Raw genomic sequence first — 104,727 nt, 5'->3', positions numbered from 1 at the left:
GAAATAAATGATTTCTTGGTTTGGCCACTAGAGGCGCTGTTTGCAAGTTGTTTTGGTGCCTGAAGTGAGGGCTAGAATAGTGGAGTATTGTCAGACAACTGAAATGAAGCTATCATCCATTTTGTGTTTTTCTCACTACTCTTTTAAAAGTGAATATCAAAAATTAAAACATACCTAACCACTGTAGTTCTCATTCAAGACCACCCCTTTTTAACAAACTTTTTGTTCACAGCTTCATGCATTGCAGCGTTGATGACCAAATGTCAGCCCACTCTTTGCTCAATGTGGGGAGGCCTCTCACAACCCTTCTGTGTAAAACAGCAGCAACTTCAGTGGCCAGAACGTGGTGTATTGAAAAGTTTAAAATCATTCACATTTATCAGAATACAGACTGTACACTTTAGTCAATTGGAATATCAGATGAAGTTTTTATTATGAAATTCTGAGTTGTACATTTCTGGTTTGATTTTATTGACAGCAGTGGTAAAAATGACAATAATCCAGCAAGTCTTAAAAATTGGCTTTGAAATATCATTAATTCTGACACCAATCCCCTCGAACCAAAGTAAAGCATTGTATCATCTGTATCATACTTATACAGCGCACTCTATGGCAGTTTGCATTACAAGTTTTATTCTCCCAATATTCTTGTTGAGGGCACACTGTCAAAATGTCAAACCATGGGTGGCAACTGTTTTAGCTTACAGCTAGCCACACAAACATAGGCTTGATTATTTATATTGTTACAGAATATTGTCTGACTCGTAAGATATTATTTATAATAAGATACACAATGAGTGTGTGTATACACACTGGTAAAAAACATTGGCAGAGTGTTACAACAAAGGGCTGATGTACACAACAATGGTTGACAATAATGACATGACTGTCCCTGTGAATACATGACATAATGGTGAACTTATTTCAAGATGGCACGCAGTAGCAAGGTGGGAGTATAATTATTAGTAATATTCTTACTATGCAGACATACGATACCATTTGTACATATCATTGCAAAACTACATTTGTGTTCTTGCCTGTATGTTATAGTACTGTTGTATATGGAGAACTAAAATCTTGGTGCAGTTGTATACTTTCAAAACTAGATTTGGATATTTAATCTTAGCTGAAAGATGAGATTTCATGAATATCATGAAACCAATAAATATTATATTCCTTATAGTACCCATGTTAACTTACTGATCGGATAAACTGCTGTAAAAATCACTCAGGCTGATTTATTTGATAGACATACCCCTTGCTACTTCACATTGCCATCTGATGAATGCCTTGTGTCACCTCTATAGAATGTTAAACTGTATGATACACTGTATCATTAGATATTATTATCATGTAAGCCATATGAGTTGACATATTGAAGATACTCCATGAATCCCACATGGCTGAGGAAATTTCACATACTTTCCCTCATGGCAGAGGAAAATTCACTTTTTATTAAATATGAATCCCCACGTAATGAAATTTCACATAATTTCTCCCATCGCTGAGAGAAGTTTCACATACTCCGATCCCACATGAATCCCCACATAGCTGAGGAAAATTCACTCTCCCACATGAATCCCCACATGGCTGAGGAAATGTCACATACTTTCCCACATGAATCCCCACACAAAGTATCACTTTTTAGCAAAGTACATATGTGATACGATAAATAGAAAATAGTGTGATGTTTTAAAAACATCTACAACGACATGTGAAAACATGCCTTGGACAACTTTCAGATAAAAATTCACATTCAATAAAAAATCTTTTATTATACATTTCTTAAAGAGTAATCTATCAAAAATGCTTTTGCATGAGATGTTTTTTTATGTAGAGTTGTTAGTTATAATAAAATAGTTTAGGGTTAATAAAGACAGCCATGCCATACAAATTCCACACACACAAAATATTAAGTTAAGTACAACTTACTTTGTCAAACCATACATTATTTCTACAACCATGTGACAATTCATGTGTCAAGTTCTAGATCTATCATTTGTTCCCCCAAATATCCACACTTTTTGTTTGTGGCTCACTCACAGACTTAAAAGTGGCCACAGGTTGCCACTGAGGGCGCTAGGCCAGACAGAAGTATGGCAACCATCAAAGTGCAGATCTAAGATCTTTCTTCAAGACTACACATAATCCGACTTTCAGCATTGATAAATACACATTGCACATCCTTGACATAGTTTGCTGTTTACCCCCTTTTATTAAGTGGACTAAACCAATCAGAACTGCATTAGAGCATGGTTGCATTATGAGGCCATCAAAAGTTGGGGACGAAGACTGTGAATGGTGTAAAAGAAGTGAAAAATTCAAGTGGTTTCACAGGATTTGATAGTCATGTCACCAAAGCCATATTTTTGACTTCCTGGATAGAGTGTATTATGCAAATAAATCTCTGAATATGTATTTATACAAGATTATGACGAGAGTTTGAAGTCCAGCCCGAAAAATTTTGACAACTGAAACTGGAGTTGAAGAAAAGTTCTGATAACTAAATACACTGGAATATTATTATGACACAAGATGAGTTTACAAAAAAATAAACTACGATACACGGTACATCAAAAATTGAAAACTACAAATATAAACTACATTTGTGTAGATCTAGGTAGAGATAAAGTCTGGGCTAAAAGTTATTTTTTTTTGGAGAACATTTGCCTCACACAGTGCACATAGAGATGAATTTGAACTATTGCAGCATCTTTAGGAGTCCTGCTCTTGCTCTTTGTCTTTTTGTTCAGTCACTTCACCGTTACTTGTTTTCTGACGTTTAAGGAATTCTTCTCCTTCCTGAAAATATGAAGAAAGTACAGAAAATCGACACAAAAGAACAGATTACCGGGGGTAGGTAAAAATAGGAAATGTGTGAAAGATCCACTTGTTGGTCTGCTGGTATATTGGAACACTTTAGATAAACAGAAATGATGATAGATGTTTTCAAGATGTAGGAAATGGCATTTCAACATTTTATTATTTGTACTTGATGATGACAGTAACTTCAGTAAAAATGTAAAAATTAAGAGAAAAACAGTTTTGATATTTGGTCAAATCAATAAATAGTTTACAAGAAAGTATTGTATAGATGATGAGATACTTTACACTAATCATTTAAGTGGTTACCATGGCAAACAGTTCTGAGAACTGAAAGTTCAGATAACCAAACTTTACACTAATCATTTAAGTGGTTACCATGGCAAACAGTTCTGAAGAAGTTCAAGTACCAAAAGAGTATATAGACAACACAACAGTTCAGATAACCAAACAGTACAGATAATCAAATAGTTCAGATAACCAAACAGTTCAGATAACCAAACAGTTCAGATAATCAAATACTTCAGATAACCAAACAGTACAGATAATCAAATAGTACAGATAATCAAATAGTTCAGATAAACAAACAGTTCAGATAACCAAACAGTACAGATAATCAAATAGTTCAGATAACCAAACAATAGTCACCAGTTTCTCTGAGAATGACAATTACTGTCTGTACCTCTCTGTAAGTGACAACTATTGTCTACCTCTCTTTAAGAGTGCAAGTCTGATATAAATATTAACATACCTGTACTGTTTCTGCCATGGTGTGAGTTCTTTTCATTCCTTTTTCACCTTCTTCTTCCTCCTCTTCCTCTTCACCTTCTTCCTCTGTCTTTTCTGTACGTTTAGAGTCCTCAGAAAAACCTTCTCTTTCAAGGAAAGCTTTGCCTTCATCTGCAGTGGCAGCCATTGTTGTTGTTCTTTGCACACTTGGTTTATCTTCTTCTTCCTCTGCTGCCTCTTCTTTCTCACCCTCCTCTTCTTTATCTTTTTCAACTTGTGCCTCAGCAATGGCTTTTGTTTGTGAACGAGTTTCCCCTACTACTTTGTCTCCAATGAATTCTTTACCAGCCTGAAATACACACACACAAAAATCACTCAGATCTCCATATATCGATACAATTTACCTTGGGCTAAGGGGTACATGAAATAAAATTTACCTTGGGCTAAGGGGTACATGAAGATAAAATTTCACTTGCTATAGGTATGTAAAATAAAATTTAACTTGCCAATGGAACATGAAATAAAATTTGTGGGCAAAGCACAATTGAAAAATGGTACCTCAAAAACAAATTTGACAGAAACGAGACAATATGCCTATAGCATTTCTCTCCAAACATTCTTCTTTGTTCTGCTGTGAAAATATGAGTGACATAGGGTGTCTTGTCACAGAACAATGACATGGACACATTCATGACCTCGGTATAAATCCCATATTTCTGTTTACATGTGTACAACTTGGTATGTGCATGGGTGCTACAAAGAGATATTACAAGATAATAACAGATCACAATGGAAACTTCACTATGCAAACATTGAGAATTGTCAATGATAATGAATTTCATTTATTAAGAGTTTCCAGGATTATACTACTACATTTTTCATGATTTTAAAAGACTGTGTATAAGCCCTGTTGAACCAGTTCTATTCACTGAGAGACTTAACAGGCTTCACAGCTAGTTTACATTAACTTTTGCACCTGGTGAAAAAAACACTGATGTGTTTGCGTGACTGAAATGAGCTAAAAGAAGACTTCACACAAAGAAGACTTAGGTAATGATGACAAGATAACCACTACAAATACAAACAGCTGAGAGCCTCTGATGTAAGTTGATATAATGCTTTTATCAGTTTTGTTTCTATCTGTGGAAGTAAGTCACGTTGTGAAACAAACTTTCAGTTATGGCCTAACAAAAAAATTGGGTGATTCCGATTACACTCAATTTTAGAATAGGTGGGGTAGGTAGATTTTTATTTTACTTTTTTTTATATATATTTTTTTTTCATATATAAGCCTCAGAGTGTCTAGTTCAGGTAGTTATGTTTTATGTTTTCCGTTGTTTTCCATTGTTTTCCATATGGTAACGGGAACCAGACAATTTTTTTTATAGGCCTAATAAACATACCATTAACTGGCCACTGGATTGTTATAACATGTAGCATTCTGAAGGCTACACAGTTGCATTGTTATAACATGTAGCATTTGAAGGCTACACAGTTGCATATAAAATAGGTCCATATGATACTCTCTTAATAAACAATGGTTCTTTATAGAAAGTAGCCATTACTTTGTTTCAAGGATATCTTTGGCTACAAAGTAGACATATAATTGTCAATTTGTTGCAACTTAATGACTATTTAGTTTATGAATAGGTCCTTACAATCAGTTACCAGAGTCACATTACACAGCAGAACACAAACTATGGTTATCATATGGTTTGACAATCTGCATTGGTGGTTACCATATTGTGCACTGTATTTTGAAATAATTACTTTTTATTAGTAACTAAATATGCCACTTAACAGGAAGTGGACAAATTCTACCAAGTATTGTCACTCCAAAAGCACGAAAGTGATTTAACTGTTAACACCTGTATAAAATCTCCCCTCTTTAATTTTACTTTTTTTTCTCGTAACTTACGATAGATATGACCAAATTGAAAAGAGAGTAATGACTTTAGCAAACATAACATATTACTTAATTTTAATCACAATTTATATTTTAATACCTACAATGTTAGTATAGCTGGTACACAGTAATTCAAGTTCATTTTCTGAAGAAAGCAGAGAAGAAATTATTCCTGGCCAACATTGGTTCCTTTAAATTACAATATTTCCTGATAGCTATAAGTCAATAATGAAGGTGATATTAGTGAGGACATGAACATTGAATTGTATTCACTGTGTGAGGAATAACAGGCCTACATGGTCAAGTTGAATAGCGCCCTCTACAGTCAAATTCACAACATACATACCTTAGCTGTGTCTACCATTGTTGTGTCTCTTTGGAGTTTTGGTGCTTCTTCTTCTTCAGTCAGTTTTTCAATTTCTTTTTGTTGTCCCCTAGTTTTGGCACTTTCATCTGGTTTACCTGCTGATTCAAGGAATGCTTCTCCTTCCTGGATAAAGGAAAATTTTTTTTAAATAACAGAGTTAGTCAGTTTCATCGTATGAGTGCAAATTTGTGAGTGTGTTTGCTAATTTGGTAACCTTGGTAACAGAGAAGTATGGATTGCATGAAACTGGTTGATAAAGTTTCCTCTCTTTGGGAAGCACTGGCAAAATGATTGAGGAAGTCAGGTTTATTTTGACAACTTACAATCCTTAGTGAAAATACTGGTTGTGTTCAATGAAATAAAATGTGAAAATCAGACGCAGCTTATGTCACTTAGTGACAAAGATATCTGTTGAACAATTTACATACATGAAGTATTTATTTCACATTCATATCACACCAAATTATTCTGAATATAACTATATATGTTTTTCCTTAATCTCAAACTTCAAATTCTTTTCTAGATATGTACTCATAATTTGTGAACGTTTTATAAAAAACAGCATTTTCTCACTCAGTATTTGTTTTAAACACATTTTCCTCAAGGTAAAGAACACAATTACAATTTAGTTTGGTTCAAACATATCCTGATTTGACCTAGACAGTGTGCCCTCTAATGTTAGCCAAATTTTGTTGTTGTGAGTCAAAAGATAAAAACTGGCATTTCTTGTGAGACACCACATAGTAAGAGATAGGGGAACACCAAATGTTGGTGCGTCACTAGAAATTGAGTGCTTCAGTGGCAAGAGGGCACACTCGACCTAGACAGACACCAGGATGCTGATTAATCGTTCTGTTCAGGAGAAAACGAAGTCTATTTCGTAGTCAAGTATTATCTAAGAATTAAGAGATAGTGGATTATCCATATTTGATTAAATTCCATGAAACCAAAATGTTGTCAATGAAAACTCTAAGACAGACATAAGCTTCTTACTGGATTCCTGTTACACTTGTTTATAATAATTCTATAAATTTATCACTGTTGTATAACACATTGCAATAGTTTTAGTTTGTGTATGTATCTTAGTAAACTGAAAACTTGATTACCAGAGTAATTTATACATAGTAATGAAAATTTCTGAAAAAACATTTCTTGGAAGTGAATCACAAATTTTCGCTGACATCTCATCAGCGTTGTCAGGGGTGTACTATAATAGGTTATTGTCATGCTTCCAAGAAATATGTGACTCTGAGAGTAAAGATTTTAATTTACCACGAACTCAGAGCTCATGAACATTCATTCTCAGATTAATAAATGACTGTATATAGATGACCCCAATAATACATCAAAGACTTAGAAGTGCTTCAGTACTTTGGTCATCAGATTTCACTAACGTATCGTACTGTCACATGCCCATGTAAATATAGAACTGAAAGATCACACGTAGTCAAATTCTGTTGTAACTAAGCAACCAGCAAATCATACAATAACTTCATTTCCTTTCAGGCAAGAAGAGTATGACATCAAATAAGTTCCTTTGTGCACTTTATACAAAAGAGTCACAATTCGTAAAATGTGATTTTTTGGTGACCTTTACACAACCGGAATTTTATTTGATTTTCAGTATCATTTCTTCAGGATAGTGGGGGATGAGTAAATTTGTACTTTTGTAAATCATTTTTTTTTGTCATAATTAAAAACAGAGTAAATTTGTCTTTTGTCTCAGATTCAGACTTAGCTATAAAATATACACAATCACAATTCAACTCTACTATAATGATTAGGTATTTCGGACATTTTAAAGGATGTTTTTCAAAATCTCTGGATTCTATTAATAAGGAACTATAAAATACCTGTTTACTACACAAAAATAATATAAGTCTTACCAAATCAACCACTATTGCTACCAATTTCTAAACAATGTAAGTTTACCACATGAGAAAATTATGAAAATCTAACCAGACTATTAGCCATTGTAACCATGACTACCAAGGTCAACTAGAATGCTTAGAAGTCACAATGTACTACATATTATTGCAACCTATCTAGACTATGAGATATGTTGTGTTGTTCAGCTCTTATCAGGTTTCTAATAGTTGATAGTGTGGAACAAATAAAACTGCACCCTATCTAGATGGTTTCTACCCTGCATTTTTTCCACATAATTTTTCTGTTACATTGACAATAATAACACTATATAAATATAATAATTTCTTATTGTTTTCTTAGGATATCTATTGATTGAGATTAAACCTTCAGATCAAATAAATATAGTTTTGTTACTGAGCATGTAATTTCATTGTTTTTCTAGTTCATTTCTACACAACATGGTACACAGTATCATTTTGTACATTTCAAACAATTAGAGCATATGATATGTACTATTAAAACAGCTCTCAACAAATATTAAAATATTGGATAAGAAATTTTATACTCTATTTCATTTTAACGTGTAGATAACTTGTAGCCCATTTTAATTTGAGTACTAATATTTTTTTACCAATCAAGGAATTTTTTGATGGTAAAATGATCCACTTTACTTCTCACTATGCACTAGCATTATTTTATTAACCCTTTCATGACTAGAGACGAGTTTTAAATAATATGGGGACCCAATTTATATGAATATTTTCATAATTACAATAATATTACTTCATTAGGAAGTAACATTTCTTTAATTCCAGTCTAAAATGAAGTTGATATATGCCAAAAACTTACATAAACCAAGAATTTTGTCCAAACAATATTGGCGGGAATGTTTTCAGTATTGAAGGGGTTAAAAGTCTAGAGGAAACAGATTTCTTCAAAATAGTATTTTGCCAACACTTTTCATAGCATGCATAGGTGAGGTCAAAATTTAAGAAGGGATTAACTGTTGGCGGGAATTACCTGCCAGATCAAAAGGTCAAACTACTGCACCTGACAATTCAAAGATCAAACCACAACCACTCTGCCAATCACAAACAAGTGATAAGAGTTCAAAGGTCAAACTACTACAACTCTGCCAATCACAAACAAGCTAGAGACAGCTCATTTGTCAACCACACAAGTAGTATCTGGTATATCATTGTACTACAGTACCTACCAAGTAAATTAGCTCTGTCTACGTCATATATTATGAAATTAATAAATTATTAATTTTCTTCATTCATTGTGTATAAACCTTATAATAATGCACAAAATTAAATAAGCAGTATCTCAATATCACTTTCCAGTTGATGAAGTTTTACTAATTAATTACTATGTACAGTGCTACTTGTATTCACTGACTGAAACTGCATTGTATTTTTTTCAACTTAATTATCAATATTCTACACTAATTAAAACTTTCTTAGTTCACAGAATAAAACCTCAAATGAAATCAATGTCTTTTTGAATCTTTCTGAATGTGAGTTTTTAAAATTATTCAGTGTTCAATCAATGTCTCTGAAACTGAGGTAAATTATTTTGTCGAGTTCAGAAGTGGCATAGTTTCCATTCTTGAATCTGTGTTAACTTAATATGCTTGTACTTCACAAAATGTATCAGTCCTAAGAGCTAATCAATCACATAGTGTTAAACATAAATAACTGATAACACACTTGTCAAATGGTATTCCTTTGTATAAAGAGGCTGAGCACTGCAGTTGCAGTTACACTATGTTGACACGTGTGTATATCAATATGACACTTACTGTGTAAGGAAAGGTCCAGTCAGACTAATTTCTACTTTTGTACTGCTATCAACAGGGAAAGTCCAGTCAGACTAATTTCTACTGTCATACTGCTATCAACAGGAAAGTCCAGTCAGACTAATTTCTACTTTCGTACTGCTATCAACAGGGAAAGTCCAGTCAGACTAATTTCTACTTTTGTACTGCTATCAACAGGGAAAGTCCAGTCAGACTAATTTCTACTGTCATACTGCTATCAACAGGGAAAGTCCAGTCAGACTAATTTCTACTTTTGTACTGCTATCAACAGGAAAAGTCCAGGCAGACTTATTTCTACTTTAGTACTGCTATCAACTTAAAGTAAAAGTCAGGTCAGACGTATTTCTAATTTAGTTGTACACTTGTATTGATTACTGCTATCAACTTAATTAAAGGAAAAGTCCAGTCAGACTTATTTCTACCTTTAGTACACTTGTATTGATTACTGGTATCAACTTTAGTACGCAACTTGTGTATGATTTTGGGTGATTAAATTGCACCTTGTTATCAATTTGAAATCTTGTGCAACTGAGCCCTACATTTCTCATGTATTTGGATGTTATGGGCATTTTGTGATGGAGTTATGGGAAAACCTCACGTGATGACAGAGAAGATGGCTTTTTCACTAGAGTTCTCTTTTGTATTCTTCAGAAAAAAACAATGTAAGTTACCATAATTTACATAATATAATCGATTGTTAATTTACATAATTTGTAAGTTTTTGCAAAAATAGAGGTGTCACATACTACATACATTAGGGAAATGTTGAATTTGGCCGACTTGACAAATAATATCACATACTACACTAGGGAAATAACTAGTTTGGCCGACTTGATAAGTAATATCACATACTACACTAGGGAAATAATTAATTTGGCCGTGTCTTAAATATAAACAGAGTTGAAGTCCTAGTGAATAGATGTTTTCACAAGATATATTTATAGCGAGTACAAATTAGAAACTACCGGTAGATCTAGTAAAATCACACAATCATAGCATTACATTTTATAGTGAAATCTGTAATGCTTTAATCGTATCAACAAACACGAAAATCCGATGAAATACAGTCAATTGACTGATGGCAATATTACAATGAATTAAGTCTTTAAGCCATCAAAATCAAATCCGCGAAAGAAATCTATACCATTCCCATTCCCAAACAAGTTTTATCTGTTTGTTTAATACAATATAATAGATGACACAAAAAACATGACTTCTGTCAATCAAATCGTTAAGTGCTTTATCTAGAAACATCAGTGCAAATTTAATGAAACTGCAATATTTACAAGATTTTTGACAACACAAGCTACATTCGGTATGTTTTCATGATTTAAAAATATACCCCAATTATTAATTTGTTATTTTCATAATCATCTCTCTATTTCAATCTATAAAGAGACTGAGTTATTACTGGGTGCAGAATAACCAAAGTATTATTAAATTTGTTATTTTCATAATCATCTCTCTATTTCAACCTATAATGAGACCGAGTTATTACTGCAAAGTATTATTAATTTGTTATTTTAATTATCATCTCTCTATTTCAATCTATAATGAGTTATTACTGGGTGCAGAATAATCAAAGTATTATTAATTTGATATTTTCATAATCATCTCTATATTTCAATCTATAATGAGTTATTGCTGGGTGCAGAATAACCAAAGTATTATTAATTTGTTATTTTAATAATCATCTTTCTATTTCAATCTATAATGAGTTATAACTGGGTGCAGAATAACCAAAGTATTATTAAATTTGTTATTTTCGTAATCATCTCTCTATTTCAATCTATAATGAGACTAAGTTATAACTGGGTGCACAATAATCAAAGTATTATTAATTTGTTATTTTCATAATCATCTCTCTATTTCAACCTATAATGAGACCGAGTTATTACTGCAAAGTATTATTAATTTTCTATTTTAATAACCATCTCTCTATTTCAATCTATGAGTTATTACTGGGTGCAGAATAATCAAAGTATTATTTAATCTGTTATTTTCATAATCATCTCTCTATTTCGACCTCATTTAGCAAAGCTTAATGTATGTTTCTAAATGATCCTGACATCCCCAGACTGCTACACATGGTATTTTACATTTCCACTCTATATGGGATAACGAGTCCTTAGCAAGTCTCTTATACAACTTCACAACAAAGCAGCCTGCCAGGCAACTAATGTACATCAATTATTGAAACATCTAATACCGTACTATATTCATTTCGTTAGTAAATACTACATGAAGCAAGCAGAACACCGTTATTGAAGATGGTTACTATAGAAACCACACTTGACACATCATCAGATCCACAGCCACCCAAAGCTTGGTTCTACAATCATCATTCTAAGAGGTTGCTATAGCAACCACAGGTGTGGACATACTACTGCAGAAGTCATTTAAATTTGTATTTTATGAAAAATAATTGCTATGCCAACCATATCGGGGTAACATTTATACAACTTACAAGACATGTTTTTATCATTTTAAACTACTTATGATCAAATAGTAAATTTGTTACATGAGTCAAACTGACAGACAGATGAATAGATGGATGGGGCATTCCTAAACCCACTCTGGGCTTTGCTCATTGCAAGCAAACAACACAGATACACTACACCACACCCCTTAAAATGATGATGCTTACCATCCCTAATAAATACTGCAGTATTTGACTTCAATATTTTAAACAGCTAAGTCAAGATTTATACAACTTACAACACATGTTTTTATCATTTTAAACTACTTACGATCAAATTTGTTACAGAGTCAAACTGACACACAGATGGATGGGGCATTCCTAAACCCACTCTGGGCTTTGCAAACAACACAGATACACTACACCACACCCCTTAAAATAACTACCTAACTATGATGATGCTTACCATCCCAAATAAATACTGCAGTATTTGACTTCAATATTTTAAACAGCTAAGTCAAGATTTATTGTTCATGGATTGACAGACAGCTTCCTTCTTAAATTCTCCTATATCAGAGCAGCTGGTGAACATATTTTGTTTACAGGACAAAGAACTACTCTGTGGCTGCCATCTACTGTCAAACCTTTATGTGTCAATAGGTGTTAGGCCAAAAACAAAATATCTGGTTCTGGTCAGGGTAAACTTTCTAAAGTGGTGCGACGACGCAAATTTTTTTTTTCCCCTAATTTTTTTTTTTTTTTTTTTTTTTGCAAATTAGTAAATACACATTTTTTTGACACTTTACATACTCTGTCCTTTTTCTTCAAAGCAGTTTAGGCTTTGTATTTAAGCAGTCTTGGCATGTAGGGTAGATTTCAGCTGCTTGTTCTCCTGATATCAGGAATAAATAAGGAATGGGAAAGCAAAAATTATCGAGAAAAAAAGGACTGACGCGAGGGTATTCAGGGCACGTGCACACTGACCAGAACCAGATATATATATTTTTTTGGCCTTATCCACTACTAATTGGTTTGTTGTAAGGTATAGAGACAAGATAACCAAACACAAAGATAAACAAATGCAGGAGAAACAAAGTTGCCCTGGTATTTCAATCATAGGACATGTTTTTAACATACAGATTGACAATATGAAACCCTAGACTAACAATAACAGAGACAAAAGCGATAATTAAAGCATTGCTACTTTATTTTTACAGTACAGAAGAAACAGGCTTCTGCTCAAAACATGTTGTCATCATGAAATACAGTGAAGTCAACTGACCTAGATTTTTGGTAACTATGGCAACAATCTAGCACCTAGAGTGAAGTTAACCTATTAATATATAATGTTATCATAGCTAATCTTTGATTTTTATCACTTATTTATTAATCATCACTTCCAATAGAGTGATAGAAAGTCAAGGTCCCTATGGTACAAACTAAACAGGGTTATCACCCTAAATATCTGGTGAATGTAATAGTTAGACACTGTGAGATACATATATATCAAATATATACATACACAGAACTATGTAACTATGTCAACTTTAGCTAGCTACTGTAAAACTTATTTTCGCTAATTTCACTGAAAACAAAAATGCAAACAAAATAAGTAGTGACTAAAATGTCTTCTTGTACATGAACACAATGTACCAGTCTGGTAATTAGTAAAAATAAGTAGTGACTAAAATACCTTCCTGTACATGAACACAATGTACCAGTCTGGTAATTAGTAAAAATGAGTAGTGACTAAAATACCTTCTTGTACATGAACACAATGTACCAGTCTGGTAATTAGTAAAAATGAGTAGTGACTAAAATACCTTCTTGTACATGAACACAATGTACCAGTCTGGTAATTAGTAAAAATAAGTAGTGACTAAAATGCCTTCTTGTACATGAACACAATGTACCAGTCTGGTAATTAGTAAAAATTAGTAGTGACTAAAATGTCTTCTTGTACATGAACACAATGTACCAGTCTGGTAATTAGTAAAAATTAGTAGTGACTAAAATGACTTCTTGTACATGAACACAATGTACCAGTCTGGTAATTAGTAAAAATAAGTTGTGACTAAAATGCCTTCTTGAACATGAACACAATGTACCAGTCTGGTAACTAGTACAAATAAGTAGTGACTAAAATGCCTTCTTGTACATGAACACAATGTACTCGTTCGGTAATTAGTAAAAATAAGTAGTGACTAAAATTGCCTTCTTGTACATGAACACAATGTACCAGTCTGGTAATTAGTAAAAATAAGTTGTGACTAAAATGCCTTCTTGAACATGAACACAATGTACCAGTCTGGTAACTAGTACAAATAAGTAGTGACTAAAATGCCTTCTTGTACATGAACACAATGTACCAATCTGGTAACTAGTACAAATAAGTAGTGACTAAAATTCCTTCTTGTACATGAACACAATATACCAGTCTGGTAACTAGTAAAAATAAGTAGTGACTAAAATTCCTTCTTGTACATGAACACAATATACCAGTCTGGTAACTAGTACAAATAAGTAGTGACTAAAATGCCTTCTTGTACATGAACACAATATACCAGTCTGGTAACTAGTAAAAATAAGTAGTGACTAAAATTCCTTCTTGTACATGAACACAATATACCAGTCTGGTAACTAGTACAAATAAGTAGTGACTAAAATGCCTTCTTGTACATGAACACAATATACCAGTCTGGTAACTAGTACAAATAAGTAGTGACTAAAATGCCTTCTTGTACATGAACACAATATACCAGTCTGGTAACTAGTAAAAATAAGTAGTGACTAAAATTCCTTCTTGTACATGAACACAATGTACCTGTCTGGTAACTTGTAAAAATTAGTCTTTAAGGACTTGCTGAAGACTGTAAAACTACAAAAATTTGCAGTAGTGAAAATGTCAATGTTTACAGTTTATGTTTGGCTTTAGTATCAGTAACACATAATACAAACTTGTTGTTCTGAAACTAAACAGTAGATAGCTATGTTTAGTACTACTGACAGATAACAAATCTACTTATCTAATAATTACTTTAGGAAATACTGATACCTTACAAAGACTATCTCAATTAAATAATGCAGTGTATAGCTTCCTGCATTACAAAACAAATATCTATCCATTCTCAAGATTTGAAAATGGATATATATATATATATATATATATATATATATATATATATATATATATATTTTTCCTTACCTTTACTATGCCTACACAGTACTAATATTTTCATATATACATGATATATATAGATAAATGATATTTTTTCCTTACCTTTACTGTGCCGACCATTGTATTATCACGTGCAACTTTTGGTTTGTCATCTCCATCTCCTTCCCCTTCTTCGTCTAAACCTTGCATTTTGAGGAGTGTTTCAGCACCTTGTTCTTTCAGAAATTGGATACCCTCCTGCATATTCAAAAAAAAGGTCAAAATAATACAGGTATTAACATAACAGTCAGCATATAGTTAATTATATTAATATTGAGAGTAAAAACAACATGGGTTTTCAACCAGTACCACACCTATTGTAGCCTAGAGTCAAGTCAGATAGGGAAAGTGATAACCAAAATCACAACACAACTTGAAGCTAGGTAACTAGGTTTACACCATGGCTTTTTCAAAGAACCGAATACTCTAAAATTAATTAAGTCACAAATTAATTTTTAAAACTTCTTGCAGGAGTATTCATGTAAGGCATGCAAGCAATACCAGCTCCAATAATTGCATTTGCTATCAGAGACTTTGACCAATGTATATAGTCTGGATACCAACTTTGAGTGACGGTATAAATCATAACGATACCGTATAAGAACTAGACTGTGAGTAACGGTATAAATCATGACGATACTGTATAAGAACTAGACTAAATGCATAGGTCAACACTATACATTAGAATTCCCTGGCCTTGGAATCAAATCACCATGGCAACACTGACACTGTTTCCAGGAAAAGCTGACACACTGTTACATGTAGGTAGACAAATGTACTCTAGGTAACTATCAAAAGTCATAAAGCGCCAAAAATAACAGCTACTTAACAAACATACATTTATTACACCAGTCTGTGTGTTCAAAATAGGAACTAAACACACTTTATGCTGTCAAAGCATGGAATCTTATTCTAAATATATCAATGTCTTTCGCAACCTGTATTTCTCAGATTACAAATAAATCAAGTCGTGAAATCTACATTTCCTCTCCTATAAAATCTACAAAGTTATGTTCACTGACACTTACACAAATACACATTGTTACCTATCACTACTGTGTTGTCACAATCTGTCACTAGTCATTTTAGTGTCACTTGTCACATTATTTGTCGCTTATCACGTTTTGTCACTTATCAATATCACTTATCACATTTGTAAATCACATCACATTGTTACCTATCACTAGTGTGTTGTCACAATTTCACTAGTCACTTTATCATCACATTATTTGACAGTCATTTCCCACTCATCATAATGTTGTTTGTCACTTATCACATTGTTTGTCACTTATCACAGTCACTTATCACATCATAACAAATTATCACCCTTTTAGCAAGCAATTCAAAACTAAATATTTGTCCTGTGACAATCAGTAGATCATAATTCACCTGTGACTGTATACCAGAGAACAAGAGTCAAGTCTTGTAATTACTAGATAAGTTTATTGTAGCTGTAACACCACCTAGATGACCTGATAGACATTATCACAAAGTGTATCAGTAATGAGATAAAATAAACGGAAAATCTAGTGAAACTTCTAAAATCATTATCGATAGGTGTATTACAGTTTAGTATGTTTTAATTGTTTATACTAAGGTTATAAAGACAGTACACTATAAATATAAGTTATTTCCTGAAATGCTTATTACTGGGTGTGTTTTAGTGTCTGTTGTGAATTTAATGTAACCAATTTAATACTACAGTAGTATTAGTATGCTTGTTAGATTTAGAGTGACATGTAATCACATAATATAATAGTAACAAAAACAAGTCAAAACAAGGAATTACCCAGCTAAATGGGCTTTCAAGTCACTACAGTAAGTGTCAATGTGCCCTCTAAGCCAATTTGACATGCCACTGATGCGCACAATTTCTAGTGATGCACCAAAATTTGGTGTTCCCCTATCTCTTACTTTGTGGTGAGTGTGCCCTCTAAGCCAATTTGATGCACCACTGATGCAAACAATTTGTAGTGATGCATCAAAAATTTAGTGTTCCCCTATCTCTTACTATGTGGTCAGTGTGCCCTCTAAGCCATTTGGTGCACCACTGATGCAAACAATTTCTAGTGACACACCAATATTTGGTGTTACCCTATCTCTTACTACGTGGTGACTCACAAGAAATCCCAGTTTTTATCATTTTGACCCACAACATAATTTGGCTATCATTAGAGGGTACACTGATCAGTGTACAATATATACAGGTATTGAAAGAAAACTGCAGACATAGAGTAAAATAAATAACTGCAAATAACATAATATTTCCTACAAATCTATCACTGCTATGTGTACGTGTTTCAAAGCATTTTTGTTTTAATTTTAGAAACCAGGTCATTCAGAACACAAACGTATAAAATTCAAAATATGTTCATACTTATAAATAGTTATATAATACATTATATAGCTAATACTATCTTTGCAAATGCGTAGCTGGGATTTTTGAACTCAAATAAAACAGAAGGGCCATTTTTTAATGATCTGACAATGTTTGAAATCTATTATCACTTTGAAAGTACATGTATATTAGTGAACAATAAAACCTGACTAATACAACTTTGACATACTTGACAATTTTTTGCGGATAAATAACATTTTAGAGCCAACATAAAACAGACAAACTAATCTCATTATGTCAAACATTTTCTAAATACTGTGTAATAACCACAATAATGATCTTTCTTTTTGTATAAAAAGTGCAATATTTTTACATTTTAGAGCCAACATAAACAGACGAACTAATCTCATTATGTCAGACATTTTCTAAATACTGTGTAATAACAATAATAATGATAATTAATTCAGGGATCTTTCTCTTTGTATAAAAAGTGCGCTATTTTTACATTTTTTATGTAATGAAAGCCAAGACTTACCTACCTCTCAACTAAATCATATTAACTGTTAACTATTTTGCTTAGCTTATTTATTGTTATATTTTCAATTTTACTCACTTCTCATACAAATTCATTTGAGAAACCTGAACCTAACTACATCCTTGCCTCCAAATTTCCATCAATCTGTATTTTATTACCCCAACCCTAACGTCCACATCCGAACCACCACTTTACCCTAAATCCCCTCCATCCCAAACCACTTACCCCCCCCCCCCACACACACACACACAGACCCAGACCCACACTATTCAGGCCCCAAATCTAGCCTCAAAATGTCATACCCTTCACTTCCAAGAATTAAGTATTCAACATACAAATCAGTCAGTGACCGTCACTAGGGCTTGGGTGAAATATACACCAGTAGTTTCACCCATGATAACTATAAAGCTAGCCAAGTAAACTGCTACAGCTACAATCTCTATTGATTTCCGTTTGTCTAACAAACAACCACCCTATAAATTTGGTAGTCTAGATGTGATGTTTAGTAGTCTATGAGCTCCAGACTACTCATTATTTTGAGCCTGGTGATATGATGTGTCCATCGTCACAAACCACAGCCTCTTTTATGGCACCATCCAAAGATGGCTCGAAGGAAATAACAGCTCTGGTTTGTGAGAATGGATGTGTCTTCAAATCCACAAAGTGTACAATCATCTCAGAAACAATCATGTGAATATATGAAAATGTAAGTTAACCAGCTTTAGCTTACAATGAGAATAACAACATTACACTTAAAACCATATTTTATGTTCATACCATCTGTGATAAAAATAGTCTTTGAATGGTCTGTATAGACGTGTGACCTTTGTGAACTCTACTGACTGCTATAGACCTCCTTGTCAACATAAATAAACCTTGAGAGACTAACATTAAACCAGATATTTGCATAGTACAAGGTTTTCCCAGTCTAAGATTTCAATGCTGTATGTCTGACCTCATACAAGCTATACGTACAAAGAGAGCAACCATACCCTATGACAGTACCCGCCCATATTTTTATAAAAGCTGTGAACACCTGAAACCCAAAGTTCAGCTTGCTACTATCAATAGAAATTCCACCTTTCATTCAAAAAGCTAACTCAACTTTTGAACTCTTGAATTTACAGAACTTCTCTGAACAAAATTGACTTTGAAGAACTAGTGCTCTAGACATCAATAAAACAAAGGATGTTTATGACTGAAGTGAAAACAATACCATTACATAACACACTAATGAGAGTCATTACTGCTTGCAGTCTTGCTTTGTGACAGTGAATGAACAATAGACCACTCCAGCATTAACTAGCAATTCACGAAAATACAGATTAATACCATAAAAATTGGAGAGAAAATATTGTTTATAAGCAGATTACTCAACAACAACAACAACAACAACAACAACAACAACAACAACAACAACAAACCCCCCCCCCCCCACGTTAACCTGAACGCGAGTTTACTTCTATACGAAAACGAAAGGAAAACTAAATAGTATATTAGTAATGATTTACTATGTACACTCTTGACTTAGGGTGACGCTACTGGTCAATCGAGACGCCAGCAATGCGCCACCTGGGTATGTGGGTGTCAGCTTGAGAGAGCTGGTTATTGTAACATTTTGTATTTTTGTATTCTGACAGTTTCGTGCATATGTACATGTGTCTATACTTAAAACGGGCCGACAGAACGCTATGATATTAACGCGTCTCTCACATTGAAACAATGGCAAATGGCTACACAACGGAACACTGTACACTATTATACTATACACACGTGTTTACAATAGAAACAAGCCTTCGAAAGTCGGAACAAAGAAATCGGTCTCCCCGGACATCAACTGTCACGGTAGACGATACGATATTATAGAAAAAAATAACAGAAAATAAATGATAACGCTCATTTGATGCCCTACTAATATACTGGTGAACTGTGTTATGATCCTAGCGATACGTTAGCTTATGACGCTAAGATCGAATTGGCGTCTTGAATATATTATGCTATGTGCAGCCTATAGGCTTTATACGTTACCCCAGTTTAAGGGCAGGAAATATGAAAAACAATACAGAAAACATAAAACTATAATATTTACAGAGATAATTCTATACAGATCTTGTAAAAACTGTTAATGCGATTCCGTTACGACTATTTATTTAAACATGCGATGGATTTAACGTTAGTAAATCTAGTTGTCGCCTACGCGCGCTTCTCAAGCCACGGTAGTTGTACATAGCCATCTTGGAACAAGAAGAACAAAGGTACTCTAGCGAAAGAAGAAGCGAAAACATCAAAATTCGTCAGAAAATTTACAGAAAGTGTCATACCTGAGCTGTAACTTGCATGGTTGAGTCGCGTTTGAGTTGAGGTGCTTCGTCTGCCATAATGATACGGTTAGTAATCTTGTAAAATTCGAGTAAATTGCGGGAAAAATTGTTATAAAGCGTTAGCTGTTGTCTGCAATTCTGACAACTGAAAGGGTCATGCCGCCACCTGCTTTATTGTTAACTCGTCTGGTCACGTGAATATTTTGTGATGCATGATTGGCTAGTTAGTGGTTGGCCGTCGTTTGATTCGTTACTTTGAAATTGTGGGTGGGTTTATTTTCAGTGTATGTGTTGGACGAATTTCTGAAGCTGAGCTCAGGGAAAATAAACCGATAATTCATCTATTTATAGGTTTGTAAGTCAAACAGTATGGAAGATATATTCATTTTTTGATATCTTGCCAAAACAATAATAAAATCTACCACCGTTCTCCAAAGGGTGCAAGACTTGTGCGACAGACTCTAAAATAGTAATTTGCATACAAGAGAGGAAGTGTCACAACAGTGTTTACACGTCCTGGCTTGTTATTTGTGACGTCACAAAATTGAATGAGTCATATCAGCATAGCCCGTGCTATCGTGCCCTGGTATGACCTTCCCTACACAAACCTGACCTATGCTGTGTACTATATAGGAAGCTAACAGAAGCGTACACTACCACCACCTAATGACACTTTACGGTTAAATAACTGAATAAAAGCAAATCTAAATAATATGGACATACTTCGCATCTAGCACCCATTTTTATTTTTGAGAATACTATATAGTGCAACAAAGGTTATTTTTGTGTGCGGCATTCAAGAGTTTTTGGAACAGCACTGTGGTATAGCTGGGGTACCGGGGTATCCGAGATGGGGGGGGGGGGCAATTGTATTCATATTATTATTGCTACTACACTCATTGCAAGAGGAATGGTTGTGTTGTTGTATATGAGAACCATACATGGAAGTAGCATCACACACAAGAACAAATATTAAATTAATTTCTAACAGTAAAACACACGTAGATGTAGTATGGTGAACTTATTTCAAATTTCACTATTAATATCGTCGCTTTTTACACCTCACTTTACAGTAATTAATTGATTATTGGGACTTGGTCCTTTGCCTAATTTCATTAATACTGTTTTAATTATTCAACAAAATGCAAAATGATAAAAACGACAGAACAAACAAATTGCTGATATGTCACGAGTAGGTGATTTATGGTTGGTGTAATATATAGAGCATTTGCCTGCTGTCTGCTCGGTATCGAAGTGAGTGAACGATTCAAAGTAGGGGGAGTTACAGACCCAGCCAGCGGACAGCTGCAGGCTAGAGGATGCATTTGCGAAACGTGTCTAATTGTCCTGATTAGTGAGGAATTCTTCACGTAGATTACACTAGATAAACACCTTGAATAGAAACTATCATTGACAATAGTTAATACCACACAACTACTAAGTGTAAACTTGGTAATCTAGTATACAACAATCACACAGATTAAGAATACTGGATACTCAGGAAAGAAAACAGAAGTTTGGTAACAAGGAACACAGGAGCTGTAGCAGTGTTAACAAATAAATAAGTAAATAAGTAAATAAAATTAACATACACAAACAATACATGGATGAATGGATGGATGAGAAAATTATGAAAATGTCATATTAAACATATGAATAACTATTACGTATATACACGGGCTGGATACTATTAAAATTGTGTGCTATGTTTCTAGCTACACACACACACACACACACACACACACACACACACACACACACACACACACACACACACACACACACACACACACATATATATATATATATATATATATATATATATATATATATATATATATATATATATATATATAGTTTTGGTAGTACTGGAACTCTTTCTTGGGTGTAACTCGGAGTTTCACGCATATTGCGTACAAGAGAGCTATCTAAACTGAACTTTGCCACCTATGAAGATCAATGGAAATGAAATCATACCTACAACTGAAGCAAGAAACCTTGGCACTATGTTTGATTCCTGTATGGACATGAAGAAGCAAGTGACACAAGTCTGCAAATCGTCATATTATCACATTAAGAACCCAAGAAAGAGTTCCAGTACTACCAAAACTATTATGCTCTGCCACTGCGGTATAGAGCACTGTCTTAGCAGATTGATACTCACCGAGTTACATACGCTCCTCCTCCAAGTCGAGCACTCTACTCAACCAGCTACCAGACCCAGAATGGAACAGCCACGAAAGGTAAACCTGAACTACTCTCTAAAGAACATTCCCCTCCCACCTTCGAACACTTACACAAAAAAACCAAGAAAGAGTTCCAGTACTACCAAAACTATTACGCTCTGCCACTGCGGTATAGAGCACTGTCTTAGCAGATTGATACTCACCGAGTTATATATATATATATATATATATATATATATATATATATATATATATATATATATATATATATATATATATATATATATATATATATATATATCGCTGTCCAATATCATGTAAGTTTAGAAACACAGTACATTATTTTAATAGTATACAGGCCCGTACTCTAGTTCTGGCTTGAGAGATTGGTATAGATTGGTTATTCACGTGTATAATTTTTTTTCATTTAATCACGCATACTTTACTTGTTTGCGTACTGTATGACTAAATATACATTACAAAAAATATTTGCATAAACTATTAGCACGCATTCATAGTTCTGAATAAAAATAAAACAACATTTTTAGTAATTTTGTAACAGTTTCACGTTCGTGAAAATCTGACAACTTCAGCAGATCTAGAGATGAATTAGCAGCAGGTGACTGACGACAAGTTGTGATCACCGATAAGCTTATCGAGATCTGTGTTCCGAATATCAATACTTCCCTTTTTTGCGTCTTATAATTATTCTAGTCAATGACAGATTTTATGTGAGAAGAATTTAAGAACTGCCATTATTAGAGAACAAAAGTTTAAAAATATTGTCCTTTACATTATATGATGTAATTGTGGAGATATCACCGGGAAGGGGGGGTGTATTCACAGTAAGGATATATCCACTGGGCGACATTATTAGCCAACACAACCTTGAATTATGCCTGTATGCAGATATAATATATATTTCACTGTATTAAAGTTTCAAAATCAAGGATCTCAACATTACCATTTCACGTATGGAGAACTGTGTATCATATATTCATGAGTGGATGACGGATAATCTCCTAAAGTTAAATGCTGACAAGACGGAGGTGGTGTATTTTGGGTCTCGTCAAAACTGAACTTTGCCACCTATGAAGATCAATGGAAATGAAATCATACCTACAACTGAAGCAAGAAACCTTGGCACTATGTTTGATTCCCGTATGGACATGGAGAAGCAAGTGACACAAGTCTGCAAATCGTCATATTATCACATTAAGAACATTGGTAAAATCAGAAAATATCTCACAGATGATGCAGTCAAACTACTAGTCCATGCCTTTGTTACATCCAGGGTAGATTATTGCAACAGCTTATTGTATCGTATTCCTCTCAGCAGTATAAGGAAACATCAGCTTGTACAGAACACTGCTGTTCAATTTATCACCAAAACCAGAAAGTATGACCACATTACTGGAGTTCTTCAAAACCTCCACTGGCTTCCAATATCTGAACGGGTTGAATTCAAGGTACTTCTGATCGCATATAAAGCACTACATGACACGGCTCCACCATACATATCCCAGCTTCTGAAGTTTTATGAACCCAGTTGTAATCTACGCTCTAAGTCCAAGCTACTTGTCGAAATTAATCCGGTAAAATCATCGTATGGGAAACGTGCTTTCTCCAATGCTGCAGCAGTCTTATGGAACAGTCTGCCTCTTGACATCAGACAGTGTTATGAACTATCGTGTTTTAAAACTAAAGTGAAGACTCATCTGTTAAGAAAAGCATTTTTAACATAAGTGACTTTTCTTTAATATTTTTTTTTTGCTTTTATTACAGGTGACACTTTCTAGTGACTTTTTACCAGTGATTCTTATTTATCATTAGTGACTTCTAGAAGTGACTTTTTGCTATCACAAGTGACTTTTATTGCAAGTGACTCTTTAATAGTGACTTTTTTATTTAGTATTTTTTAATTTATTACAAGTGACGTTTTATAGTGACTTTTTACCAGTAATTCTTGTGTATCATTAGTGACTTTTATTACATGGAACTCTTTAAATTGTCAGAAAACATGGACACGGACTACGTAAGGGACCGGTCAGTTTCTTCAGCCTGGGGGGGGGGGGGGCGGTGGATTGGTAGGGGGGTCACCCTGTTTTTGTAATTGGCAGTGGGGGGAGGGGGTCATGCTGTTTTCAAAATTGCGGATAGGGGGGTCATTGTGTTTTAAATTGTGATGGAAGAAAAAAATCCTTTCTACAATGGCATATAGCCTTGTCTGAAATGTGGTACATGTCAATATTTGTTCTTGTCCCTGTTTCTTACATGCATTCTTTAATATTACTGATTAGTTCAAACATAACTATACATATACATATACATGTATTACCTAGCTACCACACTAGTTACAGAACATGTCATGTAAATGCTTGGCTGTTTCACAATCAATGCTTCACTTATATTGCAGTTTGGGGCAAAAGTGAACTTGTGACCTGAAGGTTTCGTAATGGCAATTTTCATAGATAGTTTATAAATAAAGTTAATCTAAATTGTTCTACTCGTCATGTTATTGACACTACAAATCACCACATCTCATCAGATTCCAGTTTCTATTATACACTAGGTATGACCACCTAAAGTTCTCTAACATACCGGTGACTTTATTATACATATATTAATGCCCCTATACTAATGTTACATGTCTATTTTATGTGATATAGGAAACTTATTTAAAACGTACATTTAGGTTAGCTTTTCGAAGCTTGGAAATATTACCTCAAAGGTTATGAATAACCTAAACATTGCCTTAGTATCTCAAGCAAAAAACTCCATATCTGCCAGGGGAAAACCCCAAGGACTTCCTCACCCCCAGAGGTCACTCATGCATTCAACCAACAATCAGATGCACCAACAACCTTTTTACATGTCCGGTGCCCAAGTTGTGCGCCCTCAAAGGCTCAGATTTAATGGTTGAGGGCGCTGTTCTGTTTAGATTGATCGTCACTCATGACAACGTGAATAAAAAACAATAATCGCCAGACAGCCATTTTGTTGACGCTAGGAGACAGAATCCAAACACTCTCTGAGCTGATTTTGGTGAGTATCAATGCATTTTCTAATTTTTGTGTGTCACCTGCAAAACATTTGCAAAGAATAAATACAAGCATCTGTGATTTATAAGAGGGAACGACTAGTTAACGAGCTTGGGCCCCCAATAATGGGAAACGAGAAATCATATCCAGTTTTTAAAGGTTTTTTACTCACTCGACGTCAACACACTAACAACAGTAATTTAATGGTAACATGACTTGTACGATTTTGCCATATGTTCAATTTTGTTGATGTATTTAATGGCTGAAATCCAATTGTATAAGTGCAAGTGTATACACCATGCCCGTTGCATATGTTTTCGAATGTGTTCGAAATAGGTCGTTCGATATGCGAGATCTCGTTTTCGAAGTGTCTCGGTGATAATGATATCGCACAGAATTTCTGAAAGCACAGAAAATATGCATAAAATGTAATGTTAACATGATTTTTAAAATGACGGATGAAATATATTATAGTGAATAGTGCTTAGATATTTTATATGAAAGTGTGTCTGTCTACATATTTTCTAAACGAAATCGCAGTAAGACCAGGGCCAAGGGTAGGCCAGGGCCATTTCGAGAGAAAGTTAACCAACAAGGCGATAACCCACTGTGTGAGGGACTGGTCATTGAACCGTCTGGAGAAAATATAAGTCGTTATTTTATAGTTATTATCTAATTTTTCACGTTTCAAACGATTTCAAATGAATCGAAAGTGATTGATTATCTTCGTCGTCTCAATTTAATATAAAGATGAAATGAGATATTACATCAGAAAAGGAAAGTTTAGATAGTAAACTGTAACATTTCGGTATTGTCTGTGATGAGACAATTTCACCAACAGTGATAAATACAACAGTGATGCACACTTGGATAGTAGGTTCTGTGTGTTAATGTAATTGATACTGTTCAGGTATTAACCACTTTGTAAGTGAACTACATCATAACTAGTTAAGTTTACACCTACCTGAGTTCTCTTGTATTTGTTGAGATAAACATTATTTAGCAATATTTTATGTGATCTAGATTACACCCAGGGAGTCTTTCCAATATTGATAGATGTTATTTGTAGACATAGTTTTATTGATATTTTGTTTTTCTTCTTCAGATTTGTTGTTACTTGACAGACACAATCCAGGATGCCACGTGGTGGACCTCGATCGGCAAGTCGCCGATCAGACACAAGTGACATAGATGCTGACCAACAACTAGGTAAGCCTGGCCATGTCCTGTATATCTGTGTTCTATTTCTGTTCTTTAAAATAGTTAATATTAAGGTTGTACTGTGGTAGCACCACTAAAGCACAACATATTTCACGCAATGTCAATAACATATCTTCAAAATATTGTAGAAATTTCTTATGTGGGGGTGGGTGTGTGTGCATGACATATACAGTCTCCACTGTACTATAAACACTGATTATTTTGAACTATTTGAACACAATCAACAGAAGAAAGAAGAATATGTGTTTTGCCATCAGTTGTTTACGAATGTTTCTATTGCCTTTCTATTTTTGACAAAATCTCTAATTGTAATGTCATCAGCTTAAAGGAAGACTCTCACAAAATTATTCAGGAAAAGAAGTTCAATCTTACCAAACTAAAGATTGTGGTTCCCAGAGTTATTACCTTTTTCCTAGAGATTCACTCATGTTCTAGTTTCTGAAAATGTTGTGTTTCTTTTCAGCTGAGACTGAATTGGCCAAGTTACAGCGCCAGTATCGTATTATGGAAGGTGATCGTAACGCTTACAATATAGAATCTCAGGATATCATCCGTAGACAAATGTAAGTCATTACTAGTTATATCTTCATAGTATTCCTACGACAAAAATCACCAAAATTTATGTCTGAAATAGTTTTTTAAGACAGATTATTGAGTCTATAATATAGTGAGAGAATACAGACAGTGACTATATATTGTTAGTTTTACATGGTTCAAGTATTATAACATATTTTCTTAATACCATCTTATGTCAAAAAGTTGATCAAACTAAAAGTTTTCCCTCAACAAAATAAGGGGGGGGGGATCAGTAGTTCAGTGTAGGGTAAAAAACAATTTTTTTTACTTAAGGGGGTGGGGGTGGGGAGTTGAGCCATTGGCATTGTGGTAGTTCTCATCCTACAAAATCAATTTTACTTTTAATGGATGTTTTGTACTTCTAAATACAAATATTTCTTTTTAAAAATGTCAAATTGAGAAATGGGAGAATTTTTTGCTATAGTAAATGTATGGCACTAAAATAAAGTAAAGTGTCAACAAAAGAACTATTTTTTACTCACTACATACTCGATTTATATTCATAGCATTACATACTACTACATACTGATTTGAAATTGATTGTGCTGGCTGCAATGATTGTCAATTTTGGCCAATTTAGTTGGGGGGGGGGGGGTCGGGGGGGGGGGGTCTGAGGCCTAAGTATAAGAATGTAGTTTATTATTGTACATTGAACTATTGATCTTACCCCTAACATACCCAGGATGCAATGCAATTTTGCTATTATTCTTATTTCATAAGTTTTATGTCATTTTCCCTCCAGGGCTGAGATCAAGAAACTGGATTCTGAGAAACAAGAATTATTGAAAGATTTACAGCTATCTGACAGTAATACAAATGTTTCTAAAGATGATAACAATGTTCAAAGATTACAAAATCTATGTGAGGAGAGAGGTAAGTTATAGCAAATGGACAAGGAAAATATTATGTTATTGAAATATATATTGCCGTACAGTGTGTGTGTGTGTGTGTGTGTGTGTGTGTGTGTGTGTGTGTGTTTGTGTGTGTGTGTGTGTGTGTGTCTATTTGAAATGGAGTAGGTAATTCAAGCCCAGTCTTGTAAACAAATTCCATCTTCAATTCATAGAAATACATTCCAACTTTTGTTGAGAGAGATCAGTCAATAGTAGATATTCTGATGAGATTGCACTCTGGAAAACCAGTGTTAGTATTTTTCAGCAGATATATAAAATGATGGCCATCAGTTGAATTTGTGTTGCCTTTAATATACATGTATATTCCTTGTTATGTATCAGATCAAATGACATGAAAGCCGGGACTGACAGGATTGGATACTAGGAGTAGTGTACCAGGGATGTAGAGTAGTTTTAGTATAACCTGTTAAATAGTACTTATAGACAGAAAACTATTGTGGTGTGGGAGGGGGTTTCTCCCCCTCCCACGGTGTGTGAATTTTTCATTTAGAAAACCAAAACTAGGCCTCTCCTAGCACTATTTTGACAGAATTTTACCAATTCAATTGTTGATGTCACCCAATATTATTGAAGTACGGAACAATTGTCAGTGAATAATTGTGTGATAGCAACAAAAACACTAAAATATTTTACCATAAATTCTAAAGATTTCAGAGTTTTTGGGACCAATTTCTGTAAATATATCCATTTTCATAGCCGGAAATTTATGACTGACAACTGGTTGTTTTAAGTGATATTTTGTTATTTTCTACATAACTGCATACATACTTATTAATATGATTTGTTTATGTTACAGATGACTATGAGAAAAAGATCAATGAGGAGAAAGAGAAACAAAAAGAACTGGATTCTCAGATGACAGGAACTGAGAGAGATCTGAAGAAACAACACAAACAGATGGGTGGTGTACACGCCAGTGCCGCACATACTAAACAAACTATGAAGAACATACATGTATTAGAAAATAGACTGGATAAGGTAAAATATATACTTTGGATCAGTTGTTAAAAGTTTTGAAACATTATTTGAAGAGTTCTGTATAGATCTCTCACAGTGTCTCAGATTCTGTGTTTTATTGTCTACATTAACAAGTAAAGTAACAATAATTCCTTGGATGATTTTTCATTATTTTATTTCTTTTTCATTCACATAGGCAAATAAGAAGTTCAATCAGCTGTTGACAAAGAATGCTGATCTAAGAGTGGAAATTGATAGTTTAAGAGTAGAGAAAGCTCGTTTTGATAACATCAGTAAAAAACTTGAAAAGGTGAGTAATGTAGTTACTATACATGGTAGTGCAGTAATAGTGTTATAATGTAGATACAGGGTAATACCTTCATCAATTCTCAGTACCTGCAGTAGATTTATACCTTATTACATTTTAGAGGGTCAAAATATAACAAGAAGGTCGACTTATTCTTACGCTCATGTATAGTAATACATGTGAAGCACATGGAGTGGAAATTATGGTGTCGACCAAGAAATCAAATGTTCATTAATTTTATGATGTGCCTAGGCAGTAATATTCTATTTCAGGTACCAAGAATTTTTAGCTTTAAGTTAAATTTTGGTTTTCTTGAAAACTTTCTAGGAACACCAAGACTTGAAGAATGAGATAGGAGAGGTGATAGATCAGTCAACAACGGCGTATGACCAACGTGATGAAGCACAGGCTAAAATGATGTTACTGAAAGAGAAAGCTGATAAGGATATGACACAGCACAATGCTGAAATGAAGGAATTACAGCGTATTATTGACCATGACCGTAAACTACGTGAATTTATGATGATTAAGAGTAAAGAACGGGAAGAGGATGAATACTTGAGGGCTATGAGAATGAAGCGAGGTAGGTGTATTTGGAATTTTGGTCAATTAATGTGTTTCCATGGCAATTATAAAGTATATACTCAAAACCTAAATGTGTATTAGAAGTGTAAAAGTTACAAGTACTTAATATTGATGATTTGCAATTGATATACATGTTCAGATCAAATTTGTAAATTTTGAATTATTGTGTTTACAGAATCTGATGAAGCAGAACGTAAACGAAAGCAGCGTCAAGAAGATTCCATCGAAGCTTATGAAGATGCCTTTGAGAGGATAAAGGAGATCACTGATGAAGATGATTTGGACAAATTGGTCAACAAATTCATTGAAGGTAAAGACAAATTGGGATATTTTCCCTGGAAAATTTCAGTTCAAATTATTGTGTATTTTCAATGGTTGTACCCACAAATCACTGCAGTAACAAAATAGTTTTGATCGTAGATAAACTTTGGGTTCTTTAATCAGCTGACTTGGCAGTTTTAGTTTGGATCTATGTCATTGCAATGTCAGATATTAGAGGGCAGTGTTTTTATGAAAGGTCCATTGTGATTCTTTTAACTCAAGAGGGCATTGTTTTTATGAAAGGTCCATTGTGATTCTTTTAACTCAAGAGGGCATTGTTTTTATGAAAGGTCCATTGTGATTCTTTTAACTCAAGAGGGCATTGTTTTTATGAAAGGTCCATTGTGATTCTTTTAACTCAAGAGGGCAATGTTTTTATGAAAGGTCAATTGTTTTCTTATTTTGAACACCAGAGGGCACTATTTATTGAAAGTACTGGCGTTTCTTAAAATTATGAAAGAGCCCGTATATTTCACAAATTGAAATGTTAAGGTAATCAGTGCTATGGCTTTGTCAGAAAACAACTTTAGACAGATAAAAGTGATTGAATTTAAGTACAAATTATGTATTATTGACTAATTTGTTATAATTTATCTGTTTCTAGTTGAAGACCGTAACTTTGCTCTGTTCAACTATGTCAACGAACAAAACAATGAAGTTGAATTACTCCAAGAACAGATTGCTGAGGTGAGTATTGATTGTAGTTACACAAACCAGACAGATATTCATTTGTCAAGTATCATTTTTTCTTCAAAAATTATATATGCAGTTTGATTTTGAAAGTTATGATAGCTTCACTAACTAATAATCAGGTCACATATGATATGATAAATAGTAATAACCTGTGTCAAGTCTCTATAATTATTATTAACTCAAGTAAAGTCATTAAAGTTATAATTTACTTGTGGTCAGGTCATTTAGGTGTTATTGATTTGTGTCATCAAGTTTTCTAAGTTTTCTCAAAAAACAATTATTTTGGCAAGTGCAGTAATCTGGTTAACCTTTTAGTAAGACATCAGATCTGCACTTTATGGATTGCTGATTAACACTGAAAGTTGATAAGATAATATTAGTTGTTAGTAGTACCTCTGTATACTGCCCTCAGTGGCAGCCTGTAGCTTTAGGGGTCAGGCAGCTAGCTGGACCCTGGATTTACTTGAAGTATGCCCTTAAGTTCCTCAGTACAAGTTGTATATGTGTGAGATATGATGTACGATGATGACCTGGTTTCCTTTTACCATGTGATCTGTGTCAGGTCATTATATTTGTTAATGACTCATGATGAATATATATTATTATTACAGCATTTTAGCCAATTAAAAATGAAGTCATTATGAATATCTATTATTGTATCCCCCTTGTAGATCCAAGATGAGATTGAGAAGTTTGAAAGCCAAGGATCTGCCATGGAGGAACAACGTAAGGCAATCTTGAAAGATTTGGAACATAAACAGAATACAGCATCTAAGGATGCAGATGAGTTTGATTCCAAATGCAAGGGTATTAGCAAGATATTAGACCAGTTGAAAGCAGGTAAGTTGAATTTGTACAGTCTTTGGTATAGTGCAGTGCAGAACATTGATTTTGATGACTTGGGTTTTGATATTGGTTGATGACTTGAAATGATGAGCACTATATATGAGATCAGTTAAGTTAAGACATTATTGGCACTCTGACATTTTGGATCTGTTGCATAATCCACTAGTCTGTTGAACTATTTTATTATCTTTGATCATTTTTGTTCATTATTCACATTAATTCTAATTCATTGCTTGTCATTGTAGGTATTGACTCTCTGTTCACCAAGATTAACTGTGACCGTTCTGCCATCAATGATATGTTGGGAAGTGCAGCCGGTGTACAAGATGATAATATGATGATGTATTTGGGAATTGTTGAACAAAAAACCAATGAATTGTTATCAGTGCAGTCATATGTACAATCCAAGGTAAGTACTACAGACTTATATTGCTGATACATTTACACTAGGGGACAATACAGTGTCCTATTGCTGGTACACTTACACATTTGGGAATACGGTTCATATTACTGGCATGCTTACACTATACAGATTCCTATTGCTGGTACACTTACACATTTGCGTCAGTACATGCTCTTGTTTTCCTTCATTCTTGAATAATAATATCATGTACAATTTAATTGAGACATTGTGTCAGTGCTTGTTTAGAAGTTGTACTGTTTTGTAAAATTATCTGAAAGTCCTAAGACTTCATGATGATATATACTTCAGTGTGAAACATGTTTACTACTGAACAGCGCCATCTAGTGGCTGGTCTTACCTTCTTGAGTGATGGCCGTATTTACATTTCAGATCACTTTCAAACCAGCCTTAAAATTTCTAATGTAGAGTTTCAATTCATTGGATTTTGGCTATTTTTTGAAGAAATGAAAATGAAAGCAGTTCCATGTATCATATGTTCAGATCCTAATGGTTCTATTTAATCTTCTTAAATACACAGCAGGAGTATGACCGTCCAGTTGATGTTAAAACACCAGGTTTATTGGGTGAAGGTCCAGCACCTCCTGTCCAACCATTAGCCATTGTAGCGCCCTCTACAGGTGATGATTATGACAGTGATGCAGATTCACAAATGAGTGATGAAGATAACAGACCACTTACAGAAGCAGAAATAAAACGGAAAATTATGAAACACGTAAGTTTAATTTTCCATCTCTGAAATGATTATCTCATTTGTTGAAGTTATTATATAAGACAGGATACCACTATTGGTAACGTAGGATGTCGAGTTTGGTTGGGTTGGGTTGGATGGAGTTTGGTTGGGTTGGGTTGGGTTGGATGGAGTTTGGTTGGGTTGGGTTGGGTTGGGTTGGGTTGGATGGAGTTTGGTTGGGTTGGGTTGGGTTGGGTTGGGTTGGATGGAGTTTGGTTGGGTTGGGTTGGATGGAGTTTGGTTGGGTTGGGTTGGGTTGGGTTGGATGGAGTTTGGTTGGGTTGGGTTGGGTTGGGTTGGATGGAGTTTGGTTGGGTTGGGTTGGATGGAATTTGTTTGGGTTGGGTTGGGTTGGGTTGGATGGAGTTTGGTTGGTTGGGTTGGGTTGGGTTGGGGCTGGAGGATTTGAATATCACATAAGATACATATTTGATCAAATTGATGGTATTCTGAAATATAGAAAGAGAAAATATGAAATCATAGAGTAATCTTTCATGACACAAATATTATGTAAATGTACAGTTATACTGCACATTTTCATTTTAAAAAAAAGTATTTTATCTCAGCAGTAGATTTCATCCACTTTATTCTTTACCATATTCATCCTGTCTGATATATGCTGTTTGTCTTCATCTTTGTTCCAGGTTTATAAAAAAGAAGCTGCCCAAGCAAAACGGGGTTTCACATACGATTTATCAGGGGCCAAAGAATTGAAGACCAAATCTAAACCACCAGAGACCAAACGTGGTGGCAAACACTAAGAAGCTGTGTGACCTCTAACTTCTGACCTTTGAACTCCAACCTTTGTATATGGTTTAATTCAATGACCTGGCGTAGGTCACCATTTGTATCGTACAAAACAGTTCATCTCGGCAAATGGTTTGTGATATACAACTAACTTATCTCTACTTGACATTCCTAATGAATTCAAGAAGCAATATGGATCTGAATTCCTAGATAATTGCATTACGAATCTGAATTGGATTACATTAGGAATATGAATCTGAATCCAGGTCAACACTGTAAATAAATGTACGTTATTTCTGTACCTTTGAGATTTAAATTCGATGTATTAAAAAAAAAGATTTTGTTTGCCTAGCCTGTGAGTTGTATATTACCAATTAATGTGTATTAGTATACATCAAGTCCCATGGTTAAATAAAATATTTTCTGAACTTTACTATAAATCAAGTTTTATGAGTTTCTTTGTCCTGTGTGCCTGTTTGATTGGTTAAAGTAGTTAAGTCATCATTAGCATATCTGTGATGATTAGTTATCATTAGTTTAACTGCGTTAACTGGTTAGCTGATTTTACGGACCTTGGTAGTATGGCTTACAGGCCCTCCAGTCGGAGGTCAGGTCCTAATGTCGTACAACCCATTATGGGGTCTGTAAAGATCTTGTTAATTTATGGTAGGGACTTAAAAACCTTAAATAATAAATCAGAAGACACATGTATTTGTACTGTAAATACTACATTTTTAATCAAAACCAAATTTTTGCTTATAACATGGAAGAAAGAAAAACATGATAAAGTTGTTATCAGTAATCCTCTTTCTCCCAACTTGTACATACTTTTGTACAAACAATCATCCCCTTGCAAGAAAGAGGATTAATTTGTCTTTTGTCATCATATTGTCTATTCATGTTGTTCAACAGACTTCTACAAGTACCTTTTAAAAATTACAACAAAAAATGTCTAAACTCAGCTTGTGCCCAATATTTCACATGATCTGATAATTATTATTGCTGACTGACAGACAAAAGAAATAACCCCACATCATTTATTTATATGCTATTTAACCTGAAGAAAGAAATTAACATTAGATATTTCTGAGGAATGACATTGAAGTAATTATATTGATATATTCATACAGCATATGGAATGTGATCTGAATACATTCAGCTAATGTATAGTTTAACTTTTTATTCTGCAAGTATTTCTTTCATATTTGTCCTAAATCTGATGTTGATGAACTTGATTTGGTTTTGTGTTGTCCTTAAGATCCTCATTTGTTTATTTGTTGAGTATTTGTCTTCTCCAAAGAGAATATAAATGATAAACACGTTAGCTGTCGTCTCTCCTCCACCACCCCACACACAGTTGCTGTCGTCTCTCCACCACCCCATGCATACTCCTTGACTTTGACTTTAATAACCAGATTGATAGATTGATGTGCCTTGTGAGTTGATAAATGTGCAGCACATGACAACAAACAAAGCTTTTCAAGTTCAAATGATGACTAGCTAGATGTTAAATTGGACCAATGCTGCAAGTTTCCTCACATAAAATATCTAACATGATTGCGTGTCACAAACCTAAAGGATAATTCTAAGTATGAATTCACTATGTGTCTTTTTCTTGTATAGCAGTGTGTAAAGAATTGTGGTTATTTTTCTTGTACTGCTTTCAATATATGTTCTGCTACTAAATCAATGCCTTTCATGTGCTTAGCCTGGATAAATAATGTTGGTCCATTTTGTCTCATCAAATCAGCATCTCTCTGCATCACCTGATAAAAATATGTACAAAATACACCATTAGATGTAGAATTCATAAATATGCAAATTATCACAAATATGCAAATTTTAACAGGCAGATCTGTACAAATATGCAAATTGTAACAGGCAGATGTGTACAAATATGCCTCAGTGGCCATATTGGATTGTACAGCCATATTGGATTCTACGGCCATATTGGATTCTAAAATGACTAAATTTTGATATCATTTTGACCTCTACTTAAAAAATTTGTACAGTGACCACCCAGATCTTTTTTTAAATTGATTTTAACTGGGGTTTTCTTGAACAGTAACAGCAAACGTTTAAACAGTTTATTTCTGAGGTGCTTACAAAGTTAACTGAATTTTCATTACTTCTTTTTGAGTCCTGTACTGTATTTTACCTGCATTTGACATGTCTATACTATACCTGTATACACACACACTTAAATAATCTTGTGCATGGTTTTGGAAATTTGTTTGTTTAGTGGGTTCTATATTGAAAAAAAAAGAGATTTTGACAACTGTAAAACAAATGCCATTTACCTGTAAATCAGCACCAACAGCTTCAGCTAAATCAGTCTTATTTATGATAAGTAAATCACTTTGAGTTATTCCTGGTCCTCCCTTCCTGGGAATTTTATCTCCACCTACAGAATTATAAACATCAATCATTAAAATAAAGTACTAGTATGTTATAAACACCACTACTTATCATTGGTAAGCAATGGAGAGTGACTGATGATAATAATTTGATAACAGTGATAAGATAATTAGTCAGTTCTCAGAGTTAATGTATTTTATCTCACACTGAATGTACAATTACCTTTTTCCACATTTTATTACCTCATGTCACTATAATAAAATAATCTACTACTACTAGTACTACTCTTTTGATAATATAGATGATATAATTGGCCAATTCTAAAGGATACACTTGAATACCTAACTCTAATGATAATATAGATAATACATGTATAATCAATCAGTTCTCATTCTTGCAAACCAGAGCTCTTACTTCTTCTGTGACAGTGTGAAATAACGATAGAGCGTCTTGGACGGTGCCGTAAAAGAAGTTGTGGTTTACAACAAAACCAGTTCTCAACATACACTTTAACATCTACACTGTTGATTCTACAGATAATATAATTGCCCAGTTCTCAACAAACATTTACCTGCAACGTCGATAACATAGATAATATAATCTGCAAGTTCTCGACTATAATTAGCAGCTAAATTATCACCACCGGATTCTATGATTACCAATTCTGGGCTGAATTCCTTTGTGAGTTCTTTAATCACTTCCATATTTAGAGAATAGTCCTGTAAATGAACATAATGTACAATCTCAGGCTGGTATTCTGAACATTCATTGAGTCCACAATCCAACCATTGGTGGAATTCTACTATGTAATATACATGTATTAAAGTGGCCATAAGAATGAGGATTGCATATTTATTTTTAATTTTTAATTTATAGAACAATTTTATCATGGCTTCCTACTTGAAAATCAATGTGAAACTACATAGACTAAGTCTTTGTTTGTAAGTCGATAAATTGCAAAAAGCTAAAATATGTGTAAAAAGTTTGTTATTGTACGTACAATAACAAAGATTTTACACATTTATTAATCTTTTGCAATTTATTGAGTTACAAACAAGGACTTGGCATATGTTGTATGTATGTATTACAGTATAGAATACTTTTGGAGTATGCTTTTTTTTAAATGACTTCTGGACGGAATATCACATATTCCTACAGATTCTTTGAATCAAATTCTTGACTTTGATACGACAGGGCAAAACATAACAAAATGAATTAACTTTTGTGGTTCTCTAGTATATTGATACACTAAACAGTATATTGTTTACCTCTCTAATAGCTGCATGGGGACATCCACCAGTTTCTACTGCCCTCATACGTTCCTCGGGGAGAGCTTTGTTTCTCACAAGAAATTCCCAGTCCTCCCTTATAAAACAAAATATCAATATTTTTACTAAAAAAAAGTAGAAACTTCTCACGCTACAATCGATTGAGTTAAGGATTATAGACATATATATTGAATACAACAAAGGATTTTTGAACAAAGTTCGACATGTAGATTTTTGCCTATATGTAGGCCCCAAAAATATCCGCATTGTGGATAGGCACTTTTTGATTTGGACACATACTTTTTATTTCCTAGTGTCTAGTGGGAAACTTAATTTTTTTCATTATTTCAACTCCTCCTATTGATGTCATCTGGCACAGCAGGTATATTTAAAACACAGTAAATTAATCTGCAAACAATTTTTGGCTCTTGTTTCATTAATTTTAAGTCAACTATCAAATTCATATTCCCAAGTCTGTGATGCGTAAAGTGACACTGTCAAGATCAACAACAACTGAGATGAGTTCTCATCTAATTCCTACCCCCTGGTTTATAATCCAAACATTTCTGGAATATGATATTTCAAGTTTCTATCACACCCATTCTGGAAAGTCAGAGCACTTCTTAGTACCACTGGTATGTGGGTCATGGTGCTGTCTACAGGCCAGTCATTTAACAATGGTCAAACCACTCACACTAAACAACCTAAGTATGTCTAGGTTGGGGACGTTGTGTTTTATGTCTGAACATTAAAATAAGTACTGAGATAAAAACTTAGTTTTTATTTCAGTAAACTCCAACTACTAAATTTTAAATTGATGAAATAGGTGTAAGAAACCCTCATATACTAAAACTGTACAATCATACAGTGATATAGGATATTGTAATTTATTCAATTTTCAGAGTATTTGTTGTATTGTTACTATTTTAACAGTAAATTGTTGTTGGTAGAGTTGTTGTTGTTATTAGTTTTGTAATTGTTGTTGTTGTTGTTGTTGTTATTGTTGTTGTTGTTTACCATACTATACCCACTGAATGTATAGTTGTGTAAATTTAGTTACTATGGTTACTATTCTAATTGTTAATTCATTATCAAGTCCTATTTTACTCTGTTGTTTCTGTCAAAGTTATGTATGAAACTAGAGAGAGGATGAAATCTTTCATAATTTATAGCATGATTTATAACATCTTCTTTTAATTTTAAAACTTTGATTTATCAATTCTATTATGAGTGATAGATAGATAAATTAGTGGTCAAATAAGAAGGAACAAAATTTGTATTCTTTAAAAAAATGAATTTTTTGTACACGAGATTAAAGAATTAACTTACTTTGTGAAGATATCATTGGTAACAACACAAATACCATGTGATTCACGTAAGAGTTTACATAATGCCAAGACCAACGCTGTCTTCCCTGACCCCACAGGTCCACCAATACCAACGGTGAAAGCTCTCTGTTAATAAAAGAAATGAAAATATTGTCAATTTTGGATTCATTGAAAATAATCTGAAGACTTGCAGTTATTGAGAAAGTTGCCTTTCCACTAAATTACAGATGTACCAAACTACAGTATTTACACATACATAATTAAGTTTTCTAGAAAAAGTTACTAATTTAGAAACCTTGTGTATGTGATATTATTCTTAGTCTATGGTACTCCTAGTAGTACGCTATCTTAAGTAGCCCTGTACTTACACATAAGTCAGAAAAGTAGAAACTTTACTAGTCATAATAGAAGCCAAATAACGGCTAGACTGTAAGGTACATGTATGTTGTGTTGTTTCACCCTTATCTCTCTCTCTCTCTCTCTCTCTCTCTCTCTCTCTCTCTCTCTCTCTCTCTCTCTCTCTCTCTCTCTCTCTCTCTCTCTCTCTCTCTCTCTCTCTCTCCCCTCCCTCCCCCCTGTCTCTCTCTCTCTCTCTCTCTCTCTCTCTCTCTCTCTCTCTCTCCCCTCCCTCCCCCCTGTCTCTCTCTCTCTCTCTCTCTCTCTCTCTCTCTCTCTCTCTCTCTCTCTCTCTCTCTCTCTCTCTCTCTCTCTCTCTCTCTCTCTGGGAGGGGTTGACTGATGTGTGAGGGTGCCTCATCACTGTGTACTTTACAGACTAAATAATGGCTGCAGATCAAATTACTGCTGCATTATTAGCTAAAAACTGGCTGCGATAGTTGTTTCTTGACTGATTTAGCAAAATGTGGATATTTGACCAGAATGGCTACAAAATTGATACAGAATATGACTAAAAGTTGCATGGCTGTAAAATGGCTGAAAGTTGGCTGTAAAATGGCTAGAAATTAGCTGTAGAAATGACTGAAAGTTGTTCCTGAACAGTAACAGGTTCACATATACAGTGTGGTTTGACTAATTTACAGTCTATTATACATCAACAATTTAATAATTACCTGTTTCCAGTTCCCTCTGGTTACAGGTTTATCTCGATCAGTATATTTCCCTGGGTCTTCCATAATCTCATGTGTATGTCCGTGTTCATGTCCATGATCATGGCTGTGGGAATGGGAATGGCCATGTGAATGTTGATGAGTGGAAGGCCCCACATAGCCAGCTACAGTCAAACAATATGATATAAACAATAAATTAATATACTCAAATATTTCAAAAAGTTTTTTTTTAGAGAGAGAGAGAGAGAGAGAGAGAGAGAGAGAGAGAGAGAGAGAGAGAGAGAGAGAGAGAGAGAGAGAGAGAGAGAGACAGACAGACAGAGACAGACAGACAGACAGACAGAGAAACAGACAGACAGACAGACAGACAGACAGACAGAGAGAGACACAGACAGAGAGAGAGAGAGAGAGAGATTAAGTATATTGTGCATTGTTATAATTTTTCTATAAATGATATTTAATTCTTGTGTGTAGTAACCCCTATGTATATATATTGTCTAAAACTATGCATAATAATTAAGTAATTTGCATATTAATTATATTCATTTGTTTCTTTCTATTCATACTGTGAAACTACACGTCTAAAATTCAGCGCAATCTCAATACAAGTGTTACAGTTTCAACATCTTGACTGTAGGTTTGCTCAAGTCGCTTGACTTTTTTTTCATTCTTTATTTGAATACAAGGATTAAAAAAATCAGTTTGTATCTGAGTGCAAAGTATCATTTACTGCTGAAATTTGGGAACTTTATCAAACAAATGATTCAAAGTTTCCTTCTGACTTATTTGTTATTTCTAAGTCATTTAGTCTAGGTCCAGACAGGCCGTATTACGTACTCATTGTACTCCATTACTATCTCCAGTCTAGTCAAGGCAGTTACAAAAGGTGTTAAATTGTGGTGCTCGCCTGTAGTGAGTGAAGCACCAAGGGCGCATGTCAGTAGTACTCCATCACAAACTGACAGGCTGTCGTTATTGGACTGCACTGATATGCAAATGTCCAACCAGGACTCCACCTCCAGTCTGTTTAAACTAAAATCATGTGGGGACGCCATGACATCATCATGTTTATATGAACACGGTTGGGGTGAGCACAGAAATATGTGCTCGAACAACTGCCTTGACTAGACTGGAGATAGTAATGGAGTACATTGAGTACGTAATACAGCCAGTATGGACCTAGACTAAAGTCATTCAGACTGTTAAAGTATGGTTATGAATTGAAAGTAATACCAACATGTATTACTTTTTTAAAATACTTTTTGAATTATTTTTATTTTAACCGACAAACTGACCCATCATTTTGAAGGTACTTATACATAGAATTAAGTATGGTGCCCTAATAAATATCTTAGTAATTGGCTCAGTGGTTGCAACCCATCAATATTCATAATATATGAGAGGTAGTTACAGCCCTGAGTTTAGAAATCCTATAAATTTCCATCAAAGTTGACAGTCCAAACTATTGTAGTTTAAGCCTTTTGACCAAAAATATTTCACATTTTTAGACTCAGTAATTTGCATACAAAATCTTTAAAAAAAATATATTTTTCAACATCTCTACCAAATTTCAGACCAAATAATGTACATACATATGGTAGATTTCTTTTCACCAAGTGTAACATTTAGACCAAGTTTGCATTTTAACAATGGAGTCATTTTCTTTTGAACATTTTGTTCATCTAGAGTGTCATCCTGAGAACACACCAAAATTCACACCATTTGACCAAAACTATTTTTTTGACCCTAATTACTGAGCATCATCTTCTGAAGGTCATGACTCTACATATATAAAGCATACATTGCATTGCTCAAATTTACATAGTTACTTGTGTGTGTGTGTGTGTGTGTGTGTGTGTGTGTGTGTGTGTGTGTGTGTGTGTGTGTGTGTGTGTGTGTGTGTAAATTGAAAACAGTAGTAAGTGTTGATATCAATCAATCGACATGGCTTATGTGTGTTAATTTCATAGGGCCTAGCGTATCACATACACCTACAATGTACACCATGCGTCTTGTAATATAGTATAGTTGAGATAGAGAATGGTGATTACAAAATATTAAAAGAAAGTTGTTCCGTTTTCCTATTCTGTTGATAAACTCTCACTCCGAATCACTTACCCTTGATGAAGCTCACATTTTCCCCACTCGTGTGATCGGCGCCCTTTCCCGAGTCTGCCATTGCTGTTGATTTCTGGTCTAATGAAGCTGCACACTGCACTGTGTGATGTCGTCTCGTCTGCCCTACGACCTTGAGCTATTTGTATTATCAGACCCTGGTAAAGTTATACTGCACGTTACCTTATGTATGTGCATGTATGTTTTAGTTGGTTGTGTGTAAACAATTTGCATATATATAATAACCTCATTATATATATTTACTAGTTTGTTTCGGTGCCAAACACTTATTGCAGAAAATCCAATGAAGAAATGTACTTTTCTTATTAAACGTTTGCAATCAAGATTCTATTCTATTCTATTAGTATTATATTCCATTCTCTAAAGACATCCCATTTTAGCCTTATGCTTTATTGTAATTTGTTTTCAAGATATTTGTGAGAACATAGAAGTATCACGTCCATGGTGAGAAGTGTCTCAAAATTATTCTGAAAGTAACATAAAAGAGTGATAGGGCGAATCTGAATTCCCCCTGATAGACCCTACACAATAACTGTGGGCAGCATATGTTCAATGCTATGCCTCGCCACCTACCGTGTGGGAACATTTGTAAATTGTATTGATTCTCTGTTTACATTGCATTGTCAACATGTCTGGCAGTAGTGCGCTCCTAGTGGTGGTTTTGGGAACGTTCCATTATCGAGGCCGTGTCCTCGGCAAATATTATATCGGTACCTTGCTATCATAGGTGACGGCACACGTACGTACGTACACCCACTCCGTCTATCGTACTCCAAGGCACACACAAAGCAGGAGAGTTAAAGAAAAGGGCACATACATTCACCAAAGATGAGACTTAGTCCGAAAGAAATCGAAGCGTTATTAACGCACCAGGTTGGATTCCTTGCTCAAAAACGGCTCGCAAGAGGAGTTAGGCTGAATTACACTGAAGCTGTTGCACTTATAGCGTGTCAGGTAATGTTTACTAGTATTTTATCAATTATCACTGAGGTGTACCTTGGGTATATACCTCCATGTATATCGTTACGTAAATGTGTGGTAATAATAATGTCTACTAATCGTTTTATTTTTATGTTTTTGAATTTCAAGAATTCAACCTGACACCGAGCTGGCCAGATTCGTCATTCGTATGTGTACAATGTCAAGTTTTCCAGCTCGGGTTTTGACCATGACCCGTCCTTGAATTTTTGAAATAAATAAAATTTGTGTACGTTGTCACTGGATATGTTACTTTATACTAGTTTAGAGCATAGAGGCTATCTAATCGAATGTCTTCTTACTATTTGCTTTCTGCATACTATCGTCGAATGAAGAGAGGTGTATAATGTTACTCCGCTTACGTCATGTAGTCTGACACAACACGTTAGTAACGGAAGGCTCGAGGTCGAGGGGCCGGGGAAGACAATATTGTTTTTTCATACCCCCCCCCCCCCTTCCCGGTTTTATATCGAGTTTAGCCTGATAGCTAACGGAGTAAGTCAGGAATCGTTCTGGGACATTGCCATCATTTTGTGTCTAGACCTGACCTTGCAGTAATTATACTATCACCTTATATCATAGTCCTGCTTACATGACGGTGCACGAGTCTGTATTACTGACTTGACTCTAAACACCAATTACAATTGGAGGGGGAGGGACAATTGTCAGAATCGAGTCCCGAATTCCTCCGTATGCAAGCAGGACTACTTATATCAATACAATGATCTATAATGTACACACAGACGTCTGTGTTTAGTCGTTATGTAATCGATAGTCAACTCGAGTTGTCTGTCTTTAGTCTATCTGCTAGACCTCGGATGTTCTTCCGATACAATTTACGACACACGACCGAACATCGCTATCGAGAATGGAACTTATAGTATCGAAAGAAAGCCCGAACGTCTCTTATACTATGGCGTGATTGGTTCAAACCGCAGGTACTCGAATCAATCTGTATGGTTTTTAAAAAAAAATATGTTTAGTAAATAAGACTTTATTTACTATACATACAGATTGATTCGAGTACCTGTGGTTCAAACGGATCTTTGTCAAAATTTTGTGTAATTTGTTGCATGCAAATTGAGTGCTGAGCGTAATATAGGTCACACCCCTAAGAAAGAGTGGGTTATGGCTCCATATAACCAACTAAAATCAAGGCCTCTGATTAGCCAAGTCGGTCTAGCCGTAGTATAAACAGTCATTACAGATTGGAAGAATAGTTTTATATTGTCTTTTTAAGTTGATGTCAGTTTCCTGACCCACTATATCTTGCAAGACTTCACAATTTTCGTGATTTTATTATTATTTTTCTCGATACGTAAAAAAAAGTTTAGGTCGGCATGAAAAACTAGGTGGAGTTGGGTAGCCGGAATCAAACAACTTTTTTTATTTGGCCTTAGTACTTTGATTGTATTGATCATAACTTGAGCCTTGACTATGTACAGTATAATCAATAATACAGATAGGGCCTAATTGTCAAACCATTGAGTCATGTATTGATGCTGTTTCAAGGATAATTCATGGGGTGCATTGAGCTTGGGGTCATTCAATTGTCATTGTCAATGTCATTTGCATACTACAGTTATTATATAGGTCATTCAGTAAACAACTGCATAGTGTACAAATAGGATGATCAAATTTTATGACAAATTTCAATTGTTTACATGAACTTTTAAGGTTGGCCCCCCAGGGGAATTGGTAAATGGGGGTGGGGGCGGGGGGGGGGGGGGTAGAGTGGTTGATAGATGAGAAGGCTGTCCTTTTATTGGACTGGATATTTGATTGTTGGCATAGTCAAGTAACTGTGTAGTGTTCTCTACAATCTCGTTCTAACATATAGTCAAATGGACAAATTCTATCAAAAATCTACCTAAATAAAAGTTCATGTCAGTAATCCATCACATGATACTAACAGGCGGTTGTAATTGGTTACTTCGTTGGGTCAGTTTACTACAAACTCGGCCTCCGGTTTGAATGTATAAGTGACGAGAGGATTGTATAACGTCATCGTGTTTATATCAACCGTCCAATAACATAAAGTATCACTGTTGGTGATAAAAATTGAATATCATATCAACCACTAATTAACATGTGCAATTTTTGTGTATTGCATGTGTAATTAATTACTTTTCAGTGTGGTTGTCTAATTGAAAATGTTATAACTAGATAAGTACAGTTTTAACATGATCACAGGTTCAAAACCCAGTGTTCACTCAAGATTCAAACTTGCCACTAAACTACCTGCAGATAATCATGACAGATTCTTTGCATTAGCAGTTCAAGTGCATCTCCCCCCTTCCCCCCCCCATTTGCTGTGTCATAAAAATTGTTTGCATCTCTAAAGCTATTTGCAATGTCACTGATAATGGGTCAGTAAAACTGATAACAACTGATATGACATTAGGGGCTTCACACTTAATTGAGCTTAGCTTTGCCTGATGTGTTATGTAATAGTGCTTTATCACATTTGTAAATATTGCCAACAAACATTATTCAGTGATAAGAAAGATAAGAAACCCCACTTCCTTAGCTAATGGCTAGATTCTGTAATATATTGACCACTAATTAACAGATACAATGCTGTGCATTAATTGTGATATCATTTACTGCTGAAAAGAATTGTCATAGAGGTTACAATCAATGGGATAAAAAGTCAGCTTGGTGTCGGGAAATTCTGCCAAGAAGTAATATCATCAAAGCCGCTATTTGTATTTCTCCTCAGCTCCAGGAACTGGTTCGTGATGGCATACACACAGTTGGAAAACTCATGTCTGTAGGACGTCAAATGCTTGGTAGGTGACAACAAAATTACACATTTTAGTCCCTAATGGGTGAAGTCTGAGGGGGACTACTACATTGGGGTCTGTCTGTCCATCCGTCCGTCCGTCCGACCATCCATATTGGTGCATCCATGCATTCATACATGTCCACCTGTATCCCTGAAAGCATGAGTCATTTTCTACCAAACCTGGCAGTGTCCGAGTTCATTTTAAGTTTCACTTTAAGTTCAAGACTAAGTAACATTATTGTATTACTGTAGGTATACGTCAAGTTCAACCTGGAGTAGCGTCAATGATAAGTGAAGTTCAAATAGAGGGCACATTTCCAGACGGAACAAAATTGGTGACAGTACACCGTCCAGTCTGTCAACAAAATGGTGATTTAAAACTAGCATTGTATGGCAGCTTTCTTCCCATACCAGATCTATCTATATTTGATGAAAAGGTAATCATACACATTATTATCATTTAGTATCATTTCATTACTACTTATTCAATGATTTGGTGATTTTATGTGCTAAAAATATAAATGGCCTTGAAACACAGGTTCTTGAAATTGGCCATATTTGTTTACAAATAGTTGTTTTTTGTTTATTGTTTACTTTCTTTCTTTACAAAAAAATGTTTGTTTACTTTTTTCTTTTTTCTTTTGCTCTGTAAAATATCATTTCCCTACCAGGTGCCATGTAATAAAGTAATGATTTGAAAATCTGGTGTGTTTTTTTCTAAATCAATTTAAACCTCTTCTTTTGGTGGTTTTAATAAACCATCGTTACTATGACTACCTTATGGCCAATTTCAAGCCCCTGTCCTTGAATGAGAATATTATTTGACAGTCAATTGACATCGTTCATTATATCTTTTTACAGGATCCTACAATCAGTGTAGACTCAGTTGATCCCGGTGAGGTCTTCCCTGTGCCTGGTGATCCGATTGAAATAAACCAAGGAAGAGTGAAAAGAAAACTGTCAGTAACCAGTCTGTGTGATAGACCTATTCAGATAGGTAGCCATTACCACTTTATTGAAGCTAACAGACAACTGAAGTTTGACAGAGAAGCAGCTTATGGTATGAGATTGGTAAGTTGTCTCCATGGTTACGTACAATCGTGTATATGGCAAAGTTAACAGGGTTGATACAAATGGATACACATTTGACAAATGAACACATATATGCCTAGCAACTAGACTATGTCCATGACAACAGTAAATTGATGAAATATTTCAAAAACAACATCATGGTTAGGAAAGTAGATAAACATTTTTTTTAAAAAACCACATAAACTATACGGTTGTGCTACAACGCATTTGGTGGTATTTCTGTTTTTATTACAGAACATTGCTGCCGGTACCGCTGTAAGATTTGAACCAGGGGAGACCAAACAAATTAATTTAGTAGACATTGGAGGAAATAAGTAAGTAGTTACCAAACAAATTAATGGCACAAATGGCACAAAGGTTGTTAAAAAGAGGTACTCACTGAAGGGTCATCAGTGTGTGCTGTATTTTTCAACAGTCACATGGGTATCACATGACTCCCTCTAAACCTCCTCTGCAAACCTGATTGTTTTGATAATGACTGTAAAACATACATCATCACAAGTTGTTATTTGAGAAACCAATGGAGGTAGTAGACCCACCCTGGTAAGAACTGAAAAACCTTTACATAACAATTGTCGGTGAAATGACCTCTATACACTTTGTCATGAGTTGGTGTTCACAGTCTTTTCTGTTAAGGTTTTACCAAGTGTGTTTATATTAAAAGGATGTTGTCAGTAGCTCCTGAGCATTTTTTTGTCATTTTTGTTTCCCAATACACACTTTACTGTCACTTGTGTAATGACTAGTAGTCATACTATATGAATAAAATGACATCATTTATTAATGTTGGGTTCTTTAATATAGCCCTATAGCCCCTTATTACCCCTGGCTCGAATCAGAATGGCACAACGGCCCTTTAGTCTTCCTCAACTCCCCGGGCAGCATACAATCCATTGCAGCCATTTAAGCGCATAGGATTAAAGCATTCACATTGCAACCTACATCCTACCTGGTCCCCAGTTATACAGCTGGGTTGACTTAGGCACAGTCGTGGTTCAAATCTTGCCCAAGGACTTTAGCCACTCAGAAACAAACAGCAGGCAGTGACAGGGCTCGAACCTGCAACCTGTAGATTCCAATCCGGTCACTCTAACCATTCACCCATCATGACTCCACTATTCTTATATATTGGAATATAGTATCACAGCAAGTTATACGGTAGGAGTTTTGCCAGTGACTGCTGGTGTTTAGACATTAAGTTATAGTGAATGGTAAAATATAAGTAATCTTAAGCTTCTATTGGGAAACAGAAACAACAACAAATGAGTCAGAAGTTGCAGATCATGTATAATCATCACACAAACTATTTGACAAGTAAAGTCACAAAAGCAGAAACAATTCAATAAAAATCTTGCTAACACTGTTGCATTTTTGTCATTTGGTTCAACCAAAATCTGACCAACAAGGCTACATTTTATTGTCTGGGTCAATAAAAATTTCACCAACAGAGATATTTGTAGACTGAAGAGGACCATAAAATATAGAATTTGTTTAAGATTTTTGTTGAGGCAGATCATAAAATGTACCAATGTTAGTAAGATTTTTGTTGAGGCAGATCATAAAATGTACCAATGTTAGTAAGATTTTTGTTGAGGCAGATCATAAAATGTACCAATGTTAGTAAGATTTTTGTTGAGGCAGATCATAAAATGTACCAATGTTAGTAAGATTTTTGTTGAGGCAGATCATAAAATGTACCAATGTTAGTAAGATTTTTGTTGAGGCAGATCATAAAATGTAGCAATGTTAGTAAGATTTTTGTTGAGGCAGATCATAAAATGTACCAATGTTAGTAAGATTTTTGTTGAGCCAGATGATGTACATTTGTGTTAGGTTTTGTGAATTATTTGTAAAACTTCTTTTGCCAGTGGCTGCTAGTCACTCTTCTGAATACACAAACTCTTTATAAAGGACGTTGACAAACAACAAAAGAACTGCATGGATTCTCTTTTTATGTCTGCAGTGGTTAACTCTAAAGGCATTTGTTTCTTTCCCTGCACATAGAATGCCCAGAGTCAGTGATAAACGTTTATGTGTCACTAAAAGGTACAGGGTTAAAAGGGCATCTACTGGGTTGTTAGTGTCTGAAAGGTTGTTTGGTGTACCATAGAGAATACACTCCTTAGGTACCTGGAGTGATTTACACACAGATACAACAAAGTATGTGTTTAACAGAATGTACTGTATTATAAGTACTACATTGTAATGTACTGTGATGTAAAGAAAGTCAGAGTGTTGGGGTACCTGTCAATCAAATAAAAATTATTGAATTATTGGTCATTGAAGAATATGATTAACATTGCCTATGTTTGCTAAGTCCAGCTAAGTTTGCTAAGTTTTATAAATGGCCGCTATCTATCACCCATGACTTCTTAGTATCACAACAATGTAATAACTTTGATTGACCGTACTGAATGGATTGCCTGCTGTGCATATCTTTTTTAGTCCCCAAAGTCCGTCTGTCCATCTGTGTGTGACCACCCGCCTGTCCATCCATCTGTCTGTGTCCTTACATCCATTCATTTATGTCATTTCTCTGACTAGTGATATAAAATTTCAATCGAACATGGAACATGTGACTTGTCAAAATGGGACACTTCATTTTGTGACATATGACTGAGTGGCAACGATTACAATGCGACAGCTATCGAATACACGTTACGAATTAATCATAATATTGATTACCAACAGAGATATTTGTAGACTGAAGAGGACCATAAAATATAGAATTTGTTTAAGATTTTTGTTGAGGCAGATCATAAAATGTACCAATGTTAGTAAGATTTTTGTTGAGGCAGATCATAAAATGTACCAATGTTAGTAAGATTTTTGTTTAGGCAGATGATGTACATTTGTGTTAGGTTTTGTGAATTATTTGTAAAACTTCTTTCATCAGTGGCTGCTAGTCACTCTTCTGAATACACAAACTCTTTATACAGGACGTTGACAAACAACAAAAGAACTGCATGGATTCTCTTTTTATGTCTGCAGTGGTTAACTCTAAAGGCATTTTTTTCTTTCCCTGCACATAAAATGCCCAGAGTCAGTGATAAACGTTTATGTGTCACTAAAAGATACAGGGTTAAAAGGGCATCTACTGGGTTGTTAGTGTCTGAAAGGTTGTTTGGTGTACCATAGAGAATACACTCCTTAGGTACCTGGAGTGATTTACACACCGATACAACAAAGTATGTGTTTAACAGAATGTACTGTATTATAAGTACTACATTGTAATGTACTGTGATGTAAAGAAAGTCAGAGTGTTGGGGTACCTGTCAATCAAATAAAAATTATTGAATTATTGGTCATTGAAGAATATGATTAACATTGCCTATGTTTGCTAAGTCCAGCTAAGTTTGCTAAGTTTTATAAATGGCCGCTATCTATCACCCATGACTTCTTAGTATCACAACAATGTAATAACTTTGATTGACCGTACTGAATGGATTGCCTGCTGTGCATATCTTTTTTAGTCCCCAAAGTCCGTCTGTCCATCTGTGTGTGACCACCTGCCTGTCCATCCATCTGTCTGTGTCCTTACATCCATTCATTTATGTCATTTCTCTGACTAGTGATATAAAATTTCAATCGAACATGGAACATGTGACTTGTCAAAATGGGACACTTCATTTTGTGACATATGACTGAGTGGCAACCATATTAAAAACCAATAAACCAGTTAAAAATCAATATTTAAATTGAAAATTTAATGCATAATTCAAAAATTGTAATACATGTGTCTACCCTAATATTATCAGGTGCAAGCTTGCTTTGTAGATATTGCCCTTTGACCTTGGCCTTGACCTTAAGTGGCTATAATCAAAATCAAAACATTTTAGCTTCAAAGCAGAGCTTAAGAAATGCTGGGTGTCCGTCTGTGTGTCTGTTTGTTTGTATGTCTGTTTGTCTGTCTCTGTATCATCAATATCTCAAAAAAAACCTTGACAGCTAATGTTGGGGAATTGATTAGGTTTTGTGTACACATCCTATGAATATTAATGAGTAACTTCTGCAACAAACAAAAAAACTTCTTTTGGGTCTGTGCAATTACTACAATGCCACCCAGTGATATGGCAGACAGTTTGACAAATCAGAACAAGTGAAATGTTACTTGAAGGTATTCGTAACTTTTTGTTGTGTTGTCAAAATTGAATCACAATTCTATCTTTTTGCCTTTACAGAGTGATCCGAGGTGGTAATGGACTTTGTGATGGACCAGTTTCTAAGGAAAATCTACAGGCTGTCATTGCCAAGGTCAAAGATCAAGGCTTTGCTCATGAACCTGAGGTATTAGACTATATAATGTTATTTGTTTATGTTTTAGCTTGTTCTTAAAGTTTTTTGGGTGCAGCTATAGTGTCCTTTGTATGTTTTCATAGAATGGGAAGTGAACAGTCAAAACAACAAAAGTCAAAAACTGACTTCGTAATACAGCTAAGATAAGTACAGAGACAACATCATTTGACAAGACGGCTTTTATATGCGAAGGATCCACAGAGTTGTCAAATTCTTAGCATGTTGTTGATGTCATTTTGACATTATTTTATATTGTATGATTGTAATGTATTGTGTTTTCTTTTTTTTCATTGTTGGTTTCTCTTCTTGTGAAGGCTTAATAAATAAATAAATAGATAAATAAATAAATAAATAAATAAATAAAATAAATAAATAAATATATATATATATATATATATATATATATATATATATATATAAATAAATAAATACAACTGCTGACATCAGAGTGTGGACAATCAGAACCTGGCTGTTGCAAGCAGTGAAAGTAAACAACTGAATTGGATTAATAACACTTGGCACAGCATGTTGGAAGTACAGAGACTTGTATTACATTTCATCATTTGATAAGAACAGTTTTATGGTCACTTTACATAGTAACTAGTTCTCAAACAACTTTCCAGTTCCCCCTGGCATTTCATGTATACATAAAGAGGCCATAAAACTCTTCTTATCAAGCCATGGTGTTTTATACAAGCCTCTGCTGCTCCAACATGCAGAGCAAGTGATATTAATCCAATTCATTTGTTTACATTCCCTGTTTGTAACAGGTTCTGTTCCTCCACAGTCTGATGTCAGCAGTTGTATGTCATCTTCAAACAGAGCTATGTATAGCATAAACATCTTTCTGTGATTTGATTTCAGCCATTATCAGACACTGAATCTCAACCAGCAAGTGTAACTAGAAATATGTATGCATTGACTTATGGACCAACAGTTGGTGATAAGGTATGTAGGATTTGTACACATTGGTTCTAGTCTAGTGTGTGGGTTATCCATAAATCAGTGACATCTTCACTTTATCCGTTTGGTACGGACATTCCCCAAGGTTCTGTTCTTGGTCCAATAACGGTTGTCTGCACAGTTTTTATGCTAATGATTTATGACCTAATCTGTGCCTTATCTCTGTCCCTCCTTATAAGTTCATGCCTATAGGTAGTACTAGGTACACCAGTGGGGTGGAACCCAGAGAATTTTCTAATTTTATACAGTGAATATTGAACTAGTTTGAAATGAGATAATAATTTCTTGATTTCATGTGGGTCAAAAAAAGTCACATTCTTTTTTCATACAGTTTAACTGTAGTGCTATAGGCATAGTTGTACTTGTTCTTCTTTGGTAGTCTCAGCTATGCTTACTGCACCTAATTCTCTTGATTGTTTGTGTTTTGACACTTTTCTAGGCCAGGTTACTTGGTTCGAGGTCACTGGTGTCATTATATATCTGATTACTATGGAGGTCATTAGTGATCATTATTGATAGGTTGAGGGCGCTGTTACTGTCACAATAACCCATATGTCTAGCCTAGAATCTTTGTGTATATAACTTCAATGATTGTTTTCTAAGCTTAGAGGAACAAGGAGCTGAGATGAAATTCCAAATTTAAATAAAGCCACCCACACAGCAATTAATATTATGCTTGCGGCCATGTGTTAATCCATCATAGAACTCAGGGTCAATAATAAGTAGTTAAGTGTTTATTGGGGGCAGTTACACAGTGTTCAAATATGGTATATTTGTTTTACTTAAGGTTTTTTCACAAAGTTATACTCCTTAGTACTGAACAAAAAGATGATCCTTTGTAATTCTTATAATTCTTGTAATTCGACTCATAAGTCTAAGGGCCAAAAAAAAAAAGAATTGTTTCTGGTCAGGACAATTTGTCTAAAATGGTGCGAGGATGCAGATTTTTTTTTTATTCTCAACATACTTGTCTCAGATATGAATAATGCTAGACCATAAATGTAAAAACATTTTACACCCAAGTTTTAGAAATAGATTATGGTAATATTTAAACTGAATTGTGTGTTGTTTTTACAGAAAGTATAAGCAATGAATGAAACGATGACAGAGAGGCAGTACTTTATCAATTTTGGATATTTTTGTATTAGAATCTTTTCAAATATCAGATCCCTTCATCAGTTGGATCAACATGGAAAACATGCCAACCGATGGATTGTGACCTCAACCCATAAACTACTACATGGATGGTTACCATTTTGAGTTGCCATGGTTACCATATTGAGTTCCTATATGGCATAGTTTCAACTTAGTCCTACCTTTATTTCCTTATATGGAATTTAAATTATGACCTTTCATGTCCTTGTATGGAATAGGACCAATTGATAGTGATCTTGTATTTCCTTATATGGAATTGGATGAATAGATTATGACCATTTTATTTCCTTATATGGAATAGGTTCAACTGGCAGACACAAGCCTATACATAGAGGTGGAACGAGATTACACCACATATGGTGATGAGTGCAAATTTGGTGGAGGAAAGGTAAACAAAACAAACATTAGGGACTTATGACTTTGCTGATCCAGAGAATTAAATTCCGTTTGAAAAAAAATTTGTTGTTGTATGAAAATATGAAAGCAATTAATGGAAAACAGCAATGGGCATTAATCACGTTACACAGATTTTCTGAAAAAAATGTCAAAAGTTTGTTATTATATGCAAGGAAGTGATTTGTAAAGAAACTGGGTAAACACAAGTAATCACGATGTCACATTCTGTCTGTACTGTCATGCATCTGTCATTTCCTAGTATATTGAAATGTTGCCATACATAGATAGTTTGATTACTTTACTTGTATTTACCTTTGATTATAAATAATTTGTTTGTTTACTATTAAACAAATCAATTCCTGTACGTACAATAACAAACTACACAATGTATACATTTCCAAATTTATTGCAAATTTGTTTAGATACAGACATGCATAGATCTGGGCTATGTTGTTTTAAAAAAAAATTTCAAGAAAAACAGAGTGCATTTCTCCACCATTTCTCCCCCATATGATTATGAATGCCTTAACAATTCACTTACTTATACAACAATGTATTTATAGGTATTACGTGAAGGTATGGGTCAGGCATCTGGTGTAACAAGTGAAAATGCATTGGATACAGTCATCACTAATGCTTTGATTATAGATGCAGTCACTGGAATTGTCAAAGCTGATGTTGGTATCAAGGTAGGTAACAATATTTCATTTATACATTGTGTGTTGTCCTCATTCCTTCAAGTAACCCCCTCACACAACTCCCACCACCACAGCAGCCCCCACCCCACCTCTACCCCACCCCACCCCACCACCTCAACCACAACCACCACCCCCATCAGGGGTTCCAGGCCATTTGGATGAAATTACTGGTGTTGATGAGTATTAAATCAGATATGATGTCTTCATAATAAATAGAAATTGTATTGTCATTATAAATATGTGTGTGTGTGTGTGCGCGTGTGTGTGTGTGTGTGTGTGTGTGTGTGTGTGTGTGTGTGTGTGTGTGTGTGTAGGTGAGAGATTATTAATCTTTTTATCATTAAAGAATAGGCAGGATACATTTCTTATTTGGATCTGAATACAGTTTGTGATGTAGGCTATCTGTTACCACTTAATACTATGTAACATTAGTGAAAGGTTTTGGCCCTGCAAATACATTTTGACACCAGAACTGATTTTTGTCTTGTACTCACACTACAGATTGCAGATTTACGTCATTTTAGGCACCATGCAATATTTATGTATTTTGGTCACCATATGTTTTTATGTATTTTCAATTTATTTGTTTTGGGATGGGGAATAAATCATAAAGCAAAATCTATGATAAGTTACTCATGGCCAATGGTCCACATTTGTTCCATCTCACATTTTGTCCAATTCTTGCATTCAGAACGGCAAGATTGTTGGTGTGGGAAAAGCTGGTAATCCGGATGTTATGGATGGAGTTTCTCCTGAATTGGTAGTTGGTGTTGGGACAGAAGCTATAGCTGGTGAAGGCCTGATATTAACAGCTGGAGCTTTGGACTGCCATGTTCATTTTATCTGTCCCCAGTTAGCCAGGGAAGCTGTGGCCTCTGGTATAACTACAATGTTTGGAGGTGGAACAGGTGAATGTAGTGATTGTTAAAGTGGCCATATGGATGAGAATTTGCTATTTATTTTGGATTTTTATTTGATAAAACAGCTTCACTATGTTTTTCTACTTGAAAAAATAATGCGAAAGAACATATACCAAGTCCATGTTCATAACTCAATACATTGCAAAAAGATGCAAAAACTGTAAAAAGTTTGTTATTGTACGTACAATAACAAACATTTTACACATTGTTTAATGTTTTGCCGTTTATTGAGATATATAGACTCCGAGAAAAATTTCCATTCAATGTCACAGTTAGTAACATTGATTTAGTGGTCTACCTAGATAGATGGGGTGTTGAGTTATTGCTTTGTGAGGTCTTAATTTGGTCATGGGTCATAGGTTGGGAAAGGAGTTCATGTTTGGGTCTTGGAATTACCCAATGGGTTCTGACAGGTCCAGTGACTGTCAATACATAGTTTTATATTTATATATTTATTGGATAACCAACAGGAGCTAGTCCCATTTAATCCCAGGAAACTGGAGTACCCATGGAAAACCTGCATTGTACGGTGGAGTCAAACTGAATGACACTCTTCTTATATACTTACAGCGTGGTAAATTTAATCAAACCCTGAATGGGTTCAAGCCGTGACCACAGTGGTAACCAGAGGCAGGTGGTTTAACCACTCGGCCACCAATGTGTTCGAAATCTGACCACAGTGGTAAGAGGCAAGTGGTTTAACCATTCAGCTACCGTCAACCGATATAATGATACCAGTATTATCTTTGACAGGTCCAGCAACTGGTACAAATGCTACTACATGTACACCAGGTCCAAATCATATCAAACACATGATACAAAGTACAGATGCATTCCCACTCAACTTTGCCTTCACAGGTAAATACTGTAAAAATTTAGTTATTATTATTATATTATGGTTCAGATATTACAATATTACTCGCGTCATTTCATGTGTAAATCTTTTTAAGGGCACCTCTACTTAATTCTATCTTTCTTATCATTGTAACATCTTAAAAATGATGGGTTGATTGGTTGATTAAAATTTTTAGAAAAAGTATTTTAAAAAGTAAGTATGTGTGTACATATTGGTGATACTTTTTCACTTCATAATCACACTTTAAAATTCTAAATAACTTAGAAATGACAGAAGGAATGTTTGACCCACATGCTTTATCAATTAATTTCCCAAATTTCATCAATATATGATAATTTTTGCTCAGACATGCATTCGTGAGGTCGTCATTGTTACAAAATTTCAACAATGTATTATAATTTTTGCTCAGATATGCACTAGTGAGGTCGTCATTATTACAAAATTTCAACAATGTATTATAATTTTTGCTCAGATATGCACTAGTGAGGTCATCATTGTTACAAAATGTCAGCAATGAATGATAATTTTTTCTCAAATATATGCTCATGTGGTCACCATCGTACAAACGTGACATGTCTGATCCTGCCATAGAGGGCAACAATTACTTTTATTGTTTTGCTAGATTGAAGAAATATATAGGGTTGGTTGGGTCATGAGAAGTATAGAATTTAAGTATGGTCGCCATGGTAATATAGAATTTAAGTATATAAACCATAATCAGTATCTTCATTTGGTCTCCATTATCTTGATAGGTAAAGGAAATACTTCCAACTCAGCAGAGGATGTGAAAGAATTGGAGGAACAGATTGTAGCTGGTGCTATTGGGTAAGAAATACTTATAGCAAATGATTGCATTCACCTTAAATATGAGTTTTTCATGCTGTTTGATATATATATCATACCCCCTCTGAACTATATTATCTTGTGACTCACTAACCAATCCCAGTGGGAGGTGCTTTTAGTGTAACCTACCTGTAGACTTGAAGGACTATCACTACTACACTATTTCAGCTATCCTAACTATAGTCTACCTGTAGAAAGGACTATCACTACTACACTATTCCACTATCCTAACTGTAGCCTACCTGTAGACTTGAATGACTATCACTACTACACTATTCCACTATCATAACTGTAGCCTACCTGTAGACTTGAAGGACTATCACTACTACACTATTCCACTATCATAACTGTAGCCTACCTGTAGACTTGAAGGACTATCACTACTACACTATTTCAGCTATCCTAACTGTAGTCTACCTGTAGACTTGAAGGACTATCACTACTACACTGACATTAGTGATACATGTATTAAGGTTCAACTATGGTGCCAGCAGTCATTATGGCAGCTAGCATTCATGACAAGGGATGTACTACTAACATTCAATTAATGTATTCCTCTAGCTATTGGATAGACTAAGTATCAAACTTTGCTGACACTAAAATACAAATTATTGAAATTAATATGTAAATTTTCAGGTTGAAACTACATGAAGATTGGGGGTCTACTCCATCGGCCATTGATACATGTCTGAAAGTGGCTGAGAAATTTGATACATGTGTTATGATACATACAGATACACTGAATGAATCATGCTGTGTTGAAGATAGTATTGCTGCATTCAAGGTAACAATTAATGTAATCCAACAACTGAGTATGAGAACAGCTTGAAATTTAGATGATGAAATTTATGATGAAACTTTACCATTTTTAGCACAACTGAACTCGTTGAGTTACTAAATGCTATAGGCATGGTGAATGTGTGTGTGTGTGTGTGTGTGTGTGTGTGTGTGTGTGTGTGTGCGTGCGTGCGCGCATGCATGCATGCATGCGAGTATATATGTATGTATGTATGTATGTATATATATATGTATGTATGTATGAATGTATGTATGTATGTATGTATGTATGTATGTATGTATGTATGTATGTATGTATGTATGTATGTATGTATGTGTGTGTGTGTGTGTGTGTGTATGTATGTATGTATGTATGTATGTGTGTGTATGTATGTATGTATGTATGTATGTATGTATGTATGTCTATTTGTCTGTCAGTCACTACAGTGCCATTGTTGATATTTTTTATGTATTCCAGGGTCGTACAATTCATACTTACCATTCTGAAGGTGCTGGTGGTGGTCATGCTCCTGACATTTTAAGAGTATGTGGTGAATCTAATGTATTGCCATCATCGACCAATCCAACAAGACCTTTCACTGTCAACACTATCGATGAACATCTGGATATGCTAATGGTTTGCCACCATCTGGATAAGTAAGTCGACAATATTTATTAACTTGTTAATTGACCAATCACAAAACAGCATGTATCCGAGTGTGTGTCTTCATGCTTAAGAAATCAATGTGAAACTACATAGACTAAGTCTGTGTTTGTAACTCAATAAACTGCAAAAAGCTCAAAAGTGTGTAAAAAGTTTGATATTGTACGTATAGTAGCAAAGATTTTACACATTTATTTATCTTTTGCAATTTATTGAGTTACAAACAAGGACTTGGTCAATGTTGTTTCACACTGATTTTTCAAGTAGGAAGCCATGTTAAAATTGTTTTATAAATTAAAAATCCAAAATAAATACCCAATCCTCATCCATATGGTCACTTTAATATATCTAATTAGTTAGTTAGTTGAGGCTATGTTCATCCAATGTTGGGTGAAGCCCTCCTCCAGCAATTTTCATTCTCGTCTGTCTCTAAATACCTTTCTACTCCATGTTGCTGTATTCATGAATATGGTTATTTCATCTCTCCTTTTGTGTCTTGCTCTTCATCTTTCCCTGTACTTGGTTGTCATTCAGTGAGTTTCTTGGTCCAGTCCTATTGTCTTGATTTTCTTGCTAAGTGTCCTGCCCATCTCCATTTTATTTCTTTAATCGTCTCTATGATATTATGGACTTTAATATATCTACTATTTATGAATTCCTTCTTTTGTTGGATGACTAAAGGAATTTGAAGGAAGACGTTGCATTTGCAGAATCTCGTATCAGAGCTGAAACTATTGCTGCTGAGGACATTCTTCACGATATGGGAGCAATAAGTATGATATCTTCAGATTCACAGGTAACCTATAGAGTTTATTAACTTATCAATTATCTGTGCTCTCAAAGTATTGGTGTATAGACAAGGGTTTTATTGTGTTCAACCCGTGGTGAATGTATGAGTTGTGACAATACAATTCACTGAGAACTACTGACATGTTTTAAAAAAAAGAACTGAATTTTAGATATTGACAGCTTTCCTAAGTATAAATACTATTTTGTTGTGCTTACTTTGTTGATACATTACAACCCATAACACCAAAGTAAAGTATTTTCTGTATGTACCACAATCATTTATAGCATCCATATCAAGTACAACCCATAACATCAAAGTGAAGTGTTTTCTGTATGCACCATATCAAGTGTAGAAGTATACTTTTTCATTTGCTAATTGACCACATTAGAAAGGCCACATGCTAGGCTTGTAAATAAACCAATTGAAACAGTATACTTTCACACTTGATATGAATGCTATAAAGGAGTGTAACACATAGAGAAAGTGCTTTACTTCAGTGTTACTCATTGTATTTTTAGGCTATGGGACGCATTGGAGAAGTTATTTGTAGAACATGGCAGACTGCAGATAAGATGAAGAAGGTCAGAGGAAGACTTGGAAATGAAAAGGTAATCATAGTGCGCCCTCTAACACTGAAATTTAGAAATGATTGTGTATTGGCAGAAGGAAATTGTATACAGCATATGCTGTGCCTTCTATTAACACTGAAATGCTCAAGAAGTTGTGGACAAAATTTGTATAGTGTGCCCTCTAGCATTGAGATTCAGAGATGGTCATGAATTGGCAGAAGCAAAATTGTATACAGTGCATCCACTAACACTGGAATGCTCAAGAAGTTGTGGACAAAATTTGTGTAGTGCACCCTCGTGCATTGAGATTCAGAGATTATCATGAATTGGCAGCAGTAGAATTGTATACAGTGTGCCCTCTAACACTGAAATGCTCAAGAACTTGTGGACAAAATGATGTAAAGGTGTAACCTCTTACATCTAAAAGTGAGAAGGGTTTAAAATTGAATTTAAAAAGATGTATAAAATACACCTGCTATAAAAACTCTTTGAATTTGCAAACAGTTTAAGAACTAGCAGGTTTCAAAACCAGGGAGAAACTGACAGTTTCAGAGTTTGTTAATCGGTATATGTGTTATATTTTGTATTTCACAATCAGGGAGAAAATGACAATCTCAGAGTTCGTCGTTATATTGCCAAGTATACAATCAATCCTGCCGTAGCGCATGGTATGGGACATCTGATTGGTTCAGTTGAGGTAAGTACAGGATGCCTGATTGGTTCAGTTGAAGTTATTAAATGTTGATTGACAGATCTCTTGGTCTATTTCCCCACCCTTTGATAATGAAACAATTTAGAAACTTGAACCAGTCACAAATGTTGATAGTTTTAAGGACATGTGTAGAACAGTGTTCACTTATTGCAGGAGATACAAATCAGAGATATTCTAGGGAGTCTATAAACCTATCCCTGTAACCTAACCTCAAACACAGAACTCCCTAGCTTTAATGAAAATGTACATCTAATGTATACACTTACTGGTGTTGATTGTGAGACGGACTTTCTGGCTGTTGATTTGAATCTACTGTTGCTAGGAGAATTTATCTAGTTAGTTACTCCTGTAAATTAAACCTAAATTTAGTCTTTCTGGAAATCATTGACTTACAGGATTAATATTATCTGATGTTACTATTGTTGGTTATTTCAGGCCAATAAAATGGCAGATCTGGTGTTATGGCGTCCGGCCTTCTTTGGTGTCAAACCTGAAATTATCATCAAGGGAGGACAGATTGCATGGGCACAGATGGGTAGGTATATTCTCACTTTATCACTATCAAGGGTGGACAGATTGCATGGGCACAGATGGGTAGGTATATTCTCACTTCATCACTATCAAGGGAGGACAGATTACATGGGCACAGATGGGTAGGTATATTCTCACTTTATCACTATCAAGGGTGGGCATATTGCATGGGCACAGATGGGTAGGTATATTCTCACTTTATCACTATCAAGGGTGGACAGATTGCATGGGCACAGATGGGTAGGTATATTCTCACTTTATCACTATCAAGGGTGGACAGATTACATGGGCACAGATGGGTAGGTATATTCTCACTTTATCACTATCAAGGGTGGACAGATTGCATGGGCACAGATGGGTAGGTATATTCTCACTATCAAGGGTGGACAGATTGCATGGGCACAGATGGGTAGGTATATTCTCACTTTATCACTATCAAGGGTGGACAGATTGCATGGGCACAGATGGGTAGGTATATTCTCACTTTATCACTATCAAGGGTGGACAGATTGCATGGGCACAGATGGGTAGGTATATTCTCACTTTATCACTATCAAGGGTGGACAGATTGCATGGGCACAGATGGGTAGGTATATTCTCACTTTATCACTATCAAGGGTGGACAGATTGCATGGGCACAGATGGGTAGGTATATTCTCACTTTATCACTATCAAGGGTGGACAGATTGCATGGGCACAGATGGGTAGGTATATTCTCACTTTATCACTATCAAGGGTGGACAGATTGCATGGGCACAGATGGGTAGGTATATTCTCACTTTATCACTATCAAGGGTGGACAGATTGCATGGGCACAGATGGGTAGGTATATTCTCACTTTATCACTATCAAGGGTGGACAGATTACATGGGCACAGATGGGTAGGTATATTCTCACTTTATCACTATCAAGGGTGGACAGATTGCATGGGCACAGATGGGTAGGTATATTCTCACTTTATCACTATCAAGGGTGGACAGATTGCATGGGCACAGATGGGTAGGTATATTCTCACTTTATCACTATCAAGGGTGGACAGATTGCATGGGCACAGATGGGTAGGTATATTCTCACTTTATCACTATCAAGGGTGGACAGATTACATGGGCACAGATGGGTAGGTATATTCTCACTTTATCACTATCAAGGGTGGACAGATTGCATGGGCACAGATGGGTAGGTATATTCTCACTTTATCACTATCAAGGGTGGACAGATTACATGGGCACAGATGGGTAGGTATATTCTCACTTTATCACTATCAAGGGTGGACAGATTGCATGGGCACAGATGGGTAGGTATATTCTCACTTTATCACTATCAAGGGTGGACAGATTGCATGGGCACAGATGGGTAGGTATATTCTCACTTTATCACTATCAAGGGTGGACAGATTGCATGGGCACAGATGGGTAGGTATATTCTCACTTTATCACTATCAAGGGTGGACAGATTGCATGGGCACAGATGGGTAGGTATATTCTCACTTTATCACTATCAAGGGTGGACAGATTGCATGGGCACAGATGGGTAGGTATATTCTCACTTTATCACTATCAAGGGTGGACAGATTGCATGGGCACAGATGGGTAGGTATATTCTCACTTTATCACTATCAAGGGTGGACAGATTACATGGGCACAGATGGGTAGGTATATTCTCACTTTATCACTATCAAGGGTGGACAGATTGCATGGGCACAGATGGGTAGGTATATTCTCACTTTATCACTGTCAAGGGTGGACAGATTGCATGGGCACAGATGGGTAGGTATATTCTCACTTTATCACTATCAAGGGTGGACAGATTGCATGGGCACAGATGGGTAGGTATATTCTCACTTTATCACTATCAAGGGTGGACAGATTACATGGGCACAGATGGGTAGGTATATTCTCACTTTATCACTATCAAGGGTGGACAGATTGCATGGGCACAGATGGGTAGGTATATTCTCACTTTATCACTATCAAGGGTGGGCATATTGCATGGGCACAGATGGGTAGGTATATTCTCACTTTATCACTATCAAGGGTGGACAGATTGCATGGGCACAGATGGGTAGGTATATTCTCACTTTATCACTATCAAGGGTGGACAGATTGCATGGGCACAGATGGGTAGGTATATTCTCACTTTATCACTATCAAGGGTGGGCATATTGCATGGGCACAGATGGGTAGGTATATTCTCACTTTATCACTATCAAGGGTGGACAGATTGCATGGGCACAGATGGGTAGGTATATTCTCACTTTATCACTATCAAGGGTGGACAGATTGCATGGGCACAGATGGGTAGGTATATTCTCACTTTATCACTATCAAGGGTGGACAGATTGCATGGGCACAGATGGGTAGGTATATTCTGACTTTATCACTATCAAGGGTGGACAGATTGCATGGGCACAGATGGGTAGGTATATTCTCACTATCAAGGGTGGACAGATTGCATGGGCACAGATGGGTAGGTATATTCTCACTTTATCACTATCAAGGGTGGACAGATTACATGGGCACAGATGGGTAGGTATATTCTCACTTTATCACTATCAAGGGTGGACAGATTACATGGGCACAGATGGGTAGGTATATTCTCACTTTATCACTATCAAGGGTGGACAGATTACATGGGCACAGATGGGTAGGTATATTCTCACTTTATCACTATCAAGGGTGGACAGATTGCATGGGCACAGATGGGTAGGTATATTCTCACTTTATCACTATCAAGGGTGGACAGATTGCATGGGCACAGATGGGTAGGTATATTCTCACTTTATCACTATCAAGGGTGGACAGATTACATGGGCACAGATGGGTAGGTATATTCTCACTTTATCACTATCAAGGGTGGACAGATTACATGGGCACAGATGGGTAGGTATATTCTCACTTTATCACTATCAAGGGTGGGCATATTGCATGGGCACAGATGGGTAGGTATATTCTCACTTTATCACTATCAAGGGTGGACAGATTGCATGGGCACAGATGGGTAGGTATATTCTCACTTTATCACTATCAAGGGTGGACAGATTGCATGGGCACAGATGGGTAGGTATATTCTCACTTTATCACTATCAAGGGTGGACAGATTGCATGGGCACAGATGGGTAGGTATATTCTCACTTTATCACTATCAAGGGTGGACAGATTGCATGGGCACAGATGGGTAGGTATATTCTCACTTTATCACTATCAAGGGTGGACAGATTACATGGGCACAGATGGGTAGGTATATTCTCACTTTATCACTATCAAGGGTGGACAGATTGCATGGGCACAGATGGGTAGGTATATTCTCACTATCAAGGGTGGACAGATTGCATGGGCACAGATGGGTAGGTATATTCTCACTTTATCACTATCAAGGGTGGACAGATTGCATGGGCACAGATGGGTAGGTATATTCTCACTTTATCACTATCAAGGGTGGACAGATTGCATGGGCACAGATGGGTAGGTATATTCTCACTTTATCACTATCAAGGGTGGACAGATTGCATGGGCACAGATGGGTAGGTATATTCTCACTTTATCACTATCAAGGGTGGACAGATTGCATGGGCACAGATGGGTAGGTATATTCTCACTTTATCACTATCAAGGGTGGACAGATTGCATGGGCACAGATGGGTAGGTATATTCTCACTTTATCACTATCAAGGGTGGACAGATTGCATGGGCACAGATGGGTAGGTATATTCTCACTTTATCACTATCAAGGGTGGACAGATTGCATGGGCACAGATGGGTAGGTATATTCTCACTTTATCACTATCAAGGGTGGACAGATTGCATGGGCACAGATGGGTAGGTATATTCTCACTTTATCACTATCAAGGGTGGACAGATTGCATGGGCACAGATGGGTAGGTATATTCTCACTTTATCACTATCAAGGGTGGACAGATTGCATGGGCACAGATGGGTAGGTATATTCTCACTTTATCACTATCAAGGGTGGACAGATTGCATGGGCACAGATGGGTAGGTATATTCTGATGTTACAACTCCATGTATCACTGTGTCCCATTTCACTCACATTGATTGAGCACTGATGTGGGGGGGGGGGGGGGTCAGTAAATCAGAATATGAAAGTATATATATACAGTACATCATTCATGTATTAAATGGCAACAAACAAAACAAACACTAATTTGATGTCATTGCCAACTATCTAATCATCTGTCATTCTGTCTACCTCTCCTCTCTCTCCATGTATGGTGTGTATACTCAGGATATATTCTCGTCACCAAAGTCTGTTGTTATAAATACATTTCCATCTTACATATCGCTGTAGGTGTTTACTCGTAAAGTTGGTGATATTAATAATAATAATGGGTTCTTATATAGCACTTTCCCACTCCGTGCTCAAAGCTCTTTACAATTATTACCCCTGGTTTGGATCAGAACAGCACAACAGCCCTTTTAGTCTTCCTCAACTCCCCGGGCAGCATACAATCCATTGCAGCCATTTCAGCGCATAGGATTAAAGCCTTCACATTGCAACCTACATCCTACCAGGTCCCCAGTTATACAGCTGGGTTGACTGAGGCACAGTCGTGGTTCAAATCTTGCCCAAGGACTTTAGCCACTCAGAAACAAACAGCAGGCAGCGACGGGGCTCGAACCTGCAACCTGTAGATTCCAAGCCGGTCACGCTAACCATTCACCCATCATGACTCCACTAACTATCCAACTGATATTACTATAAATCCTTTTTATTGACTGTACTATCAATGACTTTTGCACCCTTTATAATTTAAACACCGTGTTTATTCTCATTTGTTTCATTCTCTAGGTATGCCTAATGCTTCAATTCCAACACCACAACCCGTCATGCAACGTAAGATGTTTGGAGCCTATGGTAAGGCTATAGGGGCACATTCTGTGATCTTTGTCTCCAAAGCATGTGCAGAGGCAGGTGTAGCTAAGACATATGGAATTGATAAAGCCATTGAACCAGTGCAAAGGTAAGGGCCACTAATATTTTTGTATTTGTTTCTCACAATGTGCCAAAATACATTCAGACCGATGGACCAATCAGAATGTTTACATTGTATCTCAAACTATCATACAGGGCTTGAAATTCATTTTTTTCTTTGGTAGTCCTAGTGGGCCAGTAATTTCAGAAACAATATTGTGACCTGTAGTTCCATATTCCTGAACTGAAAACAGATTTCCTCTATTGGAATACTTTCATGTCCATAAATCTTCCATCCTCATCACATAATCAGTGGTAGCCTGAGTGGGCTACCAGCTGCAAATTATGGTAGCCCCATGACAAGAATTGGTAGTCTGTGGGTATGGGGCTATCAGCTGCAAATTATGGCAGCCCCATGACAAGAATTGGTAGTCTGTGGGTATGTGGCTATCAGCTGCAAATTATGGCAGCCCCATGACAAGAATTGGTAGTCTGTGGGTATGTGGCTATCAGCTGCAAACTATGGCAGCCCCATGACAAGAATTGGTAGTCTGTGGGTATGTGGCTATCAGCTGCAAACTATGGCAGCCCCATGACAAGAATTGGTAGTCTGTGGACACAGGACTACTGTTAATTTTGAGCCCTAATCATCATAAACAGACCTGTTACTCAATAGTTATTATAACCCTTGGTTGTGATTCAAGAACTAATAAGTATACTAACCATAGTAAAGATATAAGCACCACAGCCCCACAATAACTATGATTTCATTTTCACTTGTTTCTTGTCCCAAGTTAGTTGAACCTAAATACAGAAAACTAACAAAAAATAAAACCCCTATTTCAATTAAAAGTGAAAAAAGAAAACGTTTTAGGTCAGGCCTAAAAAGATTTTTGGTTCTGGTTACCTGAGCCCACCTAGTTCTTCACTGCCGACCCTAAACTTTTTTTATGTATTCAAGAAAAAAATCGTGAAGATTGTGTGAAGTTTTGGTAGAAACAGTGGATACGGAAACCAACATCAACTTACAAAGACAATATAAAACTATTCTTCCAATCTGTAATGGCTGTACATCTGATGAGAAGAAATAAACAACACAGAGACCATAAAAAAACCCGGAAAACATAACTACCTGAACTAGACACTCACATATGAAAAAAAATATCTACCTACCAGACCTATTCTGTAATCGGAACCACACAATTTTTTTTAGGCCTTACATACCGATATTTTCTCTAACCTTATTGAATGTTTCTCTTTTATTTGAATAGTTGTCGTGGACTCACAAAGCAGAGTATGATTTTGAATGACTTTACACCAATCATCAAAGGTGAGTGGACATGTGTTTAGTATAAACTGTGTTTTGGGGGTAATTTTTGCTGCACTGATTGGAAGTTACCTGTAGCATTCTCAAACTGATTCACTATTTTCTATTGGAAAAACTCAAATGTGGTATTCAAGCATAATACATAATAATTAGATGACATTTAGTGTGTGTGTGTGTGTGTGTGTGTGTGTGTGTGTGTGTGTGTGTGTGTGTGTGTGTGTGTGTGTGTGTGTGTGTGTGTGTGTGTGTGTGTGTGTGTCTGACATGTGTGTATGTGTCTGTGTCTGTGTCTGTCTGACGTGTGTGTATGTGTGTGTGCATGCATGTATGCATGTGTGTGTGTCTGTGTATGTGTGTCTCTGTGTGTATGTGCATGTACATAAAGAATATCTAAGGGGTTGCTATAATTGCATGTCACCAACTTATAGTGACAAGGCCCCTTATGTCACTCATATTAACTATGTTCTTTTGAAAAAAAAGTCAGTAGAACAATAACAGATTGCAAGCAAGTCACGACTTTCTCTATTTGTATGTCATATTACATTTGTCATAAAATGTCCATTTATTGTCATTTATTGAGATTTTAGGTTTGTTAAGACAACCCCTTCACATTTTGTGTTCATTTTTTGTCAACAGTGAATCCCCAAACTTACAAGGTGACTGTGAGAGATCGCACTGATAGTGAAGACAAAGAAGAACACATTACATGTCAACCAGCTCAAAAGCTTGCATTGGCCCAGCGATATTTCTTGTTTTAAACACCAGAGGGCGCTGTGCATCTGACAGATTGTGCTGAATTAGGAAATAGAACTGCCAGATACTGTAGCTTTGTTTCGTGGGATATTTCATTGTTGTTGTTATCATTTAGGATATTTTTGATATACTTTAGTGACAAAGTGAGAAGTTGAACAAAATAGTGAATTTTGTAAGTTGGGAACAACATCTGGTAATTCAAATATTTAAAAATATTTTGAAAATAAATGAACATTTTTAAAATGACAGAAAAATGTTTAGTAAGAGTCAGGTCAGAGAGAGTCTTTGAGACTCAAAACCATAGATGTCACTGAAATAATCAACCTGTTTTCTATTGTTTTCTTTAATCACACCATATTTTTAAAAAACAATAACTAGGGTTCATAATCATTGGGATTAGTTTGTCAGAAAAATTGAATTTTACTACTTTCAGTTTTTGTCTGTTGACTCAAAATCCAAGTAAAAATTTTGTTATACAAGATTTATCTGTACTTTTATGAGATCAGGAAAGGTTACTAGATAGAAACGAGAAATGTCTTTCACAGTAAACCGAAAATTAAACATTTACAGTGAAAATTTTACCACTTTTGATAATACTGTATGTTTAGTCTAGAGGCTGTCTGTTGCTTTGAATATTTCACCCTGTCTTAGCTCAAGGAGAAATCATGAACCAAAAATTGTTTATGCAAATGAGTAAACTCCCAATTGTCAGAACAATGTAAAGAGTGTATAAGTAGCATCCTGATATGACAGATATTATCATATTTGGACATTACTGTACCATATTTAGATATTACTGTACCATATTTGGACATTATGGAACTGCCCCCAGTAAACACTAACTTATTATTGGACAGAATTCTGTGATTGATTAACACAAGCATGATGTTAATTGCTGTGTTTGTGGCTTTGTTTAAATTTGAAATTTCATCTCAGCTTCTCATACCTCTAGACATGGAGAAGGATATAAAGCCATGGATAGCCTCTAGACTACTGTACACTGCAATATAAAGTTACAATATTACTGCAGACAATATATCGGATATATCATTTCTAATGCTTACTAGTAAACAAAACAAGCAAAACAAAACAAAACAAAACAAGATGTTAGTAAATAACAACAATTTCTTCAATTAAACAGAACAAAATACTTAAAATTCCATATAACTCAGTGTCAAATAAACATTTATTTTCACTGTCTTTCCATGAAGTATGTGCATTTTTTTCAGGGGGGGGGGGGGACAATAATTATATAACTACAGATTGGACTATTTTATTATATAGATACATATAGGGTCTTTCTATCATGAAAATGTGCAAATTCTTTGAAAATTTTTATCACAGGTAGATTTAGAGATAAAATCACAGGAATGTATGTCATGCATGATTAAATACTAAAATGAGATATAATGTGAAAACAATTCCAGAAAAAAGTTATGAATTTGGAGACAGAATTTATTGACCGAAAGAAATGTGTGTTAAAAATCATGTACTCATCATATAAAATAAAATGTGTACTCAGATTAGTAAACATTTAAAATGTGTTTATTTTTAGGCAAAGGTAATACAGTGTAAGTATCTAATACTTCTATTTCTATTGTAATGGTAACTATAGCAACGAAAGTCATGTTAAAAAATTGGAATATTTCTCTTGAAATCTGAATATAATAAAAAATGACCATTTATGCTACGTTTTGTGTGTTGTCTCAGAATTTTTTAACTTTAATGCTATATGGATGGTGAAATATCTCTTTGTCTTTCTTAAACTGTCTGTCTGTCTGTCTGTCTGTTTGTCTGTCTCTGTGTCTCTCTCTTAAAATGTGTCTAGCTGTCTCTGTGTCTACCTGTCTGTCTGTCTGTCTGTCTGTTTGCTCTCTGTCTGCCTTTGTGTGTATGTTTGGATACTGGAGTTGAGACTGACTCACAATTGAGCAAAATATTTGTCTTTCTGCCAGTTTTTGAGGTCAGAAATTACAGAATATCGATTTCTCTGATGATTGAGCCACATGGTTCAGTAGAGTCCATGTGTTGTAAGTGTATGTGTGTCTGTCTAGCTAGCTAGCTGTCTCTGTGTGTGTGTGTGTGTCTCTGTCTATGTGTGTGTGTCTGTCTGTCTAACTGACTCTGTATGTGTGACTGTCTAGCTGTCTGTCTGTTTGTTTGTCTGTCTGTCTGTCTGTCTGTCTGTCTGTGTATGTATGTATACATCTAGACACTCATTCAATTAGACCCTCCTATAGACACACCCATTCAAAATATTGAGTTCAATTTTAGACTCTCCAGAAATATCCCCTCGAAACACATCTTGACAGTTCAATATTGGCACCCCTATAAACATCCCCTCTAAATATGCAACTATAGACTCGCATTCAATTTAGACACCCCTATAGCAATATCCCCTCCAACTGAGTTTAAATAATCACATAATTTTAGACCTAATTTGCATATATTAAACTTGAGAGTTCGTCTTGCTTTGAAAATATCCACAACTAGACACCAAGTGTAATTACTCTCACTAAATATCATGGCAATCTCAAGTGGTTTTAGACTTTTAAGATGATCACATATTTGGGGTGTTGTTGCTAGGGGTGTCTAGATTACACTGTCAAGATAAAGACAGATAATTGAAGTATAAAACTTGCATGCCATGCTCAACTTCAAGTCAATGTATACCCCGTGATGTAGACTTGCTTAAGTTTCCAGACTTCAGTCTTTATTTGAATAAAATATTTTTTTATGTAAAAGCACAACTGTGTTCTAGTTGTATGACATGATAACCTGACGTAGTCCAAGATTGCAATAACAAAACAAAATTTAACGTGTAGAAGCCTGCCTTAGGAGACTACTATAGTTGTAGTAACTATGAAAATAGTTAAAATGTTGAGGACATTTTTCTTTACAAAACTAAAATTAATACTAAACTCAAATACATTTGAAGAAGTTGAAGTCCCATACCAAGTCAATGGTACCTGTATCACGATAGAGGGCGATACCAACATGTTTCAAGACGTCTCCGGGTGGACGTAGCTTGTTCACGGCGCTGACTGACTCCACGAAGATATGGATCAGTGTACCGTACCTCTAGTTCTATTTGGTTGAAATTCGGACTTTAGGGTTCACGTCGCCAGTTCAAGTCCCACCTCATGCAACTACTTTGCTCAGAAGACGACATCTCTCCAAGTACAGACATGGAGACTGCTCACCTGTAGCTCTTTGCGAAATGGAATTACCCTGCGCTGTGAAATGTGCGTAGTGCCATTATTATCATTGACGTCAGTGTGAGTGTATTTTGCGTTCTTCCGTCCAACTTTCGTGCAAAAGTAATAAGGTAAGTTCTTATGATTACAGGGAAAATTCATCGATTTGTGGTTGGTATCCATAATCTAGAAAACAAGAGGTTCCCAGTAGCATAATAATTAGCGTCTTTATTGAGTGGATTGTTGCTTTGATCGTCGGTTGAATCAAAGAGACCTGTTGAATAAGACTCGTCTTGAAGAAAACTCGGGTTGTGTGTGTACACGATTTTGTACGTTCGTACAACATTGCTCATTCCAGATCCTACGTTACCTCGGTATTATCACATCGTTTCGAGGTAATCTAACTGATCTCGGATATTTCAGAAAGCTGCATGTGTAAATGTACAGTGTATACAAGAGTCTTGTGTCATGGGAATCGAAGTTAACGACACTGTCGAGCGTTGGTGACCAGTGTTTATTGTTTAATTTCGTATTGTTTACATTCTTTCACGTTTGACGTAAGTAAGGTGTTAGTCAGTCATTTACATGATAAGTGGGTTGCAAACAGACTTTTTTTTTCGTCTGCCAAGCTGTGTATGAACCCTCAGTAAAAACATCCAGAGCAATACGTGAAAAACAGTGTCCACTCACTGCTGAAAATATAGACTTACCAAGCTCAGAGCTTCCTTCACCTCATCTCATTCTCCAAGATACCTTACCCCTCCCCACGAAAGATTGTTCACAATGTGTACTGTCGAGAATGTTGGTGATAAATTGCATACAACAGTGGAATGTGAAACAATATCATAAGCAATGCCAGAATTCCATTTTTAATGGAATGATGTGAATTTTCACAACCTAGTTCAGGTTTTCCATTGTTTTCCAAATGGTCTCTGTGTTGTTTATTTCTTCCTATCAGCTGTACAGTCATTACAGATTGGAAGAACAGTTTTATCTTGTCATTTTAAGTTGATGTCAGTTTCAGCATGATGGTTTCAGCTGGAACACAAAAGCATTCATAGTGAACACATATTGCCTGGCCATGAGGGCTATAGCACCCATTTATTACACCTGAGGGACTGTGAGTTACCAGAGTCACATGCTATTTCCCGAGGCCGAAGGCCTCGGGAAATAGCATGCGATTCTGGTAACTCACAGTCACGAGGGGGTAATGAACGAGTGCTATAGCCCGAATATAGGCCAGGCAATATGTGTTTTATAATATACCTCATGCTGTGAACTGGCGGTGGCAGATGACATCGTCAGAAACCGCCATTTCGACCTGCTGTGAACTCGCGGTGGTCACGTGACCATGTAATAGTTGATGGTTCCCTAGGGAAAGTCATTCTATTTTCCTATCATGTGACTGATTCTAGCGAATCATTGCACAGTATTATCACTAGGTATATTATAATATCATATAATACATTGATTACAGATAACAAGATGTGGTGGTACTACTATGCACATGCTATCTTTCACCTTGTACGATGGTTTCCTAAAAATAACCGACTAAAAATGTAAGTACTGTATATTTAACTTATTGTGCAGCGCTTTTGAATATTTTCTTTTAAATAGAGGAAGTGCTTTAGAAATGAAATAAATGTTAAATGTTAAATGTTAAATGTAATTTGTGTAAAGAGTGGACCATTGATAAATCACACATCTCTAACTTGATCAACCCTTGATAAGTCCCAGTTGTTCCAATGGAACTATGACCTATGACTTTTGACCTATGACTTGTCGAGGGTCTACTGTATTTATAGCTGTATGTATCAATATATTACTACTACGAGAACCATCATAGATGCAATAGTTCACCAGAAGCAAGAAGGCTACCATTTACAGTAAGGACATCTCAAATTGTTTTTTCCACTGAGGGTGCCAGTGTTGATGCACATTGTAACTAGTTCTCCATCTATACATATCTGTACAGGTATCTTACTGCGACAAGTTTACCTATCCTACATGTATTGATTTCTCAATAACATTACCTTATTTTATTCCTTTAGTAGAAACTCATCAATTTTATATGACATCACAGTCCTTTTTGGATTTTAATAATTTCTCTTACTTTATCATCTTGCAGACGCCTGATTTTGTTGATATTTACAGTTGCCTTATTACTACCACAGTTTTTTGTGTTGACAAGGTAAGCTAGGACACTTACCATATTACTACCACAGTTGTTTGTGTTAACAAGATAAGCTAGGACACTAATGTCGTATTACTTCCGCAGTTCTCTGTGTTAACAAGTTAAGACTACTGGTAAGTCACTTAGATCTTTGTGTTGACGAGGTAAGGTAGGACTCATGAAATATTTGCAGCTTAAATTGAGTAGGGAACTCTTTTTACCCCTGGGCCCAGGTTTTACATTGTTTCACTGCTGTATGCAACAGCTGAGTTAAGGTGTAGGGGTAAGTAACAGCTGAGTTAAGGTGTAGGGGTAAGTAAGCTGAGGTGAGGTGTAAGGGTAAGTAACAGCTGAGTTAAGGTGTAGGGGTAAGTAACAGCTGAGTTAAGGTGTAGAGGTACATGGATTGTCCATCATTATAATTTATAGCACTATATACCATAGCACTAGATTTTGTGATTTCTATCCCACAGTAACCATTATATCTGATTACATTGCAGGGACCATAGCACTAGATTTTGTGGTCAGCATCTCTTTGAACTTCTTATTGTTGGCATTGTCTTCACATTTTGTATGATTGGTAAGTTGATTTATATTTTGATCTTTGCTTGTAATAAATACCAGTTGTTTACTGGCATATACATGTACACTATCAAAGTACTTGGGTGTTTTAGGTTTTGGTCATAACATTATATAAGTGCATGGATGCAATGCAATATTCTGATTGGTCACTATGATGTAGTACATTCCATTCATGTACAGACAGTACTCTGATTGGTCACCATCATTAGAACATTCCATTCATATAAGTACAGTATTCTGATTGGTCACTATGATGTAGTACATTCCATTCATGTACAGACAGTATTCTGATAGGTCACCATCATTTGAACATTCCATTCATATAAGTACAGTATTCTGATTGGTCACCATGATAAGAACATTCTATATATGTACAGACATCATAAACTTATTGGTCAGTTATTGTATTTCTACTGTTTTAAATAAAGAAGCACTATACCAGAGAAGAGAGTAATTTATGTTGTTTGACAAAATGATAATAGATGAGTCTTTCTGTATTATTTGCAGGTTTCTCATTCCTATTCTCTCTGATGGATCCGGTGCCGTTTGAGCTGAAAATAGCCTTCCATATTTTTGGTATAGTCTCATTAATATTTGGATTGGTGTACACAATACTCACAGCTCAAGCACAAGACTGTGTAAGTGATATTGTCTTTGAATACTAGTCTAGATACCTCCTCCTGCTTTGAATCTCAAAATCTCCCTTTACCCCCTCCAGCTTAATGAGATATGAACCAAACATTGTTTATGCAAATGAGTGAATGTCAACTGTTAGAACGATGTACACAGTGCATTAAGTAATGTCCTGATCTGACAAATAGACCATATTTGGACGTCATAAAACTGACCCAATAAACACTGATTTATCATTGGTTAGAATTTTGTGATTGATTAACAAAGACATGATATTCATGACTGTGTAAGTGGCTTCATTTGAGTTTGAAATTTCATCTCAGCACCTCGTTGAGCTAGATAGATAGACTCTAGACTATTTGAATACATGCTGATAGCCAGTTGGGGATAGACAGTGTAGTGTGCCCTCTATTGACAATGAAGGGTGGCCATGATGAATATTCAGATTTAGGGTTGTTTTTAACTGTGTTAACAAATGTTGTAAAGAATTCTTTGGGTATAGCAGTCAGTTCCTGGAGTGCGCCCTCTATTGACAAACGGTTGTTGTAGATCAATGGTCATGAGTCGCATTCAGGATAAAAACCATTTATGATTCATTAGCCAGACTGTCCATACCACTGGATCTGTGACTACACCAGCTCTCTGCTACCATGGCAGATAGTGTACTCACAGATCAGCTCTGTGGACAGTCTAGATAATTGATTGCAAATGGTTTTTATCCTGAACTTACCCATGGTGATGACATTCCTTGCAAGTACATGTATAGTGTGCTCTCTCTTGACAAAATACAATAATTGTGATCAGTGGTTGTAGATCAATCAATTTATTTCAAGTATAGTGCGCCCTCTATTGATGGAATATAGTGACTGAATTCTCATATACCGCATTTTAATTCTAACCAAGAATCTGGCTGTCAACACTTCGCAGACAATCATAGCTCTGATATCTACTTTAATATGTTATGTTTCAGGTGGTCTACTCGGCAGAGTTGTACTATTTGTCACTGGCAGTTATGGTGTTGAGCGTTCTTTCAATGGGTAAGTAGTATTGTTACATAGTACTTTTAGCACATTGATATAAGTGAGTTAGGGGGTTTATGGTAGTTTTAGCACAGTGAGTTATATAAGTAAGTTAGGGGGGTTACAGTACTTTTAGTGTAGTGAGTGATAAGTGAGTTAGGGGGTTTACAGTACTTTTAGCATAATGAGTGATATAAGTGAGTTAGGGGGTTTACAGTACTTTTAGCATAGTGAGTGATATAAGTGAGTTATGGGGTTTACAGTACTTTTAGCGTAGTGAGTGATATAAGTGAGTTAGGGGGTTTACAGTACTTTTAGCGTAGTGAGTGATATAAGTGAGTTATGGGGTTTACCGTACTTTTAGCGTAGTGAGTGATATAAGTGAGTTATGGGGTTTACAGTACTTTTAGCATAGTGAGTGATATAAGTGAGTTAGGAGGTTTACAGTACTTTTAGCGTAGTGAGTGATATAAGTGAGTTATGGGGTTTACAGTACTTTTAGCATAGTGAGTGATATAAGTGAGTTATGGGGTTTACAGTACTTTTAGTGTAGTGAGTGATATAAGTGAGTTATGGGGTTTACAGTACTTTTAGCATAGTGAGTGATATAAGTGAGTTATGGGGTTTACAGTACTTTTAGCATAGTGAGTGATATAAGTGAGTTAGGGGGTTTACAGTACTTTTAGCGTAGTGAGTGATATAAGTGAGTTATGGGGTTTACAGTACTTTTAGCATAGTGAGTGATATAAGTGAGTTATGGGGTTTACAGTACTTTTAGCATAGTGAGTGATATAAGTGAGTTAGGGGGTTTACAGTACTTTTAGCATAGTGAGTGATATAAGTGAGTTATGGGGTTTACAGTACTTTTAGCATAGTGAGTGATATAAGTGAATTATGGGGTTTACAGTACTTTTAGCATAATGAGTGATATAAGTGAGTTATGGGGTTTACAGTACTTTTAGCATAGTGAGTGATATAAGTGAGTTATGGGGTTTACAGTACTTTTAGCATAGTGAGTGATATAAGTGAGTTAGGGGGTTTACAGTACTTTTAGCATAGTGAGTGATATAAGTGAGTTATGGGGTTTACAGTACTTTTAGCATAGTGAGTGATATAAGTGAATTATGGGGTTTACAGTACTTTTAGCATAATGAGTGATATAAGTGAGTTATGGGGTTTACAGTACTTTTAGCATAGTGAGTGATATAAGTGAGTTATGGGGTTTACAGTACTTTTAGCATAGTGAGTGATATAAGTGAGTTATGGGGTTTACAGTACTTTTAGCATAGTGAGTGATATAAGTGAGTTATGGGGTTTACAGTACTTTTAGTGTAGTGAGTGATATAAGTGAGTTATGGGGTTTACAGTACTTTTAGCATAGTGAGTGATATAAGTGAGTTAGGAGGTTTACAGTACTTTTAGCGTAGTGAGTGATATAAGTGAGTTAGGGGGTTTACAGTATTTTTAGCGTAGTGAGTGATATAAGTGAGTTAGGAGGTTTACAGTACTTTTAGCGTAGTGAGTGATATAAGTGAGTTAGGGGGTTTACAGTATTTTTAGCGTAGTGAGTGATATAAGTGAGTTATGGGTTTACAGTACTTTTAGCATAGTGAGTGATATAAGTGAGTTATGGGTTTACAGTACTTTTAGCACACTTTTTCATCATTTTGTGACAATCATGTACATTTTAACAATCAATTAATAATCAATACACATGTCATTGTATATGTACCAGTATATATATAACATTTTATATGACAATAAAACACATATTCATTCATATTCATTTTGTTTTTTTCCATCAGTCTTTGTTGCTGTCATGCTACCATTCTGGTTAGTCAACTACTTCTGGCCAAATGTTGTCCTAAGTCGAAGAACAAGAACGGGCATGTGTTATGAACCTGTTAAATGTTGTTCCTGTCTCTGGCACATCTAGAAACTGAAGTTACTTGAAACTGGCATTTAGTAGTTAAAATACTGAAACTTTGCAACTGTGTTCATGATATCAAGTCAGATTTGACCTGGCAACCAATCAGAAGCTAGTATGTTGATGATATCAAGTCAGATTTGACCTGACAACCAATCAGAAGCTAGTATGTTGATGATATCAAGTCAGATTTGACCTGACAACCAATCAGAAGCTAGTATGTTGATGATTTCAAGTCAGATTTGACCTGACAACCAATCAGAAGCTAGTATGTTGATGATTTCAAGTCAGATTTGACCTGACAACCAATCAGAAGCTAGTATGTTGATGATATCAAGTCAGATTTCACCTGATAACCAATCAGAAGCTAGTATGTTGATGATATCAAGTCAGATTTGACTTGGCAACCAATCAGAAGCTAGTATGTTGATGATATCAAGTCAGATTTCATGTACCTTTACTTGTGAGTTGAACTATTGTTATCATGGCTTAGAAATTAGTTTTCATTAACCTCAAGGGACACGCTGATCTTCCTATTGTAAATTAGGGGGAGGGAGGTGGGGTTGATGCCCCCCTGTCTTATTAGTACATTGTAGACTGAACCTTTAATAGATTTACCTTGGGAGAGCTAAATTTTATCATCAGATATAGCAGGATTAGTGTGTGTGTGTGGGGGGGGGGGGGGGGGGAGGGTGAACAAATCATTTTGTGAACTGATGGTCCTGGACCAGTGCCTTAAAAAATCCAATGGTCCTGCTGTGAAAGAATTAGTGGTCCAAGGTCCCACTAATGTGAAACATTAAATCTTACCGATGAATTTATATTCAGACGACTTTTTAACATCGTTAGGTACTGGTCCGATGGACCAGACAAAGTAAAATTTGTGTGGTCGGCCAAAAAAAAACCTGTTAGTTTCGGACCCAGGACCAGTGGATTTGTTCACCCCTGGGATTGGATGGGGTGGGACAGGATGGGATGGGGTGGGATTTATGTCAGTAGTATGTCTTAGCTATTGTTATCAGAATAGATGAATTCATTCCATTGTATACTTTGTACTGACGACTGATATATTTACAAACGACAAAACTTATAATGTTTATATCTTGTATAGATAGTTAATGAGGGATACTTACAGAATATTATCTTACAATTGTAAATATGTATATAAATAGTTTTACCATATGTGATATAGTATACTCTTAGTGGAGTTCATACTGAACAAGTTGTGTCAATTCTTAAGACAACTCTATTCTTAACCCGACTTAACAAAGCAAATGTGAAGAGTTTTAAGTTGACCCAGAGGTGGGTTAAATTAGGCCAAGTGATAGAGGCTAGTTTAGGGCCAACATAAGTTCTCTATTGACATAAAATTCCATTTGATTATGTCAGTTGTGTTTAGTTTCCCAGGGTTCAAAGGGACACTTTACAGGGTCAAAGTTCAGGGTTACTGCTAAATGATTGGAACAAATGAAGGTTATGCTAATATTGGATGATTTTGGTTTGTCAATTTGAGTCAAGTACAAAATACATTGTGAATGGGATCCAAAATCCAGCTTATCAGTTTTACAACTTTATCACCTTACAGTGAAACTCATATTTATAGTCTCAACATAGTATGTACCAAGACAAACCCAGACCTTGCAATTTATAATTTGTGTAACTATCTGACATAGTGATTAAGGAAAGCATAGTCTGTCACCAAAGAAATGCATAGCTGTGTAGTTGAAGACACATGAATAGAGAAAAGGCAATTAGTATACCATGTATGAGCCAGGTTCAACCAAAAATATGGAATATATACTTTGCTTGTTCTACGCATAGACCCTCCACCCTTTCGTGGGTGGAGGGTCTGTGTTCTGTGTTATGACAATGCACGTTTATGTCACGACAACGCAAGTCTGTGCCATTGGTTCTGCTGTGTTCGAAAAATATGAGTCAAAATGCTCAACTGTCCTCGATTTTAGAAAAATTTTACAGGCGATGGTATAATTATATTATTCCCCAATATTTTTCTCCGTTCAGCCGGAAAATACTCATGACCTAAAGGTTGTCACTACTTGTCTAGCAACTCACAGTGACAAGGACTATTTAGGTCACTCGTATTTTACTTGACTTAACAAGAAAAACATTGGGGAATAATGAGTATAAAGTTAAATGTACTGCAGATGTAATGATGGCGAAGTAGATGTAGAATGAGTAAGGTGTAAAATATGATACGTTTTGAACAGAGATGTTTATCCTGGCTAAGAAGGAATGTAAATTTTGATGTTAATAATGAATGTTGCAAGACTTTTTATTGTAAATACACAGATTCATCATGTTGTCATGGGAACACTACATTTGTCGATTTGTAGATATTATCAGTGAATATTTGTAAACTATTTTTACAACTTCCATCCCCAAACTTGACCAAGTAGTAGGTTTCCATGGAGACAGTGACAATATATGTTCATCAATTGTACATTGTGAATTATATATCAAGGTGTTTCCATTTTTTTAAATATTTGTGAAGTATTTTTACAACTTCCGTCCCTAAACAAGACCAAGTATTAGGTTTCCATGGAGACAGTGTGTTTGTCAGTCTTACATTGTGAAGCATGTTCATTCTGTATTATCTCCATAATTACAACAATCAGAAATTTTATGTACTTGAGATGTTAATTGTCACCTTGTATCAGGTATCAGTTATTTATGTTCTACCTTTCTCTGTATTGAAGACATCATAGCGTACTATGGTAGCATTCATTTCTTGGAAAATAAATAGTTTGGTATATTGTGTTTGTACATGTGTTTTACTCACCTGATGATGCTCTGTTAACAGAGTGAAAGCTAGTCAGAACTTTTAGAAATCCTTTGAGTTGAATTTTGTTGAAACCATGCAGTTTTCATTTTTGTACATGTTTTTACATCTTTATCATAATTTGATATTTGATATTTGATAATAAAAATTGTAAGTATATGTAATGTATGTGTTTATAATTTTCCTGTCAATCAAATATATGTGTTCCATGGTTTTGATACAAACACTATGTATTATACTGTATTTGTTTTATGTGCTGGCCACTAGTTCAATGTATGATACACTCTCAGACTGTCAGATATGTTGTGTCACACTGGCCTCCTCCCTCTCTGAGAGGGGTTGACTGATATGTTAGGGTGCCTGTCACTGTCACAGTTTACCTTACAGACTAAATACACTCTTGTGAAATTTTTAGAAAATTCGTGTCAATAAAATGATATATGTACTAAATTAATTGTATCATTTTGTCTGTATTGATGAAGGTCAGGGGCATGAGGCAACATTTCGTATGAAACCAGAAAATAAAGGTTATAGTCTTGGGTGAATGTGTAAAGTCGGTAAATACAACTTCAAGTTGAGAATATAAATGGTGGCTTAAATATAATTTGTTTTGGGAGGTTAAAGATTCCGTGATTTGCTCCTCGGAAATCATTGCTGTTGCTGTGGAAAGCAAAGACTGATGTTTCCCGAAGAGCAAAAAGAGAATTTTATAAGACAGGTCTAGAGTGAGTGGTGTGTGAGGGCGCCGCATCACGGCGTACCATACTCTAATGGGTGGGATAACGTACTGAGTCAATATTTCAGATCGGTAGTTAGTTCAAACTGTTTGAAATTGTGTGCCCTATCACACCACTCACTCTAGACACTTTCATTGAATAATTTCCCATTGCAGATACATATTTATCTTATCAAAAATCCCTCCTAAATTGCAATAAAAACTTTGAAAATACGATTTACTTGGGCCAATATTGACTCGGTACCTAGGATGAGGCGCCCTCACTGTCACACATCATCTCTAGTCCTGAGGAGACTTTAAAAATTTCCCAAAAAATTATTCATGAGGCGATGAAACACAAAATTTCGGGTATCAGATAACACCACAGGCAAGAGAGAAGCCAAACATTAACGGGTATGGTTTTGAAGTGTTAATAGGGGCATTACAAGCTCGGTAATCACCTTTCGTAGTTTTCAATGATTTCTTTTGTTCAAACAAGGGCCGAACGTTACCGAGAATTCCGTGATTTGCTCCTTTTTGCTCTTCGGGAATCCTCGGTCTTGCATGCTGTGGCAAGCCGCAAGAGGCGGCCGATGATTCCCGAAGAGCAAAAAGGAGCAAATCACGGAATTCTCGGTAACCTTCGGCGTACGTTTGAACAAAAGAATGCCTTGCAAACTACCAGAGACGATTACCGAGCTTGTAGTCCCCCTAATAACACCTAGACCTAATAGCAATTCTTGTTATGTTTCTATCTTGTCTGTGATGCTATCTGATACCCGTAATTTGGAGTTTCGTAGCCTCATGAATAATTTTTTTGAAAATTTTATAAGACGGGTCGAGAGTGAGTGGTGTATGAGGGCGCCGCATCACGGCGTACCATACTCTAATGGATGGGATAACGTACTGAGTCAATATTTCAGATCGGTAGCTAGTTCAAGCTGTTTGAAATTGTGTGCTCTAACACATCACTCACTCTAGACACTTTCATTCAATAATTTCCCATTGCAGATATATATTTATCTTAACTTATCAAAAATCCCTCCTAAATTGCAATGAAAACTTTGAGAATACGATTTACTTGGGCCATGGACACCTGTTGCTGTTGACAATACAAAGAAACTGACATATTTTTCATTTCTTACGTAATAAGTCATTTTTACCCTACGAACATGCAGTCCCAACTCGCTGCCGATCTGAAATATTGACTCGGTACCTAGGATGAGGCGCCCTCAATGTCACACATCATCTCTGATCCTGAGGAGACTTTAAAAATTTCCCAAAAAATTATTCATGAGGCGATGAAACACAAAATTTCGGGTATCAGATAACACCACAGGCAAGAGAGAAGCCAAACATTAACGGGTATGGTTTTGAAGTGTTAATAGGGGCATTACAAGCTCGGTAATCACCTTTCGTAGTTTTCAATGATTTCTTTTGTTCAAACAAGGGCCGAACGTTACCGAGAATTCCGTGATTTGCTCCTTTTTGCTCTTCGGGAATCCTCGGTCTTGCATGCTGTGGCAAGCCGCAAGAGGCGGCCGATGATTCCCGAAGAGCAAAAAGGAGCAAATCACGGAATTCTCGGTAACCTTCGGCGTACGTTTGAACAAAAGAATGCCTTGCAAACTACCAGAGACGATTACCGAGCTTGTAGTCCCCCTAATAACACCTAGACCTAATAGCAATTCTTGTTATGTTTCTATCTTGTCTGTGATGCTATCTGATACCCGTAATTTGGAGTTTCGTAGCCTCATGAATAATTTTTTTGAAAATTTTATAAGACGGGTCGAGAGTGAGTGGTGTATGAGGGCGCCGCATCACGGCGTACCATACTCTAATGGATGGTATAACGTACTGAGTCAATATTTCAGATCGGTAGCTAGTTCAAGCTGTTTGAAATTGTGTGCTCTAACACATCACTCACTCTAGACACTTTCATTCAATAATTTCCCATTGCAGATATATATTTATCTTAACTTATCAAAAATCCATCCTAAATTGCAATGAAAACTTTGAGAATACGATTTACTTGGGCCATGGACACCTGTTGCTGTTGACAATACAAAGAAACTGACATATTTTTCATTTCTTACGTAATAAGTCGTTTTTACCCTACGAACATGCAGTCCCAACTCGCTGCCGATCTGAAATATTGACTCGGTACCTAGGATGAGGCGCCCTCAATGTCACACATCATCTCTGATCCTGAGGAGACTTTAAAAATTTCCCAAAAAATTATTCATGAGGCGATGAAACACAAAATTTCGGGTATCAGATAACACCACAGGCAAGAGAGAAGCCAAACATTAACGGGTATGGTTTTGAAGTGTTAATAGGGGCATTACAAGCTCGGTAATCACCTTTCGTAGTTTTCAATGATTTCTTTTGTTCAAACAAGGGCCGAACGTTACCGAGAATTCCGTGATTTGCTCCTTTTTGCTCTTCGGGAATCCTCGGTCTTGCATGCTGTGGCAAGCCGCAAGAGGCGGCCGATGATTCCCGAAGAGCAAAAAGGAGCAAATCACGGAATTCTCGGTAACCTTCGGCGTACGTTTGAACAAAAGAATGCCTTGCAAACTACCAGAGACGATTACCGAGCTTGTAGTCCCCCTAATAACACCTAGACCTAATAGCAATTCTTGTTATGTTTCTATCTTGTCTGTGATGCTATCTGATACCCGTAATTTGGAGTTTCGTAGCCTCATGAATAATTTTTTTGAAAATTTTATAAGACGGGTCGAGAGTGAGTGGTGTATGAGGGCGCCGCATCACGGCGTACCATACTCTAATGGATGGTATAACGTACTGAGTCAATATTTCAGATCGGTAGCTAGTTCAAGCTGTTTGAAATTGTGTGCTCTAACACATCACTCACTCTAGACACTTTCATTCAATAATTTCCCATTGCAGATATATATTTATCTTAACTTATCAAAAATCCCTCCTAAATTGCAATGAAAACTTTGAGAATACGATTTACTTGGGCCATGGACACCTGTTGCTGTTGACAATACAAAGAAACTGACATATTTTTCATTTCTTACGTAATAAGTCGTTTTTACCCTACGAACATGCAGTCCCAACTCGCTGCCGATCTGAAATATTGACTCGGTACCTAGGATGAGGCGCCCTCAATGTCACACATCATCTCTGATCCTGAGGAGACTTTAAAAATTTCCCAAAAAATTATTCATGAGGCGATGAAACACAAAATTTCGGGTATCAGATAACACCACAGGCAAGAGAGAAGCCAAACATTAATGGGTATGGTTTTGAAGTGTTAATAGGGGCATTACAAGCTCGGTAATCACCTTTCGTAGTTTTCAATGATTTCTTTTGTTCAAACAAGGGCCGAACGTTACCGAGAATTCCGTGATTTGCTCCTTTTTGCTCTTCGGGAATCCTCGGTCTTGCATGCTGTGGCAAGCCGCAAGAGGCGGCCGATGATTCCCGAAGAGCAAAAAGGAGCAAATCACGGAATTCTCGGTAACCTTCGGCGTACGTTTGAACAAAAGAATGCCTTGCAAACTACCAGAGACGATTACCGAGCTTGTAGTCCCCCTAATAACACCTAGACCTAATAGCAATTCTTGTTATGTTTCTATCTTGTCTGTGATGCTATCTGATACCCGTAATTTGGAGTTTCGTAGCCTCATGAATAATTTTTTTGAAAATTTTATAAGACGGGTCGAGAGTGAGTGGTGTATGAGGGCGCCGCATCACGGCGTACCATACTCTAATGGATGGGATAACGTACTGAGTCAATATTTCAGATCGGTAGCTAGTTCAAGCTGTTTGAAATTGTGTGCTCTAACACATCACTCACTCTAGACACTTTCATTCAATAATTTCCCATTGCAGATATATATTTATCTTAACTTATCAAAAATCCATCCTAAATTGCAATGAAAACTTTGAGAATACGATTTACTTGGGCCATGGACACCTGTTGCTGTTGACAATACAAAGAAACTGACATATTTTTCATTTCTTACGTAATAAGTCGTTTTTACCCTACGAACATGCAGTCCCAACTCGCTGCCGATCTGAAATATTGACTCGGTACCTAGGATGAGGCGCCCTCAATGTCACACATCATCTCTGATCCTGAGGAGACTTTAAAAATTTCCCAAAAAATTATTCATGAGGCGATGAAACACAAAATTTCGGGTATCAGATAACACCACAGGCAAGAGAGAAGCCAAACATTAATGGGTATGGTTTTGAAGTGTTAATAGGGGCATTACAAGCTCGGTAATCACCTTTCGTAGTTTTCAATGATTTCTTTTGTTCAAACAAGGGCCGAACGTTACCGAGAATTCCGTGATTTGCTCCTTTTTGCTCTTCGGGAATCCTCGGTCTTGCATGCTGTGGCAAGCCGCAAGAGGCGGCCGATGATTCCCGAAGAGCAAAAAGGAGCAAATCACGGAATTCTCGGTAACCTTCGGCGTACGTTTGAACAAAAGAATGCCTTGCAAACTACCAGAGACGATTACCGAGCTTGTAGTCCCCCTAATAACACCTAGACCTAATAGCAATTCTTGTTATGTTTCTATCTTGTCTGTGATGCTATCTGATACCCGTAATTTGGAGTTTCGTAGCCTCATGAATAATTTTTTTGAAAATTTTATAAGACGGGTCGAGAGTGAGTGGTGTATGAGGGCGCCGCATCACGGCGTACCATACTCTAATGGATGGGATAACGTACTGAGTCAATATTTCAGATCGGTAGCTAGTTCAAGCTGTTTGAAATTGTGTGCTCTAACACATCACTCACTCTAGACACTTTCATTCAATAATTTCCCATTGCAGATATATATTTATCTTAACTTATCAAAAATCCATCCTAAATTGCAATGAAAACTTTGAGAATACGATTTACTTGGGCCATGGACACCTGTTGCTGTTGACAATACAAAGAAACTGACATATTTTTCATTTCTTACGTAATAAGTCGTTTTTACCCTACGAACATGCAGTCCCAACTCGCTGCCGATCTGAAATATTGACTCGGTACCTAGGATGAGGCGCCCTCAATGTCACACATCATCTCTGATCCTGAGGAGACTTTAAAAATTTCCCAAAAAATTATTCATGAGGCGATGAAACACAAAATTTCGGGTATCAGATAACACCACAGGCAAGAGAGAAGCCAAACATTAATGGGTATGGTTTTGAAGTGTTAATAGGGGCATTACAAGCTCGGTAATCACCTTTCGTAGTTTTCAATGATTTCTTTTGTTCAAACAAGGGCCGAACGTTACCGAGAATTCCGTGATTTGCTCCTTTTTGCTCTTCGGGAATCCTCGGTCTTGCATGCTGTGGCAAGCCGCAAGAGGCGGCCGATGATTCCCGAAGAGCAAAAAGGAGCAAATCACGGAATTCTCGGTAACCTTCGGCGTACGTTTGAACAAAAGAATGCCTTGCAAACTACCAGAGACGATTACCGAGCTTGTAGTCCCCCTAATAACACCTAGACCTAATAGCAATTCTTGTTATGTTTCTATCTTGTCTGTGATGCTATCTGATACCCGTAATTTGGAGTTTCGTAGCCTCATGAATAATTTTTTTGAAAATTTTATAAGACGGGTCGAGAGTGAGTGGTGTATGAGGGCGCCGCATCACGGCGTACCATACTCTAATGGATGGGATAACGTACTGAGTCAATATTTCAGATCGGTAGCTAGTTCAAGCTGTTTGAAATTGTGTGCTCTAACACATCACTCACTCTAGACACTTTCATTCAATAATTTCCCATTGCAGATATATATTTATCTTAACTTATCAAAAATCCATCCTAAATTGCAATGAAAACTTTGAGAATACGATTTACTTGGGCCATGGACACCTGTTGCTGTTGACAATACAAAGAAACTGACATATTTTTCATTTCTTACGTAATAAGTCGTTTTTACTCTACGAACATGCAGTCCCAACTCGCTGCCGATCTGAAATATTGACTCGGTACCTAGGATGAGGCGCCCTCAATGTCACACATCATCTCTGATCCTGAGGAGACTTTAAAAATTTCCCAAAAAATTATTCATGAGGCGATGAAACACAAAATTTCGGGTATCAGATAACACCACAGGCAAGAGAGAAGCCAAACATTAACGGGTATGGTTTTGAAGTGTTAATAGGGGCATTACAAGCTCGGTAATCACCTTTCGTAGTTTTCAATGATTTCTTTTGTTCAAACAAGGGCCGAACGTTACCGAGAATTCCGTGATTTGCTCCTTTTTGCTCTTCGGGAATCCTCGGTCTTGCATGCTGTGGCAAGCCGCAAGAGGCGGCCGATGATTCCCGAAGAGCAAAAAGGAGCAAATCACGGAATTCTCGGTAACCTTCGGCGTACGTTTGAACAAAAGAATGCCTTGCAAACTACCAGAGACGATTACCGAGCTTGTAGTCCCCCTAATAACACCTAGACCTAATAGCAATTCTTGTTATGTTTCTATCTTGTCTGTGATGCTATCTGATACCCGTAATTTGGAGTTTCGTAGCCTCATGAATAATTTTTTTGAAAATTTTATAAGACGGGTCGAGAGTGAGTGGTGTATGAGGGCGCCGCATCACGGCGTACCATACTCTAATGGATGGTATAACGTACTGAGTCAATATTTCAGATCGGTAGCTAGTTCAAGCTGTTTGAAATTGTGTGCTCTAACACATCACTCACTCTAGACACTTTCATTCAATAATTTCCCATTGCAGATATATATTTATCTTAACTTATCAAAAATCCCTCCTAAATTGCAATGAAAACTTTGAGAATACGATTTACTTGGGCCATGGACACCTGTTGCTGTTGACAATACAAAGAAACTGACATATTTTTCATTTCTTACGTAATAAGTCGTTTTTACCCTACGAACATGCAGTCCCAACTCGCTGCCGATCTGAAATATTGACTCGGTACCTAGGATGAGGCGCCCTCAATGTCACACATCATCTCTGATCCTGAGGAGACTTTAAAAATTTCCCAAAAAATTATTCATGAGGCGATGAAACACAAAATTTCGGGTATCAGATAACACCACAGGCAAGAGAGAAGCCAAACATTAATGGGTATGGTTTTGAAGTGTTAATAGGGGCATTACAAGCTCGGTAATCACCTTTCGTAGTTTTCAATGATTTCTTTTGTTCAAACAAGGGCCGAACGTTACCGAGAATTCCGTGATTTGCTCCTTTTTGCTCTTCGGGAATCCTCGGTCTTGCATGCTGTGGCAAGCCGCAAGAGGCGGCCGATGATTCCCGAAGAGCAAAAAGGAGCAAATCACGGAATTCTCGGTAACCTTCGGCGTACGTTTGAACAAAAGAATGCCTTGCAAACTACCAGAGACGATTACCGAGCTTGTAGTCCCCCTAATAACACCTAGACCTAATAGCAATTCTTGTTATGTTTCTATCTTGTCTGTGATGCTATCTGATACCCGTAATTTGGAGTTTCGTAGCCTCATGAATAATTTTTTTGAAAATTTTATAAGACGGGTCGAGAGTGAGTGGTGTATGAGGGCGCCGCATCACGGCGTACCATACTCTAATGGATGGGATAACGTACTGAGTCAATATTTCAGATCGGTAGCTAGTTCAAGCTGTTTGAAATTGTGTGCTCTAACACATCACTCACTCTAGACACTTTCATTCAATAATTTCCCATTGCAGATATATATTTATCTTAACTTATCAAAAATCCATCCTAAATTGCAATGAAAACTTTGAGAATACGATTTACTTGGGCCATGGACACCTGTTGCTGTTGACAATACAAAGAAACTGACATATTTTTCATTTCTTACGTAATAAGTCGTTTTTACCCTACGAACATGCAGTCCCAACTCGCTGCCGATCTGAAATATTGACTCGGTACCTAGGATGAGGCGCCCTCAATGTCACACATCATCTCTGATCCTGAGGAGACTTTAAAAATTTCCCAAAAAATTATTCATGAGGCGATGAAACACAAAATTTCGGGTATCAGATAACACCACAGGCAAGAGAGAAGCCAAACATTAATGGGTATGGTTTTGAAGTGTTAATAGGGGCATTACAAGCTCGGTAATCACCTTTCGTAGTTTTCAATGATTTCTTTTGTTCAAACAAGGGCCGAACGTTACCGAGAATTCCGTGATTTGCTCCTTTTTGCTCTTCGGGAATCCTCGGTCTTGCATGCTGTGGCAAGCCGCAAGAGGCGGCCGATGATTCCCGAAGAGCAAAAAGGAGCAAATCACGGAATTCTCGGTAACCTTCGGCGTACGTTTGAACAAAAGAATGCCTTGCAAACTACCAGAGACGATTACCGAGCTTGTAGTCCCCCTAATAACACCTAGACCTAATAGCAATTCTTGTTATGTTTCTATCTTGTCTGTGATGCTATCTGATACCCGTAATTTGGAGTTTCGTAGCCTCATGAATAATTTTTTTGAAAATTTTATAAGACGGGTCGAGAGTGAGTGGTGTATGAGGGCGCCGCATCACGGCGTACCATACTCTAATGGATGGGATAACGTACTGAGTCAATATTTCAGATCGGTAGCTAGTTCAAGCTGTTTGAAATTGTGTGCTCTAACACATCACTCACTCTAGACACTTTCATTCAATAATTTCCCATTGCAGATATATATTTATCTTAACTTATCAAAAATCCATCCTAAATTGCAATGAAAACTTTGAGAATACGATTTACTTGGGCCATGGACACCTGTTGCTGTTGACAATACAAAGAAACTGACATATTTTTCATTTCTTACGTAATAAGTCGTTTTTACTCTACGAACATGCAGTCCCAACTCGCTGCCGATCTGAAATATTGACTCGGTACCTAGGATGAGGCGCCCTCAATGTCACACATCATCTCTGATCCTGAGGAGACTTTAAAAATTTCCCAAAAAATTATTCATGAGGCGATGAAACACAAAATTTCGGGTATCAGATAACACCACAGGCAAGAGAGAAGCCAAACATTAACGGGTATGGTTTTGAAGTGTTAATAGGGGCATTACAAGCTCGGTAATCACCTTTCGTAGTTTTCAATGATTTCTTTTGTTCAAACAAGGGCCGAACGTTACCGAGAATTCCGTGATTTGCTCCTTTTTGCTCTTCGGGAATCCTCGGTCTTGCATGCTGTGGCAAGCCGCAAGAGGCGGCCGATGATTCCCGAAGAGCAAAAAGGAGCAAATCACGGAATTCTCGGTAACCTTCGGCGTACGTTTGAACAAAAGAATGCCTTGCAAACTACCAGAGACGATTACCGAGCTTGTAGTCCCCCTAATAACACCTAGACCTAATAGCAATTCTTGTTATGTTTCTATCTTGTCTGTGATGCTATCTGATACCCGTAATTTGGAGTTTCGTAGCCTCATGAATAATTTTTTTGAAAATTTTATAAGACGGGTCGAGAGTGAGTGGTGTATGAGGGCGCCGCATCACGGCGTACCATACTCTAATGGATGGGATAACGTACTGAGTCAATATTTCAGATCGGTAGCTAGTTCAAGCTGTTTGAAATTGTGTGCTCTAACACATCACTCACTCTAGACACTTTCATTCAATAATTTCCCATTGCAGATATATATTTATCTTAACTTATCAAAAATCCATCCTAAATTGCAATGAAAACTTTGAGAATACGATTTACTTGGGCCATGGACACCTGTTGCTGTTGACAATACAAAGAAACTGACATATTTTTCATTTCTTACGTAATAAGTCATTTTTACCCTACGAACATGCAGTCCCAACTCGCTGCCGATCTGAAATATTGACTCGGTACCTAGGATGAGGCGCCCTCAATGTCACACATCATCTCTGATCCTGAGGAGACTTTAAAAATTTCCCAAAAAATTATTCATGAGGCGATGAAACACAAAATTTCGGGTATCAGATAACACCACAGGCAAGAGAGAAGCCAAACATTAACGGGTATGGTTTTGAAGTGTTAATAGGGGCATTACAAGCTCGGTAATCACCTTTCGTAGTTTTCAATGATTTCTTTTGTTCAAACAAGGGCCGAACGTTACCGAGAATTCCGTGATTTGCTCCTTTTTGCTCTTCGGGAATCCTCGGTCTTGCATGCTGTGGCAAGCCGCAAGAGGCGGCCGATGATTCCCGAAGAGCAAAAAGGAGCAAATCACGGAATTCTCGGTAACCTTCGGCGTACGTTTGAACAAAAGAATGCCTTGCAAACTACCAGAGACGATTACCGAGCTTGTAGTCCCCCTAATAACACCTAGACCTAATAGCAATTCTTGTTATGTTTCTATCTTGTCTGTGATGCTATCTGATACCCGTAATTTGGAGTTTCGTAGCCTCATGAATAATTTTTTTGAAAATTTTATAAGACGGGTCGAGAGTGAGTGGTGTATGAGGGCGCCGCATCACGGCGTACCATACTCTAATGGATGGGATAACGTACTGAGTCAATATTTCAGATCGGTAGCTAGTTCAAGCTGTTTGAAATTGTGTGCTCTAACACATCACTCACTCTAGACACTTTCATTCAATAATTTCCCATTGCAGATATATATTTATCTTAACTTATCAAAAATCCATCCTAAATTGCAATGAAAACTTTGAGAATACGATTTACTTGGGCCATGGACACCTGTTGCTGTTGACAATACAAAGAAACTGACATATTTTCCATTTCTTACGTAATAAGTCGTTTTTACCCTACGAACATGCAGTCCCAACTCGCTGCCGATCTGAAATATTGACTCGGTACCTAGGATGAGGCGCCCTCAATGTCACACATCATCTCTAATCCTGAGGAGACTTTAAAAATTTCCCAAAAAATTATTCATGAGGCGATGAAACACAAAATTTCGGGTATCAGATAACACCACAGGCAAGAGAGAAGCCAAACATTAACGGGTATGGTTTTGAAGTGTTAATAGGGGCATTACAAGCTCGGTAATCACCTTTCGTAGTTTTCAATGATTTCTTTTGTTCAAACAAGGGCCGAACGTTACCGAGAATTCCGTGATTTGCTCCTTTTTGCTCTTCGGGAATCCTCGGTCTTGCATGCTGTGGCAAGCCGCAAGAGGCGGCCGATGATTCCCGAAGAGCAAAAAGGAGCAAATCACGGAATTCTCGGTAACCTTCGGCGTACGTTTGAACAAAAGAATGCCTTGCAAACTACCAGAGACGATTACCGAGCTTGTAGTCCCCCTAATAACACCTAGACCTAATAGCAATTCTTGTTATGTTTCTATCTTGTCTGTGATGCTATCTGATACCCGTAATTTGGAGTTTCGTAGCCTCATGAATAATTTTTTTGAAAATTTTATAAGACGGGTCGAGAGTGAGTGGTGTATGAGGGCGCCGCATCACGGCGTACCATACTCTAATGGATGGGATAACGTACTGAGTCAATATTTCAGATCGGTAGCTAGTTCAAGCTGTTTGAAATTGTGTGCTCTAACACATCACTCACTCTAGACACTTTCATTCAATAATTTCCCATTGCAGATATATATTTATCTTAACTTATCAAAAATCCATCCTAAATTGCAATGAAAACTTTGAGAATACGATTTACTTGGGCCATGGACACCTGTTGCTGTTGACAATACAAAGAAACTGACATATTTTCCATTTCTTACGTAATAAGTCGTTTTTACCCTACGAACATGCAGTCCCAACTCGCTGCCGATCTGAAATATTGACTCGGTACCTAGGATGAGGCGCCCTCAATGTCACACATCATCTCTAATCCTGAGGAGACTTTAAAAATTTCCCAAAAAATTATTCATGAGGCGATGAAACACAAAATTTCGGGTATCAGATAACACCACAGGCAAGAGAGAAGCCAAACATTAACGGGTATGGTTTTGAAGTGTTAATAGGGGCATTACAAGCTCGGTAATCACCTTTCGTAGTTTTCAATGATTTCTTTTGTTCTAACAAGGGCCGAACGTTACCGAGAATTCCGTGATTTGCTCCTTATTGCTCTTCGGGAATCCTCGGTGTTCATCTCTGTGTCTCTGTCTCTGTCTCTGTCTCTCCACCCCAACGGTGTCCAACCGACGTAGCATTAATAACTATATATCTCAGTGAGCCACAGGGACACGTATTATTGAGAAAATTGTTGTTTTCCTAAGGAAAATATTGCAAATCCTGTATCTACATATGTATCCATACACTCCGAACTATATATCTTTTCACAAAGGCAGGGGAAATATATTCATCACAGTTATTATATAGCGATACAAGGAAAACAACAATCTAAGAAATAGTATGTATCCCTATGGTCTGAGCTGACATCAGTAAATGACAAAAGAGGAATGAAGTCCTGGACTTGGCATTATTCACCAAACACATCTTTATTATTTTTACTTCATTATAATCTGACTTGTAATAATCGACCATGATTTTATGAAATCTTCAATTTAATACATCTGACGCTATCTACACATAACATGCTTCACATTTTCTATGACATCATCAATTGTGTCCTGGCTCGTTATACGTTTTCTATGACATCATCAACTGTGTCCTGGTTCGTAATACGTAGTGTGAAATCACCACAAATGTTTACCCCTCACTTGGTCAATCCTTATTTTTCTTCTGTACCCTTGTCTACTACCCCTTTGCTAATGGCGCCCAACTCAAAAACAAATATATTATCATAAGTCGTTCACAGGTGAATTGAGAATAATTTAATATCTAAAATGAGTATATAAAGTTCTACAATAAAAAGAACACAATTGTGTTGAGTTTTTTTTCAATAGTTTAGTTTTATAAATTTATGTACAATATAATTATGAAAGTATATTAAAGTGTTCAAATTAAAACCACAAAAACTTATCCTGAGTTTGAAAATGAAATGTAAACATGCAAATGTGTCTCATATAAACAATACAAATGTCATCTTGTTGAGGTAACCATAGTAACTTTACATAATAAAATTTTCTAAACTATAATACAAATATGGCGACTTCAGGGCTAATTTTTATTGATGCAGTGTAGTTTTATTGCGCTTGAGCTGCAGCGCTCTGGCTACCGGCCCATTAGAGTTCAAGTTCACATAGGGATGGTTGGACAATTGCCAACTTTGGTATCAGTTTGTGGCAGACTTTAATAAGAATTCTTCCTGTACAGATAAATCGAGCGTATTGTCATCAATCAATATGACTGATGCAGCATCCCAGGAGGCTGATTTCTTTCGAGCTATGTCTGGAAAGAGCGCCCTCATTTGGTAAACCTTTGCCGTCGAGTCCGTTCAGAGATTCACACACCAACCATAATGCCAGTAAAATCTGACCCACTTTGCACTGATATGTCTCTTTTCGAACTGTTGTCAATATAAACTGAAGCATACTGCCCCACCTGTTAAGGAAAGAATTAAAAGATATTGTCGATTAGTTAGCTTCCTTTACTTGACCCATCACATGCTATGTGTACAAGGGGTTCTACGTGTACAAGGGGTTCTATGTGACAGTGCACAAGGGGTTCTATGTGACAGTGCACAATGGGTTCTATGTGACAGTGCACACGGGGTTCTATGTGACAGTGCACAAGGGGTTCTATGTGACAGTGCACAAGGGGTTCTATGTGTACAAGGGATTCTGATCAGCTTGAGGTTAAGGTAAGAGATGCCTGAGAGAAACTATTCATGCAAAACATTCAGTAACATTTCCTGTCGTACCAACGAATGAACTTTTTTGAAAATAAGAAAACTGTTTTCACATGTTATCTTTGACTCATCATGTATATTGTGGATGATCACTCAATATTTTGGCAAAAAAAAAAAAAAAAAAAAAATTTGCATATAAAGAAATTATTACCTCCAACTGGAGAAGCCCGTTAACATTTACTGTAAAAACTCGACTATTACTCTCAAGCCCTGAGATGAACTCCAGTGACCTGTGGAAATGATAGACAAAAATATATCAATAAAAACAAAACAAGGAAATTATTGTGCACAATTGAATCGTCCAGTAATTTGTTCTAACAAATGAGGTTGTCATTTCACTTTTTAATAGCGTGTAGAAGGTGTCATTCCACACTCTAATTTATAGTAAAGGGTTTCACTCCACCTTTATTCATAGACTAAATGCTGTCATTGCAACTTCTAAATATAGTTTCAGGTGTCATTTGTTGTTCTGTCATTCCACTTGTTATTTGTTTTAGTATGACACTAATAAATACTGACATTTCATACATTGTAAAGCTTAAGTTAATGTAATAAGTATAATGACATATACGTATAAGTATATAGTAAACCTAGATATTTTCACCACTACAAAATTTTGCAATTTTACAGTCTTCAGCAAGTTCTCAAAGACTAATTTTTACTAATTACCAGACTGGTACATTGTGTTCATGTACAAGAAGGAATTTTAGTCACTACTTATTTTTGCGTTTTTGTTTTCCAAGGAAATTAGCAAAAATAAAAATTTCCAGATTTACAGTATCCTGTCTGTAGAGAGTAGCAGTGGGTAGTTTGTTAAGTTTTTAAGATTTTACATGATTTTCAGATATCGATATTCGGGTGAGCAAAAACCCCATAGAGGTTTACAAATTGTAAGTGTCAATTTCCAGTTTATAATAGTTTCACGAAAGAAACTGTTCGAGAGTAGGTTATATTTTTATACCAAGGCAAATGTTCGAGAATACTATACACAATCTAATTGATAGCACTCGTGACACAGGTTTATGGTCAAGTCAACAGTAGATAAACACCAAACAAACATACTTTTAAAGATGGTGGATGAAGTGATGTCACTGTACTTACGTGTGTCTCTGACAGAGTGAATTTATGCAAATGAGAACTCTAACATTGTCTCTACTTCTTAATCTTCTCCCTTCTTTATCTTTCTTTGGAACACTGTGAATCAAGTGCACATTCGCTGAAAATTGATAAATCGCTGTCCTCTGTGCCATGAATCGTCCAGATTTTACATCCAGCCCTTGACCCCTTCTGAATGCACCCCCTGCAAAAGGCTGAAAAGTGGAAATACACATTTTTACTTGCACACTGAAGTCATGGCTTTTCACATTCCTACATCTGTGTTTCAGACATACTGTATATCATGGTAAAATACTGTTAAATCATTGACGATATGATTTTATGTACTAAAAGTTCTATTTAGTAATGTAAACAATTTATGTAGTAAAAGTTCTTTTTGGTAATGTAAACAATTTATGTAGTAAAATTTCTGTTTGTTTGCCATAGAATAAAAACTGTTTTGAATAGAGTAAAATATCTTGTAGGAGTGTAAAAGTAAATGAATAGAACAGTCCTGGTAAATTTTGATTTGATTTATTGATTTCACCAGGAAAAAAACAAAAAAACAAACATAACAAATAAATTAACAAAATATATAAATTAAATCAAGTCAAAGAATATTCAATCAAATACATCAGTAATGACATGGACCTGGTGGGGGTTGTAGAAATAGTTCTACAGAACTAGTCTAGCCTACAACCCTTACAGAATGAGTTAAGTCGAAAATACTGGGTAAAACTCGAGTAGCGGAAAAATAAACAAAATATGATAAGAATAATTGTCAAAATATTGCTTTGCATGAACGAATAAATAGGATTTACAACAACAACAACAACAACAACAACAACAACAACAACAACAACAAAAATAGCAAGATAAACACACACACATACATACATACATACATACATACATACATACATACATACATACATACATCCATACATACATACATAGACAGACAGACATACATACATACATACATACATACACACACACACACACATACATACATACATACATACACACACACATACATACATACATACATACATACATACATACATACATACACACACACATACATACATACATACATACATACATACATACATACATACATACATACACACACATACATACATACATACATACATACATACATACAAACATACATACATACATACACACACACATACATACATACAAACATACATACATAAAATAAAATAAATCCTGATGTTTTGAATGAATATAACAAAGGATACAAGGCAAGATATAAGTATTGGTAGGTCACCACCTGATATTATATCTATGTGTTATGACAAAATATTGTGAGGTAGTTTTGGCTGTGATATGCCATTATCACTCGTGCCATTTGCAAACTACTTCACGTTTTTTCAAGTAACTTCACATGGTTTTCAAATTTAAATATAATTATAACTCTTACCATTTGGAAGTTGCTAACTTCACGAAGACTTTTTCGTGCTATATCGACATTTGTCTGAAGTTTACAATGAAACGCTGCAGGAATTCTTGGAATGACCTCAATATCGTCCCAGTCATAGACAACGCTTGAAGTTCCATTTCGTGATTCCACAGGTGATAAACAGCCAGGACACTAAAATAAAAACAAATCATATGAACATGTCATTGTCCAATTACAATGAAAATCATAAACCCTGAAACAAAACGTTGTCTGGCTCGACAAAAATCTCATTAAAATTGCTACATTTTATCGACTGGTTAGACAAAAATCTTACCAACAGCGTTTCGTCAATCGTCTGGCGTGACAACATCTTTACCGATATCGTTACACTTTCTTTGCGTGACCTACCATTATCTTAGGAGATCAACACCAAATTCGTATGTCCCTGCCTGGTAAATCTAAGGTTGGCACATTCTTTGATATTTTTTGAGACAGTCAATTGACTAAAATGTATCAATTGTAGTTCAGTTCTTGTCTGCCGGACGATAACATGTTAGATTTTTGCCAAGCCAGACAAGAACATTTACAACATCAATGAGATATTTTATCTGGCCAGACAAAAACTGTAGCAAATGTTTAATAGTGAGATTTTTGTCGAACCAGGTGGCGTTTTGTTTCAGGGTTTGTGATTTTCGCTGTATTATAACCTTTCCTTAAAATAATAATTTCCATGTGGTTTAGATCTACAAGTTCATATTCTAGTCCTTGGATGTACAAGGGTGTGAATGAGATCATTTTATGCAAATTATGAAAATCACACTGCAAGAGTCTATATGGCACCAATCTTGGAGGTTGTAACTCAACCTATCGATGTTCTTCATAAAGATTTTTGATGTTTTGGGTTTGTGTACATGATTGCGTATGTTTTTTTTGTAGTGAGATGGTGTGTTTTCTGTATGAAAGTAAACATTCCTGCATCGTATTATTAAAATCTCCATCATCAACTGTGACTCATAAATGTATATCTTACCTGTTGAGCTATGATTCTTTCTGCTCTTCGCTCTGCTGCTTCTGTTGACAAAAAAAGGAGAGAAGAAGTTTATTTAACAAAAGAACCGATTAGTATGGCTTAGTTTATTATTTTTACCATCAGTGACACATACCATCTTCTGTAAGCATGGAATACAACATGAAAAAGAAGCGTCAACGACGTTGTAGCACAACTGAATATACTTTTTTAATTCGTTTATTGCGAAACAATTAAAAATTTAACCAGCTTTGTGCTGATAACATATACCTATATTTTTATTTTATCAATATTCTTACCTCACTTTGGTTTATTTTGTTATGTCTGTTCATGTATATGGGTTTTTACTCGTCTTTTTAGTAGTGTATGTATTTTCAATTTTTTGTTAGTGCTGCTTCTAACAATCTTAGTGAGCCCCTGATACAAAAGGGATGCAATCAATAAATAAATAAATAAATAAATAAATAAATAAATACAACATGAAAAAGAAGCATCAATGACGTTGCAGCACAACTGAAGACATCTTTTTAATTCATTTATTGCAAAACAATTAAAATCTAACCAGCTTTGTGCTGATAACATTTATTGATCAGATGTGTCTCACCTCAAATAACAATATTGTAGATCACGTAACACCAATCCAGTACATTTTGGATTTTAAGTTATTTTCAAAATCACATATCTTATGGTACAATCATTTTTATTTGAACAATTATACAGCCCATTTCATGTTAGTGTTCACTGGCTCTGTTTGATACAATAATGCAGAAACTAATAAGAAACTGGACATGCTACACTTTAAGATAGCAAGAGTAAGAATATAGTTTCTTGCTACATTTTGTCTAAATAAAATTAACTAACCAGCCACCATACAGACATCAAATGTAGGCATCAAAGCCTTGTTGTAACCTGTGTGTCTGTGCAGTTGAAATGGAAATAGAAATGGTTTATAGTGTAGAATATGCAGTTACTTATTGGTTTCTGTGTGGTTGTATCAAACAGAGCCATTGTACGGTAACATGAAATGCATGGTCTGTAGTTAGTGGTTAGATTAGTGTCTATTTAAAATCATTTACATCTCTGACCAGTATCGTAAATTAATAGTGGTGAGTTTATACATAAACCTTTCAACAGTTACAAAAATCATATCAGAAAGTGTAATTTACCTTTGACCATTTTTTTGAACTCTACCATCATTTCTTCTTTGGTAATCTCAGCCCCTGGGGGACCAGGAGGACCTCTTGGGCCGGGAGGACCTGGAGGACCACTTGGCGAACTCTGAAAGAAATATAGCAACACTATTTCAGTCATAATAATTGATGATTGTTGAAAGGCTAGGTGTATGATTTGAGTATGTATAAATGGTCTTTGTTTAACCATCAGATGATAATTACTACCAAACCAGAGTGACTATAGCTTTTCAATAGGGAACTTGCAAACCTGCCATGTTGAATGTTGCATCATGGGAAATGTGATAAATACTACTCAATTAGTATTGTAAACACTGTTGATACATTGTTTGTAACCACAAATGATCAATTCATAGTTACCCTGACAATTGTGGGAGGTTGATTTTATCGGTAGCTCCAGATTAGGTATTACAATAACCACAGATAATCCCATAGTCCTTTGCGTCTGAGCATGCTCAGTCTAACAGCATGATGGTTTATATCTCACACAACATTTTTTGTTACAAAATACACAAACAAAATACAAACACTGATAGCACACACGCATATAAAATATTACTTTATCTCACTGTGAACACAAATAGTTTTGTGGTTGAATTGTCCTAATTTCATCCGTCAGTGATGTTGATTTGTGTTCATTGTGAGATTAAATTTATCATTTTATATGCTTGGACACTATCAGTGTCTGTACATACACTGTTTATAATTTTGAACAAAACAAACTTATACGTGAGATGTAAAAACATTGTGCCATCTAATAGAAAATGCTATAGTCACTCTGGTTTGGTAGTATGTACATGAGTGACAAATGACATATGATTGTGTGCAAGGAGCTACAGGAGAAATGAAGAAGTTTTAGTGTTTCACTTATGATACACAAGGGTTTTACACAAACACAGACAACCTTTGTGGTAAAAACATGTCCCATGAGTGAAACACCAAGGCAACTTCATTTCTCCTGTAAATCAATCCTATAGCATTGTTACAGTGGATTTGACTGTACACTCTATTTTCTTAACTCATCAATGCCTTTGACGACTCCATTGATAGAAAATCTAGCAGGGTTCCTAACTCACCGAGTAATACATTAACTCACATACTCACAATGTATAACTCATTTAACATACAGGTCAACAAGTGACTTGCTGTCAATGATGCATATACAAACAAACAAACAAACAAACAAACAAACAGACAAACACAAACAAACAAACAGACTGACCAATTTGTTCGTCTGGCTGGCTACAACATACTTTGATTGATTGATTGATTGATTGATTGGCGGGCTGGTTGATGATTGATTGATTGATTGATTGATTGATTGGTTGGCTGGCTGGTTGATGATTGATTGATTGATTTTCAATGACCAGATTAGATGACGGTTTATGTATATCATTCAATAAATCTCACAATTGTTGTAGTTCAAGGTCAGAGACTGCTTAAAGTCAACAACTGACTCACTGACTGACTGATTGACTGACTGACTGACTTATTCACTGACTGCAAATTGTTGGGTCACACGGTAAGATGACGCAACCGTCTGCAAAAGAGTGAAATGGTTTAACATGGTAAAGTATAGTTGTTACGTGATCGATGGATTGTGACAATATTGGGGTTAATAAATGGACCTTTAGTATTGATGGTCAAACTGTAGTCTTGTATTACCAGACTATCTCGAAGTCTTCCTTTCTTTTTCTCTTTCTTTTTCTCTTTCTTGCCGTTTGTTCTGTCATGATGTCGAACAAAGTCAAGCCAAGTCCGTCTCGAGTCAAGTTTCGACTGAAACAGAGATAAAAGAATATTGAACATCGCCCTCTCACGGTGATAACTAGACGTCAATATATACGTTATTGCCATGTGAGGGCGCCATTCACGCAGAAATATCAATTACCAGAGTTTTGCGGTTCTGTCTCGATGGCTTTCTTGACCCTGAATTGTCAGTGTGGTGAAGAAATTGTTGCCAACTGAGCTCGGGATCTACAAACCGTACATCCTCGTCAAACGACTGGAAAATAAATGAATTAACACCAGAATTAGTGGACAGATTCCAAAGATGAAAACCTTCTCTGCATAATTCAGAAATCATGTTGATTCTTTAGCACTCATTGTAATACTGCAAGTGATTGATTGATTGATTGATTGATTGATTGATTGATTGATTGATTGATTGATTGATTGATTGATTGATTGATTGAGGGAAGCAAAAGTATGGGCAGAGTAATTTCATTCGCTGATTTTTGCATTTCGGTTTACGTATTGTTGGTTCCCTCCACTAATTCAAACAATGACGCAGTACTTCTGTTTTAGGGAGCAGAGAGGTTGACATTATATGGAAGAATAAATATTAAAGATGACAGAAGATCAAAAGATAAGAAGGACACGTAATGACTCGTCCATGAACTCGTATACAGTCTAGTCTGTAAGGTAAGCCGTGATGGGGCGCCCTCACACATCGGCCAACTCAACCCCTACCACTGAAGAGTAGCACAAAACAAGCTTTCAATCGAAGACGTAGCCCCAACTTGTATGTTTTATGGCGAAGTTATTGTGCAAATCTGAATGGTGTCTGTAGATGCAAAACTTCATAACTTATAGACCAATTTGCTATTTGACTTTGAATATGGAGGCCTCTTGGGCGTATAGCAGATTTATAGAACAGTTAGCAATCATGATACTCGGGGTCCCATGCTACCAAAATCCCAGCCAGTAACAATGACGCTCAAACAAAACATTGTTGCTGAACATATTACATATGATTTATTGTTTCCAAACGTGAACTCTGGCCATGGCGTCGTGCTTTTAAGCCAAATTCAATGTCGTGGACGGAACTTGTGTAGTGTGAGACCTTACACAGTATTTTCAACAAACAAAAAAATATTCCTGCTGTATCCGTACATGCATATTGGACAACCGCGCACAGCACACACACCACTGCACAATGGGCTCTGTGTAAGTGCGCGCATACACACAGTCTCGGTTACCCAGGCTCTCAGAGCAGTGAGATTATGCCATTTATGGTTTATCTACAAGATGGCTTTGGTAATGGATTTTTACATTCCCAGCCTCTCTTTTTAGAGTAGGCCATTAGTTTTTAGGCTTCTTCTATTTAAACAAACACAGACAACCGTGGACTTCAAACTACAATGGTGGATGGGAAGGCTAAAGTTGTATTCTGTTTAAAACCATACCTTACAATCGTAATATATACACTATACCCTCATTCTAGGAATGCTTTTCTGGAGAAATGGCCGTATTAGACTGTAAGATATTAAGTTGTGTTCTTCGGCCCTATCAGGCTTCTTATTAAACCACAAAAGTCTGCATCTTAAGACTATGGACGGATGTGACGTTTTAGTTGAAAGTGAGGCTAATCGTCTGCACTGTACAACTTGCAAACACTGCTTTATAAACCACAGTTTAGTTGAAAATGAGGTTATATACCTTTTTCGTCTATACTATACTATACTGTACCGTACTGTACTGTACTGTACTGTACTGTACTGTACTGTACTGTGACTTGCAAGCAATGCATTATAAACCAGACAATACCGAGTAGTGCTACAAGTCACATTCATAATCTTTTCGACATTTACGACGAGCCGCGTCTGTCACAACAGCTCTTGAATTAATCTAAGAAGCTTACACTAAACCTAACAAATCCCCATAGCTTTATTTAAATCTCACAACTTAGCAAATAGTCACTTAATATCAAAACCTCTGCCATAACACATTTCAGTTCTTGTACGTGGAAACAGATAGATGGCCAATTCATGTAAGTCACGTGGTTTAAAACATTTCAATCCAGCATCATATCAACACTTGTAAATATTTAGTTCTAACAGACTTGTGACCCGGAGAGTCGGGCTCTTCAAGTTCAACGCGAACGTTTCAATTTACAAAGTGGACACTGTTCTTGGTTGATGCAAAGTTTTTTAACGTAACCCCGACGGGCATATTGTCCTTTCGCGTTGTTGCATCGTTGTAGTTCTCAGGCGGCGCAAGAAACGGGTTCACCGTCCAAGACACATCGCCAATATATATATATATATTTCGTAGTGACGCGGAAGAAATAACAGCTCTGGTTTGCGAGAATGGTCGGGTTTATTGGTTGGCTACTCAGAGAGTCCCGTGCATGTATAGACAATGTGGTAATGGTGAATTTAGGTCCAACTATCAGGTTCGTTTTTTATTGAAATCGTTGTACCGTGTTCAACATCAAACATTCATGTTGCCAATTCCACTCGACATCTACCACCCTGATAAATTAGTGTAGGACTCCAAAGTAATCAGGTCGGACCTTGAAAAGTATCATTTCGATTAATCCCCCACGTGTTGAAAACCGCCTAAGGCAATACTTGCAGGATACATTATGTCTGTCATGAAAATAAAGTCTCCCGCCAAACAAATGGAACAGAAATGTTTGATACGATGAGGGGCGATAAAATCCGTTTACAGTACAAAATTAAATGGTAAAAAATTAATGTAGAAAGTTGGTACGAACAGTGTGAAGCACACAGTTGGTCCAGGCGTAAAATGACTTGAAACTGAATGAGAGAATATGTTACTTTCTTCAAGTTCTTCTATCAATTGAAGTACCATAACACATCAGAGTGTACTACCGATGTACCATATATATCTCCACTGATGGCAAATAGTTCGTGCATGTTTATAATGGCATGTACTAAACGCAACTCGGAAAGTGGTATGAAACTAAATTACTACATGGGGTCGTGGACCAACTAAAAGCAGACCGTTGACAGCCACTAATGAAACTAGCATCCTTGACTAGAGTCGATGCAATTGTAAATCATGCCTGGCATTCCGATGAGTTTCAAGACCTGGATTGGTCAATGACTTCTTTATCGTCCAAACCTCTTGATGACACACATATACTAAAGGGTTGTTTTCCAGTATTTTTCCGTCTTCTTTATTTCTGTGGCTTTTATGCATGGCTACACACACTTAGTGTTTCGTTATTAGTAGCTACTGCCACAACTATCGCGTCTCTTATGTAAAAATATGTAAATGATCAGATGACGTAATATATTTACGCAAATGAAAAATGTCAGGAAATCATCATTCATACAGTATTTCTTCAGTAATGTCTGAAAGTTATGACAAGAACTAGTAGAGATTAGGCATTTATAAAACGAAGATCAAATGTAGGTTTCACAGAAAAACATTTTTCTTCAACTGTCTATCTTCGAATCCAG

The 104,727-nt window shown here is 36.1% G+C and overlaps 7 protein-coding genes across 8 annotated transcripts in view; 4 read left to right on the top strand and 3 right to left on the bottom strand.

Moving 5' to 3' along the window:
* Positions 1-413: 413 nt before the first annotated feature.
* LOC144451481 (uncharacterized) lies at positions 414-20,516 on the bottom strand. Its single transcript, XM_078142332.1, has 5 exons — positions 20,347-20,516; positions 15,216-15,350; positions 5,805-5,948; positions 3,575-3,901; positions 414-2,802 (listed from the first exon to the last, which is right to left on the bottom strand). The coding sequence occupies exons 1-5, from the start codon at positions 20,401-20,403 to the stop codon at positions 2,716-2,718; spliced, it is 750 nt and encodes a 249-aa protein (XP_077998458.1). The 5' UTR covers positions 20,404-20,516; the 3' UTR covers positions 414-2,715.
* Positions 20,517-23,623: 3,107 nt separating this feature from the next.
* LOC144451705 (uncharacterized) lies at positions 23,624-24,277 on the top strand. Its single transcript, XM_078142608.1, has one exon. It carries the CDS (start codon positions 23,624-23,626, stop codon positions 24,275-24,277), a length of 654 nt encoding a protein of 217 aa, XP_077998734.1.
* Positions 24,278-25,502: 1,225 nt separating this feature from the next.
* LOC144451378 (coiled-coil domain-containing protein 63-like) lies at positions 25,503-34,318 on the top strand. Its single transcript, XM_078142200.1, has 13 exons — positions 25,503-25,577; positions 26,679-26,782; positions 27,258-27,357; positions 28,113-28,243; positions 29,081-29,262; positions 29,438-29,551; positions 29,876-30,131; positions 30,309-30,443; positions 31,059-31,141; positions 31,819-31,987; positions 32,239-32,402; positions 32,935-33,129; positions 33,792-34,318. The coding sequence occupies exons 2-13, from the start codon at positions 26,710-26,712 to the stop codon at positions 33,906-33,908; spliced, it is 1,719 nt and encodes a 572-aa protein (XP_077998326.1). The 5' UTR covers positions 25,503-25,577; positions 26,679-26,709; the 3' UTR covers positions 33,909-34,318.
* A 314-nt stretch (positions 34,319-34,632) lies between these two features.
* Positions 34,633-42,143, bottom strand: LOC144451408 (urease accessory protein UreG-like). The gene is made up of 7 exons (XM_078142240.1): positions 42,034-42,143; positions 39,919-40,079; positions 38,850-38,974; positions 37,521-37,617; positions 36,824-36,971; positions 36,195-36,298; positions 34,633-35,660 (listed from the first exon to the last, which is right to left on the bottom strand). Exons 1-7 carry the CDS (start codon positions 42,092-42,094, stop codon positions 35,538-35,540), a joined length of 819 nt encoding a protein of 272 aa, XP_077998366.1. The 5' UTR covers positions 42,095-42,143; the 3' UTR covers positions 34,633-35,537.
* A 605-nt stretch (positions 42,144-42,748) lies between these two features.
* LOC144451110 (urease subunit alpha-like) lies at positions 42,749-69,721 on the top strand. The gene is made up of 21 exons (XM_078141882.1): positions 42,749-43,005; positions 45,752-45,821; positions 46,070-46,254; positions 46,679-46,888; positions 47,144-47,223; positions 51,091-51,196; positions 52,070-52,153; positions 53,625-53,711; positions 54,283-54,408; positions 55,109-55,325; positions 56,091-56,195; positions 56,946-57,018; positions 57,673-57,820; positions 58,292-58,470; positions 59,159-59,273; positions 59,786-59,875; positions 60,435-60,533; positions 60,984-61,083; positions 65,886-66,057; positions 67,280-67,338; positions 67,972-69,721. Exons 1-21 carry the CDS (start codon positions 42,880-42,882, stop codon positions 68,091-68,093), a joined length of 2,553 nt encoding a protein of 850 aa, XP_077998008.1. The 5' UTR covers positions 42,749-42,879; the 3' UTR covers positions 68,094-69,721.
* A 1,638-nt stretch (positions 69,722-71,359) lies between these two features.
* LOC144451429 (uncharacterized) lies at positions 71,360-78,289 on the top strand. Of its 2 annotated transcripts, none has more exons than XM_078142265.1 (7): positions 71,360-71,416; positions 72,763-72,844; positions 73,414-73,476; positions 73,959-74,038; positions 74,548-74,678; positions 75,644-75,710; positions 77,498-78,289. In XM_078142265.1, the coding sequence occupies exons 2-7, from the start codon at positions 72,771-72,773 to the stop codon at positions 77,626-77,628; spliced, it is 546 nt and encodes a 181-aa protein (XP_077998391.1). In that variant the 5' UTR covers positions 71,360-71,416; positions 72,763-72,770; the 3' UTR covers positions 77,629-78,289. The 2 variants fall into 2 exon arrangements, with proteins under 2 accessions (XP_077998391.1, XP_077998392.1); XM_078142266.1 differs by lacking the exon at positions 71,360-71,416 and adding an exon at positions 71,447-71,842.
* Positions 78,290-93,462: 15,173 nt separating this feature from the next.
* Positions 93,463-104,727, bottom strand: part of LOC144451560 (adipolin-like) — a 31,283-nt gene continuing 20,018 nt past the window's right edge. The window contains exons 2-8 of the mRNA XM_078142438.1: positions 101,180-101,293; positions 99,491-99,602; positions 98,328-98,368; positions 97,319-97,489; positions 95,875-96,083; positions 94,925-95,003; positions 93,463-94,466 (exon numbers count right to left, since the gene is read on the bottom strand). Of these exons, the coding sequence (XP_077998564.1) occupies positions 94,368-94,466; positions 94,925-95,003; positions 95,875-96,083; positions 97,319-97,489; positions 98,328-98,368; positions 99,491-99,602; positions 101,180-101,293 (825 nt within the window). The 3' untranslated portion in view covers positions 93,463-94,367. The remainder of the gene's footprint in view (positions 94,467-94,924; positions 95,004-95,874; positions 96,084-97,318; positions 97,490-98,327; positions 98,369-99,490; positions 99,603-101,179; positions 101,294-104,727) is intronic.

Source organism: Glandiceps talaboti, chromosome 21 (assembly GCF_964340395.1).
Source record: "Glandiceps talaboti chromosome 21, keGlaTala1.1, whole genome shotgun sequence".
Classification (NCBI taxonomy): domain Eukaryota; kingdom Metazoa; phylum Hemichordata; class Enteropneusta; family Spengelidae; genus Glandiceps; species Glandiceps talaboti.
The sequence above is the reverse complement of the archived record's forward strand: the minus strand, read 5'-3'. Positions and strand labels throughout refer to the sequence as shown.

Coding starts and splice junctions, on each gene's coding strand:
- LOC144451481 (XM_078142332.1), bottom strand. CDS start 20,403: ATGGCAGACGAAGCACCTCAACTCAAACGCGACTCAACCATGCAAGTT. Junction 15,351..20,346: donor CCATGCAAGTTACAGCTCAG/GTATGACACTTT, acceptor TTGAATATGCAG/GAGGGTATCCAATTTCTGAA. Junction 5,949..15,215: donor CAATGGTCGGCACAGTAAAG/GTAAGGAAAAAA, acceptor TCCTTTATCCAG/GAAGGAGAAGCATTCCTTGA.
- LOC144451705 (XM_078142608.1), top strand. CDS start 23,624: ATGAAGATCAATGGAAATGAAATCATACCTACAACTGAAGCAAGAAAC.
- LOC144451378 (XM_078142200.1), top strand. CDS start 26,710: ATGCCACGTGGTGGACCTCGATCGGCAAGTCGCCGATCAGACACAAGT. Junction 30,132..30,308: donor GGCTATGAGAATGAAGCGAG/GTAGGTGTATTT, acceptor TTGTGTTTACAG/AATCTGATGAAGCAGAACGT. Junction 31,142..31,818: donor TCCAAGAACAGATTGCTGAG/GTGAGTATTGAT, acceptor TCCCCCTTGTAG/ATCCAAGATGAGATTGAGAA.
- LOC144451408 (XM_078142240.1), bottom strand. CDS start 42,094: ATGGCAGACTCGGGAAAGGGCGCCGATCACACGAGTGGGGAAAATGTG. Junction 40,080..42,033: donor AAATGTGAGCTTCATCAAGG/GTAAGTGATTCG, acceptor GTTTGACTGTAG/CTGGCTATGTGGGGCCTTCC. Junction 38,975..39,918: donor CCAGAGGGAACTGGAAACAG/GTAATTATTAAA, acceptor TTTTATTAACAG/AGAGCTTTCACCGTTGGTAT.
- LOC144451110 (XM_078141882.1), top strand. CDS start 42,880: ATGAGACTTAGTCCGAAAGAAATCGAAGCGTTATTAACGCACCAGGTT. Junction 53,712..54,282: donor GCAAATTTGGTGGAGGAAAG/GTAAACAAAACA, acceptor ATGTATTTATAG/GTATTACGTGAAGGTATGGG. Junction 57,821..58,291: donor ATAGTATTGCTGCATTCAAG/GTAACAATTAAT, acceptor TATGTATTCCAG/GGTCGTACAATTCATACTTA.
- LOC144451429 (XM_078142265.1), top strand. CDS start 72,771: ATGTGGTGGTACTACTATGCACATGCTATCTTTCACCTTGTACGATGG. Junction 73,477..73,958: donor CAGTTTTTTGTGTTGACAAG/GTAAGCTAGGAC, acceptor ATTACATTGCAG/GGACCATAGCACTAGATTTT. Junction 74,039..74,547: donor CTTCACATTTTGTATGATTG/GTAAGTTGATTT, acceptor TATTATTTGCAG/GTTTCTCATTCCTATTCTCT.